At 42.3% G+C, this 144,179-nt stretch overlaps 2 protein-coding genes and 2 long non-coding RNA genes across 6 annotated transcripts; 2 read left to right on the top strand and 2 right to left on the bottom strand.

Moving 5' to 3' along the window:
* Positions 1–34,084: 34,084 nt before the first annotated feature.
* On the top strand, positions 34,085–58,996 carry hpcal4 (hippocalcin like 4). The gene is made up of 5 exons (XM_013131203.4): positions 34,085–34,272; positions 55,243–55,419; positions 58,118–58,236; positions 58,470–58,566; positions 58,775–58,996. Exons 2-5 carry the CDS (start codon positions 55,258–55,260, stop codon positions 58,970–58,972), a joined length of 576 nt encoding a protein of 191 aa, XP_012986657.1. The 5' UTR covers positions 34,085–34,272; positions 55,243–55,257; the 3' UTR covers positions 58,973–58,996.
* A 4,280-nt stretch (positions 58,997–63,276) lies between these two features.
* Positions 63,277–68,569, bottom strand: LOC117594971. The gene is made up of 3 exons (XR_004576257.1): positions 68,471–68,569; positions 63,868–67,593; positions 63,277–63,807 (listed from the first exon to the last, which is right to left on the bottom strand). It is a non-coding gene; the product is annotated as an uncharacterized LOC117594971 (long non-coding RNA).
* Positions 68,078–90,089, top strand: nt5c1aa (5'-nucleotidase, cytosolic IAa). 2 transcript variants are annotated; one of them, XM_010864732.4, is made up of 7 exons: positions 68,078–68,901; positions 73,733–73,780; positions 80,561–80,728; positions 81,451–81,580; positions 85,530–85,652; positions 87,571–87,755; positions 88,008–90,089. In XM_010864732.4, exons 1-7 carry the CDS (start codon positions 68,740–68,742, stop codon positions 88,362–88,364), a joined length of 1,173 nt encoding a protein of 390 aa, XP_010863034.1. In that variant the 5' UTR covers positions 68,078–68,739; the 3' UTR covers positions 88,365–90,089. The 2 variants fall into 2 exon arrangements, with proteins under 2 accessions (XP_010863034.1, XP_010863035.1); XM_010864733.4 differs by lacking the exon at positions 73,733–73,780.
* An 11,290-nt stretch (positions 90,090–101,379) lies between these two features.
* LOC105005723 lies at positions 101,380–105,209 on the bottom strand. 2 transcript variants are annotated; one of them, XR_004576246.1, is made up of 8 exons: positions 104,146–105,209; positions 103,655–104,097; positions 103,287–103,351; positions 102,992–103,194; positions 102,441–102,733; positions 102,272–102,333; positions 101,905–102,053; positions 101,380–101,645 (listed from the first exon to the last, which is right to left on the bottom strand). It is a non-coding gene; the product is annotated as a mucin-5AC (long non-coding RNA). The 2 variants fall into 2 exon arrangements; XR_004576245.1 differs by having other exon boundaries at positions 103,655–105,209.
* Between the last annotated feature and the right edge of the window lie 38,970 nt (positions 105,210–144,179).

The following is a 144,179-nucleotide window of genomic DNA, read 5'->3' as shown; positions in this document are numbered from 1 at the left end:
TCTGGTCACCAGTGAGCTCCGAACTTCATTCACATGTAATGATAGTTAAAAGAGATTTTTTTCATTGAAAATGGCAGATTTTAATGTTACAACAGTTTCCAGGAAACTGAATTAAGAACACAAGAGGTCCAGATAAAGAATGGGGCGTCAGCTGTGATATGACACCTTGAGTTGGTTGATCTACTTCAGTTATTGAACTACAGTGAGTGAAACGGTTAAAAACACAGTGAAAGAATTACATAACCGACTACATAATAAAAATGTTCAATGCTATACAGAAATGCAAAATTATCAAATCAGCATAACTACAAATGAATCAATTATTTTTTCTTGTAAATTAAACACATGAACATATATTAAATACTTCCAGTGTATATACTGTGAACAGCGTTCTAATTCTGAAGTTATAAAGAGCTTTCATTTGTATTTGTAATTCATTTAAATGAATTCCCTGTCTATTTTAAAACACTTATTTTTATGTCACCCTTCTGCTATTGCAATCACACTCACACACACATACACACAAACACACATACACTCACACACACATACACACAAACACACAGACACACAAACACACATACACACCAACACACACACACACCCACACGGACGATCTGATGATCAACCACCGAGACCATGCTTTATGTTGCATGTAGACAGATCTGCAGTACATTCCCAAGACAGTGATCAGTGATAGAGGTAAAACGCCATTCTGAGTCCATTTGTTACAGACGATTAATTTGAACAATCAAGCATATTCTCTGAAAGCCTGCTTGGTCATTTCCAATGTTATCTGAAAAATTTCACTCAAAACGTACACCCTTAAAAAAGAGAATTCAAAGATTTTTTACCAGAACCAACTCACATGATTGAGCAAAAATCATTGGCCACAAATGATATCCCCAAAACCCTAATGCATTGTGGGTAAAATCATTATCATACTAATGGGAAAACTAAGAACCGGAGTATAACCAGCGTGGATCTGGATGGGCCTTGTATTACTGCCTACCTAAAGACCTCATGAAATGTGGTCAGATGAGTTCGTCAGTTCTATATACAGTACAGCGTAAGATGAAAATATACATAGTGCCACTTTAAATACACACATGCGTGTGTGTGTATGTCTGTATAGGAGTCACAGAGACAAAAAAAGAGTGTCTGAGAAAGAAATACCACATGACATTTCCTTGACTTGGGCTTTTTTCAAGTGTGTTTGTGGGGCTTGTGTGTGTGTGGCGTGTGTGTGTGCGTGTGTGTATATGCGCACGAAGTGAAAGCTAGCAGCTTCTTGAGGTGAAAGCTTACGCTCCAAATTGTAAAAGCAAATGCCCCAAAATGAAAAAGCTGCTCACGTAACCACGGAAACAATGGCTGATCCATTGTATGAATGCTGCTTGGTAAAAGTACGGGATGAGTTGTGTAACACATACAGTGTTAAACAATACAGCCTTACTAATATTATACATGAAACGACTAGAAATACTGGAGGAACGAAAGAGAAGAAGATACAACAGGGAGGGAGAGAGGGAGAGACAGAGAGGGAAATAGAAAGTTAGAAGCTGAGGTAAATTTGTTGAGATATTCTTTAAGTCAATAATTATATTTACTGAAAATTGTGTATAAAATGTTTGTGTGTGTAACCCAGTAAACTCACAGAACGTAAAGGTCAATGCCTGATGACCCACTGGACTGATGTTGGGGAGGTCAAAGGTCAAAGTAGGTCAGAGAAAGATGAAGAGGGAGGTTATCCCAGACAGCTGGCCTGAGGTCAGTTGAGTTTTTAGTGTGTTGGTTTGTTATGATTAGGATTTAAATATGTTGACGTGATCCCAGACATGCAGTGTAACTCTCAGAACCTGAAAGCATGCATCCAAGAGGCCAAAGGTAAAGTCAGGTTAGGATCAATCATACCTATAACATGGATATTACAGCATTCAAAGATTCAAAGATTTTCTAATGCTAAATGTACACGAACAGATAATCAAAAGGTGTGGAGTCAACCAATCACACTAAAACAGTTTTGATCCATTGTGGATTAAAACTCGTATCCCTGACGTTGCCATTATGGAAAACCATCTGAATCATTACCGACACCACCACCAAACGTCAATGAAGACCCCTCCAGAGTAACCAATATGTGTGTGTGTGTGTGTGTGTGTGTGCGCGTGTGTGTGTGGAAGGCTGTACGATGCGTTGGCATTGGCTGGTGAGCTGGCACTATTTACTTCTCACAACAAAGGAAGAGCTATATATGGCTTGGATGACTTGCAGTTCTGACGCCCGTGGGTCTCCAGAAATAACACTTTCTTTGACGTCGTGAATTGTGGTTTAAAAAGACAAACCCTGAATGTCCAAGTATGGACAAGTACAATCTCTCTCGCTCTCTCTCTGTGTCCCTCTTTCTTTCTTTGTTTCTCTCTCGTCTTTGTGTTTACGTCTCTTTTTGTATTTCTCTTCATATCTCTTTCTCACCTCCTGCTCCGCTCTGTGACCGTTTCTGTCCGCCGCTTAATTCAGAAGCGTCGACAAAAGTGAAGTCAATCAAATACGCAAACATGTGTAATGTGTCTTGATTGGCTGTGATGTTTCTGTTCTTTATGTTGAATGTCGGCTCCAAGGAACACTAGCTGTCACCATGGGATCCAACCAGGACTGTATTATCTTTCTGTCACCTTCCACATGCCTTGCATTGAGCTTTTCTCAGCTGGTTTCACCCCTATCTCTCTTCATGTCTCGTCCGTTCCTCTCTTTATGCCTCACCTATCCCCTCTCTTCTGCTCTCCATCTCCTTCTCTGTATTCACATTCCTCCCTCCTCTATTCTGTGGCTATTTCCGTCAATTGCTTAATTCAGAATCATTGACAGAAATGGAGTGATTCACCCCCCCCAGTGTTCTACCCCCCCCCCCACACACACACAGACACACACACACACGCACACACCCGTCGAGGAAACACAGTTAGTACGGTCCGTTCTGGCTCTCGCTCCCTCACTCCTTATAAGGACATAAGGCATTGAGACAGGCATGGTGATGAGGGACGAACCAGCTCCAACAGGCAGGTAGGGGAGAGTGACAAAGGACAAAGACGAGAGGGGGGAGAGAGAGATTAAATACGTGAGAGAAAGAGGGTACTTGTGTAGGGTAATGAAAAGACAGAGGGAGGGAGGAAAAATGGAATTTAGATGGTACTGAAAGGACAGCGCCCAGCCAACAGAACCAGTGCATCGCCAGAGACCGGTACTGAGACAGAAAGATAGAGGAGAGAAGAAGCGAGAGGAGGAATGACAGAGAGGGAGGGGCTGAAAATGCTTTTATACCACACCATTTATAGCTTGTCCCTGATTGGTAGAGAAGGAACTGGAGAGAGAGGAAGTGGGGGAGAGAGAGGTCTTTATTCACTACCTCCAACACATCTGCAGTGTCAACGCTATATATGCAGACAGAGATACACACACACACACACACACACGAATAAACCTTCAAGGGCGTATTCACACCATAGGTTTTACAGTAACTGAAACCTCCGCTTTGCCTGTGCCCACGCTTGCATTCAGTAATTTATTAGGTTGTTGGAATCCCTGTGAGCCGCAGCTGAAGCATCCGTTTCTTTTCCTCAGGGCCCAAACCTGAGTCGAAACATATCGAAATACTTAAAAAGAAATGCACATAACAAACAAAAAAACCTGGTATCAAACAGTGTCTCTTGCCAGGCCCTGTCATGCTTCCAGGCATTGTTTTATCTCTTGTTAATTAAATGTTTTGTTTTATTTTTAATTAGATTTTGTTGCCAGCCTGAGTTACCTGGGCACCAGAGTTCCATAGCTCTAATTGGTAATGGTGAGCATCCAAACCTTTGCTCTGGAGTTGGTCATAATCCTCTCGAAAATTGTCCAACTCGTTGAGGTTTTGCTGTTAACCTACAAAACATTACACAGACTTGTTCCTACTTATCTCTCTGATCTGGTCCTGCCATTCACCTCCTTAGTTTACTTAGAATTTCTAAACAAACAGCTGGAGGCGGGCTTATCTCCCACAGAGCTCCATTATCGTGTAATGATCTGCCAATCAATGTAAGAGATGCAGACTTAGTCTCAACCTTTAAGCATTTACTCATCTCTTCACTAAGACCCAGGAGGGTGAAGGCACACGTGGCAATGCACTGGATTTACCCACCGTCCCTGCTCTCATGTCTGGCGGGCTCCCCCTCAACTGGGATATCCTCTCTCCAATGCCATTTCCAGGCGGGAGGGAGACTGTGGGCTGGGCTCGGCCCTGTCTCGGGGTGGTTTGTGGTCAATGTCCCGATGATGGTCTTGTGCTTGGCAAAGTGGGTGGAGTCATTTCCTGCCTTGTTGGGGTTGTCATTGGATGGGGCATCAGTGGACCCACTCCCCCGTGCCCCCCATTTCAGTACCTTTTTTTTAAATGTGAAAATAGTTTGTGCTAAGGGACTGGGATCAGTGTGAGGCATCATTTTAGAGACCACCTGCTCGTCCAGTTGATCTGGATTCTGTATAAAGACTCTGGACCTAACCCACCTGTATTTAATGGCCCACTGGTCGTCTGAACATCCAAAACATTTGTGGGGCCCAAAAAGATAAGGTCAACCAGGTGCTTCAAGTCCTGAATCCTGAAGTGAACGGTCCACTGTGTTCAGGGCAGCTCTTCACTGTGGTATATTGGCCATATACCACACCCCCTTGTCCCACACCCCCTCGTGCCACACCCACAGTTTTGGATGCTTTCAGTTAGCATGTGACCCATAGGCAGCATAATCCCGAAGAACACTTTTGATTTTCAGACATTTCTGCGTCACCACAGATGTTTGGACCGACTAGTAGTGTATTCAAGTATTATGTATCATTTGGGTGAAAGGTATTCATGGTATTATGGATCTAAATACTTGGATGACTCTCAATTATTTCTAAACTCAAGTATAAGACTGAAGCAAGTGTTGTTCTGGCCAAAACACAGAGAGAGAATCTGGACTGAAATTTGAATGCATGGGCAAAAACAAAACAGCAGGGTGAAGACATTGAATCCGCTTTTGACTCTAAGCTTTTATTTTTACCACACATTAGTAATGTGACCAAAACAGCCTTTTTGCCATCTGAGGAACATTGCCATGGAGCGGTTGTTCCTATCTCAGTTGGTACAGAGAGATTAATGCATGCTTTTATTACCAGCAGGCAGGATTGCTGTCATGCCCTCCTCCCTGGTCTTCCCCTGAAAGTCATTTGTCAACTGGAAAACACACAAACTGCCGCAGCGTGCAAACTGACCAAGACCAGACACAGAAAACAAATTACACTGGTTTCAGTCTTTGAAATGGCTGCCTGTGAGTTTTAGAATATATAGTATTCTGCCCCCCGACTCCTGAAGAGCTTTCCAGGGAACATGATGGGGGCCAAAAATGCCTTAAACTACACCTGTTTAGCTTGGCTTTTCACAAGGGCCCTTTAAATTGTTTAGTCGTTCAGTTCTTGAATCTTTAATCTCATAATTTTATAACATTTTGAGACCAACTTCATCTAATTTACTTTTTGTTGTCTTTTTTTCCCCTGTGAAGCTCATTGTGTCCCATGTTTGAAATGTTATAAATAGGCTGAATACATTTGGGGAACCCCCCCCCCCCGTTCCCTCCTTTTGCCTTTCTTCACTCCTTTTTCCTCTCTCTCTCCTCCACCCCATTGTGTGTGTGTGTGTCATAAGTACGTGTGGTCATGTGTTAGTTTAACTTGTTTCTAGTGTGATGCCATCATCACCTGGTTAAAACAGACACATAACCATTTCTATACGGTCCCTGTGGCCTTGACTTCACCAGTGAATGAGATACTTTCGATCTGACGCAGCTCCGTCTGCACTTCTTTTCCCGCTCCTCTGTTTAATGGTGATTAAGGGATGAGGAGGGTAGAATTGAGGGAGGAGTGGATGGAGGGATGAGAAGAAACCCTTTGGGAGATGAAGATGGGTAACGATGTGATGGAGACGCAAATCCTTTTAGTCACAGGTCTCTGAGAGGAATAGAGGAGGCCTTGGGATGTCCCTACCAGCTCCATATTGTCATCCTGAGATGGAGAGATCGAAAGAGAGGAGAGAGAGAACATGAAGAGGGAAGGGAAACAGAGAGGGAGAGAGAGAAGGGAAAGGAATTAAATAAATTACTCTGAAAACGGTAAAAGGTTAGAGACGGGAAACGTGGGGTGTGTGTTTGTGTGCCTTTATCTTTGTGTTTGTGTTTTTATGCATGTATGTGTGTGTGTGCGTGTGTGTGTGTGTGTTTGTGTATGTGAGTTGTGACAACAGTTATCAGTAAAAAACATCTGCTCTCTTAATCCCAGTAGGGCCTCTTCAGTGACTCTAGTAATCTGCTTTGGTCCCTAGGGGTCACAACAGCGCAGAATCAAACATGCCAGGAGTCCTAAAAGGATAAAGAGAGAGGAGAAACATTTTGGAATTTTGATTTAAAGTGAATTCGAAGACAAACTGCCCGATCTCTCTCTCCTTCTCCCTCTCTCCTTGTCTCTCTCCCCCCTCCATCCCTCGTTCTTCTAGTCCTTCTTCCCCACAGATCATCTCTCTAGTCAACACACCCCATTTCCTGTTTTCCCCCATGTATCCTATTTTCAGAACTTCGTAAGTTAATTCTTTCTCAGTCCTATATTCCAGAGTAAGTCGATTCAACTCCAATCCTGGAGGGCGGACACAGTTCAGGTTTTAGGTTCTACCTGTCAGAACGCCAAATCAGAAGGACAGGATGAACTGCTTGAGGAATCGCTGAATTTCCTGTCACTCACAAACATGAGATGGGAGCATTGGTAACCAAGGTTTTGTAAATATAATTATTTAAATTATTCACGATTTTCATAAGATGTATGTAGGCTGTGGAGTTGCTACACCATTCCCGTTACTAGGTATTGTTTTTCTAGACATACAAGTATATGTATATTTAATTTGGATGAAAACTAGATTGTAGATCGCAGATTTCTGACAGTCTGTGTGTTTGCTTTAGTTCAGAAATAATCCATACTGTCTAATGTAACATGCAGACCTACAGTACATACAAACTATTCAAACAGATAGAAATAGAAGGTGAAAATAAGAAATGAGAAAGATACAAGAAGCTGAGAAACTATATATACATTTTACTGGAGGGATAGTGAAGTACTGTATAATGTTTTTTTATCAAAATTCCTGAAGTATGTCACTTTATTAGACCTTAGAATGTCACAAATTGTATGTCGGGACAATGTCAAGTCTATGTCAGGACCATGTCCGCTTTATAGCAGGGACTTGATTGGTCTATGTCAGGACAATGTCCGCTTTATGTCAGGGACTTGACTGCTCAATGTCAGGACAATGTTAGCTTTATATTAGGGAGATGATGGGTCTATATCAGGACAATGTCAGCTTTATGTCAGGGCCTTGACTGCTCTATGTCAGGACAATGTTAGCTTTATATTAGGGAAATGACGGGTAACTCTCAAAATGAATCAAGAAGCTGTCATCATCTTCGAGAAGTTTTGTAAAACAACTGACAATTTTGACTGGAACATTTCTACAAACGTGTAAATTACGAATTAATAACCCACAGGAGAATCGTAGATAGCTGTACAAATGGAAAATTAAAATGGAATTTGCTGAACCGTGCACATATTGTTGGAAATCAAAGAAGAAAAACTTATTTTGTCATTTTAAAATATTAATTAGATTCTCAAACATTGCATGTGTGTGAGTGTGTGTGTGTGTGTGTGTGAATAGAGGCAGTGACAGAAACAGAGCTATTCCAGATGGGAATGCAACTATGCAGATGAAGGTCAGGGGTCACTGAACACACTGGAAAAGTACTGATTCTTGTGGTCTGAACTGCAGGTGCCTCCGGTGCCCGTGTTCTGCTGCAGAAGGGGTTTGAGTCCGACCCGCTGCTCTTTCAGCAAAAACCCTGTCCTCTATCTTTCACCACTTTCCTGTCTGAGAAACCACAAAATGCCTGAAGATTTGTGTATGTATTACATAATACATAATACAATACATACAATGGATGTAAAAAGTATACACACCCCTGTTAAAATGCCAGGTTTTTGTTTTATGTCAGAAATTTTTTGACTTTTGATGTGACATATAATGTGATCAATTCAATTGAAAAAAAAAAAATTAATCTTTGAGGGGGAAGAATAAAAAACAAAAAAAGTATATAACCTGGTTGCACAAGTGTGCACGCCCTCTTATAACTGGGGATGTGGCTGTGTTCAGAATTAGCCAATCACATTCAACTCTACACAGGGGTGTATATACACTCACCTAAAGGATTATTAGGAACACCTGTTCAATTTCTCATTAATGCAATTATCTAATCAACCAATCACATGGCAGTTGCTTCAATGCATTTAGGGGTGTGGTCCTGGTCAAGACAATCTCCTGAACTCCAAACTGAATGTCAGAATGGGAAAGAAAGGTGATTTAAGCAATTTTGAGCATGGTATGGTTGTTGGTGCCAGACGGGCCAGTCTGAGTATTTCACAATCTGCTCAGTTACTGGGATTTTCACACACAACCATTTCTAGGGTTTACAAAGAATGGTGTGAAAAGGGAATAACATCCATGGGCCGACTGATTCAAGCTGATAGAGGAGCAACTTTGACTGAAATAACCACTTGTTACAACCGAGGTATGCAGCAAAGCATTTGTGAAGCCACAACACGCACAACCTTGAGGCGGATGGGCTACAACAGCAGAAGACCCCACCGGGTACCACTCATCTTCACTACAAATAGGAAAAAGAGGCTACAATTTGCACGAGCACACCAAAATTGGACAGTTGAAGACTGGAAGAATGTTGCCTGGTCTGATGAGTCTCGATTTCTGTTGAGACATTCAGATGGTAGAGTCAGAATTTGGCGTAAACAGAATGAGAACATGGATCCATCATGCCTTGTTACCACTGTGCAGGCTGGTGGTGGTGGTGTAATGGTGTGGGGGATGTTTTCTTGGCACATTTTAGGCCCCTTAGTGCCAATTGGGCATCGTTAAAATGCCACGAGCTACCTGAGCATTGTTTCTGACCATGTCCATCCCTTTATGACCACCATGTACCCATCCTCTGATGGCTACTTCCAGCAGGATAATGCACCATGTCACAAAGCTCGAATCATTTCAAATTGGTTTCTTGAACATGACAATGAGTTCACTGTACTGAAATGGCCCATACAATGAAATGGCCCCCACAGTCACCAGATCTCAACCCAATAGAGCATCTTTGGGATGTGGTGGAACGGGAGCTTCGTGCCCTGGATGTGCATCCCACAAATCTCCATCAACTGCAAGATACTATCCTATCAATATGGGCCAACATTTTTAAAGAATGCTTTCAGCACCTTGTTGAATAAATGCCACGTAGAATTAAGGCAGTTCTGAAGGTGAAAGGGGGTCAAACACAGTATTAGTATGGTGTTCCTAATAATCCTTTAGGTGAGTGTATATAATAATAATAATACGTTTTATTTGTATTGCACTTTACACGTGAAGGACACATCTCAAAGTGCTACAGGTGCACAGATAAAAACACTAAAACATAAGAACAGTCATAAACAGCATAAAAACTAAATTATATTAAGAAAATGCAATAGAAAATAAGTAGGTCTTTAGTTTTTATATATCCACTGTATATATAATATATCTATATATTATATATACATAATACATAATACAATACACACACATAATTGAAATACATTTTAAACAATCACACACTGTTGTTGTGTCATTTGACTTTATACTGTAGTGGATACTTGTGTAATGTTGCTACTGTATTAAAAACAATAGGTTATTTCTTTAGAAGGTGATCCTGCAGGGTTAATCTCAATCATTCGGATTGGCTGGTTAATTTCATCAGATGTGTTCACGAGGGCGGGTCAATTCCCTGAACATTCCATTCAGTGAAGCCAACCAAACAAAATTCCAATTCCCTTTACACATATGGTCCTGATTTAAGTGCAAGGAATTTAAATTGGAATTTCAGCGTACTTCCTGAACTGACTGGAGTTGATCTCTCTGGCTTGCCAGGTGGTGAAGCGGTGTAAGGCACTCTTGTGTAGAACCAAGCTAACACCTACAGTCTATGTCTGAACTTTTACATTGCCACTAGCCGACAAGAGGCTGGAAAACCCCATGGGCAATGTAAATTGTCCAGCATCGTCATGGGAGTGGGGAGGCTTGGTCGGCAGGGAAGTCCGTGTCTCATCGCACTCCAGCAACTCACCCCAGGCAGCTCAGGTGCCCACAACGTGAGCTAATGTGATCAGGTGAACGAATATGACACTGACTCACATTACTTCCTGGTTGAAAGAAGAGTGTGGAAGAAATTCAAATGGTTTGGTGCCAGTGCCTATCAGGAAACCTTGCCTTATCTTTAACCCGCCTTGAAATAAGACTTAATCTCAAGCCGGCAGAACGTTGGCACACACATTCTCACACACACACTCTCACACACACACACACACACACACACACACAAAAACTCCTGCCGGCACTCACTCAGTGAGGGATGCACAGACAAACGACACGCTAACAGACGCTCAGTTTAACAGACGCACACTCTAACGGACGCTCAGTTTAACAGACGCACACGCTAACGGACGCTCAGTTTAACAGACGCACACGCTAAAGGACGGTCAGTTTAACAGACGCACACGCTAACGGACGCTCAGTTTAACAGACGCACACGCTAACGGATGCTCAGTTTAACAGACGCACACGCTAACGGACGCTCAGTTTAACAGACGCACGCGCTAACGGACGCTCAGTTTAACAGACGCACACGCTAACGAACACATGCACAAACAGGGCAAGTGCTGACAATGTGAAAGAATAAAAGGAGATATTGGGAGGTGACAGTAAGTGGCGAAAGATGTCGGTTTACCGCCACAGGACTGCATTGTAGAGAGGGAAAAAGGGATAAAGAAATTTGGAGTTGGGGTGGGGGGGGGGGGTACTAGCTTTTCACTAGCGTGTCCTGTGTATGAGAACACATTGACTACAGCGTGTACATAGGATCATTTCAATTTGAAGTTAGGTGTTGTCCAAAAGTGAGTTTAAAAAAAAAAATCTTGTTAAATTGTTACGTTATGTCGCAGAGGATTCCCTAAGTAATAATGTAATGTAATGTAACGTAATGGGTGAATTCACACAAAGGTAGTATCTCAATTGGCCATTCCTAATGCCCTCTTCTCTCTCGTCAAATCCTCCCGGGCTGAGGGCGCTCTGTATTACTCGTCCAATGGGTTTTGAGAAGGGGTCATGGAAAGGGGGGCCAGAGATGAACACAATTTCCCTTTCCATTCCTACACACTAAATGCTCCCATAAAACCACACTCCCAACACAAGTCTGGTTTGACTATAGCCATGGCAACTGCATTTCTTTATGAGCTAAAAGGTTGAAAATGAGGTCAAATCAGGTTGTTGTTAGAAGCCGGCTCTGTCATTGGTTGGGAGCAATGCACATTATCATGCTCTGTTCAACTGCCAACCATGTCACCCTATGGCATCACAGGGTCTGGAGAACAAAGGGTTACACTGGAACCTCCAGACACAATGAACTCGAACAGAGACATGGCAGGAGAGAGATTGTGGGATTCTGAGCGTGTGTGTCTGTCCTGTCTTATCTGTGTGTTTGTGTAAATACCATGCCAGTCTTTCCATTTGGAAATAAACTAAATGCACAGATCCCGTGGGAATGATCAAGACACTCTATCATTAGCAAGTTTCACTGTAGTGGTGAAATGGTTTGGTCTATGTTATAGATTTATTTTATTACTTCTTGGTTTCGCCCATGAATATCAACCAGTCAATGCCTCCTCACACACACACACACACACACACACACACAGACACACTGTAATCCATGATCTGGTTTTAACTGATAATGTAAAGAGTCCACAATGAGCCCTTGTTCCTTCAGAGAACTTTTCACCAGTCGGCATAGAGTAGAATAAAGACAGAATAGAATGCAGACAGAGAAAAATACAGACAGAATATAATGTAGACAGAGTAGAATACAGACAGAGTAGAATACAGACAGAATACAATATAGACAGAGTAGAATACTTCTACAGTAGAATACAGACGGAATAGAATACAGAATAGAATACAGATGAAGTGGAATACAGACAATACAATACAGACAGAGTAGAATTCTTCTACAGTAGAATACAGACACAGTAGAATACAGAGTCGAATACTTATAGAGTAGAATACAGAAACAGTGGTATAAACACAGAGTAGAAACAGAAAACAAGGCCCAGCTGGCTACCAGAGGACAAACCTTCCTCGCCTGGGGTCCCTGAACACAGGGCCAATCCACGGTTCCTCCTATTGGTTGCCTCAAACACACACGCTACCTGAGCTAGAAGTGTCTGACACCACTGTCCTATTCCCTCCCCTCGTATTTGCCATGCCCAATTATCTACCCTGACCCCAATTCACACACATATACACACAAACGCGCACACACACACACACACACACGTGCTATCTTCCAGACGCATCACCCTTAAAAGGGTACCATTCACCCGGCCTCATTTCTTATGAGGTTCAGTTTAATATGCTGGACCCAGCAGGTACATGGATGTGTACTGTACAATGTGTTGCTTACCGGAGATGAGCCTTGTTTATCTCTATCACCATCTAGTGTCCATATCTGGAAACTACAGATTTGTTGTGGGGGTTTACAGCGCAATAAATAAGACTTCCAAAAAAGACTTAGACAAGAGAATACCAGCCTTTAGGTGATGAGTATTTGGGTTGCCCAAGACACGGGACAAAGCCAAAAAACTGTGGCGGTACTATAATAAAAACATGATTCTGCTGTGGACATCACTGCATGGGCTCAGGAACACTACCGAAAACCATTGTCTGTGAACACACATACATCGCTGCATCCACAAATTAAAGTTAAAACTCTACCATGCAAAGAAGAAACCATATATAAACACGATCCAGAAACACTGTTACCTGCTCTGGGCCTGAGCTCATTTTAGATGGACTGAGGTGTAGTGGACAACTGTCCTGTGTTCATGGATGCCACATCCTCCGGGCTAAAGAGGAGAGGAACCATTCGACTCGTTATCAGTGTGCAGTTTAAAAGCCAGCATCCTTTATGGTGTGGGTGTGTATTACTGCACATGGCATGCGTGACTTGCACATCTGAGAATAATTTGCACATCATTGCATTCTGTTTTTATTTGCATTTTACGCCTTGTCCCAAGGTTTTAGGAAACAGTGTTGTATGTATGTTAGTCCCCTCTCATCCTGATCCTTGACGGGGTCCCGCAAAGTCCAGCAATGTGAGCAAATCTATTTAGGATTAAAACTTGAGACACCATGGTAACTCTGATTCTATTGTGCAAAAGACAGTGGGTGGCTTTGACGTTATGTGTTTCCATTCCCCTCTGGTCTTTTGTTCTACATTTATTATTTTCAGAACGACTATGGTATCTGTGTCTATGTAGCAGGTTGTTGATGTAACTGAAGCCTTTCTCCTACAGGGGGCAGTATATACTTAAATAAATATATTTAGGTTTTATGTCTATGTGGGGTTTTATACGCACATAAAAACCAAAACCCATTATTTCATCTTTCTCAACTTTCATGATCATACTTGTTAGGCACCTTGAAATGAACTAAATGTAAGAAATGTTCTACATTCATGTAGTTTGGTTGACTGATCAAAAATAAGCTATTGACCATCAAGCTTACCAGATACAAACCATAAGTTGTCTGACTGTGGCATCAGTGACAAGTCACTCTGACGCTCGGTTTTAATTTGATCAAACTTCTTTTACAACATGGATCTTACAAGGACAGCATGATCTCATCCACAGGAAGTGGATTTACCATCACCACTGCACATGTCATGAGAAATCACATTTAAATCACATATGCCATTTAAATCACATATGCCTAAAATAAATGTGATTCATGTCTAACACCGTACCTTGTCAGAAGCCACAAAAGCATTTTATTCCAATATTTGCAAACTTTTAAAATTTAAACAGACACATTAACATAATAATAAGTAGAATAAAAATAAATAATGTGCGTGTGTGTGTGTGTAGAGTGTGTCTTTGTGTGCCACTGGACATAACCACCTTGTAAACTAACAGCAAGTGAGTTGAGACATACAGTCTCATCAACATAACAGATTGATATATCTTCATGTGTATGTATGATGCTGATTTCTGAATGACAATGTGTCCTCAGTACCTAATACGCCAGATGTTGAGTGGGCTGGTGTAAGGTAAGGATTTGGTCTGGTGGTGGGCCGCTCATTAAACCAGGACATGGAGCAGGTCTTTGATGACAACGTAGAGGCTGTCCCCTTTTATTGCAGCCTCGGGTTGAAGAACTGTCCCCTTGTATTACAGCCTCGGGATGATGTACTGACCCCTTGTATTACAGCCTTGGGTTGAAGTACTTTCCCCTCGTATTACAGCCTCGAGTTGAAGAACTGTCCCCTTGTATTACAGCCTCGGGTTGAAGTACTGTCCCCTTGTATTGCAGCCTCGGGATGATGTACTGTCCCCTTTTATTGCAGCCTCGGGTTGAAGAACTGTCCCCTTGTATTACAGCCTCGGGATGATGTACTGTCCCCTTGTATTACAGCCTCGGGTTGAAGTACTGTCCCCTTGTATTACAGCCTCGGGTTGAAGAACTGTCCCCTCGTATTACAGCCTCGGGTTGAAGTACTGTCCCCTTGTATTACAGCCTTGAGTTGAAGAACTGTCCCCTTGTATTACAGCCTCGGGTTGAAGTACTGTCCCCTTGTATTACAGCCTCGGGTTGAAGTACTGTCCCCTTGTATTACAGCCTTGAGTTGAAGTACTGTCCCCTTGTATTACAGCCTCGGGTTGAAGTACTGTCCCCTTGTATCGCAGCCTTGTGTGGAAATAATTTCCCCTATCATTGCTGGTCTGAAGGGCTGATAGTTGGGAGCCTATGGTCAGTCCATACAGGCTGACTGTACAGGATTTTCAGACTGCACAGCCTACACATGAGCAAGCTACGAGGCCAGGAAGGCTGTTTAAATGGTCATGGACAACCTTGCTACACAGAGAAGGGGTTATGTTTGTGTAGTTTTTTTGTTGAGGGTAAAAACACCCTCCTATTGTAATTTTTGAATCCTATTTGAATGCAGAATTAGATTTTTGGATTCAAATGAAGCATTTAAAGTGTGTGTGTGTATGTATTTGGGGCTACTCATTGGCATTGTACCTTGTGCTCAGTGAAGCGAGAGAAAGAGAACGGTGCCATGTTGCTATGGAAACATACACACACAAGAGCAGAACCTTGTGTGTGTTTCTGTGTATTTTGTGTAATTTATGTTTGTGCGCGTTTATGTGATAGAGTAGTTGGATATAGAAGTAAAAGCTTTAAAGTGAGGCTTTGCATGTAAAGAGGCTTCTGTTGACATTGATCACACATACCCTCTGTCGAGTGTCCAGCTGCATCCAGTGTTTTATAAAGCTGAACGTTAAGCTGTATGAATTAAATACGCTTTATTCACGATAATCCCTGACTAACAGGGGTATAGGGCCTGTTAACAGGTCCATTTGTGGACGCTCATCCTCTGTCCCACAGTCCAGCCAGGAAATACACTGACATAATCTCCCCTGGACAAAAGCATTTAGACTGAAAATTAACCCCAAAAAAATGCAACCTTGCAGTGTTAGACAACAGCGTTGATGCCTGGAGGAGAAAAATCTACGTGGGCAGGTGTATTCTGGGTAATTATGTACACACCGCTTGTGTGCCACGGACTGACCAATTCGAAGGTAACCATTACCGGTATCTTGGGAACATAAGCTAAGTTTGATGTGACTGAGATAGGAAAGACTAGCTAGCAAGTTATTATAAATACTTAGGAATGTATGGTTTATAGACATTTTCAGAGATGCGAAGGGCCTGCTGTCGTAGTTTCAAGAGGAAACTGGTTCACATGGGTGGGATGCAAGGACATTGAAAAGCTTTGATTGGGCTGAACGGGAGCTGCTCTGCTGGGAGTTGGATGCCAAGAGACCAAAGCTGGATAAATAAAGAGCTTTCAGTACATATGCAGGGTTTATGTATAACCAGGAAACCAACGAATAGTAAATTGCAGTCATCCAGATTTGAGATGACAAGTACCTGGATTAATACTTGCACTGCTTCTTGTGAGAGTTTAGGTTTAACTCTACGCATTTTTAGATTGCAAACCTGCAAGAGTAATTCACCCCTTTGGTGTTGATTTGGAATGACAAAGTACTTTCTATGATGAGGTCACGGTTATTTGCACTCTGGAAGAGAAACTCAGGAGACGTATTGGAGTGGCCTTGCCTTTCCTGAAAGAAGAGCAGCTCCTTTTTTGTTGAGGTTGAAATTGTGGTGATTAGCCAACATCCAAGCATGTGGAAATATGTTCAATCAGGGTATCAGAAGCAGGGAAGCAGATGTGTCATATGTATAGCAATGACAAGAGATACCAGAGTTACTTTGTCATCATTGGTAATCATGAATCTGGTAGGGTGGCTTTGACATGCAGTGTTCCCCAGGGATCAGTGTTCCCCAGGGTGCTTTTAGTTTATAAATCACTGAATGGTTTAGGTCCCAAATACATTTCTGATATGTTTGAAGAATATAAACTGAGCAGGGCTCTTAGATCCATGAAGTTAGGTCAGCTAGTAGAGCCCAGAGCCCAAACTAAACATGGAGAAGCTGCATTTAGCTGTTATGCTTTACACAACTGGAATAAACTACCAGAAGATCTTAGACGTGCCCCAAACGTATACATTTTTAAATCCACTTTAAAAACACTTCTCTTCTCACGTGCCTATAACTTAAACTTAACCGCATTGTTTAGCCTTATAGCTTCCTATGTTTTAATCCCATTTTTATTATATTAAAATTTTCTTATTCTATGTTTTCTTATTACAATGTTGTTTTGATGTTTTAATGTTTTGAGTGTTTATTTTTATGCTATTGTATTTTTTATTTTCCTTTGTAAAGCACATTGATTATTATGATGTATTTTATATTGCTCTCGTTCTCTGATTTATTTCATTATTCTATTTGTATTTTGTTATCTTTTACCAATTGTTTTGTCTGTAATGCAAGTTCTGGTGCTATAAGAGGAATAACTTCTGTGTAAATGTAACAATCTGTGGATGACGGATAATGTAAGTTCTTGTGCTGCCCTTTAGACGTCAATGTAGGGTATTACCTCACAAAAGGACTGGCGAGGTTATCCAAGCACTGGAGCACCAGGATTGAGATACCGGGGTGGTTCAGTAAACAGTTCTGGTAACTGTAGTTCATTGCAGAAAAACATTTGAGACCACTGCACCTTTTACTTCCCTTTCCAAAAAAGTCGAAAAGGAAGGTTTTGAGTGAGGAGCAGCAGGGTTAAAATTAAGAGACCACTGCAAATTGTACTCTTCTGTTCCTCAACCTTTTTGGAAAGGAAAGAAAAAGATGCTGGAAAAAAAAAAGAAGCTGTATGTCCAAGAGAGTAAGACATCGATGCAAAGATTATCTCACAAAGGGACTGACGGGTTCATCCTAGCGCTGGAATGCGATGAATGGGATACCGGGGTGTGGAAGTTCATGTACAGTCCCCGTGGAGACAGCCAAGTTAGAGAATTTTAACAATATGATGTTAGTTCTATTGCAGCCCTAGAACTAAATGATAGACATAGGTAAGACACATACGTGAGCAAGGCTTGGAGCCATCCTCTCTTTCCTTCCTTCAATAAATCTGCAGAACAAATGTTTAAAAAAAAAGGGTCAGTACAGGGCAGGCAGACAGACTAGCAAGCAATCTCATGGGCCTGCCAACCACTTACTAACAACTAATTGTTGCCCACTGGTTTGAAAAGAAAACAAAATCTTGCTTCGTTTAAGTTCTTTCCCTCGGGGTCTCAGAACAGCCCTCAGTCAGGAGTCAACCCAGGGCTCTGTTGCTCTGCGATAGCGCTATACATTTTCAATGAGGCACAGCGGGGTGTGCAGCTGTTAGCCAGGCTCAAGCCAGGCGCAGAAAGTACAAACGTTTTCTATTTCTGAAACGGAGCTGTCTTTGTTGACCAAACCTAGTTGAAAATGTAGCCTGAGGGGTGACACGGCCTCATGTAGTCCACAACTCTCTCTCTCACCACTCCCCTCCCTCTTCCTCTCTGTCTCTTTTTTTTCCCCTCCCTCTCTCTCCCTCTCTCTCCCTCTCTCTCCCCCTCTCTCCTCCATTTTTTCCTGAGTGGTGTGTGGGTGGCCATCCAGGGGTGCATGGCTGGAGAGGCTGCAGGGTCTGGGCCATGTTGCCCACACACGGCACTCTTTGCTGGGCTGAGAGCGGGTTCATGGCTTCACTGTCAGCCTGGATGAGTGGAGAGGTTGAGTAGAGGCTGGCTGGGTTACCACTTCAGGTTCTCTGTGTGTGTGTATCTGTGTGTGTGTCTGTGAGTGTGTGGTGGCACTTCATGTGTGTGCTTGAATGTGTGTATTCGCTAATCCACTTTGCCACTCCCACCCAAGGCCAATTTCCATTAGAGGTTGACACTGGACTGAATTTTCATTCCTTCCCTGTCTTGTCCTGTAAATGTATTTTCCCGTACTGTCACATGACAGGTACAGTCCGACCCCGCAAATGTTGTTTACAGCCGAACTCTGCTGTCCCCTCCCGGGGAAAGTCACTCCAGTCCTGTCTCCAGTCCTTTCTCCAGTCCTGTCTCGTGCTCATGTGTTAAAGGGGCACTGTGTGGATTCCTTCCTCTAACCTCTGTGAGACTTTAAACAAGAACACTGCTCCTCCTCTTCCCTGACTGAATGAGGCTGGAATAGTATTAGCCAGTCCAGGGTGGTTTAGTGTGGGGGGATATTACTGCCAGTGTCTACAGCCAGTATGAGGAGACTACTAGTCAATGCAAACTGAAAGACCGACTGGCGAGAAAGTTTAAATGGGGAACATCAGGAACTCTGACCCTATCCCTAACAATTTTGTTGATTTTAAAAAAAATTTAAACGTCAATATGAACTTGGACTATTCTCGTACCACCTAATCCTGTGAACTGTTGGCTCTGTGCCTCCCTGTGCCGACACTCCCGACAAATATCAGTCCAATTTGGGAAATAATCCTGTGGCACCCATGTCAGCTGTTAATTTCTATCCAACCCTGAGAGTGAGAGAAAAGGTTAACATTAATAACATACATTTACTTCCTCTTCTCCGTATTCTTCTTCTGCATTGGTCAATATAGGTTAATGGAACATGGTGGATGACTGCACTCACCCAGGGATTGATATTAAGCCCGTCATTTATCCCGAGGCTAGTACTTTTTAGACCGGACTAGCCAAGCACTCATATTAATGAGTGACCTTTGCCCTGTAACCTCAAATACCCAAAGTACCATGGCATTAATGCATTTCTTCAACACCAAACACATACTAAAACATCTGGCCTCACCACCCCACGTTTTATCTAGATGGTCCTCTGACACACATTTTGTGTGCTTCCCAGATGGATAACTTGTTTACACCAGGGCCTGTTGTGGACCACAGGAAATAGGGTGGCATTTGAAAATAACATTTTGTGATGTCATAAACCATTGCTATTGCTTACATAATTGTGACCTGATTGACTATTGTGATCTCATAAAACACTGGGACCTTATAAACTGTTGCGATCTCCTAAGTATGTGTGACCTCATGAAACCTGTTTACCTCTAAAACCACGATGACCTTATAAATCACAGAGACCAGTAAAACCATTGTGACCTCATAAACATGGGTGATCTCATTAACCACTGTGATATCTAAAACCCAAATCACCGGAGTCAGAATGTCTAGAGTTGGGCGTGGGGTTGTGATGTCATCAACCACAGACGCCTGTCACAAGACTTTGATCTGGGGTCCTGTTGTCAAGACGCTCAGAAACAGATATAGAAAAGCCACAAACTACATATATAGAAACCCCTCCCCACCCACACACACACACACACAGGAAAGCGCTAATAAAATGAGACACATCGCCACACCCAAACGCACAAATCGAACTGAGTGATACACTACCAGAGTCTGTACGTGGCTTAAACTGATCGATTTCCAGCCAGGAGATGGGAGGTTAATCCCATTTAAAGCCCCCACACACTTCAGCTCATACCAGTTACAGAAACACCGTCACACAATTGATATAATGCCCATTCATAAACAGCTTCACCCTCGACGGACTGTGCTTTTCCCCATGACACACCGTGTATGCACAGTCCATTCATCAATGACATGGTCCTTCAGCAGTTCCTCTATTCACCTCAGTACCCACATCTCATCCTGGTGCGAGAAATGTCAGCAGCGAATGGTTCTAATGTGTGACACGGTCCGCATTGTATAGTTATGGATCATGAACGGGTGGGGGTGACGTCACCCTCTGGGGCAGCAGAGTAGCCTATTGGTCAAGAGCTTCGGTGGCCAGCAGGCGTCGGTTCTAACCTCAGGCCCGACAAGGAGATAAAACCTCGGGTTGTTCTGTCCCTGAACATGACTGGTAACCCTGATTGCTCCCCGGCCGCTGTGAGTAAGAACGTGTCCTTGGCATAATTACCTGGTAAAACACCACGTGGAAGTTGTTCGGCAGGCAGTGGCGTGCATGAGGACGAGAATCAAATTCTTTTTCGGACCGTGTCCTTGTGATTCAATGTGACTGTACCTGTCATGTATTTCGGAGGAGACGTTTTTTTGACACTCGTCAGATTCGGCAGGAAGAACTATCTCCCACTACAATGGTAACGCTACTACCTCATGTGGGTGGATTTGTGTCTGGTCCACAGGTCTCCAGGCCCGCTGTTTGCACTAATTCACTTTGTTTTGCCACCTTTGGTGCACTAGGGCAGCTCCCGTGGACACCTGTCCAACCTCTTTTTTGTGAATTTCAGAAAGCTTCTGAAAGCCTATCTAGTCTAACACTGTCATGTTTGCTGACGACATGACAGTCAGATGAACTGACATAAACCCGGGCCGTTATAGCCCCACTCTTTGGCCGGAATAAGTCTTCTTGTGATGTACATGAGAACTAAATGTTGCTCTGACGTTTTTATTCTTGACCAAAAATAGTCTGGTCAAGGAAATTGGTGAGAGGAAATTCTCCCTAAATGTTCCTTGTTTTATTTTCATGGTCTCCACCAGGAAAAAACACACACATAAAAAGACACACATACTGTACAGACATGTGTACACACACACACACACACACACACACACACATACCGCTACCGTGGATACTGAGGACCTGACCCAGTTACCATGGTGACTGCATGGGCAAAGATGGGGGTCGGCAACAGTTACCCGACAGGACACACCTCCCCTGGACAGAGGGATGGAGAGATGGAGGGAAAGAGATGAGGACAAGGAGAATGAGACATGGAGGAAGATGAAGAGAAGGATGCAGTAGAAAGAGAGGTGGAGATGGAAAGATGGAGTAGAGGGAGAGAGAGATGGGGTAGATGGAGAGAAAGGAGGTGATGGAGAGAGAGATGGGGCAGAGGGAGAGAGAGGAGGCGATAGAGAGAGAGATGGGGTAGAGGGAGAGAGAGGAGGCGATGGAGAGAGAGATGGGGTAGATGGAGAGAAAGGAGGTGATGGAGAGAGAGATGGGGTAGAGGGAGAGAGAGGAGGCGATGGAGAGAGAGATGGGGTAAAGGGAGAGAGAGGAGGCGATGGAGAGAGAGATGGGGTAGATGGAGAGAAAGGAGGTGATGGAGAGAGAGATGGGGTAGAGGGAGAGAGAGGAGGCGATGGAGAGAGAGATAGGGTAGAGGAGAGAGAGGAGGCGATGGAGAGAGAGATGGGGTAGATGAAGAGAAAGGAGGTGATGGAGAGAGACATGAGGTGAAAGAAGAGGGAGATGGTTATGGAGAAGGAAAGATTGGGTGGTGGAAGACCGTTACATGGAGAGATATGGAGAAGCCTTTTGTGTGTCTGTGTTAAATTAAATAGAAACATATACTGTATTTTTTTGGGAAAAAAAGCATTTTGGGCCCCAGTTGATGAATCATAAAAAAACAGACACCTCATTAGAACAGACCTAACCTTTTTCACCCAAGCCCAGTGCATAGCGTACCTCTGAAAGCCCCAAATCTCTGCAGACTCCGCAGAGCGGGAGGGGGAGAGAGAGAGGGAGAGAAAGATGGATTTCTCATTATCGCACCTAATTATAGAAGTGTCAGAGAAAGAAAAATTAATACAAATGCATAGTGGAAAATGGTACAAAATAATATCCATGCGTTTGGATATCCCAGTGAGCAATAATCAATAAGTGGACGCTGCATCACACCACTCAGGCACTGCCTGGGAATGGCCATCCCCCAAAATTCAGTGCTCAAACCAGAAGGACACAGAGAAGCCCACAATCACTTTGAAGGAGCTAAAAAGTTCAGTGGCTGGGGCTGATGTAACGGTGCACCAGTCAACCATATAAATGGTTAGGATCAAAACACTTGGTAAAGCCCCCTTCTGACGCTATGGTCCTGGAACGGTCTACCTGAAAATCTGAAAGGATTACATGGAAGCCCTTGACATTCTTAAAATGGATCTTGAGACAATTATAATTATGATTATAATTTATTTCATATATTTTTATTCTTGTTTCATTTACATTTTTATTTAAATGTATCTATTTCTATTCCAATATTCTACAATTAAACATTTTTATTCTACATCTTTTGAAATTCTCTGTAAGAATTATGCTACATAAATAAAGTTTGTTTGATTGATAAAAAGCTCTGCATAAAACTTGCTGTCTTGAAGGGTGGCAAAAATATGAAAGAATAAGATTTGCCCGGCTGCGATGTGCGAAAACATTCTCTGCTCAGATGAGACGAAGACAGTCCTTTTATGTATTAGTGTGAGCATTGTGCTGTGAGGACGCTTCTCAGCAACACAGACTGAGCATCCTGTTGAAACTGAAGTTAGAAAGAGGACCTCCTACAGGAAAGTCGCAAGTGAATGAGTTCTGTAAAATCATGCTTCAACTGTCCTGAGCTGTCTGAGCTTTGTGCGGAACGTTTGGGATCATTGCAGTTACTTCCTCAGCACAACAAAGAGGTTTAGCAGCGGGAGCATGGATGCCTTCTAATGATGCTACTGCCTAAAGTAATGGCTGGAGATGGACTACAGGAAACCCTCCAGTCCAGGTGGCTACTGCATGAAGCTGTTTGAGAGAATGCCAAGACTGCGCAAAGCTGTCATCAAGGCGAAGGGTGGCAACTTTCAAAGAATCCAAAATGTAAATGTACTTCAGTTTGTTTGCCACGTTTTTGGTTGCCACATGATTGCATGTGTGCATAGTTTCACTATTATTATAAAATGTGTGTAAACCGGTAAAAATAAAGAAATGCCTTCAAATGATTAGGTGCATCCAAACTTTGGACTGGCATCTTTTAGGTGATAGCTGAAAAAGTGCGATCGCTATAGCAAAATTTGCATTGCAAGAGAATACCTTTTAGAAAACACATCGGTGGCGTTTATTGCATACAAAGTGTTGACATTTTCTTCCCATCAAGAATGTTGTTATTTTTGCAATAAATACAACTTTTCAATTGAGCTGATTAATCCTGTTGACATGTCAGTTTTTTGTTCTCCACAGATGTTATCAATCCATATTTATTTCTGGACCTTAGGAGAAGGGTCTATTTCCAGCGCTTTTAATAACACAACGCAACAAATCGCTAAAGTTTTTGCTGTGCAGCTTTTGCTGTGGCAGTTGCATGGTTTCAATCCATGCATGAAGCTACTGTGGATAATGGCACTGTGGACGAACCCAAATATCAATCAAATTACAACTGTAATTCAGTCTAGATAAGTGTATCTTCTAAATGACTAAGATTTAAACATTTTACGTCATTTCCTCAGACAGAGGACTGTATATATATTTTTGCCAAATAGAAATTGCTGTAAAATGAGTCATTGCATGCATTGGCAACAATGGGAGTGAATGTGTGAATGAGAAGTGGAACGGGCTTTCATTCATCCACTGAGATAACAGGTGTGTGTCTGTGTGTTTCAGTGCGTGTGTCTGTGTGTGTAGTTTTCAGAAAGCAGCTGGGGGGGAGAGAGGGAAGAGAGAAAGAGGAAGAGAGTGAAGGCGAGAGAGATTTTCACTTCAAAGGTAGACAGGCCAGATTAAAGCACAGTTGGACTCAAAGACACTCAGGTGCTCCTAGTCACAGGTGTCCTGTGTGTGTGTGTGTGTTTTTGTGTATACGTGCGTGTGTTTTTGTCTATACGTGTGTGTGTGTTTTTGTCTATACGTGTGTGTGTGTTTTTGTCTATACGTGTGTGTGTGTTTTTGTCTATATGTGTGTGTGTCTGTCTGAGAGAACAACCTCCATTTTCATGCCTCTTCTCTATTCTTTGTTTCAAATGATCTTCTCCTCTCCTTTCTCTTCCTCATTACCAGATGTAATTAGGGATGTGTCAGACTACCTAACTCCCTTGTTCTCTCTCTTTATCGCTCTCGTCCTCTCGTTCTGCCGTGTGGTGGCATCATTGTTTGGTTTGAAGTGATCGACGTGGCAGGCCAGTCTCCTCCCCTCCTCATTTCCACCTCCTTCCTTCCTTCCTCCTCTCCCTCACCTCCTCCTCCAATCTCCATTTCCTCCCTTTGCTCACTCTACTCCATCACTGTGCCATTTTCCCTCCCTTGCTCCTCTCCACTCCAGCCCGCCCTCTCCTACCCCCTCCTCTTTGCCTGGCCCTCTCTCTCCCTCCTCACGGCTCCCCCTCGCCTCCCTATGTCCCTCCCCTCCCAGGCTCAATGTGATTAGGAGACATGGTGCCCCTGGGTGGCACCTCATCTGTCTGTCTGGAGCATCAGTCTCCCAAGCAGAGTGGTTGGGGACGGGGCGGTGTGTGTGTCTGTGTCTCTGTGTGTGTGTGTGTCTGTGTCTGTGTGTGTGTGTGTGTGTGTTACACTAATCCTAGGTCTGTGCTTAAGGGCAACTTCCACTCGTAGTTTGACTAATCACCTCTTGAATCAGCAGAGAAAATATCAAACGATGACCCAGGAGAGGGCGGTCAGCCAGCGACATTTACCTTAATACCACCCGTGTCATTACGCCGGCACTGAGTTAAAAGGCGGTCGAGGTAGTCTCTACCAGAAGTCCGTCCTCCTTAGACTTACCTGGATGTTATGTAGCTGACGCTCGGTGCATCATCGATTGCATATGTTTTAGTGCATCTAATTGAGGTGGCCTCATGGTAAATTTATATGTCCCAATACAGATTCCTTCCTAATCATTTATCAAATATGGCAAAGTGGTGGAATTGTATTCTTGACGTGAACAAAATTACATTTGCTTTTGCTTCGAGTTTTCTTTTATAAATAAATATTTTAATGCATTTCATGTTTTATTGAACAGGAACGAGGTTAATGACAGTGCAGAGAACTTTGGTTGAAGGAGCTGTGGGTTGGACCCAAATCCGCGCTGCAGAAGTGTCTAGGCGCCGGCGGCATACAACCAGACCTCCCAAGGCCACACATTTTTGTTAAATTGTATGCTGTAGCAAAATGCCCGAAATGTCTGCTGGTTCCAAACAGGCTGTAACAAACAGAATGAGATTTGCCAGCGAGGTGAAAAGGCTCTGATGCCCAAATCCCTAACCCAAACCTGGTGGAATGTCATTTAGAGTATGGGGCCGATGGGGGATTGGGGGGGGGGTCAGAGCACTGAACTCTCTTGGCACGTCAGTTTTGGCCGAGTGAGTTGCGAGTTCATTTCCTGAAGGAGCACACATTTACCACGTATGTAGATCAGCAGAGTCTGGGGTGCATTTTGGTTCGTCTGTGATTGGTCAACAACAACTGTTTGACGGTGGCTTAATTAATATTAAATTCCTGTCATGGAGGTACTTACCCAGATCTCAGACACCAGGTGAATGTAATTGACTAGCAGGTAGAAAACAAAAAACAGAGTTGTTTTGAGTCGTGAGGACTTTCATTGAATATTATTGTGCTTGTTGGCGTCTGCGGGATGGATAACTGCTTGTTGAGGAGAACAGAACAGGGAGAAGGAAACTGTTCACATGGTTGGATTTCTTTGCCTTGGTTGGGCTGCATTGCCCATCTGCCCTTTGCAAGCCGGGTTAACTCTTTTTTTGGTATGGTGGGTTACTGGGGTGACAGGGTTCAGCGAGGATCTTGCCTGCCCCGGTCTTCCGAGACCTAGAGTCACAAAGGACCTTGACAGAGAGCATGTGGAGGCTGAATGTGCTTTCTTGGGACCATATAATGTGTTGCAATTTACCTCAGCAGCGGGCAGGCAAAAACTCAATAGAACTAACAGCTGAGCCTTCAGTGTTATTATTTTTTTGGGTGGGTGGGCGTTCGCTGAAGTATAGAACAGAAAAATAGAGGAGAAGAGAATGGAACAGGAAGAATAGAGACGAAGAGAATAGAACAGGAAGAATAGAAAAAAATTGAATAGAACAGGAATAATAGAGGAGAAAACAAAACCACTCTAGCCTATTAAGATGCAACGGATGTCTTTCCTTCTCATCAGACTAAGCGGTTCAGCGCGACCGTCTACAGAGAAGTCAAGAACAACATTCACCCTAATCTATTTTCACAACCACCGAGGGCGAAGGAAGGAGCGTTAAGGAGATGTTAAAAGAAAAAGATGAAAAAGAAGGGATCGTGTAAGAGGAGGAAGAAATCACTCGTTGCCGCATCTGAAAGGTCACCGCTGTTATGACGCGGTGTCAGCGATTTCCAGACAGACGGTTGAACCGCAGTGTCTGCCTGTGGGTGTGAATGCCGGCGCACCGCCATTGGGATCGATGACAATACAATTGGCCCCACTACCGCAACTCTTCACGCGGGAAACAGGTGCTTTTTAATGATCGTAACGCGTCGTTTAGCCAGGAGAGGAGGGAAGTGGAGGTTGTGGAGCGGACTTGGAAAGGGGGGCGGAGGAGGGGGGGCTTCAATCAACTGTTTCCTGAATGAGGAAATACATTCAACAGTCTGTCCTTTTCTGGCCAGTGACATAAATCATGAAATCATCACAGCATTTTGTGAGCGGGACAGATTCAACTGGTTTCCTACAACAGCCTACCTAAGGTAGGAGCCATGACATCCAGGCAACTAAAACCCTACCTGGTTAAATTAAGGTTGAAATTACTTAAATAAGAAAGATCCTAGAAAATTGTCAAATTCCACTTTCAGGCTGGGGAAGTACTCTTCTGTTTTATTTTTACCATATTATTTTGAAAAACATTTTCCAAGTCCACCACTCTTGAGAAGAAATAGACAGACGGACCATGCCAAAAGACAGGGGAAAGACTGGTTCAAATAATGGTGGCTCCCTGCCACAAGGGTCATTGCCATGTTACAAACAAAGGCCAGCACTGCATCCTGGGATATGTGGACAATGAAGACGGCCGTAGCCCAAACTTAATTTAGCAATTCCATGTACAGCAGTGACAATTGGAATTCAAGACCATGTCGAACTCTGCCTTCTACCTCTGTGGAACATATCTCCTCTGCTAGCTTGGCAGAGAGAGGCCGCACACAGCAGATGCTTTTCAGCTCGTCCATAAAATTCAGAAAAATGGGAAGATACCATTTGACAGATGTAGACACCATCTGAACTTCTTTTGCTGAGGGGGGAATCTGGTTAGTCCTCTGTGCAATAAAATGTAATCAGTTGTGTCGGATTAACAAGGGATTTCCCCGCCAGCTCGACAAATTGGCTGACAGCCCAGGAGCTTTCTCGTTCGTTTCAGCGTCCAAAAGGCCCCCAGAACCTACCGTCAATACTATATATCATCTGATTGGGCTAGACGGGCATCAGCCTCACTGTCTTCTGACTGAGACAGCTGCTTTCATTGGACCATTTCCTTTCTGTCCTACTTGTAACCACAGATTTAGACAATGTTGATAATAAAGGGGTGACAGGGGCTTTCAACCACTGGAACACGATCAGTTCTAACTAGCAGTGGAGTCATTTTGCCTGGCCTTTAAGGGCAGCAGAAATAGATTAGTAATCCCGAGGACTGTATGGAAATATTAAATATTAGAAAAAAAGTGACAGATTGATGATGTTATGCAATCCATGGTCAGAATGGACTGAACAGTTGCTAATGCTACTTGTCATTCAGAATCCTTCAGAATCACATTATTTACATTGATATATAGTAATTCCTTTAATTGTTTTGCTGTTCATCAAATTGCATTTTGGAGTTGTAAATACCTTTGAACTTCACAACTCAGATTACACGTTTTTATGCTTGAATGCTACAGTATCTTGCTGAAAAAAGATGCAGTGTGGCTATTTTCATTAACAGGATGGGCATGAAAAATAAAATAATATTTTTTGGTGTGTTTCAAATCAGAACATAGTTCAGTTACCTACAGGCTTTAGGCTAGGAACCAATGTCTTCAAATCCCTATGAACGCCCGTGGTAACTGGGCACAGTTGGTGACAGTAACTGCACCGATTGGACGGACAAGGGCAACAGAAGCATGACCCAAGCCAAAATGAACCAGGAAAATCTTGTCAGGATCGGTGGAAGCGATGTTGAAGGACATGGTCTAGAACTCCGGATTCCTGGAATTCCTTCTATCTGCTAACAGAAGACAATAAAATCAGCAGCACAGTTTTTGGGATGAACCACTTCTGGAAGAATTGCAGCCACAACTCCCATCAGGGTTAGTACCTATATTTGACTGTAAAATGAATGCTGAAGCTGGAGATAATACGTTCCTGGTGTTTACTTGAAAAGCGTTAGCTTTGTGCGATGCGACGAAAAGGGGGAAAACCTGAGAATGAGTGATTCTATCACCTGGAATGCCTGAACCCTCCTTTGGCCTTGAAAGGCGAAAAAGAGTGTGTTCAGGTGCGGATGTGATAAGAGCATCCACACCTCACTCCCCCTCTCTTTCTTATTCTCTCTCGTATTCTCTCTCTCCCTTTGTCTCCCTGTCACACACAGCTGGGTGGCTGTGGGTTAGGCAGGAGGTATTATTAGACAGGTGATTTGCATGACAGTGTTGGGATTGACACAGAGCCACCTTCTCCAGAAGCAAAAGGCCAGAATCATGTCTGTCTGCCTGGTGTGATATATTCCCCTCTCCCTGTCTGAATGGTGTGCTATATCCCCCTCTCCCTGTCTGAATGGTGTGCTATATCCCCCTCTCCCTGTCTGAATGGTGTGCTATATCCCCCTCTCCCTGTCTGAATGGTGTGCTATATCCCCCTCTCCCTGTCTGAATGGTGTGCTATATCCCCCTCTCCCTGTCTGAATGGTGTGCTATATCCCCCTCTCCCTGTCTGAATGGTGTGCTATATCCCCCTCTCCCTGTCTGAATGGTGTGCTATATCCCCCTCTCCCTGTCTGAATGGTGTGCTATATCCCCCTCTCCCTGTCTGAATGGTGTGCTATATCCCCCTCTCCCTGTCTAAATGGTGTGCTATATCCCCCTCTCCCTATCTGAATGGTGTGCTATATCCCCCTCTCCCTATCTGAATGGTGTGCTATATCCCCCTCTCCCTGTCTGAATGGTTGCGGATACAATGGAACCTTAGCTGATAAAAGGCTTCCTAATCCACGCTGTCTGTTTAAAAAGACAAAGCAGGAGTGGGTGAAAAGTTGAAGGCCTAATATTTATTAAACTGAAAATGTTGGGGGGGGGGGGGGGGGGGTAACAGCATGTAGCAGGAGACAGAGGAGATGGAAGGAAGTGGATGAGAGGAAGAAAGATGTGAGGAGGAGGAGAGATGTGAAAGGGATGGGTTGTCGTGTTCTGGGTGGTTACATCTCCCATGACAACCTCTCATCGCCGCCGGAGACAGAATGTGAATATGCATGAAGGTGGCTCCCTAACCATTACTTCCTGTTTCTACCGAGTGAGAGATGATTTAACAGAGTGAATGGCAATACGTCGTACTACCATATCACAACAGCAATTAATTAAGTGAAAACGCTACCTCATGTAGCGCACTAATTCATGGCGATGTGTTAGTACATAACTCTACTGTCCGCCCCTGGCGTTGTCTGATGTTCGTGGGATCACAGGCAAACACGTACACTCACACATCCCGCGCATCACATTCGAGATGGATGGGGGTGTTGAAGTGTGGGCGATGGTGTTTTGGGGCACAGACCATCCCCACCGCTTGTGTTCCTCCGTGACATCTACTACCCAGAGGAACTTCAAATCGTAACCCCTCCGACTGCAGCCCTGTCCCTGAGGATGGGGCCGTGTATTCCCCTGCGATAACTGTACAGCGGGGCTCAAACGCCCCTATTCCAGGAACATCTAGGAGAGTAATTTGTACCATTCCCATTTCCCCAATGTTGATGGTTCAAGTGCTTTCAAATGTTGAATAAGCACAAAATCCCTGTGGTAAACCGTTTCTTTTAAAAGATTAACTTTCGCCTGTTCTTTTAATGCACAGCATGTTGAAAATAACATTGTTGTTTTCTTCTTTTTTTTCCTCTTCTTTTTTTCTCTCACTCGCTCTATTTGTGTAGGCTGTAAGTGATTTGTAAGTGATCATGAACTTGTAATTCACCACAGAGATTTACATGCACAGTCAGTGTCTGGACGCGAGGTAACTGGCGGGGGTGTTGGGGGGGGGGTAGGGGGGCATGTGAATCCCTGTGTGGTCCATTGTCTAAACTGTGATTTTGCTGACACTGGCACCACCACGGTCATGTCCTCCCTGTTGGCGACGATGGAGTGATGGCGGGGGGGGGGGGGGGGGGGGCAGAAGGGCAGCTTAGCAGATACCGAGCAACGTCTGGTCCACAGGCTTTGCGAGAATTAACCCCTCTCAAAAGTCAAAAACACACCAACCATGGGTAGCGAGATCACACAGTCATCTGGAACAGTGGGTGACACAATCTGTTGGGGACACAATCTGTTGGGGACAAAGTTTCCGTGGCTGATCGTATTTATGGCGGCGTCGTGGTATTTATAGTGTACAGTGTATTCATACTGTACGAGTGTTGTGCCAGTCCTATGTCTGTACAGTACACTCTGGCAGTATTTTATCTTTTACATTTTAGTCATTTAGCCGAAGCACTTATCAAGAGCGATTTACAGTTAACAAGCACATTTTAACCTAGATGGAACAACGGCCATCCAACTCAGTGATAGAAAATATGCACTTTATATCCTACTCAATTATTTATTTATTTTTATTAAATTTTTTATTTAACCTAGATAGGCTCATTGAGATTAAAAAACTCTTTTCCAAAGTGTCCTGGCCAAGAATAGGCAGCAGTAAGTCGTTACATAAAATGTTTCAGAATACAATATACAACAAATACAAGTATAGGTATAATCAATACATCCATAAGGCAATTACACCATTATTCTGAATTAGTTACCGAGAAGCTCCCCTCGCTGCTCCATAGACAAACACCAAGATCTTGTTGTGGATTTGAGCTCCAACTGGAAACCAGGAGGGTGAGCGGAGGAGCAGTCTGACCTTGGGAAGGTGGAACACCAGGCGGGCCGAGGCATTCTGGGTAAGTTGCAGGGGTTTGGTGTCACACGTCCTGCTTACAGTGATTTGCAGTAATTCAGGCGTAAGATGACTGGATTAGTACCTGTGTCGCTTCCTGTGTCAGGTCAGGACAGACTCCAGGGATGGGCAACAGTTACCATGAGACACCGCTCTTCTCCATGTCAGCTGGTAGAAACGGACAGCCAGGTAGAACGCAATCCTGAGACAGAGCCTGTTATGCCCAGGAAAAGGGTTGAGGAAGGGTCAAAGGGTTAAAAGTAGGATCTGATGGCTCACAGAGTCAAAAGCAGCGGACAGATCTAGGAGATTGACCACAGAGGAAAGAAACTTTGGGCATCAACCTACACCTGAAGCCCTCAAAAGAAAGATTGTTGATGCCCATTGGACTGTGACAGACCATCTACACTGGAGAAGATCATTCCAGATCATTCCCCCACCAAACTCAGCACAAGAGGTGATTGAAAGACGCTCATAGACGTTTCTATGAACTCCAGGGTGACATCAGGGCCATTCATTAATGTCAAAGAGTATGACTGTCAGACAGAGACTGCACACACTTAGCCAACAAGGGAGGTCAGGGAAGTCAAAACAGCATAAGTAAACCATGAACTCCATGCTGTACCAGAGCATTCTTCGGGAGGCCATCTGTCAAAGTTCAAGCTTTGGCTCAGAAATGGAGGGCTGAGTCAAAGCCCAGATCTCAGTACTACTGACTGTAAAGAAGAGTGAAAAAAGTATCCCAGTCAGTTTAAGAGGTGGGAATGGCAAAATTAATTAATTGCAGCCAAATGGGGCAACACCTGCTACTGAAGCTAGGGGTGTAATTATTTTTATTTGTGTTTTGGGAGGTAGTCATTAAATGTGGTGGCCTTGTGGTGGCTGGCTGAGCCTGTGAGCTCAACAACAAAAATAATAATAAAAAAAAACAACAACAAAAATAATGTCCTCCTCAGTTCAATTTGTCCTGGTTTGGGATTTTGTTAGGAGTTACAAAAAATGACGGTTTAATGAAAACATTTTAATTAGATAATAATAATTATAACGATAATTGGGGTGTCTGTAAGATGAGTATGAAATTGAATTTCACTTTTGGTTATTTAATAACTGCATGAAGGTAAATCTGTAATGTGCTGATCCCTGAAGTCTCCTGCTGCTTCTTAAAACACATTTAAACATATTTGTATAGTCAATATTTCCATCGGTAGATGCTCGACAGTTATTCATATTATCAACACACTATCAACAAAACAATGAAATGTTTGCTTAGATTAAGGTTAGGGTTAAGTTTAGAATAAATGTCAGGTTAAGAGTAAGTTCAAAGGATTTCATTTAATTTAAAGTTAGGGATAGGATGATGTTTAAGGTTAAGATTAGTGTTAGTAGATAGTTGACTGAAATATTATTGATAGTCTGTAGATAGTCTGTAGATAGTCTGTAGAGCGTCTACATATGACTATCCAAATAAAGTGTCCGCTATTATAAAGTGTGTACTTACTCATGATGTACAGGGAGCTAACTTTGCAGTTTGGCAAATGTTTTTGGGAAAATGTTCTAAATATTTTTGTCAACCTACAAAATGTGCTTATAGTTACTGTCAAATGAACAATTAAAACTTACCTTAATAACTGGCCCCAAACTTGAACATAACGCTAATGTTTCACCTCAACCTTAATACCCAACCTTATTAACCATCATCCCTAACCATTCATGTGAAGAAGCTTGCCCTGTTACATTTCTACACTTCACATGGAGACGTTTGCTTGTGGATCAGCTATACACATTTGGAGTAACCGCCCCTGGAGAAAGACTCACAAGACTCCGGGTTCCCGCTGGTGTTGCGGAAATACAGTGTGATGGTGACGGACGGCGCCCTTGGGCCGAAGGTCATTTCTGCGCCAGGGTCCTGAGTGACCTTCGCTGAAAGCACTTTAGCACAACACCACTATTCAATGGCCCTCTGATTCCCATGTCCACGCACACACACACTCACACAAACACACACGCCTCTGCATGCAAATGTGCTTCCCACCTGCAGTTACAAAATACCAACATTAACCTTTTCCTCCATCTGCTGGTATGCTCTCTTTCCATCTCTCTCTCCCTTGCTATCTCTCCATCTCTCTTATATCTTTCTCTCTGCTCTCCATCCTCCTCTCTACCTCTCTCCCTCCCTCTGCTTTCCTCAATCTTTAACTGTCCATCCTCATCTCTTTATCTCACTCTCCCTCTCTCCCTTTATCTCTCTCCTTATCTCTAACTTTGACTATATCCCTCCCCCTATCTCGCCATCCATCTCTCCATCTATCCTAGTCTGTAACTCTTAACTATCCATCTCGCAGTCTTTCTGTTTTTCTCTCTTTCCCTGCCTCTCTCTCTGCAGCCAAAGCTTTGGCACAGTCGCAGCTCCACTTTGATTGACAGACAATATTGTCCAGTTAAGTAGGATGTAGAATGTGCGACTCGCCCTCACTACGAATTATACCAATCGACGCGGGCATGAGGCGGGCCTTAGTCAAATGTGTTGGCAAGGACGACGCAAACGGTTAATGCGTTGTTGGAGAACAGAGAGAGTGAGGGAGAGATTCAACGCGCACCACTTGCTGTTTTGGAGTAGACTTCACTTGTTCTAGAGCTTTTCAGAAAATAATTGGAGGAGCGCAGTGAAAGGATTGACTTCTCTGTTAGGATCCGAATATTCGAGTGTTCTCCGTATTTCAAGGTAAGTATAGATAAACTGCCAGACAACAAATAATACTTTCTTGCGCAATTGTTAATATGTGGTGGCACAGTAGTCAAATAGTCCGTTTAATAGGTGGAGTACTATACCCAAATGAAAAGACACACACACACACACACACACACACACGCACACACGCACACATACACTCAAACACAATAACATGCAGTAACAACAACAGCATCTAAACGCATGGGCAGCATGAGCACTGAAGCTTTTTTAAGCAGATAATATAATACAGTTTATTTATCTCCCTCTATTTCTTCAAGTCCTGTTCTCTTCATCTGTTTTCCCATCTTTCTCGCTCCCTCTTTCTTTCTCCCTCTTTCATTCTTTCTATACAACGTTTGTTTTAGATGTGCTTGAGGACAGGTGCGTCTTGATGGTTTGCCATGGTGACAGTATGTTAGCGCGCGTCGGTTGCGCACAGGCGTCTACACTGGCAAGACGGCCGAAATACACGTACATTCGCGCGCCCAGTGAATTCGACCGGAATCTAACTAAGAACACGTGAGAAACACGAGAAATCCTGAAAATCTAATTTGAATTGAACCAAGTATAGTACCTTGGAGTTAGGAAGCATTGCTAAATAATGTCCTTGAAGTATTAATTGAACCTCTTAAAGAGCAGCGTCTATTGCGCATTACCAGAGTCATTGGTGTCCTGGACTGAAGTTATGCACTGTGACGGTAACAATTTGGCACACATTCTGCGGGGCAATATGAATATGTCCAGACACATTTCACGAATTGATGCGATAACCAAACAATTTAATACACTACAGTCCATAAGTGTTTGGACAGTGACACGAGTTTGTTTGTTTTGTCTGTGTACTCCAGCACTTCGATTTGAAAAGATAATTACAGAATTTAATTAAATGGTAATTTCATCCATATCGGACTAACCATTTTGAAATAGCACCACGTCTTCTACATAGTCTCCTGATTTAAGGTTACTGATAGTATTTGGATACTTTGTTTTTCAGGTGTGTTTTTTCGCCTTATTTGTGTGTGCACAGGCCGAGCTGTCAATGACTAGTCCTGATTATAGGCGTTGCATTTGCAGATGGAGTTGGTTTGTCAAAGCAATTCATGCTTGCCACCCTGACGCTAATAAATCTGAATAAATCAATTTTTAAAGCCAAAATATTGCAGCATTACAAAATCAACTGTGATGAAGAAGAAAGAAAGCTCAGTGGGGGCAAATCCCCTGGCAGACCTCTGCAGTGAATGACCGAAGCACCTTCACCATAATGAAGAAAAAAATGAACAACAAAAAAGCTTCTAGAGTTCTGTGCAAAGGTACTGTCGACAAGTGAGACAAATATTAGCATGTAACAGAGTGATGGCAAGTGGCCAGTGTTGGAGAAATTGAAGCACTAGAACCGCTTAATTGGTGAAATAAGGTGGAGAGGATGTTGTGTTTTTGGCCAGGCATGGCTGCCACTGGAACTTGCTCACTTGTCTTCATTGATGATGTCACTGCTGACGGCACCAGCTGGATGAGTTCTGAAGAATCATCCACCCAGAAAAAACAGAATGCCTTTAATCCTGTCGAACGGCCGTTGCGGGGACTATGAATGATAAGGGCTGTAATTCTTACCCGGTTCACGATATATAGATGTAAATACCTTCAGCTTAAAAGCTAGCAGTCTGCACTTGCTCCTCTCTGTCATAGTTTCATTTAAAATCCAACGTGCTGGAGTACAGAGCCAGCAAAACAGGAAAACCTGTGTAACTGTCCAAGTACTTATGGACTACACTTTATATGGATTCATAATGACTGACAACATTATATATTGTTTTTATTATAAATACCACAACAATTTAGGATTGTTGTTGCCCTCAAATTTATCATAAACATGCACCTATTTTGAAACTTCTGATTTGAGTATGGGCTAATTACAGTGAGCAATATGAGCGATTGTCATTGTCGAAGTATGGAAGAGCCAGAGCTAAGGGCAGATACAGGTTGACAGTTGTCCGTGTTGTTAAAGTGTACTGACTGAACAAAACACCATGTGTATCATTCATGACACAGGTGTTATTTGCAACAGTGAACAGATGCTAGTGTTGTTTTTAGTTACACTCTCTCTCCCCCTCTCTCCCTTATTCTTTCTCTCTCTGTCTCTCTCTCTCACTCTGTGTGTTTGTGTGCGTGTGGGTGTACATGCACATGTTTGTTTGTTCAAACCCTCATCAACACTTTACCTCTGGTGGGTCACTGAATCCCATGTTATTTGGGGGCCGCTGAATTATTTGCAGAAAAGGTGCCGTCAAACATTTTGGTGTTGCATATGTGATGTGATGCAATAAGAGAGAAATGCACTGGTTCTGTGGTTGAGCCTCTAGAAAGTATATTATATGTGGCTTTTATGCAGGGGAATATTAAGGAATGAGTTCGTGATAAGGAGAAAACGGTCTGTAGCCACTTATCCTGAGGTCACCTTTGACGCTAAATCATATCGTTTTGACAATATTGCAATAATTGCAATAATTTTTATTCCAGTATTTGACTTATCAATTTTCTCCTCAAATAGGTATCAAATTGGCTTTCAGCTCCTTTATCTCCATGACCATCTGCTGCAGAGAAATGGAGAGGAATGTGTTTGGAACACTGAATTACAGTGAAATCACTACTGAATAATTAGGATTGTTACAACTGCAAAACTCCAAATACACATTGTATCAGTGCCTAAGAAGAAGAGTCATGATTATATTGTGTAATAAGTTCCCTGGAAAGTCTAAGAATATACTAACAATAATGCAAGGAAAGATGTTTTCATCAGCTGCTTAGTGGTTTAATCTTGCCAATTATGTTGTAATTTTCTCTAGACATCTCAATGTCCGTAGAAAAATGCATCTTGCAGGAGACTGAAGTCACAAAATCATGGTAATCTCTATTCATAACTGACTTCACAAATTACAAGCAAAAATACAATTTAGGAGAACCCTTTCAATATCATTTAAATTTCCTATAACACAACATCACCAAATTCATACCAACATCCTTTAATGTGCAAGTGGACTCAGTTAATAACCCGTTTGGTACAAGAAAACACCTTTATCAGGTCCAAACTACAGTCCAAACAATTGGCCTGTGAGTATCAATGATGTCATGATTTGGCTTAGCAACACTCTTGTGTCGTCCAACTTGCCTGGAATGAAGTGTGATGATTGCAACCCTCTTTCTATTCGCCAAGTGATCTTATCGCCTATCTAACCTCAGAGGTCAGACAACAGCCATAAACCCACGACACACAGTGCAATCCAAAGTAACGTACTTTTAGTCCGGTGTCTTTCGACGTGCCTCTCAATTAAACCCGCAGCATCACTGAGCCTCTCTTTCAAAATGGCAGCAACGGATCTTGCTGTATCACACCGAGAAGCCAGCCTGAAATAATGTACATTCACGCACGCTCGATGGACTCAGGATAGTGTACATTTATGAATCGTGCTCTGAGGCGATTGGAAATGCCCCATGTCACGCCGTAAACGTGCTCCACGTTTTCGTGTGGCGCGGCTTAAAGCCAGCCGGCGGTCTTCAGGACCTGCCGAGTGGTCAGGGCGGACCCCTAGTTTATAATATATTCTTCAAATATCGTTTCGGGAAATGTGTCCCGCTTGCCCTGACGGCGGACCTCCTAGGAGGCACCCTGGGCCAAAGAGCTGTTACAGCTGTGCAAACACAATACTGTGTGCACACATTCGGGGACACACACACACACACACACAGTGACAGACCCACTTGCACGCCTGCGCACATTCGCAAAACACTGTGACTGTGTTCCTGACGTAAATCTGCCCACGTGACAGCGGTCGATAGCGCCAAGAGACACAGAGACAGTGCCGATCCAATGCCATCCCATCATCCCATAGGTCTACTCTAGACCCGGTGTGACATCACCAGCCCACTGAACTCGCCCGCTAGTTCCAGTCTATTGACGTGGGGCTAATGTCGTTTCTCGGTTGGTTCAATAGTGCTGGTAGCAGCTAGTAGGAACCCGGTCAGTGACATTGGCTGAGCGGGAATAGGTTCTGTGTAGCCAATCGCGGCCCTGGTGATTTGGAGATGGCACTTAGCCGCGTGCGGCTGTCATCCTCTGTTGGGTGGCGGCTGATGAGTTTGACTGGAGACAAGGCGGTGTTCTCAGGTGGCAGCTTTGATTTACCACAGGTGTCGGTTGCAGAGACGGATGGGTTTCAACAGCTGCGCTCTATTAGCCAGCTTAAAAAGGAAATATGCAAAATGTAGCATCCGTTTTTTTGGACTTGAACAATGTAATAATAATAAACAATACTAATAATAATGCATAATAAAAAATATACATAGTAATAAAACCATGTTACAGCTTCAGGACATGTCGAGTGTTGTAACGCTTCAGTACTTACATTTCTCATCCCATGTCTGTTTTTTCAAATCTGGGGCGGGACGCCCCTTTAAGCTTTTTAAGAGTATTTCAGTAAATAACAGCTGTGGTTCAGTGAGAGCAGTAGCCTGGTCTGGGCTCTGTTAGAGCTGCCTTGCCAGATCCTGGATCCTGCTCTATGCACGCATGGGAAATATTGTTTGCCTATAGGAATGTTCCGGAACACATTTCATGCATTCACTGACAGCGTCGCGGGTCAAAAGCTTTTGTCTTTTTGGCTGCTCCACACCTAATAAGCCTATTTTGGGAGATGGAGTTGTTTTAGCCACTCTTATTTAATACGTTTGGGTTTCAGAAGATTTAGAAAAACGGTAAAGGTTCCGTCACTGGGGTGCCAGTTTACTGGGCTGAGCGAAGCAGCCCTTCATCAGGGCTAGAGACCAAACGTGATGGACAAGGGTTTGATGGGGGACGTAGGGTTCGATAATAGACTAAAAACAAGGAAGGTTCATTTCTCCTTGTTGCTTGGGAGGCAAGGAAAATTGTATTGTAATGCATAGGAGGTCCAACTGAAAGCCAGTGGAGTGTGTTGAGGAGAGGGACGACATTGCCAAACTTGACAAGCAGGACGCGGTGGGATAGCAGTTGGTCCGGTTTGGATTTTTTGCGGGGTGGACTCACTGTAAGGGATGAGTTGTTAAGAGAAGTGAGGAACGTAAGAAGGTCTTCACAGGTGGTCTGGAGAAGTTGGGAGAGGATGGGGTTAAATGGGCGAGTTGTCTGGCAACTCAAGATGAGCTCAGTGTGTCTTTTCAGAGTGACAGACATACAGGGAAGATGGAGATGGAGGTTTGAGGAGAGAAGTTGGGAAAGGTTTTTTGGGATTTGGGTTCCTATCAGAGACCTGGAGGGCGGTCGCAGTGAGGTGAGACCCACTTCTATAGGGCTTCCATTGCCAGTACCAAACCAAGGTCGGTGTTACATCAGTGCAAGTCAATGTCTTTGAGGGCAGCAACTGGCCAATCAAGCAACTGGCCAATCAAGGGACCCAATAAAGCAGAGGTTTGAAGCTTTGCCGTACTGTGGGACTAGCGTATGATTTGAGGATTATTTTTTTGTCCTGCATCAAAACAGAAATGTTTTGTTCCTGGGAATTCAAAACACTCGTTTAGCAGGTCCCATAGTGACGTTTGTGGAAAATGAAAAACTCATGTGTTTAGCAGTCACAGCATGTCACGTAGCACGGAGCTGACTTTTATGAAAGGTTCTCTAATCCACAAGCACGAAACAGGGACGTCACAAATACTGCAAACAGCAAACAATGACTGACTAGGACAGTGGGACAGTAGGAACCTAAATAAGGACATAACGAGAGGCAAACGAGATATAGGAGAAGGCTTAACTAGTGAAACCAGTCAAAGAACATAGAAACAGAACAAACAGAACCAAAATACTTTGAACATAGAAGGGTAACATCTTGCGTGGCACCGGCCGTGACCTGTTGTTACACATCAATTCCAAAACCCTTCTGGAGGACAGTTCTATATTTGGCTTGTCAGTTGCATCCTGCTCGTATTGGAGCATTTAACTGTAAAAAAAAATAAGAAAATAATAACGGCATAAACATAATGTACGGGCTTGGACCCTGTAAGCCCATGCATTAATCCAGGATGGAAGGAGTGGGTTTGTTATGTGGCCAATGTGTATGTTGTTCTCTTTCTCTTATTCTCACTCTCTTTAAACCTTCAGTCTTTTAACCAGTTTTCTCACTCTCGCTCTCTACCCATCTCACTGTATTTCTCAGTGTTTCTCACTCTCTCTCTACCCATCTCATTGTATTTCTCAGTGTTTCTCACTCTCTCTCTACCCATCTCATTGTATTTCTCAGTGTTTCTCACTCTCTCTGTCTACCCATCTCACTGTATTTCTCAGTGTTTCTCACTCTCTCTCTACCCATCTCACTGTATTTCTCAGTGTTTCTCACTCCATGTATTTTCCTCCTCACTGTATTTCTCAGTGTTTCTCACTCTCTCTCTAACCATCTCACTGTATATATCAGTGTTTCTCGCTCTCTCTCTACCCATCTCATTGTATTTCTCAGTGTTTCTCACTCTCTCTGTCTACCCATCTCACTGTATTTCTCATTGTTTCTCACTCTCTCTCTACCCATCTCACTGTATTTCTCAGTGTTTCTCACTCTCTCTACCCATCTCACTGTATTTCTCAGTGTTTCTCACTCTCTCTACCCATCTCACTGTATTTCTCAGTGTTTCTCACTCCATGTATTTTCCTCCTCACTGTATTTCTCAGTGTTTCTCACTCTCTCTCTCTACCCATCTCACTGTGATTCTCAGTGTTTCTCACTCTCTCTCTCTACCCATCACACTGTATTTCTCAGTGTTTCTCACTCCATGTCTTTTCCTCCTCACTGTATTTCTCAGTGTTTCTCACTCTCTCTGTCTACCCATCTCACTGTATTTCTCAGTGTTTCTCACTCTCTCTCTACCCATCTCACTGTATTTCTCAGTGTTTCTCACTCTCTCTCTACCCATCTCACTGTATTTCTCAGTGTTTCTCACTCTCTCTCTCTACCCATCTCACTGTATTTCTCAGTGTTTCTCACTCTCTCTCCCTACCCCCTCACTGTATTTCTCAGTGTTTCTCACTCCATGTCTTTTCCTCCTCATCTCTCCCTCTCTTTATTGCCCCCTTGTCCCTCCCTTTCCCCATCTCTCTCTTTCTCTCTTCATCTCTCACTCTCCACATCTCTCTCTTTCTCTCTTCATCTCTCACTCTCCACATCTCTCTCTTTTCATCTCTGTCTTTATCTCTCTTCATATTTTTCACTAATTTCTCTATCGCCTCTCTCACTTCACCACTCTTATTATTTCTCTCCGCTCTTTTTCCATCTCTCTTTTGTCTCTTAATCTCTTTCTCTCCTCATCTCTCACACCTCATATCGCTGTCTTCATCTCTCTCTTCTCATGACACTTTCACATCTCTTCTTATCTGTCATATCTGTCTCTTGATCTAGCTCTCTGTGTTTGTGAGGCAGCAGCAGGAGATTGACTGTCCAAGCCCCGTGTTCCTCCTCAGTGTTACATTGATCCATGTCCCCTTGTTTAATAATGGCCCTCATTGGTGTTACATTTATCTCTGTCCCCTTGTAGAAGGAGGTTCCTCCTTGGTGATACATTCATATATGTCCCACTTTTGAAAGATGTTTTTCCCCAGGGTCACATCTGTCATTGTCCCTGTGTAGAAGGATGGATGTGTGTGAGTCTGTGTGGGTCTAAATCCATGCCCCTGAGCCATTCCTCTCAGATCCTTTTCTAAGATATTCTAAGACAGTTTTGGAGTTGTTCAGTATTTTTGTTTTGCACTCGCCGTGCGTTGTTTACAAAATGCGTTATCTGCTTGTAGGGCTGCGTTCACGCGGGCTGTCTGTAGTAGATGAGTTACCCTGTCAATAATGTAGCCTAAGGTCAAATCAACTGTATTTTGTCTTTTTTTGCCACCTAGCTGATTTCTAAAGGCCCCCTAGACACCGTCCAGGTACTTATCCTGGGGTGTTTGTGTGTGTTCTGTTTTGTATGTGCTGTATGTGCATGTTCTGTTTGCGTGTGCTGTATGTGTGTGTTCTGTTTGAGTGTGTTGTATTTGTGTGTTCTGTTTGTGTGTGCATGTGGCTCATTGATTCAGCCCTGTCACACGCTTTATTTCACAAAGAGACGGATGTCACACACTACACACCCTGCACGCTACACACATGATACGGGCCACACACACACGACACTGTGCTCTGATTGGCCGCCTGAGAGTCTGGTGTGAAGGATGATGGGTCCGGGGGCTCGTGTCTGCATGTCGGTCCGACCAGTTGCACGTGGTGACGTTTGCTTTAACATGGAGGCGTGTGCACGTGTGTGTGTGTGGATGTGTGTATGTTCAGTGTTGCGTTATACAACCCAGTTTACAAAAATAATTTTGGAGTGGACTGTTTATTGCATATTGTTTTTTGCGTATATCCATATATATGTGTGTGAGTTGTCATGGGAGTTCTAAGTGTGTGTGTGTGTGTGTTGTCATGGGAGTTCTAAGTGTGTGTGTGTTGTCATGGGAGTTCTAAGTGTGTGTGTGTTGTCATGGGAGTTCTAAGTGTGTGTGTGTTGTCATGGGAGTTCTAAGTGTGTGTGCGTGTTTTCATGGGAGTTTTAAGTGTGTGTGTGTTGTCATAAGAGTTCTAAGTTTGTGTGTGTGTGTCATCATGGGAGTTCTAAGTGTGTGTGCGGGTTGTCATGGGAGTTGTAAGTGTGTGTGTGTGTTGTCATGGGAGTTCTGTGTGTGTGCGTGTTGTCATGGGAGTTCTGTGTGCGTGTTGTCATGGAAGTTCTAAGTGTGTTTGCGTGTTGTCATGGAAGTTCTTAAGTGTGTGTGTGTGTTGTCATGGGAGTTCTAAGTGTGAGTGTGTGTGTTGTCATGGAAGTTCTAAGTGTGTGTGTGTGTTGTCATGGGAATTCTAAGTGTGAGTGTGTGTGTGTTGTCATGGGAGTTCTATGTGTGTTGTCATGGGAGTTCTAAGTGTGGTTGCGTGTTGTCATGGGAGTTCTAAGTGTGAGTATGTGTGTGTGTGTTGTGCTTAGCAGAGCTGTTTAGTGTTGTGGTGGGTGATGTCACCTGTGTGGCCACTTGACAAAAGAGACAACCCATACAACCATACAGCCACACTGTATACATGGATGTGTCACACACACACACGCACACACACATAGACAAACACACACACACACTGACCCACGCTGGTATTAGCGTTTGCACACATGGCATGTACATATGGTGCCTTGGGAAAGTATTGAGACTTTCTGTGCACTACGAGAGAGATGGTGGTCTTAGCAGGTTCTCCCATCTCTGCAGAGAAACCCAGAAGCTCTCTCAGAGGGGCCATTGGGTTCTTGGGCACCTCCCTGACCAAGACTGTTCTTATCGCGTCCCTTAGGTCACTGTCTCCATGTATTGACATCATTTTGTTTCGGTGGGCTAAGGAGAGTTCTTCTAAGTTCATGGCCTGGTTATTGCTTTGACATGCATCGTGAAGTGTGGGACCTTGACAGGTGTGTACCTTTCTAGATCAAGGAATTTGACACAGCTCGACTCCAATCCAGTACTAGAGATCCAGTTCTAGAGATCCAGTTCTAGAGATCCTCAAGGAGGATGAACGGACAGAGGATAGCAAAGGATCTGAATACTAAGGTCATGAGATATTTCAGTTGTTTTGTAATAAATTGGCACACATTTCAAAAATGTTATTTTTGTTCTATCATTATGGGGCGATTATCAGGCTACTTTGGTGACTTTGATCATAAGCCATCTCCAGACCATCTTTGAAATCATCTCTCCAGACCATCTTTAAAGAACATCTCTCCAGACCATCTTTACAGAACATCTCTCCAGACCATCTTTACAGAACATCTCTCCAGACCATCTTTACAGAACATCTCTCCAGACCATAAATTAGCTTAACTACGAGCTGAGCCTCTTCCTGAACGCCATTCCTGAACTCCACCATCTTCTCTCCTGTCTGTTCCAACTGTAAATCTTAGGTTTCTGTAGATTCTGGCTATAATGTCCTGTCTCCCTTTCAGCCTACACTGCAAGACAATTATGTATAGAAACACGCCCTAGAAAGGAGTTTCCTGTCTGTGTGGGTGTATATGTGTGTGTGTGTGCTCGAGTTTGCAAATGTGTGCTTGTGCAGTGCTTGACATTGGTACCCGCCCACCCGCCAAATGCGGGTAGAATTTGGCTGTGGCGTAACACAGTCACTCTTACTAGCCACTTTGGCGGGTGGCATTCTATATATCTATACACAGGGCTTTTCCTGCATTCAAAGCTCATAGGCAACAGCCTTCTCAAAACCTCGCACCGCCTCTGTGTGTTGGCATGGTAAAACATGATTTGGCGCTCATATATAAAATACCAACGAAACACTGCAGCTAAAATGACAGTAGGAAGAAACTTTTTCCATATTGTGTGTTGCCAGCTGGAATGTGTTTCCTAAACAATTGGGCTATTTATAATGGACTTGGGCGAGTCTATTTGTTTTCTGGAGAATTCTGTTTATGGTCAATGAAATCTGGCAACCTTTTAATGCCGGAAAAACGAGTGTATCCTAATTTTCTTTCACACCCAAACATGTCAAAATATTCCATTAAAATGTAACAAACTCAAACTATCTAATCCGCAACAAAAAAAAAGTACTTTTCAGGTGACTTCTAGTATCTTAAAATTACAGATTTGTTTTTAAAGAGAGATCACGAGACAAACGAAGACGACAGGTGAAAAGACCATCAGAATAGGGTATGTATATATGTGCAATATAAAAGTACAAAGTTACTAACAACATAAATATTTGAACGTGAAGACGCTGGATCAGCGACAGCAGCAGAGCCTAGTACAGCTGAAGGACATCGAGACAGATTAACGATGTGGCAAAATGGGGGGGAAATAACTTGACAAAGCTGTTTCGTTTTTTATGCAGGTCTTTATTAACAAGAACATAGCATAACAAAAATACACAACAATAATATTGACTGCGATTAATTATAAAGCTGATGGGTGATTTCATATTTATTTTCAAATGACATGTTAATAGTTCTAGGTTATGTTAAGAATAAATATATATTGCTTGCATATTTTGGTTGATATTTAGGAAGGACATTGTAGCGTGCATTAGCTGCACAAGTGGACATGGACAACAGGGCAGATTTAACACTATAATAGTTTTTTTCAAGTGTGTAGCCACATTATACAAAGTATTTCACAGAGGGGTGTCCGGTATAGTGGGGTACCACCTTTGCCTAATAGTGACTGAACCAGTGAACAAAACAGGCTAAGATGTAGCACACCATAGTCACATTTTATTAAAAAAAAAAACATAATTCCCCAACAACAAAAAGGTGGCTAGTGAAAATGTTGAGTGGCTAGTAACTTTGGAAAACCACTAGCCACAGTGGCTGGTGAGCAAAAAGGTTAATGTCAAGCGCTGTGCTTGTGTGTTTGTGTTCAGTGTGTTTTTAAATCTGTGTGCGCTTCTGTTTGGGTGTGTGTGTTTGGGGGTGTGTGTGTGTGTGTGTTTGCGTGTATGTGTGTTGGAAATCCAAAAATGCTGAAATGTTCTGACACCTGTGTCCTGCAGTGGTTCTGTCTCATCTGGGTTTTGATGGACACAGAGAGGCAGAGGAGGGTTGGGGAGAGACAGAGAGAGACAGAGAGAGACAGGGAGAGACAGAGAGAGACAGAGAGAGACAGGGAGAGACAGAGAGAGACAGAGAGAGACAGGGAGAGACAGAGAGAGACAGAGAGAGACAGGGAGAGACAGAGAGAGACAGAGAGAGAGACAGGGAGAGACAGAGAGAGACAGAGAGAGACAGCGGGAGAGAAGCACAGAATCCTGTCAATACAAAATTATCTCATTTTTGACACTAAGTTCCCTTTCTATTTAAACATGTATTTTCTGTCTGCCTGTTTTCTTTTACTTATTTGCTCTGTCTGTATCCTCTAACACCCTCTCTATCCTGCCCTACTTCTCTCCAGTAAAATATCATTTTTAATGAGCCCATCATGTTTTTACTAATACATCTAAGCCATGTGCCCATCAGAGCTGAGTTGGGCAACCAAAAACACGAAAACCGCCTGTCTCCCGAAAGGGCCCATATAACTTTGTGTCGCTTCTGCTCTGGCCATAAGTGGTTCCCTAGAGAGGGAACAGTGTGCCATTTGGGACATGAGATGAGTCATAATACAAGCAATGTGAAACAATTGTGTGGACAGATACAACCTGGATATGAATTAATAATGTTGGGAGATATGAGAGCTAAAGGTTAGCCACAGGAAGAGACACTGAGTCATGCGTCAGCCACGCACGGACGCACACACGCGCACACATTTGTACACAGGTAGATATTCAGTAACATGGAAACATGTATTACCTCTTGAGTCTGTGTTCACCTACGCACACACACACACACACACACCCACAATGACAGACACACTCCCTCCCCACTGTCCATTCCCTGTTCATGTCCCTCGGCTCTACATGCCGTCTGATCTTAAATTAGAGTGTTTGAACCACCGCTGAGGTGAGTGCCGTTTCTATAGCGATACCCCCCCCCCCTCTGAGGAAGCGGAAACACTTTCTCTCTCTCTCTCTCTCTCTCTCTCTCTCTCTCTCTCTCGAGCGGGGGGAGGAGGGGGCGAGAGGGACATGGTCAGAGAGTGCGAGAGTCAGAGCAAGATAGACAGAGAGCAAAATAGCGTGAGAGGGACGGCAAGAAAAAGAAAGTGTGAGAGACAGACAGAGAAAGACAGACAGACAGAGAGAGAGACAGACAGAGAGAGAGAGAGAGACAGACAGAGAGAGAATGACAGACAGAGCGAGACAGAGAGACCTGTACCAACAAGAAAGGGAAAGGTAGATGTGAAAGAAAGAGTTGTTTTGTTAAAGGTGAATTCCCCTGCAGCTAAAACAGATTGAATTCTCTGAACAGCGGATTCATCTGGGCAGGTTTAATTTTTTTGGGTCTTTTGCAAGCCACAATTAGGATCAGTTCAATCTGGAACCACATTGTGTCAGCCTTGAGAATTAAATGTATTTTCCAGTTGTGGCGATGACATTAGGTGATATTGTGTGTTTTGTCATGTGTAATTGTAACAAACGGTCTGGTAGCTGCACTTGAATATTGGACTCTTTTATCAGCTCAGTTTTTCTAAGTGTAGTGATGTCGACTTTTTATTTAATATTTTTATTATTGTTGTTCATATTATTGTTGTTGGGAAAACCCAACTGAGACCAAGTTCTCGTTTTAAGTATTGACCTTTATTACAACAATAAAATAATATGAACATATAGAAAATAGAGATTTGAAACACATTTGGAAAAAACATTAAGAATTGCAAACACAATTCACTGTAGAATGTTCCTTCAACAACGGTTTAAACTGCGTTATAGGCACAGTGACCTTCAACCTAAGGTCTCCCTGCCGTTGAAGGCCACTGTGACAAGATTCTGTGTTTCTAAAAAAATTCCTTTGGTCATTTGAGAGCTGGGGAATGACAGAAGCTTTGCTGAAAGTGCATGTTTGCTGGATATGGCGGCACTGGTTACTGGACCTTCCTAGGACACATGTTGAAGGCATGTTTAGGGTTTGTTTTGTCCCTCTCTCTGTTGAAAAGACTGGGATAGTTTATTTTATAGTAGTTTGCTTCTTTTTTGCCCACAGTTATTTTCTCAGTTTTTAGGGGCTTTCAACCCTACTTGAAAGCCCCTCACACATTTGTGTGCAGGTCATATTAGATTGTAAAGGAGTCTAACATTTCAAGGTCATCAGGCCAGGCTGATCGTTATGGCTGAAACAGAGCAGTGTCTACCAGGCTGGTCATTACGGCTGAAACAGAGCAGTATCCTCCAGGCTGGTCGTTACGGCCCAAACTGGACAGTATCCACCAGGCTGGTCGTTACGGCTGAAACAGAGCAGTATCCACCAGGCTGGTCGTTACGGCTGAAACAGAGCAGTATCCACCAGGCTGGTCGTTATGGCTGAAACAGAGCGGTGTCCACCAGGATGGTCGTTACGGCTGAAACTGAGCAGTATCCACCAGGCTGGTCGTTACGGCTGAAACAGAGCAGTGTCCACCAGGCTGGTCGTTACGGCTGAAACTGAGCAGTATCCACCAGGCTGGTCGTTACGGCTGAAACTGAGCAGTATCCACCAGGCTGGTCGTTACGGCCCAAACTGAGCAGTATCCACCAGGCTGGTCGTTACGGCCCAAACTGAGCAGTATCTACCAGGTTGGTCGTTACGGCTGAAACAGAGCAGTATCCACCAGGCTGGTCGTTACGGCTGAAACAGAGCAGTATCCACCAGGCTGGTCGTTACGGCTGAAACTGAGCAGTATCCACCAGGTTGGTCGTTACGGCTGAAACAGAGCAGTATCCACCAGGCTGGTCGTTACGGCTGAAACAGAGCAGTATCCATCCAGCTGCACTGTGAGTTGGTGTATGTGCCTGAGACTGATAAGGACACTAGTGTGAATTCGTATTCCACACTATCTCCAATAGTGATACAATGGGCTGGTTCATAAGGAGCTTTTTTCCCCAAAGCCTGGTCCTGCCTGCCCCCAGCTTGTTTGGTGAACAGGAAAACACAATATCATCAGCGTTGCACCTGGCTCCTCTGACAACAGACTGTTTTCGAATATGTGAGTAGGATAGCAAGGTTTGTGAATATGTGAGTAGGATAACGATGTTTCACAGAGAATATTTTGAGAAAATACCATATTCCTCCCGTTGTTTCTCTCTTTCTCTTCCTATACCGCCCTTGTGAGGACTTAATGTTCACTAGCTCCTACTGTATGGATGACTGACTGGATGTCATTCTCTCCCTGATTCCAATTTTCTACTTCTCTGCTTTTGTTAGCCTGCCTGTCTGCATCTCTCTCTCTCACCCTTTTAACCTGCCAGTGTGCATGGCCTTCTCTCTATCTATTTATGTACATTTCTGCCTTTCTCTCTCTCTCTTTCTCTCTCTCTGTCTTTCTCTCTCTTTCATCCTGCCTGTATGCATCACTCTCAATCTCTCTCATATGTCTATTTATCTTTCTGTCACTTTTTTAACCCGCCTGTCTGCTCGTAATTGTCTCTCTTTTTCTATTAACCTGCCTGCTCCTCTTTTTAACTGTAACAGGTGTTTCTAACTGTAACATGTTGTTCTAATTGTAGCAGGTCTTTCTAACTGTAACATGTTGTTCTAATTCTAGCAGGTATTTCTAACTGTAACAGGTTGTTCTAACTGTAGCATGTTGTTCTAATTGTAGCAGGTCTTTCTAACTGTAACATGTTGTTCTACCTATAGCAGCTCTTTCTAACTGTAGCAGGTCGTTCTAATTGTAGCAGGTCTTTCTAACTGTAACATGTTGTTCTACCTGTAGCAGGTCTTTCTAACTGTTGCGGGTTGTTCTAATTGTAGCAGGTCTTTCTAACTGTAACATGGTGTTCTAATTGTAGCAGGTCTTTCTAACTGTAACAGGTTGTTCTAATTTTAGCAGGTCTTTCTAACTGTAACATGTTGTTCTACCTGAAGCAGGTCTTTCTAACTGTAGCAGGTTGTTCTAATTGTAGCCGGTCTTTCTAACTGTAGCAGGTTGTTCTACCTATAGCAGATCTTTCTTACTGTAGCAGGACTTTCTAAGTGTAGCAGGTTGTTCTACCTGTAGCAGGTTGTTCTACCTGTGGCAGGTTGTTCTACCTGTAGCAGGTCTTTCTAACTGTAGCAGATTGTTCTACCTGTAGCAGGTCTTTCTAACTGTAGCAGATTGTTCTAATTGTAGCCGGTCTTTCTAACTGTAGCAGGTTGTTCTACATATAGCAGATCTTTCTAACTGTAGCAGGTTGTTCTAATTGTAGCAGGACTTTCTAAGTGTAGCAGGTTGTTCTACCTGTAGCAGGTCTTTCTAACTGTAGCAGGTTGTTCTAATTGTAGCAGGTCTTTCTAATTGTAGCAGGTTGTCCTACATGTATCAGTTGTTCTAATTGTAGCAGGTCTTTCTACCTGTAGCAGGTTGTTCTAATTGTAGCAGGTCTTTCTAACTATAAAAGGTTGTTCTAACTGCAGCAGGTTGTTCTAATTGTAGCAGGTCTTTCTAACTGTAACAGGTTGTTCTAATTGTAGGAGGTTATTCTAATTGTAGCAGGACTTTCTAAGTGTAGCAGGTTGTTCTGATTGTAGCAGGTTGTTCTAATTGTAGCCGGTCTTTCTAACTGTAGCAGTTGTTCTAATTGTAGCAGGTCTTTCTACCTGTAGCAGGTTGTTCTAATTGTAGCAGGTTTTTTCTAAATTTAACATGTTGTTCTACCTGTAGCAGGTCTTTCTAACTGTAGCAGGTTGTTCTAATTGTAGCAGATCTTTCTAACTGTAGCAGGTTGTTCTACCTATAGCAGCTCTTTCTAACTGTAGCAGGTTGTTCTAATTGTAGCAGGACCTTCTAACTGTAGCATGTTGTTCTACCTGTAGCAGGTCTTTCTAACTGTAGCAGGTTGTTCCAATTGTAGCCGGTCTTTCTAACTGTAGCAGGTTGTTCTAATTGTAGCAGGTCTTTCTAACTGTAGCAGGTCTTTCTACCTGTAGCAGGTCTTTCTACCTGTAGCAGGTCTTTCTACCTGTAGCAGGTTGTTCTAATTGTTGCAGGTCTTTCTAACTGTAGCAGGTTGTTCTAATTGTTGCAGTTCTTTCTAACTGTAGCAGGTTGTTCTACCTGTAGCAGGTTTTTATAATTGTAGCAGGACTTTCTAACTTTTGCAGATTGTTATAATTGTAGCAGATCTTTCTAATTGTAACAGATTGTTCTAATTGTAGCAGGTCTTTCTAACTGTAGCAGGTTTTTCCCTCAACAGACAACACACAATTTTCTGTTCCTTTGTTTCTGTCTCAGGATGCCTCTGTTTTTCTCCTCTTAGTCATTCTTGGTTTCCTTTTATTTAGGTGCTGGGGGTTATCCATTTAGAGATGGTAAATTGAGTCTTTCCCTCTTCAAGCTTCTTCATTTATTCACTCTTTCTTCACTGTCTACCAAGCCACTCAATCTCCTTTAGCCAATGTCCTCTCCTTTCCGTCATTGCATTTTGACACTGATAACTGACAGTGATATATTTTTTTTCTCTGTGTGTGCATTTCAATGGGACCTGTGTTTTGGCTGAATGGTGAGAATACACATAACACATAAATAAAACAAAAACATGTGATGATGATAAAGATCCAAAACATTATAATATGCATTTTGAAAGGGGGTCAACTTAAATTTATAACCTTATTTAACCTTACACAGAACCAATGCATTGATATTTCATGTATAGTATCTAACCTGTTCTGATTTAAAATGAAAAATAATCAGTAACCAATCCTGAAATAAAGATGCCCAATCAGAATGAACCTGCCGTCATTCCAAAGGGGGAGGGGGCGTGATGGGGGTCAAAGCATATCCGGGATTCCCTAAGGGCCAATAGATAGATAATTCCATAGATCAATAAACAATTAACATACAGACGTTTAGATATCTAGCTGGGCAGATGCACAACCACAGAGGGAGTATACATCCATACAATATATGCATCGTATTCATTATCAGAGAACCCGGAAAAAGAGAAAACACTGATGGAATACTGATTTTGTATTGTTAAAGGTACTGCAATGAAGAGGGAGATGGATACATTTTTTGATTATTATTGTCCTCCCTACGAGTCTTCTGTGTTTTCAAGACACCTACAGAAGTGACATGTAGGACTGGAACGTATGAACTCAGACAGCAGAGTTAACTGAAGCATGAGTCAAATCAACTGAGCAGTTTTTACTGTGTCGAGACATTCAGGTTAAGACATTCAAGTACCGGCACTGAAGTAGAGGCATCGAGGTACAGACATTGAGGTACATACGTTGAGGTGGAGACATTGAAGTAGAGACAATGGGTAGAGGCATCGAGGTACAGACATTGAGGTACATACGTTGAGGTGGAGACATTGAAGTAGAGACATTGGGTAGAGGCATCGAGGTACAGACATTGAGGTACATACGTTGAGGTGGAGACATTAAAGTAGAGACATTGGGTAGAGGCATCGAGGTACGGACATTGAGGTACATACGTTGAGGTGGAGACATTGAAGAAGAGACATTGGGTAGAGGCATCGAGGTACATACATTGAGGTACATACGTTGAGGTGGAGACATTGAAGTAGAGACATTGAGGTAAAGGCATTAGGGTTGAGATATTGAGGCAGAGACATTGAGGCAGAGGTGGGTTGACAGTAAAACACCAAAGTGACCTTCTCCCTTAGGTGATAAAGATGGCATTACAGCTGTTGCCGCGACAACAGAAGCCCCTAACGAGTTCCAGTAGGCCTGCATCCTCCCCGTGCTCCAGAGACCCTTCTGTGTGTCTCGGTACCCTTGTGTTGGTGTGGGTGGGTGCGTGGGTGTGCACACACGTTCTGGCAGATGAAAAGGTACTCAGCGTCCATGTGTGTTGCTGGGGAATTGGGTCTGCCTGCAGCGCTGGACTCACCCCAGTGTGCATTAGAAGGTTTCAATTCACATATAGCTTATTATATGCAACAACAAAAGAATTATGAAGGATTGTAAAATGCTGTTTTGTTTTTTTCGTGACACCTTTTCTGATTTGGTGAAATGGAAATCAGTATACATGTTCTTCCTGTTCTCCCTTAGAAGGTTATGGGGTTAATCTATTAATTCTATATATCCCAATCTAAAATAATGTTTCCTCTCTCTGTCTCTGTCTCTCTGACAGTCTCTCTCTGTCTCTGTCTCTCTCCGTCAGTCTCACTCTGACTGTCTGTCTGTCTGTTTCTCTCTGTCTGTCTGTCTGTTTCTCTCTGTCTGTCTCTGACTGTCTCTCTCTGTCTGTCTCTTTTTTCTCTCTCTAAGTCTCTCATTCGCCTTTTATTCCTTTCCTTCCCTTATGATCAAGGCTTCATCTCCCGGCTTTGTCCTATGGACCTCTGTTGACCCCGGTCTCTTGCTTTTCCAAGACCAAGATCGTCATAGTTGCCATCTTGACCTCTGAACTGTTATTCTTCCCCTCTGCTGTTTAACCAGGGCTTTTAGGCTGCTCCCTCACAGTCTAGCGCTCTTTGTCACCGCTTTAGTATGAGTCATGTGTTGTGTGAAAGCGTCATAAAGATGTTTTAACGGTGCGGTCAGACAGGAAGGACGTGTACACGGCCTTTCAGGAACTACAGCAAGCAGTGAAATTGGGTTTACCCATGAAGCCCAGTTTACCCATTAAGCCCAGTTTACCCATTAAGCCCAGTTTTTACCAGTTAAGTTATATCTTCTGATTTCATCAGATAACGCCGGTGTAGTTCGTCAAAACATTGGTGCAAAAATTATAATGAAAAATAAGATGGCATGCATGTGTACGCTGCAAAAAACTATATTTGAGGACAAATTTGCTTGAAATAAGTGAAATTGTCAGTGGAACAATACAATTGACTTGATATTCAAGGCATATTTTCTAAAACCAAGCAGTGTTATCAACAGCCCCATTTCCCAAAAAGTTGGGATGCTGTGTTAAATGGAAATAAAAACAGAATGCAAAGATGTGCAAATCATTTAAACCCTATATTCAATAGAACCTAGCACAAAGACAACATATCAAATGTTGAAACTGAAAATGTGTATAATTCCTTGAAAGATGTATGCCCACTTTGAATTTGATGCTAGCAACACATTTAAAAAAAGCTTTCGACAGGGGCAACAAAAGACTGGAATTGTTGTGTAATACAAAAAACGAACATGGTGGAATATCACACTTCTAATTACGTTAATTAGCAAAAGGTCAGTAACATGATTAGGTATAAAAGAGCATCCCAGAGAGGATGAGTCTTTCAGAAGTAATGATCGGGAGGGGTTCACCACTCTGTGAAAGACTTCACAGGCAAATAGTGCAACATGTACCTTATTTTAAGGATGGTTAGATTTTTAACCAGAAAACAAGAGAAATACATTAAAATATTGGTTGGCTTTGTATTTGTAGGGCTGGACATTCTGGATGTGGTTCAGCTAGTCATTCATAGTATAAAAGCATAAATGTCATTTAGCAGAATCCTTTATCCAAAGCAGCTGAGAATAATGAGTGCCTACATTCCATACAGTGGGCACAGAATAAAAGACACTTTTTGATGTGCCAACAAATACAAGTTTCACGCATTACAGTTTTTTCCCATTTATCTATGGACCACACTCCACACTTCCAAGGATACATTTTAATTACTCTGAAATTAAATTACGTTCCAAGAATAATTAAATAAGTCCACAGTTGTAATTAAGTGAGTCTCCACAATCCTAAATCAACTCAGTTGTAACTTATCGTCGTCGAAAATCACACGCCAAGTTAATTGGCCTCCGTCTTCGTTAACGTAGTGTTTCACACGGCTCGCGGCGTGAATTCAGCACTTTCCGTATCAAGTCAAAGTTACGGATGTGCACCGATCAGGGGATTGGTGTAAGAGATGTGGAGGGCCAGTTGAGCTGATTCATTTGAAGTGTAGAACGACTTTAACACCTCTCCAAATGAGATGACCAAGCAAGTAGGAGGCTGTGAGGAGGTGGCCACGAGGCCATTGGACACATGACCGGAGCTACTGGCCTCTAAGGCCAAGCCTGATCAAGTTGTGCATGAGACAACAATAGTCCCCGATACCCCTCCACATATCTAGTGTCCATGGCGGCTCGGCAGGGAAAAAAAAGCCATGGCTCAAGAAAGCCCACTCCTGTTCAGTAATGCCTATGGACTTCCAGCTGATTGGATAATCTATTTGTAGATTGACTCTGTGCGCGTGCCGCAGGCTGATTGGTCGAGTGATTGTTGGAGTCATTGCTTATTTAGAAATGTCCAGCATTATAATTGTTTTGGCTTCTTGTTGGGAAAACACAGTGGCGCTGGTATCTCCTCTCGAAAGAGGAGACTGTGATCAAGCTGAAGCCACGGGCTTTAGTAGTGCTTTTGTCTTTCTGTTCCAGAAAAGAGACTTTGTCATGGGGAAGGGAAACAGTAAACTGGCACCAGAAGTTCTGGATGACCTCACCAAGAGTACAGAGTTCAACGAGGCCGAGCTGAAGCAGTGGTACAAGGGCTTCCTCAAAGACTGTCCCTCGGGCATCCTCAACCTGGAGGAGTTCCAACAGCTCTATGTCAAGGTGAGGGGGGGTTGATGGGGAGTGGTAATTATCTAGGAAGAGAGATCTGGCATACGGTTTTAGTGTGGGTGCTTCGTCAAAGATGCACTCTGGCTACGGGTAAAAAAAAAAAATGCCACTGAGCTAAAACTGTTGCCCAAATATTGTGTACAATGTAATATACAAACCCAATTCCAAAAAAGTTGGGACACTGTACAATTGTGAATAAAAACAGAATGCAATATAGATGACATATCAAATGTTTGAACTGAGAAAATGTATAATTTTAAGGGAAAAATAAGTTGATTTTAAATTTCATGACATCAACACATCTCAACAGTTGGGACAAGGCCATGTTTACCACTGTGTGGCATCCCCTCTTCTTTTTATAACAGACTGCAAACGTCTGGGGACTGAGGAGACAAGTTGCTCAAGTTTATGAATAGGAATGTTGTCCCATTCTTGTCTAATACAGTTGCTCAACTGTCTTAGGTCTTCTTTGTCGCACCTTCCTCTTTATGATGCGCCAAATGTTTTCTATGGGTGAAAGATCTGGACTGCAGGCTGGCTATTTCAGTACCCGGATCCTTCTTCTATGCAGCCATGACATTGTAATTGATGCAGTATGTGGTCTGGCATTGTCATGTTGGAAAATGCAAGGTCTTCCCTGAAAGAGACGACGTCTGGATGGGAGCATATGTTGTTCTAGAACTTGGATATAACTGTCAGCATTGATGGTGCCTTTCCAGATGTGTAGGCTGCCCATGCCACACGCACTCATGCAACCCCATACCATCAGAGATGCACGCTTCTGAATTGAGCGCTGATAACAACTTGGGTTGTCCTTGTCCTCTTTAGTCCGGATGACATGGCATCCCAGTTTTCCAAAATGAACTTCAAATTTTGATTCGTCTGACCACAGAACACTTTTCCACTTTGCCACAGTCCATTTTAAATGACCCTTAGCCCAGAGAAAATGCCTGCGCTTCTGGATCCTGTCTTTTTTGACCTATAGAGTTTTAGCCGGGAACGGCGAATGGCACGGTGGATTGTGTTCACCGACAATGTTTTCTGGAAGTATTTCTGAGCCCATGTTGTGATTTCCATTACAGTATCATTCCTGTATGTGATGCAGTGCCGTCTGAGGGCCCAAAGATCACAGGCATCCAGTATGGTTTTCCGGCCTTGACCCTTACGCACAGAGATTGTTCCAGATTCTCTGAATCTTTGGATGATATTATGCACTGTAGATGATGATAACTTTAAACTCTTTGCATTTTTTCTCTGAGAAACTCCTTTCTGATATTGCTCCACTATTTTTCGCTGCAGCATTGGGGGAATTGGTGATCCTCTGCCCATCTTGACTTCTGAGAGACACTGCCACTCTGAGAGGCTCTTTTTATACCCAATCATGTTGCCAATTGACATAATAAGTTGCAAATTGGTCCTCCAGCTGTTCCTTATCTATACATTTAACTTTTCCGGGCCTCTTATTGCTACCTGTCCCAACCTTTTTGGAATGTGTAGCTCTCATGAAATCCAAAATGAGCCAATATTTGGCATGACATTATAAAATGTCTCACTTTCAACATTCGATATGTTATCTATATTCTATTGTGAATTAAATATAAGTTTATGAGATTTGTTAATTATTCCATTCCTTTTTTACTCACAATTTGTAGTGTCCCAACTTTTTTGGAATCGGGTTTGTACACTGATGGCTGACAAATTAAAGAAACTAATCTAGAGAAAGTATCTCAGTGTTGGGTCACCACGAGCCACCAGAACAGCTTTCAGTGTGCCTTGACATAGATCATTTTAGTCTCTGGAACTCAGCTGGGTTGTGACCTGGTGATTACGAAGGCCATGACATACTCATCAAACAAGGATCTCAAGTGCCCTGTTGATTGGGGCATTGTGTGAGCAACATATACAAAAACAAAACGTACAAATATTTTCCAAAATAAAACCGGGGTCACCTAATAATCATTGATTTAGTGTCTGTTTTAAAATACAATATTAAAGATAATTAATTTTCTGTGTACCATTTGTAATCCTTGTAAGTAATATGAGAGAACTGCTCAGGTGTCTAAATTATTTTAAGAGTAGCTGTGTGTTGTGTGTTTCACATGGAGTCTCTAGTATTATTGATGTTCAAATGGACAATATCCATCAGAGTTGCCCCTTTAAATTAATATGATATTTTTATTAACCTAACGTTTGCTGCATTCATTAGGAAACATTTTAAAGATATTTGAATCCACCTCAAATCAACATCATGAGTCAATCTCAAATGTCTCCAGTGTTACAACCATCATATGAAGAACTAGCATAATGTCACACAACAGAACTTATACGTGTGAGAAGTGTTTTTATTATTGCCAATGAACACCATTTCTTAATATTATCATAATCTAAACAATTAAAATACAATCTGGAGAGCCTGAATCGTCATCTAAATTATAGGTAACTTAATTGTATAGTAATACAAATATTTAAAAAACATGAAACTGTCATTTCTGTTGATTTATAATGTTAAGGGTTTAACTATTATCTCACCGTAAGTTTTAATTGTTATCGTTGAAAGTTTGCTCATCAAAAACCTTTTTTTCCCAGCGTTCAAAACCCTTCATCCTTGTCCTGAGAAAGCATACAGATAAATCTGCCCACTTCCTCTACAGCATCCTTACTTATGTGTCCCATCTCATTCCTCCCACAGTTCTTTCCGTACGGTGATGCGTCTAAGTTCGCGCAGCACGCATTCCGGACATTCGATAAGAACGGAGACGGGACAATTGACTTTCGGGAGTTCATCTGCGCTCTCTCCGTCACCTCAAGGTGTGGTTGATGTCAGAGGGGATGTAATGTGTACTGCACATATACTGTACATACTGCATATATACACACACGCACTGCATATATACACACACGCACTGCATATATACACACACACGCACTGCATATATACACACACGCACTGCATATATACACACACGCACTGCATATATACACACACACGCACGCACACACACAGATACACGGTTTGACAGTTTTCCATCCATCGCCTGTAGGGGGAGCTTTGAGCAGAAACTGAACTGGGCCTTCAACATGTATGACCTGGATGGAGACGGCAAGATCACACGTATGGAGATGCTGGAGATCATAGAGGTGTGTGTGTGTTTGTTTGTTCCGCCAGCGCGTGTGTCTGTTTTACGTGTGTGTGTTTTTCCTTGTGCACGTCTCTGTGTGTGTGTGTGTGTGTGTGTGTGTTTTTCCTTGTGCACGTCTCTGTGTGTGTGTGTGTGTGTGCCATTCAACAACCGTGTCAGTGAAAATAGCACGCTGTCTTCACTGACAAGTCCTCTCTGTTTCCTAGGCGATCTATAAAATGGTTGGCACTGTGATAATGATGCGTATGAACGAGGACGGGCTGACTCCGCAGCAACGAGTGGATAAGATCTTCTCCCGGATGGACAAGGACCACAACGACGAAATTACACTAGAGGAGTTCAAAGAGGCGGCCAAGAGCGATCCTTCCATCGTCCTGCTGCTGCAGTGTGATATGCAGAAGTGAGGCGGGGCAGTGTGGGGGGTGGGGGTGTTGCGGGGGGGGGGGGGGGTGAGATATGGGGACGGGAGGGAGATGGCTAGTATGACGACTCATCATACAACAGTATTCATTTGTAACATAAAGAAGTGGGATGAGGGTGGGATGCGGGAGAGAAGGACGGATGAGAGGGGGGAGGAATTGGGTGAGGCGAGGGAGGGAGGGAGAGAGAGAGGACAGGAGAAGAGCAATACAGAAAGAAAATAGAGGGAAATTTATTTGCTTGACAGTTGAAGGTTTGCACATTAGACAGCAGAGGAGAGATGAGGAGAGATGAGGGGAGATGAGGAGAGATGAGGGGAGATGACAGGAGATGAGGAGAGATGAGGGGAGATGAGGAGAGATGAGGAGAGATGAGGAGAGATGAGGAGAGATGAGGGGAGATGAGGAGAGATGAGGGGAGATGAGGGGAGATGAGGAGAGATGACAGGAGATGAGGAGAGATGACAGGAGATGAGGAGAGATGAGGAGAGATGAGGGGATATTAGGGGATATTAGGGGATATGAGGAGAGATGAGGAGAGATGAGGAGAGATGAGGGGATATTAGGGGATATTAGGGGATATTAGGGGATATGAGGAGAGATGATGAGACATGAGGAGAGATGAGGAGAGATGAGGGGAGATGAGGAGAGATGAGGGGAGTTGAGGGGAGTTGAGGGGAGATGAGGAGAGATGAGGAGAGATGACGGGAGATGCGGAGAGATGAGGGGAGATGAGGAGAGATGAGGAGAGCAGAGAAAAACATTGGAGGGTTGAAATGAGTGTGATCAATAGTTAGAGGACAAAACGCACTGGTCGAAAATCAGAGTGAAAGAGAGAGAAGGAAAGAGAGTTCCAGGGAGGAAACAGATGAATGCACTACAGAAAGGGAGAAGTACAGAAACAGTTAACATTTGGGAAGAACAAGCGAAAGAAAGAGGGATAGAGAGTGAGAGAGAGAGAGAGTGAGAGAGAGAGAGAGAGAGAGAGAAAAGGGGTGATTTACAATTTAATTATGATCCCTGTGAGGTACTTAGATAAAGCAGCAGATACTCTTTCTCGGGTCCACACAAAACATACAGTAGGGCAGTGTTTCTCAACCCTGCTCCTGGACGCCCCCCTGCCCTGCATGTCTTAGATCTCTACCTGCTCCGTCACACCAGGGAGAGATCTAAAACATGCAGGGCAGGGGGGCGTCCAGGAGCAGGGTTGAGAGACACTGCAGTATGGCATTACATACAGCAAGGATGGTTCAAAGACATACATTCACCTCCAAAATGATACCCTTGAAAAAGATGAGTTAAAAATACTCTATAGAAATGCCATTAGTTGGTTTGGCATCAAAATGAGATTGGCTTGGTTGTCTCTGCCAGCAGGGGCTCCAGGGTGGCCTAGCGGTCAAGTGCGTTGGACCCGTAAACACAAGGACACTGGTTTCAATCCCATTTCAACTAAGAGGGGGCAAAAAGTGGGGGATTTCAGTTGATTCCATGAATCCTTAATGACACATATTGGGAAATTACAGCACAGATCCTTTCAATGTTAAATATAAGATAAAGAATACAGATCTCTACAGAACCGTCCGTTAGTAGAAGACTCTACCGAGAGAGGAGAGAGAAAAGTGTGTGTTTTGTGTGTTGAGGGGGGGGGGGGGGCAGGCGGGCAGGGCACAGAGATATACATTTATTCACCAGCTGCCAGGGACATACAAAAGAATCACATGTTGACAGGGTCTGACAGCATAATGTCTTGTCTCACAGACAACATCTAACCTGTGTGTGTGTGTGTGTGTGTGTGTTTGTATTCGTGGTTAGATCAAGTTAAACCGCAAACAAAGAGTTGCCCCGTGTTTACTAAAACATACTGTTGCCACTAAATGATGACTGAAAAATATAAATAATGACATAATAATTAATAATAGACACTACTTTTATTTTGGGAAGAAATTTAAAGTGGTTATCTAGAGTCGCTACACACATTCTGAGCGTATATTTATACATATATATATATATATATATATATATATATATATATATATATATACACATCCACCGGTTCTTTAAAAATATAACTTTTGTAGCCAATCACAATCCAAAATATCCACCTTTACAGTCAAACAAATACTGCATATTCTCCACACATTGTTGAACTATTATTTGAATATCATAGTTGGACCTTCCATCGATAGCTGGATGTATTTCCGAGGGGTGACCCACATCAGGCACCGTTCTGTGGCTCTCTACAGGAACAGAGACAGTGTATGGGCCTGTTACTGTTTCAACGACTCGTTCCCGCATTATCCTGGTCTTTCAGACATCATAACATTGCAATGGATGGCAGTTATGGTCTTTACCTTTCAAAGAAGCCTGCCCGCATATTATTTTCTTCCGAAGCCACAGAGGGAAGAAACAAACATTTTAACCATCAACATCTATTAAATGTTACTATTGATGGTATAAGTAACTATTATATTTGTCAGCCTAATGGCTGTAGGTCTGTAAGTATTTGAATGTCAGTGGAAATAAACAAACATTTAGAGTCTGACTGCCAATTCATGTTGTTGTTTATAGTGAAAATTGTAAATGAATGTGAAGCTATGATTCTTGAAATGCCACGGGGAAGTGAAACATTAAGCCGTCAGTTAACTTTGGTCAGTGTTGTTATTAATGTAAGAGGTTTGCGTGTAGCTACAATTGTCACCCAGCAAAGTGTACTAAATGGCTGTGAAGCTAAAATGTCTTGCTTTTAACATCCCTCAGTTTATGAACAGTGATATCAGTAGGGATGCCTGATAATGGAGCAGGCATGGCGCCATAGTTTCATGTAGCTCAATGACAATTATAGGCTGTTTGAAGGAAACAGATGATTAAAATGGCCAGTCGGTGTGCTGAAGCGAAATTTCCATCATGTTCAAAACATTTAATAAATCCTTTCTCTCCGCTTTCCTTCTCCTCATCATCGTCCTCCTTCTCTTTATCCAACTCTTAAAATGTCAGCCAGGAAAAGGGATGTGACGAGGGGTTGAGCAGTGCGAGAGTAGGATTTCTGAACTCTTCAGATAAAACATTAATAGAAAAAAGAGCAAGAGGTGTGTGTTTGTGTTTGTGCTTGCTTGGGAGAGCATGTGCTGTGTTTCTAGGTCAGTAACTAGACTTCAGGATATTGACTAAAACAGAGGTCAAGAAGAGATTGGAAATGTCCTTTTACCACTTAGCCAATAGGGGTTCTCTCTCCCATCTCCTTAGCCAATAAGGGTTCTCTCTCCATTATCCTAAGCCAATAAGGTTTCTCTCTCCTCACACCCTCAAAGAGAGGAACAACGTCCTCTTTTGTTAAATGTAATAATATTAATATTAAGTGTACATGACAATAACCTTATGTATGAATCTACACGTATATAAACATGTATATTCAAACGCAACACTAACGTTGAGCTTCTTTCATATAACGACACAGTTGCGTGTGGAGAAACGAGAGAGTGTGTGTTTCTGTCCGTCCGTGTGTGAGAACGTGTCCGGGGCCTTATGTGTATGCGCTTTCAGCTTCTGTGAGAGCATTCACCTGCATTGTGTGTGTGTGTAACCAGAGATGGGTCGGTGGCAGAGCAGTTGAACTTTGTACATTCACTGTGTAGACCCCCCCCCCCCCCCCCCGCCACCATCACTACCACCAATGCACTGATGAGTATTAGCCACGCATTCCCAGTCCCAAATGGCATCCTGGATAGTGCACTAATTCTGCCCCAGTAGAGGGAAGGTCACAAACGGGCACAATCAGCCAACCGGCTGCAAAATGAGATGACATTGAACCACATCGCATTCGAAACTTAGATTTTACGTTAAGTCGGCATTGGCTGACCACCCAACCTGGACCGAATCCGGATTGGTCGAGCCTGTCGAGGCCCCGGATCAGAGGTAGTGCGCTGTGTAGGGGAGGCCACCACTAGTTGTCCTGCTCTGCCTGTCTGGTCCGGCCTGGTCTGGTCTAGTCTAGTCTAGTCTGGTCTGGTCCGGCCTGGTCTGGTCTGGTCCGGCCTGACCTCTCTGGTCTGGTGTAGTCTAGTCTGGTCTGGTCTGGCCTGACCTCTCTTGTCTGGTCTAGTCTAGTCTGGTCTGGCCTGGTCTGGCCCGACTAATCCGGTCTGGTCTGGCCTGACCTCTCTGGTCTGGCCTGGTCTAGTCTGGTCTGGCCTGGTCTGGCCCAGTCCAGTGTGGTCTGGCCTGGTCTAGTTTGGTCTGGCCTGGTCTAGTTTGGTCTGGCCTGGTCTGGTCTGGCCTGACCTCTCTGGTCTGGTCTGGTCCGGCCTGGTCTGGCCTGGCCTGACCTCTCTGGTCTGAGAAGTGTTCTGCTTTGTTTGATTTAGTTAGCCATTGAAACTCTAGTTAGACACCAGATTTAGAATTGTCTCCACTAAGTGTTAATAAAGGGTTAGTTTAGAACTGTGTCAAAAAAGCCCATGGCCAGAGTCAGATGAACTCGTTGACACCACGTTTATGGATCTGTGCGCAGCTTGCACGACGTTGCTAGCGTTTGTGCAATGACCGGACATCTACACACTTGACAGGACATCTACACACTTGACCGAACGTCTACACACTTGACCGATTGTCTACACACTTGACCGGATGTCTGCACACTTGACCGGATGTCTGCAACCTTGACCGGACGTCTGCAACCTTGACCGGACGTCTGCAACCTTGACCGGAGGTCTACACACTTGACTGGACATCTACACACTTGACCAAACGTCTACACACTTGACCGGATGTCTGCACATTTGACCGGACATCTACACACTTGACCTGACATCTACACACTTGACCTGACATCTACACACTTGACCGGACATCGACACACTTGGTCGGACATCTACACACTTGACCGGACATCGACACACTTGGTCGGACATCTACACACTTGCCCGGACATCTACACACTTGCCCGGACATCTACACACTTGACCGGACATCTACACACTTGACCGGACATCTACACACATGCTGTCCATTATCTGTGCTGGCGCTAGTTAGCATTTTCCTGCGGAAAATACCGTGTTAAATGCATAAACATTGTATCCACTAGTTCATCTGACTAAATAAAAGGCGTATATCTCCAAAATCCATTAATAATCCTTTAACATTAGTATTTAGGGAGGTGAACTTGATCCTGGATGTCTACCTAGAACAAACTTCATAGAGATGCAGTTGACTTACTAACAACAGCAAGCTCTGTACTGTGAATACTTGAATCACAGCGCCTCACTTTGGCCAGTCAATAAACTGCATGATATATTCTAATAACCTCTCAGATACACAAGGGTTTCATCCCAACTGCCACCCTATTCCCTATCTACTGCAAACACTTTGACAATGGGTCACAGGGCTCTAGTAGACAGCAGGGCATCGCTAAGGGAATAGGGTCCCATTTGGGATTGAGACGGGGAATGAAGATGTCACAATGAAGTCCATGAACTGAGAGTTCCACATTGGTTACTGTTGCTTCCTGTTTGTAGCTGTTTGTTGAATATTACTAAGTGAGGTCAAATTTTGTATTGCTTTCTTCCTTTGTGGTTGTTTCCTGGTTGCCAACATTAGTCCAAAATGATGAATCAGTTATTGACTACAGAAATTATCTGGAAGTTTAATGTGCCAAAGACAAAAAATTATTATAATTATGATTTTTTTAAATCTGGCTCAGTCACACTTGTTAAAATATAAAACACCACATTCGTATTTGGACAGACAATTACAAAGAACCCATACAGAAATTCAGAAATTATATATAGATAATACATTCATATATATATATATTATATTCTGTGACAGGGGAAGCACTTTTGCTCAGTTGTGCAATATAATACAAGTCTGCTCTTGAAATTCGACTGCTCTTGAAAATTTCTGTGCTGTTAATTAATGTGAATGTATGTGTGTCTCGTTTATGAATTTTGTTCTGGTTTATTTTCAAGACTGTACTGCTCTTAGAACAAAGAACAATGTAATTATTTTTGTTACTTAGAATAAAACACTTGGATGTTAACAAGGTTTTGGCGTATTTGTTGTCCTTATAAATCAGTGCTTGACTTGGGCCGGAAAGGCGATTTGGCAATTCCTGTACTCATTTTAGCCCAAGTCAAGCGCTGCTTATAGTTGTGCAAAAGGGATTAGGTAGAGACTAACACACACACACACACACAAACACACATAAACTCTAATTCTGACCGTAACCCTCAATGTGATAGAACTTTAATCCTAACTCCAATTTATTACAGTTGAGTATCAGCAAAAAGTTATTTCTTTTCCTGACTTGCCACGGGTTATGAGCCCTTAAGGTGTAGTAAAGCACACACAGACACACACGCCAACCTGACCCAGAGAGCATGATTCACGGTTGGGGGTGACGATGTCACGGTAATGCAGTGATGTCACTGGTCCTGCTGTTGTCATGGTAACTAGGAATGGCTGAAACACAAGCAGAGTTATGATGGACACACACACACACACACACACACACACATCCGTAGTCTAATGACTGAGGAAATGAATTTTGTCCCTCAAATCGGAGGGCCATCATTAGGTTTGCTGGCCAGTAATAGAGAAATAATTGAAAGGAATGAACTGACACACAAGAGAAGGTAAGAAAGGGTTACGTCTTGTTCTCCTTCTCCTTTTCCTCCATGTATGACATTGTACCAGGTTGTATTCATGCTGCCTCCGTGTAATAGTAAACACAGAGGAATTCATACAGGGCTTAACCACTCATTAAGAAAGCAGGGCTAATTGTTGTGAGCCCTTTCACTCTGTTTCACATTAGACAAAATTTGCTTTGTCGGCTTTCCATCCCAAAACGTCTTTTATATTCATGCAGTTGTTGGTCTCTGCAGTTAGAGAGGAGATGAATAGAAAGAGAGAGACAGAAAGAGGGAGATGTCTTGAGAGAAAGATAGAGAGCGAACTGGATGGAGAGAATGAGGGCAGGAGAGGAAGATAGATGGGGAGAAAAAAATAGGGAGATTAATTGAGAAAGAGAGAGAGTTAGATTGGGTGAAAAAACTGAGAGATTTATTGAAAAAGAGAGCGAGAGAGAGATGAAGAGATAGTGAGCCAAAAGAGATCCATAATATATTCAGTAGTTAGCTGAATATCCTGGCTTAAAGGCTATTGCCTCTCGTATAATTAGCTTTCTATTCATCCTCAGTTACGACCTCTCTCACAAAACCACACATGCCCCGTTTATATCTTGTGCTGGCATGTGTCCTTTGTCCAGATCAAGAAGATAGATGGACATGTAGCTAAACAAGTAGATACCCTAGATTGATAAAGAAAAATATTTAGATATTGATGGATATAAGCAAAAAAAAACTAAATTTGTAAGGCAAGGCAAAATGATCAAAAGAGGTTCTCCAATAAGGTGTATATACTTATTATCTGGAGCAAGTGGCAGCAGTGCGTTCACACATTTTCATACTCTTTAGTCGTGGAAATCAAACCCTCAACACGTTGCCAACATCACATACTCAACCAACTGAGCTACACAGGCTCGTATTCGATGGCATTGTGGTGTTATCAGTTCGGAAACCCACACCACAGACCACAGACCACTGCTGAGGATGCCTTAAAACCAGGGGCAACGGTGTTCCACGTGATCATAACCAGAACAGAGCCAGCAAACAAGACAACATTCCTTCAACATACTGTCCTGAACGTCAAATAATGACGTCCACTCTGTGACCCAGGTGAAGTGCTCAAGTGACATCCTAGTCCCTACCTGAGGTAAATCCATCCTGGAGCAGAACCAAACATTTCTGCAGTGGCAGAGGTCACTGCGTGTTGAGAGTTCCTCTTGTGGCCACCAGAGGGAGATATAAGATGTAAGATCAGCATCCCCTACATAGATGGTAACAGACCTCTGGTAGCCTAAAGGCTATTTTACTATGGAAATCGGTGTTGAAGGCATCAGCTTTTTTAATGTGGTCAGTTGAGTGGGTCCATCAATTCCATCTTTCCTGAGGACACCGTCAACTGGGTCGGACCTGATTGGCAGATCCTTTATGACAACCTGGTTGACAATGTTAGAATAGAATATGCCTCAGCAAATGGGTATGTCCATGCCCTCCCAGACTCCACAAAGGGAAATGTTTAGGTAGGCATCCAGGCATGGAGAGATGGAATGACATGTTGAGATGGAATGAAATGTAGCGACGTGGAGAGATGGAATGACAGGTAGTAACATGGAGACATGGAATGAAATGTAGCGACATGGAGAGATGGAATGACATGTTGAGATGGAATGAAATGTAGCGACGTGGAGAGATGGAATGACAGGTAGTAACATGGAGACATGGAATGAAATGTAGCGACATGGAGAGATGGAATGACAGGTTGTAACATGGAAAGATGGAATGAAATGTAGCGACATGGAGAGATGGAATAAAATGTAGCGACATGGAGAGATGGAATGACATGGAGTAACAGAGGGCACAGGACTCACCCCTTGGCGACCCCAGTGTTAAGTGTCAGGGAGGATGAGGTTAAGTTGCAGGCCTCACAGCTTGTGTCCAGGCCCAGTGCTCTGAGCTTGCTGCTGAGTCTCGGGGGCGATAGGTACCTATCTGTGAATTACAGTGTATTCAATTTAGTTCTTTTAAAATTGCAATTAGGTCCTTGAAAGGGCTTGAATTAGAATTTTGGGCCAATTATTCATGTGTTTTGATTCAGCACTGTGATCTTATTGCGATTCAATGCCCAAAACAATTTTATAAACCCCAATTAAAATAAACCAGCTCATAACACTTTGGACAATCGTTTAAACACAAGATGGAGGCCAAGCTACGAAGGACTTCAGTGGCAGGGCCCTTTCAGTTTAACATTGCGATATTATCAAAACAGTATAGAGATACAGGTTGGTAGCAGTTTGACACACACCAGAACATGCTGTGCCTCAGGGAGGTAGCAGGGAACGCCGGGTTATATCATGTGTCAGAAACTCCCATGATCCATTGCGAGAATGCACAGACTGTGGGTTGGTGGGGGGGAGGGGGGGGGCTTCTGAATAAGGGAGCAAGCTTGCGATTGGCAGAGGGGCGGGGAGTGCTGATATGCAGGGGGCGAGAGAGGCAGAGGCAAAAGAGGGATTAGAGCTGCGGGACGGAGAGTGATTGAATGGGACAGATCTGGAGTGGGGACTGAGGCAGACCGAGCAACAGACCGAGCAACAGCAGAGAGAGAGCTGTGAAGAAACACACCAATAAAAATACATTTTTTACACTTCACAGGATCTTCAAAGGACAACCTATGTGTCTGTTCTCCCATGAGTGACTGCGTGTGTGTGTGTGCGTATGTGTGTGTGTAATACTGTTGCCTGTATACCAGAGACCATCGGAAAAAAGTGAATGTGAGTGTGTGAGGAAAGGTTTCGAGTGTGTGTGTGTGTGTGTGTGTGCGCGTGTGCGTTCACGCGTGTGTGTGTGTGTCTGTAAGAAACTGTACCTGAATTGTGCCTTGCAGTGCAATGCAGCACAACCTCTGAAGAGAGGAGACGCTGAAGAACAGCCACTGCCTGGATACACTCTTGTGCTACTGCTCTCGTGTGACACCGACTCCTCAGGACCAGGGAAGAACTGAACCCCAACACTGGAAAGTACCGACGAGGACCGGATCTTTCGACTGGTCGGCACCATAAGCCCCCATTTGAAGAGGTGGCTTAGACTGTATTACATAAGTGGACTGTACCATTTGGATAGCGAGGGGGTTTGTTTATGTTTAGGATGAGTCTGGAGCCTGTGCAGGTGATGCTGGGGAAGTCTATCCCCATGGAAACAAATGTCATCGCCTCTGCAAATGGAGACAGTAAAGGACCCTGGGAGGGAAAAGATGAGTTTGACCAAGAAAACCTGGGTCTTACCACAAAACCCCAACTGGTGAGTTATGTCTGTCTGTTTTTCTGTCGGGACCTGTCTATCTGTCTATCTGTCTGTCAAGACCTGTCTTTCTTTCTGTCAGGGCCTGCCTGTCTGTCTGTCAGGACCTGTCTGTCTGTCTGTCAGGATCTGTCTGTCTGTCAGGACCTGTCTGTCTGTCAGGACCTGTCTGTCTGTCTGTCAGGACCTGTCTGTCAGGATGCACCTGTGCAGTGCAGTGTACTGTATGTAGTTTTCCCCTTTCAGATGTTCAAGTTGTTTTCCTATTTTGGCCCCTGAATGATCTCGTATCTTGTAACCAAAACCTAGATATTATAAAAAGGGAACCTGAGCTGAAAAGATGGAACAATGTGTTGCTATTTTAATATATTTAATGGACAATGTTTTGTAACTCCCAATGCCCCTGCTCATGTAGACTTACCATGACTGAAGGAATCATGGATTCTGATCTGCATCATATGATAGAGGGGGAGTTAGCTGTCAGATAATCTGAGATAATAGAGCTGGAGTAGAATGTCAGATCACCAGAGATGATAGAGCTGGAGTAGAATGTCAGATTATCAGAGATGATAGATGTGGAGTAGAATGTCAGATTATCTGTCTGAGAGCTGAACTTGAAGCACACCAATGAAATGGAGCCAGTCAATGATTCAAAACCCACGAGCAACTCAACATCTGAATGGTTAAATAGTAACAGGTAAGGTTTTGGTGCCTTCTCAGAAAATTACAAAATAGTTTGGTTAGAGCAGTTCTGTATGGAAGGCTGCAATATTTTATGGACATATGTGGTAAATTATAATATATCATGGTTGGATGGGTGGGAGCGAATTGGTGGCAAAATGGAAGACCACTGAGGAAAGAGGAAACGAGGCGAAGAGGTTTGATTTGGGTGGTTTCAATAGGAAAAGGAGGAGAAAGAGGAATGGAAGTAAAAACAACACAACAAGAAGAATTCCAAATGATAATTTACCAGGGGAATTAAATTCTCATACACAGGCACATATGGACAGTGTTTAGCTTCAATTGGTTAATAAAATCAAGGTAGAAAGTCTAACCCTAGCCCAGTTACTTGTTCATTCAGGTTCCCTATATTGTTAGGTTTTGGTTGGAGATTATATATCTGTATATTTATATACATATGCTGTACATTGAACACAATCGCCAATCAAAACCTAGAGATATATTAAGGGAACTGGAGCGAGGCTAAACGTTTTTGTTTGATAATAAGTTTGAGGTGTGTTCAGCAGTCGACACACAGTATGTTGTGCGTTCCTCTGAATATAACAGGCTTCAACTTTTCTATATAAATACAGAAGCTACATAGATGAAGAGAACAGGTCTCCTGATTCATTTTACCGGGCACCATTTTAAAGAAGTGCTCCTTACTAAACCAGTTGCAAGAACATCCTCGCTACACCCACATGTGTTTTGGCTCTGACTTAAGCCCATTTGTTTCTAGGACCAATCAGATGGAATTCATTGTTTTCTGGGACCATCAGATGGTTAGATGTTTTTTGCAATCTACAGGTTGTCTTGGAGTTGCTACGGGTTGTCCTGGAGCTACAGGCTTTTTCGCGGAGAAGAAACAAACGTCTGTGGGCTTGTCAAAACATTTGGCCACAGATTTTGTGTAGCCAGTCAAGCAAAGAAAACATTGTATTTCCACTGATGTTTTTTTCATTATCGTTTACAATGATACAGAACTATAATCATCACTATATGAGCTGGTGTTGGCTCTTGTGGAAAGCTTTTCCTTGGTTGAATGCTTCATGACGTCTGTCTCTCCCTCTCAGTCTTTCCCCCTCTCAGTCTTTCTCCCTCTCAGTCTGTCAGTCTTTCTCCCTTGTTCTTTATGAAAATGTGTCACTGATTCCTCTTCCTTTCTCACATTCCGTATTCAGTTCTCTCTATCAATCTTTCCTTTTCTCTCTCTCTCTGTCCATTTCTCTGTCTGTATCTCTCATTTGTCTGAGGTAAGACATCTATGGCTGTGTCTATGTTTGTGTCTACTGCATCTTAGAGCATACATCTTAGCAGTGGGAGGTGGAAGAGCCCAATTATATTGTGTATGCTTTGTCAGGGATGTGTGGACTACATGAACGTGTGTGTGTGTGTGTGTGTGTGTGTGTGTGTGAGTGAGAGACTGATGAGGCATTATGTGAGGGGAAAATATCGAGGAGGCATAGAGAACAGAGCATGTAGTTAAAGGGAATGGGAGAATGTGTGTACGTGTTTATTGCTTGTGTGTGTGTGTGTGTGTGTGTGAGACTCGTGAACATGATCCTAGATGTACGCATCACAAATGCAAAAGCAGATGATAGCTGTTGCTATAGCTTACTCAGTGAGGAACACTCAAAGAGCAATGTTTTCTTTAACTATGTTAATGCAGTGTTGAAATCAAAGCACTGTTAAAATAACATTGGATTGTAATAAACGTAATCTTTTTTACTACATTTTAGAAATTTTACAGTAAACAGTATGTAGAGTCACAGATCCATTAAAATCCCTGTTCAATTGTTCTATTAAAATGGGAGTATATTTGTTTGATTATGTTAGTGTCATGTGATTGGTTAGATTATGTAAAGATCGGTCATGTCGGTACACTGGGACAGTAGTCCTATGTTAGCATACCCAAAACACTAATTACAATATTTATTATACAACATTTACCATAATGATTTATTTCAATGTTCACTGTGGGCTGTTCTTTAGTTCCATGAAGAGTTTGAAATTAAAATGATTCTCACAGTATTCTCACAGTATTCTCACAGTATTCTCACAGGCCCTCTTCACACGTTTCACGCTCCCACAAACAAAGTACGTGGCAAAGGCATATCATTTGTATGATTTTTTTTTTATCTTATTAAAGGCTATCAGTTTAATCCACTACCAATTTCGGCATTCGTCCAAAGATCCCAGCCCACGGTCTCTGTAGTGTCCTAAATAGCACAGTTTATAGCATAGCACCACAAACAAAAAGAAGTGGTCTTTGTCTGACCTGCACTGAGTGTGATGCTTGGATCAGGGGGAGATTTCTATATGCGTCTGCCTGCCTGCCTGTCTGTCTGTCTGTACTATGCGTCTATCTCTCTGTCTGTCTATGCATACAATGTGTCTTTCTTCTCTCTTCTTTCTACTCCTCTCCTCCCTTCCTCAATCCCCTCCTCCCCTCCCTCTCCGAGTCCCCCCCCCCGGGTGGATTGAGGAGGGTGTTTGGGTCAGGATGTAAATCATTAGACAGCTACAGTGAGTGGGGGGGGCAGTTTACATCACGCCATCCAATAATTTAATACCCGTAAGCAGGTGGTATTTCGGGATATGGTGAGTAAGACATTTATTTTTAGAGGGCAGGTGTCTAATGGTCGTGCTATCATCACGTATAAAATGCTAAAGGCATTATGTAAAGATCGTGTTCAACACAAAGACATCTTATTAATCAGTGATTCAATCCAGTCACTGATTTGGAACCCTTGACATTTAAAAGGTCATTTCCAAATTTAGAGAGAAATACAGAGAAATTGCCTTAATAAGATATATTCTCTTCTGCATGCGATTGGATCCTGACTTTAGCGTGTGAATTAGTGAATTTATCTTCCAGTAATCATATCTGATGAACCAGATTCATAGGAGACATTTTACAGTCAGTTTACTGTTTCGAATATCACGTATCATTTGGTATCCTGGCCAGAAGATTTAAAAAGTATCGAAGCACATATTTGGTGGGAACCTCTCCAGGACTATACTTCATGGTCTGAGGGATTACAACAAATTGGATAAAAAAATGTATGCAGAGTTTGTAGAACAATTAATGCTGTCTTTGGCCAGGTATCAATGAGTGCTGCTTTGTAAAGGTTAATATTAATTGGACAAAATAATAAACAACCATACGAAAAAGGGACAATTGTAATGAAACATAGCTATCCCACGAGCAAAACTGTGATTGTGAATATCCGGGTCTGTTGCTGTTTTTGGCAGGGTGAAATATCCCTTGATAAAGAAGAAAACAAATGTTGTTGTGTCAAATTCTTGACTGCAATATTAATGGGATTACATGGACAAATAATCCACTAGCCACACCGAAAATCTAAAGTTATCTTAACTCTAAAGAACAAATAATCAAAGTTCTTTAAACTGAGTTACTCTGGGAGAGATTTAGTATCCTGAAGCCCTTTGCCGTTCCAGAGCAGGGAACTGTGCTTGCTTGGCAAAATGCGGTGAATTTCAATTCCCACTATTGCAACTCCTCTGCTGGGCCGCTCTATGTAGAGTGTTGCAAGCGTTGGGATTTTCCAACAAGTGAGTTCCTTTGTCGTCCAGAGTGTCAAACGCAGACGATGATGAACGTCCAAGACAATTGCTGATGTTGAGAGTAATTCTGCTGCTGTGATGCAGCATGAAGTGGGAAGACTACGTGTGTTTTAGGGTAGTACACATGGACCTTAGTGAGGCTTATTATGTTATGTTAACTTACAATATCTGTCTTAAGACTTATTATGTTAGGTGAATGTTTCTATAAGATTTAACCCAGTAGGTCATTTGACAGCCGGACATCATCACATTCTATTATATGTGTTTTTTTTTCTGGTAGAGACTTGAGCTATGAACAGTGTGGATATCTATTCACAGTTGAATTTTATAAATTATGACACAATGTTGTTTCAAACATTCATACAGTATGGATGTATGAAATATAAGACCTTCACTGTTATTTTCAAAGTACTTCCAGATTGCTTCACTGTACTCTGAGAGACTAACAACTCCCGTGTGGATGTCAGCATTTGAAGTGCTTTGATAAATGGTTGAATCGTTGAAACTGTTTCATTCTGTGAAGGTGTCGATTCAGAGAAGAGCCCGCAAAGTGGAGGGAGGCATTTTCTTTGTAAGTATGACCCGGACAACATGGTGGGTGTCAAGGGTTATGCACTTGTGATGGCCGATCGCCACCTCTAACCTTTGAACGTCTGACTTTAATTAACCCCTCTGAGCTGCCTCATGCTTGTTTGAAGTGTGTTCACTTGCTAGGCACATCTACTAACAAACAAACAAATTAAAACTTTTTCTGTAATTTCAAAATCTAGCATCTCCAGGACCCAGTTAAATACATATCCAGATTTTGAAAATTAAACTCTATGCAATGTAGTCTGCATATATAAATATAAATAACAGAGAGTATAAATGATTAACTTGACAGAGGACGACCATTTATCAATTATATTTTTTGTCCTTTATCCCTGTCCAACATATATTTAAAAAAACTGGGCCCAGATGACAAACTCAAAAACAATGCATCTGGTTTGGTGGTCAAGAACATTTACATATTTATGAATTAATGGAGGTCTTCAAAAAAAGACTACATAGGCATTACGTCACGTGTCAATGTACTCTGAGATTGTCACAGCCAGTTATGACAGATGCTCCAAAGATAGCGAGACAGACATCGCCCACAGGTACTCTTCAACTGTGAGTGACGGAATCTACAACAAAAGTCCAGAAAACCACATTGTATGATTTTTAAGTAATTAATTAGCATTTTATTGCATGACATAAGTATTTGATACATCAGAAAAGCAGAACTTAATATTTGTTACAGAAACCTTTGTATGCAATTACAGAGGTCATACGTTTCCTGTAGTTCTTGACCAGGTTTGCACACACTGCAGCAGGGATTTTGGCCCACTCCTCCATACAGACCTTCTCCAGATCCTTCAGGTTTTGGGGCTGTGGCTGGACAATACAGACTTTCAGCTCCCTCCAAAGATTTTCTATTGGGTTCAGGTCTGAAGGCCACTCCAGGACCTTGAGATGCTTCTTACTCTCAGGAGGGCACTCCTTAGTTGCCCTGGCTGTGTGTTTCGGGTCATTGTCATGCTGGAAGACCCAGCCACGCCCCATCTTAAATGCTCTTACTGCGGGAAGGAGGTTGTTGGCCAAGATCTCGCGATTCATGCATCCTCCCCTCAATACGGTTCAGTTGTCTTGTCCCCTTTGCAGAAAAGCATCCCCAAAGAATGATGCTTCACGGTTGGGATGGTGTTCTTGGGGTTGTACTCATCCTTCTTCTTCCTCCAAATAAAGCGAGTGGAGTTTAGACCAAATAGCTCTATTTTTGTCTCATCAGACCACATGACCTTCTCCCATTCTTCCTCTGGATCATCCAGATGGTCATTGGCAAACTTCAGACGGGCCTGGACATGCGCTGGCTTGAGCAGGGGGACCTTGCGTGCGCTGCAGGATTTTAATCCATGTTTGTTTCTAATGGTTGTCTTTGAGAATATGGTCCCAGCTCTCTTCAGGTCATTGACCAGGTCCTGCCATCTAGTTCTGGGCTGATCCCTCACCTTCCTCATGATCATTGATGACCCACGAGGTGAGATCTTGCATGGAGCCCCAGACCGAGGGAGACTGACCGCCATCTTGAACTTCTTCCATTTTCTAATAATTACACCAACAGTTGCTGCCTTCTCACCAAGCTGCTTGCCTATTGTCCTGTAGCCCATCCCAGCCTTGTGCAGGTCTACAATTTTATTCCTGATGTCCTTACACAGCTCTCTGGTCTTGGCCATTGTGGAGAAGTTGGAGTCTGTTTGATTGAGTGTGTGGACAGGTGTCTTTTATACAGGTAACGAGTTCAAACTGGTTCAGTTAATACAGGTAATGAGTGAAGAATAGGAGAGCTTCTTAAAGAAAAACTAATAGGTCTGTGAGAGCCGGAATTCTTACTGGTTGGTAGGGGATTTAAATACTTATGTCATGCAATAAAATGAAAATTAATTATTTAAAAATCATACAATGTGATTTTCTGGATTTTTGTTTTAGATTCCGTCTCTCACAGTTGAAGTGTACCTATGATAAAAAATTACAGACCTCTACATGCTTTGTAAGTAGGAAAACCTGCAAAATCGGCAGTGTATCAAATACTTGTTCTCCCCACTGTATACTTATTTTTGAAGGTTTTTGTTGTTGCTCTTATAAACATTGAGGACATTCTGAACAATGACTGTAGAACCATGGTATATTCTACCTGGGTTAATTTCATTATTACATGGGATTTTGGATAGATCTATGTATGTACAGTGGATATTAAGTCTACACAACCCTGTTGAAATGCCAGATTCTTGTGATGTACATCATGTCACAACTTTTTCCACCTTTAATGTGACCTATAACGTGAACAATTCAATTGAAAAACAAACTGAAATCTTTACAACAACAAAAAATAACTCATAACAACCTGGTTGCATCAGTGTGCACACCCTTAAACTAATACTTTGTTGAAGCACCTTTTGATTTTATCACAGCACTCAGTCTTTTTGGGTAGGAGTCTATTAGCATAGCACTTCTTGACGTGGCAATATTTGTCCACTCTACTTTGCAAAAGCACTCCAAATCTGTCAGATTGCGAGGACATCTGGATCTGGGCTCTGGCTGGGCCACTCCAAAACGTTAATGTTCTTCTGGTGAAGCCATTCTTTTGTGGATTTGGATGTGTGCTTTGGGTCATTGCTGAAAGGTTGTGCTGAAAGGTGAACTTCATCTTCAGCTTTGTAACGGACACCCTTAAGGTTTTGTGCCAATATTGCCTGGTGTTTGGAACTGTTCATAATTCCCTCCACCCTGACTAAGGCCCCGGTTCAAGCTGAAGAAAAACAGCCCCAAAGCATGATGCTGCCACCACCATGCTTCACTGTGGGTATGGTGTTCCTTGGGTGATGTGCAGTGTTGTTTTTGTGCCAAAGATACCTTTTGGAATTCTCTGCTTTTCATAAATTTTGGAGGTACGTCCAGTTCTTGGTGATTTCTCTGTTGTGCCATATTTTCTCCACTTGATGATCACTGTCTTCACTGTGTTCCATGATATATATATTCTTTTATGTTGTTGCTGTTGCGTACAGCAAAATATCCGTTGTCAGCCCACATCTTCCTAGTAATTTTAGTAGGGCAATTCTATGCACATCAGCAAGGACTGCTGTGGCATTTTGATAGTAATATCTGCAAATATTTGTGTTATTCCTTTTTCTTCAAATAACTGTTAATGGCATTAGTAGGAGCAGTTCAGGAAGTGAATTTATTTTGCCCCACGCTACCTTTGGATGTGAAAAGATATTATGGTACGGGTCAAAATACTAATTAGTGAAAAAAAAAACTATAAACGTTGGACCGTGAACCCAGCCTTTGTTGATCAATTTAAACATGTGTGCTGCGTTGTCTTTCTTCAGTTTATTCCTCAGTCGGTAACCAAAATAAAGGAAAAGGCCAAACTGACAGCCTGAAAATGTATCACCTCTGAGTGCCAATGTTTTTTTGGCCCGCAGGACTTGTAGATGAGCTTTAGCGCTGTCCAGAAACCTGTGAGAGAATGTCCGTCTACTACGTACACACATGATTTGCGAGTGTGTTGGTGGGTTTCCACAACAAACTCAATCCCTCTCTGCTCTATGCTTGCACCAAACTACTGTGGGTGAAAAGTCTGAGGGAGGCAATGTGTGTGTGTGTGTGTGTGTAAGGAAGTAGAGGTAGAAGAGAGGGCTTGCAGTTAAACAGCTGGACAATGTCAGCGCGATAAGGACAGCCCCTGGGACGTTTTGTGTTGGTTGCTCACGCACGCTCACAAAGTCAGCCACCCACACCGATATCTAGCCGTGGCACGACCCTGTCTCCCACCAAGCTTCTCTCTGGCGCTCTAAATTAGGCCCTGACCCCGCCAGCACCCGCCAGCATGTCAGCTGAGTTCAACCTCGATATGGGTGACTAATGCAGGGTGCCCCGTGTGGAATGCCACCCTCTCTCTGTCTTCCTGGTCTTTCCATCTCCCTGACTCTGCCTTGACAGACTTCTGTCTCTTTCCCATTCAAATGGTACACGTGTGTACTTCCGATTTCATCATTTTTTAGACGTTGATTACACTGAGCACCCTTTTTTTTTTGTTATTCTCCAAAAGCAACTGAAATTCGTGCATATTATTATGTTTTGAATTTATTCCTGGGAATTGAACAAAATGTCCTGTAATTGCATGAATGCATGCTCTTAACTGAGCAAGTGAAATTAACAGAGGGGTAACTACACACACACACACACACACACAGACACACACTCCTCACTTCACCTCCCTTCTCATCACTTAAAACAAAGGTATTGGCAAAAAGACAAAAAAACATACATGTACAGTTCTGGAAAAAATTAAGAGACCACTGCACCTTTTTCTTTCATTACCAAAAAAGTTGAAAAGGACGTTTTGAGTGAGAAGTGTTCAATTTTTCTTTTAGACTATTTTGGAAAAGAAAGGAAAAGGTGCAGTGGTCTCTTAATTGCTGTATATATACATACATATGTACATACTGATGGGACTGTACTGTGTGTAAGTATTCAGACCCATTCACTCAATCCACATTTTGTTGTGTTACAGACTTAATTTCCAATTTATGAAATAATTTTTCTAGCAATCTACACACAATACCCAATAAAGACTAAATGAAAACAAGTTTCTAGAACAATTGCTGAATCATTGAAAGTTCCCAGGAGCAGAGTGGGCTCAATCATTGTGACACAAAATAAGTTAAAACCCACCAAGACTCTTACCTGGCCAAACTAAGCAATCAGAGTTTCAGAGTTCAACTGCAGAGAGAACATGCCTGAAGGACAACCAAATCTGTAGCGATCCATTAATCGGGTCTTTATGGTAGATTTGCTTGATGAACACAACTCCTGAGAAAAAAGGTATATAACATGCCACCTGAAGGAAAAATTTGCCTCTGGTCCACATTTTAACTTTTACATCTGAATGCAAAACGGAGAAAAAGCACGGTACCGCTAATCACCTGGCAGATACATCCCTATTGTGAAGCATAGTGTGGGAGCATCATGCTATGGGGATGCTTCTCAGCGGCAAGGACCAGTAATGATGAACAGAGAAAAAAACCTTGAATAAGTCCTTGAATAAAACCTGATCCACAGGGCACAGGACCTCAGACTGGGATGAAGATGTATCTTTGAGCATGACAACAACCCTAAGCACAGAGCCAAGAAAACACAGGAGTGGCTTTGGGAGCAGCCAAAGCCTGGATCTTCCCATTGAAGATCTGTGGGAAGACCTGCAAACTGAAATTCACAGACACTCCCTATTCAATCTAACAGAACTTTAGAGGATCTCCAAGGAAGAATGGGGTAAATGCTCAAATACATGTTAACAAAGCTGTGATTATACAATAAATTGAGGGAGTACATGAGACATTTTAGTTACATTTTTCAATAGAATCACACAGATTTCTAAAAACTTGTTTTCACTTCATTATTATGGGGTGCAGTGTGTAGACTGACGGCACAATTATAAATGAAGTCTGCAACACAACAAAATGTGAACATATTGATGGGGTCTGAATCCTTTCCAAAAGAGTTGTACCTACACCCACCTTACCCCAGTGAGTCACAAGAAGGGCTGTTACACACGTGTCTCTCACTGAAGAATAGGGGTCCCGTCACCTTGTCGTCACGTCTCTCCAGTTACATCTCTCTATAGACTTCACACATTACTGCCCCTGCAGTTCTGCACGTCATCGAGTGTGGATGATTCAAATCAGCCGCCCGGCACTACGGAAAGGACCAAAACATCCCCCCCGTGTGGAGCATGTGGACCAGGTCTGGGAAGTTCAAGTGGTAGGGGAGGGGCTCTGTTGCTACCTCACACTCCAAACATGGCGAAAGAGATTCCGGAACAGCAAAGGAGATTCTGGAACAATTTGACAGAAGAAAACCACGACAGAGCTTATTCGTGGTGAACTGACCTCTTCACTGGTATATAAATAGGACCATGGTGTTTTCAGTCATTCACTTTTGGCTGCTACCAACACTCTCGGTTTTCAACAAAGCCAAATGTTTAGGCAGTCTGACCAACCTATACAGCGGACACCATGCTGCTGCCATTGACCACTGTTTATCCATCAAGGCAGAGCATTTAGACTCTCCTTTTTAATTGAAGCTGATCAGTTTGATGTTTAGTTAGACGTTCATTTAGATAGTAACGAGGTTATAACAGCAGTAAGACACAGAAATGTATCTGTGGCATATGGACACTATATCCCAGATAAGTGTTATAGCTTTGCACTCTATTTCACGTGTGCATGTTTCGTACCTGCTTGCATGAAAGTCTGCATGTCCCTGACGGTGTGTGTGTGTGTGTGTGTGTGTGCGCGCGTGTGCATGTGTGTATGTCTACCTATTCTAGGTTGTGGAACTGGTATCATATTCTGTTTACTTGGCTCCATCTTGAACACACATCAAGTACTAAAACGGCTGTTCGAGGACACACCGATGTCTTGAGTTAATTTCACAGGTCTGTTGTGACTCTGTGGTCTTAGAAATATAATCCATATGTTTTATTATGTGAATATTAGGTAATTATATTGCCTTTCTATGGTGCAGATCACCACTTCTATTTTATTCATTCATGTCCGCTTTTTCTTTCGCTTTCTCAGTCCTTTTTTCACAATCTTTCATTTGCCCCCCCCCCCCCATATTTCCCAACTTTCTCATTCTCACATTTGGAATGTTCTGCACCTATGTCTTCCCCATTTTAATGTCAAAGACCCCCCCCCCCCCCCGGTCTCTCTCACACCGTCCTTCTCTCTCTTGTCCTCCATCGCTCGCCGCCTCCGCCACTCTCCAGCCCAAGCCAGAGAATGCAGTGACTGTTGCGGTGTCCTCCCGGGTCTTGTTCCGAACTGAGACGGAGCAGATGGTGTATGTGCAGAAAGGTGTGGAGGAGTACCTACGGTACCAGGTGGAGCACGAAAATGAGCCCTTTGCCCCCGGACCAGCCTTCTCTTTCGTCAAGGTAACGAGTCGTGCTTCGTAAATGGCGTCACTAACTAGCCCTGGCCTAAGGCCATGCACACACACACACACACATCTTCAACCGGTTGCAGAGCAACACATTCAAAAGATCTACTACAGATGACTATGAACTGACAGTAGCACACAGACGTTTTGTCTTTTGCATTGGCTCATTCACCCGCCTGTGAAACATTGGGCCCTAAGCCTGAAAATAGAGTGGCACACAAAGCCTGGCGCCCAATTGACTCAGAGGCTTTTATCTCATGGAGATGAAGTGCTTTTTCTAATGACCTCTATGCTGGATGTTTTTAGGTGTGTGTGGGATATGGCCGTACTGCTTCTCTGTCCTTCCCCATCGCTGTCTGATTAACCAACAAGGCACGACTGGGCCCGTGATATCAGGGCAACGGGTTGTTCTCAGACACAACACACTGCGAGCAGGAGCGTCGCCGTTTTATAGTGGCAATACATCACTAGCCCAACCAGATATCTTAAGGCTCTTATAAAACGGGTTACCAGCGTAATTGGAGCAGTAAAAAAAACGATGTGATGTCATACCCTTGGTATATGGTCTCATAAAACATGTCTTCCAACCAATCGACATTCAAAGCTCGAACCGCACGGATTAAAAGTGTCGATTCTGTCTGTGCACTATTGTAACAGACCACATGTTGTACATGTCGCAGACCACAGTAACCACAATGCTTTGCACTCTCCCGTCAGGCATTGGAGGAGGTGAATGCTCGTCTGCGAGAGCTTTATCCGGAGAGTGAGGAACTGTTTGACATTGTCCTGGTGACGTACAACCACGCCGCTGTAGGGGTCAGGCTCATTAATACCATCAACCATCACAGTAAGTCACACACATACACACACACACACATGCACGCACGCAGGGAAGTACACACAGGGGGACTAACTCTTTAATCTCTGTGTAAACACAGAACAGAAACCAAGAGGCTTTTTCACAGATAACGGATCAGATCCCCAGGGTCCCGACCAGACCCTCTTGGGGCAGCGTGCCAAAACCAAGCCTTGGTTGTGGCAAGAAACAGACAGGTTCATGTGTTTTTCTTTTCTTGATTTTCCAGACAAAGACGCTTCCGTCGGGTCACAGTGAAAAACCCGCTAGAAAACCTCCCCCCTTCAGAGATCCCAAAATACCTCCGTGTGTGAGTGTCAAATGGCGCCCTGTTCCCTTCGTTAGTGCCCTACGTGGCCTGGTCTGAACTAGTGCGCTATGCGGTAGAAGGGGTGCAGGGTTCAGCTGGGGAGGCACAGCAGATGTTAGATCTCTCTGTGCGAACGCAGCCCAAACCGCACTCTGTAGACCTCCGACCCTTTCTCTAGAGAACACGGCAAACAAAGACAACATGGTAGGGCTGATGTCCAGGGCCCAATCCCAGAGTCAAGCCCTCAATGCGGCAAACCCTCCATGAAGGTTTCAGTGGGAAAGGACTATGGCAAAGCGTACACCACGCTAATGAGAGGGCAAGCAGGAGCTATTGATCAGATAGCACAGGCCCATCTAGATGGATAGGGTGTGGGGAATAGCGGTCGATTTGGGAATGGGCCAAGGCGACTGTTTTATTAGCTGGTCCTGTAATTATATAAGCCCAAATGGTGCCCTATCCACTTTTGAAGGGGTTGGGATTAGCACCAAACAAATTAAAAAGTTTTGTCACGGGAAACCCTCGTAAGTCTTTGGGAACAAATCTATATGTGTAATCTCTTACTCGTTACGAACAGGTGAGCGTGTTCATCCTTATGCAGACGTGACTGTATAAACGCTGTGTGGTGAATACATGCCATATTCACCATATTGCCTGGGGTCCTTACGGCAAATCCATGGCAAAAGTCCTCAGAATGACTGGTGTTTTCTGTAACGGGGAAAGGAATTTAGCATACATTACGATGTTTGCATTCCCCTCTTTGATGCAGATTAGAAAACACCATTAAATGTTAATGAGCCCCATCTCAGAGAACCGTCAGGCCCTCATGAGAACGACAGTTCAGTTGCAGAAGCCCTTCAAAGTGATTGATCGCGCACAAAGCCTCTTGCTGAAGGCACACTATGAAGGCTGTTTGTTCAGGGGAGATACTGCTGTGATGGAAGTCTCCAATATAAGCATGGAAAAGCACGTTTTTACTTTGATGTCGATGTTGAGGAAGTTGTTCCGGGACAATCAATCGTATACATATCCAAATGAAGTCCGGCACTGCTGTGATGTTAATGTACTGTGTCACTGGGTCCCTCACATCCGCCATCTGAATGAACAACGGATGAAGCCATCAACGGACACTCCTAAGAAAACATCCATGACTGTTAACACAGAAACATCAGTGAACGTTGATGTAGAAAAACGGCAATGTATGAAATCATGTAAACATCAATGAATGTTAATACGAAAACATCAATGGCCGTTAGCACGCGGACATCAAGTAGACATCAGTGGACATCAATGGAAGCTATGAATACATCAATGGACGGATAATGTGAAGACATCAATGAATGGGCCATTCCCAAGGCTTTCTTCTAGTCTTTATTTTCTGATGTTTGTGCAGTATGTCCCTAATGATGGATGCATTCTCTGGCAGGATGCGCCGCTTTGTTGAACTTTGTTTTGGCGGATGCAGTGACGCAGACCGGGGACAACCGTGAACGTTGTCCCGGGCCCAGTCCTGGGCGGGCACATTTGGTTGGCTTAAATATAATTATTAGTTAGTCAGTCAATGTTAGTATTCAGTACTATCGAGAAAGTTCCACCGTTATTAAACAGAAGAATTGCACTGATGAAGAATTCAAGTTTTTTCTTTTTTGCAGTTTTTTTATACAGCTTTATGATTCAACCTTTTTCTGTTAAAATGGTTTGTTTTACCAACAGCCAACCAGTGAAACCCTAACACCTACAGCCAATCAGAGTCATACCCCAACACCAGGGCCAAAGCAACACCAATCACTTTTTTGTGCATATGAAATGTAACTTTTTTCCTCATATGGGTTATTAGTGTGTACACTACTAACTCAGCTTTTAAAGTATTATTTGTGATTATGCATAATAATTGGACAATAGCTTTTGCTCTTTTAAAAAACTAAATTCTCTCCATGTCTCCGTTTTTCACAATAATTCCTGCTTTCACTATCCAGCCCTAGCTTCATCATGCTCTGTCACTCTCTCCATCCATATCTCCAGCCTTATCTCAATCACTCTCTCCATCATTGTCACTTCATCCATCTCTCCATTGCTCTGTCATTCTCTCCATCCATATCTCTGTCTCCTTGTCATTCTCTCCATCCATCTCCATTGCTGTCATTGCTGTCTGTCATTGTAGTATCCTTTGCTTCATCCCTTTTCACTTCACAGTCATTCATCTTTGTCCCATTACTCTGTCCCTCTCTACATTAATCTTTCACTCCCTATTGCTTCTTGTTGCCATCACTCCACCATCACTCCACCATCACTCCACCATCACTCCACCATCACTCCACCATTTAGTATGTACTTTACCACACTCTCTGTCTCTTTCTTACACACACACACACACACACACACACACACAGACAAATACTCTCTGATCTCCTTTTCACATGAAAAATCTAACTCTTTCACAATCTCTCTCAGTCTCCCTTCTCTCAGTCTCCCTTCTCTCAGTCTCCCTTCTCTCGGTCTCCTTTCTCTGTCTCCTCTCTCTCAGTCTCCTCTCTTTCTGTCTCCTCTCTCTCTCTTTTTCTGTCCTTCGTTCGTGTTCCTTCCTTCTCCTGTTGTCTCGGTACATCGTGGCCGTACATCACAGGACTAAAGATGTATTCAGCACTTTGCAGCAGACCTGGATCTGATTACACTCCACAGTTGCCCCCCTGTGTCCCCACTCTGCCTGCCCCCAGTCCTTTCTTGTCTTGATTCTGTACCTGACTTCTTAAAGTGACAGTCCACAGTTCCAGAATATTCCAGTAAACAGGGGACGTGGGAAATGATCTCGGCTCTCAGGAGAAGACACAAAAAAACCCCACACACTGGGTTTATCAGTGGACCAGTCGTGTAACAGGTGGTGTGACTGCTCGTGAACATATTAAAACTTGAAACATGCTTTTTTAAACATTAATTCTAAGGAAAACCAAGACAAGAAAAGGGAGGATCTATAGTTCAAAATAAAACATTCAGGTTTCAAATAATAAAATAAGTATGAAAAGGCATTGGGAATGATACGCGTTACAATCTTCTGGTAGGCTTGATGGATATTATTATAATTTTTCACACCTTTTGGCCTAATTTCTTTCGAAGGGCACCTTCTCAACACTCGGCAGAACAATCAAGGCTTTTTAGTGCCATGAAACTCATACGTAAAATGAAACTAAGCACCACACTCCCCCCCCCCACCCCCCCCCCCAAAATAAAAAGATACAGAAGTCTGCCTGGGTCACAAATGGAATTAAATTCCCCCCTTTAAACCAGGGATATAGATTAGAGGAAATTGGATCTCATTTGGGACAGCACCCCCCCCCCCCCGAGAAATGGCAGCGGTTAATCCATCTTCTATAAATGTCCTTAGCATTTGGCTTGGCAGGGTCGCTGATTGTTGTGTTAAAGGGCTTTGTGAATATTAAAGGGGAGTTAAGTATAGTCGCCTGACCGAGCGATTGTATTGCGTTTGTTTATTTGTAGACTTCTTTGGATCCCTGTTTGTTCCTTACAAAGCAGCAGCATACTCGTTCTGGTACATTCATAGACCAGAATTACGACACAACTATGAAACACGATACAATTGTTAAATATGATACTCTCTGCCTATCTCTTTCCCAGATCTGTTCATTGAGAGGTTTTGTATGACAGGAGGTAGCTCACCTATTGGATACCTGAAGGCCTGGCACACCAACCTGTACTTATCTGCAGATGCTGAGAAGGTCAGGGAGGCACTTGCCGAAGGTGAGTCAAGACATTTCCATGTCACGGACTGCATGAGTTCTGTTCTCAGCTGCATATTAGTGCCCTCGCATTAGCATGAAGCTAAAGTACCGAGGAACACAGAAGTTCTGACTTCAGTGAGACAAGTTGGCTAATTTAAGGAAATAACAACAAATCACTGAGAAACATTCAACTATATATGAATGTACTGAATCATACTCACATTAAAAAGTTTAATTCATAGGGAAGTATAATTTCTTACGGTGAGCTTTGTTTGCATAGTGTTTGAACGAATGGACCACAGTAATTGATGCCTGCTGAAACGAAACGACCACATTTACATAAATTACACTCCACGTGCATGTGCAGCCGTTCAACCTTCTAACTAATGCCAAAGGGTTTCTGTTAAAGCACAATACTAGAAAGGGAATGGTTTGGTCATGAATGGCACCCCCTATTATCTTCTTTGTGCGCTGCTTTCAGCCTGGGGCCCACAGAAAGAGTAGTGGGTTATTTTGAAGTGATCCCTACCCTTTCTATTTCTTCAGCCCGTTGTCTATCCTTTTGCTTCAGCCCGTTGTCTATCCTTTTGCTTCAGCCCGTTGTCTATCCTTTTGCTTCAGCCCGTTGTCTATCCTTTTGCTTCAGCCCGTTGTCTATCCTTTTGCTTCAGCCCGTTGTCTATCCTTTTGCTTCAGCCCGTTGTCTATCCTTTTGCTTCAGCCCGTTGTCTATCCTTTTGCTTCAGCCCGTTGAGGACTAAATGGCACTCTGACATTTCCCATATAGATAATATCAAAGTCTTTTATTGAACTGCTAAATAACTGAAGTCTCAAATCAGTGGCGTGGAAACGGCAGGACTAGCTGTGGTGTCAAGGTTGATCCAAGGACCTAATTCATGTGCCCTGAAAACATAATGTTATGTACCATAAAAACATAATGTCATGGGTGACAAATGTGAAGGTCTAGATATGATCTGAGGTGGTGGAGTTTCACTTATGTCCCTGACAAAATGTTATATTACAGAAACCCATTAGATTTGACTTTATAAGTAAGTTAGCCTAAACTGTTTACATATCATAAGCAAAGCTTTTCAGAAGCATTTGCCATTTAAACAAGAAATACCAATCATGCCTAACTCATCATAGTGGTATATAAGCTATAAGTAACTGAAATCCGTAGACTGAATTTCTCAAACAGCCACCACTAACTGCACTTCTTCATGGGTCCAAATAAGTTGTTCCAGAACTTAGGATGTGTGATCCATGTGGAATGTTCTGGAACTTGTAGGATGTGTGATCCATGTGGAATGTTCTGGAACTTGTAGGATGTGTGATCCATGTGGAACGATTCAGAACTCGTAGGATGTATGATCCATGTGGAATGTTTCTGAACTCGTAGGATGTATGATCCATGTGGAATGTTTCAGAACTCGTAGGATGTATGATCCATGTGGAATGATTCAGAACTCGTAGGATGTATGATCCATTATGGAATGTTCCAGAACTTGTAGGATGTATGATCCATGTGGAATGTTTCAGAACTCGTAGGATGTATGATCCATGTGGAATGTTTCAGAACTCATAGGATGTATGATCCTTGTGGAATGTTCCAGAACTTGTAGGATGTATGTTCCAAATAGGGTGAAAAAACCCTATTTTAAAACCCTATCATGAATGTGCATGAAATAAACATGTGATGTGTAGTAAGCAAAGCAGAGCTGTGTTTTGGGTCCACTATGGTCTGCATTAACTGCACAGGCCCGAAACCCAAAGTGACTCAGATAGGACACAGCCCCATTCAAGTGACCAGCTAGAACCTAAGACCCAAACCCACTCTGTCCCACTCTGTATGTTATAGAGGCAAAACATTGTTTTTATTTGGGCCATAAGCGATGATTCCCGTAATAACAATTCAAGGCCTCTTTTCTTTCTCTCAGGAATTGCTGCAGCCACCATGTTCATGTCGGAGAAGTTGACGGAGGTGTCGCAGACACAGCTGAGAGTGGCGTTTGACGGCGATGCTGTCCTCTTCTCTGACGAATCAGAGCGCATTTTTAAGACCCAGGGCCTGGACGGGTTCTTTCAGCATGAGCGGGACAATGAGGACGTTCTACTGGACCGCGTACGTGGTCAAGTTTGGGAGATTAGATGCATGTTCCACGGTGTTCTGAGTTCGTATGAATGCCTGCAGAATCTCTCTTCTGCCTCCAATCAGAAGAGAGGTTAGGGTTAGCCTAACCCCAACCAGCGGAGACTTTGGTTTCCATAGCAAGCATTGCCACCACATTAAATTTTTGGCACACCAATAATGAGGTAGAAGTATCCGAACTGGACCTTAGACAAAAAAAACATTAAACGTCCCTTCTTCCCCCAGGGACCTCTGAAGGATTTCCTGGCGTCGCTCGGCAAACTCCAGAAGAAGTTCTACGCCAAAGGCCACCGCCTGGACTGCCCCATCCGCACCTACCTGGTGACGGCCCGCAGCGCGGCCAGCTCCGGCATCCGAGCCCTGAAGACGCTGAGAGCCTGGGGCCTGGAGACTGACGAGGCCCTGTTTTTGGCTGGCGCACCCAAGGGCCCGATGCTGGACAAAATCAGGCCCCACATCTACTTCGATGACCAAATGTTCCACGTGGAAGGGGCGGCGGAGATGGGCACAGTCGCGGCTCACGTGCCGTACGGCATCGCCCAGAAGTACCCGCACAAGAAGAGCTCCAAGGCAGGAAAGTAGGTGTTGGGGGGCGGGAGGAGTGGATAATGGGAGAATCCAAGAATGAGGAAAGAGACTAAGACAAATGGAGGACATTAAGATGGATAGAAGACGTCTATAGAGAGTGGAGACACCAGAGCTGAAATACGAGGCGCAGTAATCAGGATTGGGGGTAGAGAGGAAACTGAGCGAACGCGAAAATGATGAGCTGTTAGGAACATTTCGCCTTCTCCGCCAGGGTCATTGGAAAGAAAAACGGAAATATTATTTGCAAAAGAGCTAAGTTTTGAACCAAAGTTGCTCAGTAACAACAACTATACAGACCTTTGTAGCTTAGTTCTCAGAGCATGCCACTTGTAAAACCGGAGTAGTTGATTCAATGCCCAGGACCATCAAAACGTAAAATATACACAGGCATGAATGTATGTCATTCTAGATTAAAGTTGCTGCTACATGGCATCTACTATATAACCAGTGAACCATCACTTGTCCCAGAAACGTCAGGAGGTTGTACCATGTTCCTCTGAATGACCTTAGAATGTCCACATGTTAGAAAGAGACATAATGAGGTCTCACCTAATAAAAGAGACATACTGAGGTCTCACCTAATAGAGACATACTGAGGTCTCACCTAATAAATGACTATTTGGTTGTTTTGAGGAATATGATTGGATCAGATGATTTGAAGATTGAAGATTTGTGTCTGTATGGAGTTGTTTTACCTCATCAGCTTAGATTGGAGCAGCCATTCTGTAAATGTTTTTTTTATTTATTTGTATCATTAGACCTTCAGTTGGACTTCCTTGTATTGAGATAACCTGTATACTATCAGTTTTACCTCACCTTCATTTGAACTGAGTATCTTATACAGTGTATTCTTTTATCCGTGTGGAACCGAACATGTGAGGCTATATCTCAATGACTTCTGTGATTTCTGTCTCCAAGATGAAGAATGTACTAAAATAATAATAGTATCATGGATTCAGAACCCATGGAAAAGACGGGTGACTGACAGTTAACGCTGTTTCGCACCAATAGCATTAATACAAGCCATTACAGTATATAAAAGCACAGAGAATGCAGTCAAAGAACAATCATTGGCAGGCAGAAAATACATATCATTTATAGCACAGTCTGAAAACAATAGATTTGATGTATTGTTGCAATATATATATAGTTTTTTATGCTGTGTTACTTTATCTCATGAGAAAAATAAAATGTTTAACAATAAGGATTATTTCAATTAAATAGGTACAGTTCCGGAAAAGCAAGAAAAAACCTAACTAAAAATAGTATTTTTTCTACACCAATCAATGTTAAAAATCAAAGCCATAAATAACAACCACAATGTTGCTACATCTCCGAATATCAGTTGGTGCCTTAGTTTAAGAATCCTGCTATGTGGCATAGTAGTTCAGTCTAAATCGTGTTGCAGTATTTACCCAGTTGTCTCATGATATCTGCCCTCACAGATGTGTTTTCACATGTTAGACCATGAATTGTGGGCGCCAGGTTACTATGGTAAAAATTGTATTGCTGGGTTTGAAGAAATCCTGGGGTAGATGTATGTTAATGCATGGGGAACAGTATCCACTGAGGTTGATTTTCTGTAGCACAACAGAACTTTTCTAGAAATCCAAATCCAGAAGCAATGTGGACATGCAAATGTAATGCTTGTGTAATTTTGACATTTCTGTTGATTTACTTATTTAATATTATCAAATTAAAGATATCTGCTGTCATTTATTTGAATGCATAGATGGTTTTTGCTGTATGGCCTGTGAAAAATAAATAAAAATGCAAACTAAAACCAAGAATTAATGACTGGGAAGGAAATATGAGGGACCTATGTAATGTAATATTTGCAAATAGAGATCAAGACAAGCAACTGTAGCAGAAAAAAATAAATAGATAAATGTAATGTATGTTGTTTTTGTTTAAACATGATATACTGCACATCCCCGACGGTAACAGGGGCTCTACTTTAATTAAATTATTTTTAGAACTAAATCTTACAGGAGCAACGCAGGCACTGGCACAAAAGGACTTCAATGTGATTGTTCAAACATCCGTTATTCATGATTTTCTTCTGAATTGCCTTCAAATCAACCCAACTCTAATGTTACTCTGTTTTATTTCAACAGGTAACTTGCTTGACAATGCAATGTGTGATCTGTTTCCCTGTAACTCCTACAGTAGTTGCATGTGATGAAAAATGTGCCTTCTTCAAAACGTCCCACAACGCACTTTGGCAGGTGTCATCAGGAGGACCTATTGAGCCAAAGACCGGTAGCTGCTTCGAGCCGGCTAATGTCAGCTGCTAACCTTTGCTGCCCAGCTCTGAAGTAAAACCTGTAGTAAAAACTGTTGTAAAAACTGTAGGGCCACTTAACCAAGCCACACACCTTTATTAGGTATAGCTTAAATTCTACCTAAACTCGAATAGAATTATTTTGGAAAGTGGACTAGCATAGTCACATTTTCCATACAGGTGTATGGAACTATATATGTAACAGGTGTATAATACTGTACACATAATATACAGATGTATAGTACTATATATATAGCACTATAAATTCAATACAGCTGTATCTTATATATATTGTATTCTACAGATATATAGTACTCTATATTACATCCTGTTCATTGGCTGGAGGTTTCTTGACATCAGAGTTTATTATTATAATTCAAAACAGATCAAGAAATAACCATAATCCCAGCAAATACAGTTTGGGTTTTGAAAACTTTGCTATTAACCAGTGATACACAACTGTAGTTATTTCTATCTAATTCAATAGCACAGACAGACGTTTAGTGATATAACATTTATTAAGTCTTGAGTTTAAACTCTGGATTAAAGGTCACTCAAAAGATTTTCACAATATATAACTTCTCTGTTGTGTCTCCTGGAACCTGCCATCTCTACTTCTCTGAACCTTTTCCTTTATTGTAATATAATTTGAAGAAATATAAAATGTTCAAACAGATTTTATTAAATATGAAATGTTCATAACATTGTTGTTTTTTCCATTTAAATTGCTATTTCAATTGTCCTGTAGGTATAAAACCTAAGTATTTTAAATACAAATTATGTTTTCAATTCTAAATGACTCTGAATTTAAACCATTTAAAAAAAAAAATTTAAAAAAATGTGATACCATATAGAACCAAAATATTTCTCTAAAGTAATCAAAGTGATGAAGGGTCTTTCCTGTATTTGAGATGTTTATCACCCTGGTGCAGATGGGCAAAAAGGACGGAAAAAAGGAAATTGTTGTTAAATACATTCGCTTTGTCCTGGATTTTGCAAATCAAAGAAATTAACCATTTAACTGTGTAATAAATAATATTCAGCAATTAAACCAATTCTTAGTCAAGACATACATATTTTTTCTGTAAAGCATGTGTGTCACAATAATTGGCACCCCTAGGGTAATTGTTATTAATTAAATCTAACTGGGGAATCTTCCACTTCATGTTTTTAATGTGGTCATTAATATTCCTTGCAGTTCATTCCTACGCCACTAGGTGGCAGCATTGGTATGTATATTTCAACAACGTTCCATAGAGCGCAACGTTCACATTGGTAGAAGTGAAAATTCAAGAGAGAAAAGAAAAACAAAAATTTTAAAAATGTGTTTATCTTAAAACCATTAATCAATAACCTAGCATTTCATTTAGCATAATTAACACTGCATGGAGCTTCAACAACTGAGCATAATTTAACCCAACATATTTCTACCAGTATCAATAACCTCAGCATAATTTAATCCACCATCAATAACCCTGGATCATTTAAACCAGCATCAATTGAACAGCGCACAACATCAATAAGACAGAAATTTTAAAAATACGAAAACAAAACTAAACAACTTGATACAATCTCTGCACAAGCTTACCTTGGTGGGTGCTAATTAAATACGATAATACCAAACATGTATTATTATAATCATATTAGGAAAAGCTAAAACATGTTGATCTGGCAGAGAATCCCCAGAGGTTGTGGCTTAGCCCCAGAGTAGGATATAAAACAGTTTTAAAACTGCTAAAGGCCTGGTGTTATTCTACTCACTTCCCAATTACCACTTACAATAATTCTCCTTGCACTCTTTTTCGATTTGTTATGTCTTAGCCTTTTTTAAAAACGTCCTCCGTTCTCACAGCGCACATGTCCTGTCGCCTGTTGCCACATTACATTCTCTCATATTTAACGTATAAGACCAAGGTGATAATAACCAATTAACATTTTCTGAAATGTTTGCTAATCTGCCAAGGGTGCTAATGAATCTGGAGGGGCACTGTACATCCTATTATTCCAACGCACGGTGAGATGATCAGCAACAGAGTTTCAGCGTGAACCCTTACCATACGGTTTATGAGAGTGAATATATATTCTGAGTATGTTGAGGAGACACTGGGAGATCCTCATGTGTTGTATCGGGTTTCAAAGCGATAATGCCAAAGTAATAATATATTGTAATATATACAGCTCCGGAAAAAATGAAGAGTCCACTGCACCTTTTTCTTTCCTTTCCAAAAAAGTTGAAAAGGAAAGTTTTAAGTGAGGAACAGAAGTTTTCAATTTGCAGTGGTCTCTTAATTTTAACCCTTCTGTTCCTCCCTCAAAATCTTATTTTTCGACTTTTTTGGACCGGAAAGTAAAAGGAGCAGTGGTCTCTATTTTATTATTATTGTGGACCAACTACTCCCAAATTGCCCCCTAGTCCCTAGTGTTTAGGGTTTTGGTTAAGGTCAGGGTTCGTGTTAAAGGGACTCCCCATAGCTCGACACCTTTCATTTATTTCTGTTTTCCTTAATAATCTTCATTTACGGGTGTCAAAAGCATAATTACGCTCAACAATAGTTTCTTTGTAGAGTGTTTGAGAAGTTGGCAAACCCACAAAGGCTAGAATAAATCGCTCACAACCTGGTCATGATGGCGGCCCATTTCTACCAGTGAAATGCAGCAACGTATAGTGTCGCGTGAGGACTCTCACACTTTTATGGCGCTTATGATATGTTCATACCATAATAATGTAATAATATACACACATATACACTCACCTAAAGGATTATTAACAACAACCATGCCACGCTCAAAATTGCTTAAATCACCTTTCTTTCCCATTCTGACATTCAGTTTGGAGTTCAGGAGATTGTCTTGACCAGGACCACACCCCTAAATGCATTGAAGCAACTGCAATGTGATTGGTTGATTAGATAATTGCATTAATGAAAAATTTAACAGGTGTTCCTAATAATCCTTTAGGTGAGTGTATATATGAAATATATAAATATACAGGCAAATAAGGCAGGATAGAAACATGTCATTCTAAAATGTTATCGAAACATGGATATGTAAGGGACAGAAAGCGAGACAGAAAATGATGCATTTATTAATATCATTGTGTTATTATCAACAGAGACTGTATCCCAAATGACACTTCTTTCTGTCAATAGCACACTATAAATGTGCATTTAAGAAGACAAAGGAGGGCTGTGGCAGACCCAATAACCAACAGGCAATCAGGATAAATAAAAAAATAACAGGATTCAATATAACATAATATAACTGGCCTCTGTTACCTTATTGGAAGACCTGAGAGAGGGCAAGGTAGAGAGAGAGAGAGACAGAGAGAAAGAGAGATAGAGAGAGAGAGACAGAGAGAAAGGGAAAATGTAATATTATAATACATATATATTACATTTTATATACAGTGAATATTTACATCCTTGGTAAAGAGAAGCAAAAAAGGCTATAGCAAAATTGTCAGTTTTGTTTAGCAGGATCGTCTAACACACCAAACCCTAGAGAAATCTATCTTTTTCGAGTTAAAATTGCATCAGAGCCCAGTTATATCATATTATGTTCTATAGCATCCTGTTATTTTCCATGTGCCCCGACAGTCTGTTGGTTATTGGTGCTGGCTGATGGTGTCTCTCCTTTCTCTTTCGAACTGCACATTCATACTATCTCTGCTCTTAAACATTTCTCCATCTGGGTGGACAGATTCATGGTGTAATATGTTTGCTGGCCTTCTGTGGTACAAACCATAATTACAATATCAACAAACGGCCAATAAATGTTAAATTTGTATATTTTGGTGTTAGTAGTTAGAATGTATTTGTAATGTAAATGTGTAATTGTTATTTTTTTTTATTTTTTTATTTATCCTTTATTTTACCAGGGGATGTCCCATAATTATTGATTGGAATAACTTCATGTTCTAAACTTTGACAACTGTTTATTGAGAGTGTTATAGTTGCCATTATTTGAGTTCAGTATATTGAATGGCAATGATTCCCTTCTCTACCTCTCTCTTTCTTTAATATTTGTGTCTTTCTATTTCTCTCACTCCATATCTCCCATTCTCTCTCTCTTCTTTACCACATCTTTTTCTCTCTCTCTCTCTCTCTCTCTCTCCCCATATCTCTGTGTGTATGTGATGTTACTTAATTCACTTAGTTAGACCAAGACCTTTATTCCCAGAAGGATAGTAAAACAAGAACATTTAGACAATTTCTTTTTAGCAGGACTGCATCAGGTGTTTCATAGTTGTCAAGACGCCACATGTGCTCTTAGAAGGGGGATAATCCTGAAAAAGTACACGGAATAGTATCAGAAAAATCATTTCCAGGCAATTACCTGCCCCGCACTCAAAAATCTATGACATTTGAAATGTTTGAATGTTTTATTTGACATCCGATGGCAAACTGAATTGGAAGAGAAAATATTGGAGGAATTAATTGGTCTATTCCTTTGTAAAGTGATAAGTTATGCAGAGTAAGATCCCAGGGCAATGTTGAACACACTCTTTAATTACTTGACTAAATGAGTAGAATTAGGAATTCATTAACTTGATTGATCTGTGTGTAATGGCAACGATTAGTCTAAACCAGTCCATTATACATTAAGTATCCTTACAATAAGATGTTCACATTTTCTAAATCCTTTTTAATGGGGCCTGCGTGTACACCTTGGGCCTATTGTTCCTAAAACGCAAGCAAAAGTTGATGTTTTCAGTTGTGTTTTCAGTGTTAACATAATCTGGTCCAGCAACATTTAGGGGAGTGACACTGTGACATACATGGTATATACCTAATACATTAAAAAATAAATATTTATATATATATATATATATATATATATATAGTATAAAAATAAATAATCAGACAAATGAATACGAATTGAACAGTTCATACAAATATGTACAACTGTGCGCGTGAACAGGGTAAAACAAACATGGAAAAAATTCAACAGAACAAACAAAAGACGGGGTAACGTTTGTTACGTTTGCGTGCATCTATGTGCATGTGTGTTATTGATGTGATGCAAATGTTTTTTCCGAGAACTGATGGAAAGATACAAAACTGGAGAGGATAGCTGGTCTATTCTAGGCATGTACCATGTTGACATAAGTTTCACCCCTTTGAAAGATAACAAATATATTGTTGCTCATGACAAAAAGAATCTAGAGTATGTCACACCTAAACAAGACAATCTTGCATCAATCTTGGAGGAGAAAAACAAGACCTACCTCATAATACTGTCTGGTTTCTATGGTTCCTCACAACCAAAAGTAAACAATTTCAGTTTACTTACGTGCTGAACCTGAAAATGCATTTCCATGTGTTACTATGTATAGCCTTGTGAGACGCCGTGTCCGCTTATCATTTTAATGGTGTTTTTTTTTTTTAACAGTGAGATACAGAATAACAAAAAATAAAACATAATAACACATCAAAAAGTTTATAAATTGATTTGCATTTTAATGAGTGAAATAAGTATTTGATCCCCTATCAATCAGAAAAATGTCTGGCTTCCAGGTGTCTTTTATACAGGTAACGAGCTGAGATAAGAAGCACACTCTTTAAGGAAGCGGTCCTAATCTCAGCTTGTTACCTGCATAAAAGACATCGGCCCACAGAAGCAATCAATCAATCACATTCCAAACTCTCCACCATGGCCAAGACCAAAGAGCAGTCCAAGGATGTCAGGAATAAGATTGTAGACCTACACAAAGCTGGAATGGGATACAAGACCATCGCCAAGCAGCTTGGTGAGAAGGTGACAACAGTTGGTGTGATTATTCGCAAATGGAAGAAACACAAAAGAACTGTCAATTTCCCTCGGTCTTGGGCTCCATGCAGGATCACACCTTTGTGGCGTTACAATGATCATGAGAACAGTGAGGAATCAGCCCAGAACTACATGGGAGGATCTTGTCAATGATTAGTAGTAGTTAGAATGTATTGTACCATTGAGTAATTATTGATTGGAATAACTTTTCATGTAATGACGAGTTGTATTTCTCACAGATACTAGTGTTTATCACTTTCAGTTTTGTTTTTAGTTGTTTGATTGCTTATGCTTGGAAGTGTTCACACCTCAACAACTATTTATTGAGAGTGTTATAGGTGCCATGATTTGAGTTCAGTTTATTGAATGGCAATGATTTCTACATGGCAACATGGTGACAAAACAGGCAAATAGTGCCTATGTGTGTGAATAAATTGTCCTGGTTCTGGAATTCAGCTAAATAAATAAGTGTAAATTGTTCATAGAACCAGTTTCAAAGTTTTAGAGGTTGTGAATAACTGAAATGCAGGCAGCATTGTAGCAGGCAGCCAATCCTCAGCTCTCTGTTTCTTCTCGTGTGAGCCTGTTCTCATCAGAGAGGTCTTGGAATCCTAGGATCATGGCCTTATATTCTGGGGAATGACACTCTCTAAAAGTTTAACATTTCTCAGATGTCAGGTAATGCAGCTCCTCTGGGGCTCCTCTGGGGCTCAGTGATTGCACTACCTTCCCTCTGTATGGAGTCAGCTCTCCCTGTCTCTTCCCATATCAATGGCAAGAGGTCTCTTTCTCTATTGCACTTGTGATCGTGCTATCGTTCCTTTCTCCGTTTCTGTCTCTCATCTCACTCCATCTTTACCTCTCTCTTTCTTTAATATTTGTTTCTTTCTATTTCTCTCACTCCATATCTCCATTCTCTCTCTCTCTCTCTCTCTCTCCCCATATCTCTGTGTGTATGTGATGTTACTTAATTCACTTAGTTAGACCAAGACCTTTATTCCCAGAAGGATAGTAAAACAAGAACATTTGGACAAAATATTTTTAGCAGGACTGCATCAGGTGTTTCATAGTTGTCAAGACGCCACATGTGCTCTTAGAAGGGGGATAATCCTGAAAAAGTACACGGAATAATATCAAAAAAATCATTTCCAGGCAATAACCTGCCCCGCACTCAAAAAGCTATGACATTTGAAGTGTCTGAATGTTTTATTTGACATCCGATGGCAAACTGAATTGGAAGAGAAAATATTGGAGGAATGAATTGGTCTATTCCTTTGTAAAGTGATAAGTTATGCAGAGTAAGATCCCAGGGCAATGTTGAACACACTTTTATTACTTGACTAAACGAGTAGAATTAAGAATTCATTAAATAGACTGATCTGTGTTTAAAGGCAACGATTAGTCTAAACCAGTCCATTATACATTAAGTATCCTTACAATAAGATGTTCATATTATCTAAATCCTTTTTAATGGGGCCTGCGTGTACACCTTGGGCCTATTGTTCCTAAAACGCAAGCAAAAGTTGATGTTTTCAGTTGTGTTTTCAGTGTTAACATATTCTGGTCCAGCAACATTTAGGGGAGTGACACTGTGGCATACATGGTAACATACCTAAGGAGGGAGGGAGCTGAAGGTTCAAGTTTGCCAAACGTCAGCGTCGACTTGGAGAAGATCTTCAAAGAGGAGTGGAACAAAATACCTCCTGAGATGTGTGCAAACCTGGTGGCCAACTACAAGAAACGTCTGACCTCTGTGATTGCCAACAAGGGTTTTGCCACCAAGTACTAAGTCATGTTTTGCTGAGGGGTCAAATACTTATTTCACAATTATTTCATTTTTTTTTTGTCAGTGGGCAAACGTAGAAAATCAGCAGGGGATAAAAAAAATGTTTTCCCACTGTACATAAAACAAAACTGTTCCTGATTGGGTGAATCAGGGCCTGGTGTGGGAACCGTTCCTGATTGGGTGAATTAGGGCCTGGTATGGGAACTGTTCCTGATTGGGTGAATCAAGACATCTATCCAAAAGCCTGCTGCATTAAAAAGGACCCTTTTACACTACAAGGACCCCCTTTAAACGACATTAAGTACATACATACAAGAGGCCCCTAATCGAATACTGTAATGTCCACCCTGCAACATAGCTTTTACTCCTTAATGTCTGCTACCCCCCGTATTAACCTGTGCTCCTGTAGTCTCACCCAGGTCATCCCTAAAGCCTACACTTGTTTTGGTTACCATTTATGTCTGGTCTCCACCCCCAATGACTGTAACGAACTGCAAAACAGTACTTCCTTTGCGTCTAAAATTCAAAAATATATGATCTGATCAATACCCCAGCTGAATCAATCAATCTGTATGGGTCTCATGTTCATTCTCTATTCCCTTGTATGTAGTCTCATGATCATTCTCTATTCCCTTGTATGTAGTCTCATGTTCATTCTCAATTCCCTTGTATGTAGTCTCATGTTCATTCTCTATTCCCTTGTATGTTGTCTCATGTTCATTCTCTATTCCCTTGTATGTAGTCTCATGATCATTCTCTATTCCCTTGTATGTAGTCTCATGTTCATTCTCTATTCCCTTGTATGTTGTCTCATGTTCATTCTCTATTCCCTTGTATGTAGTCTAACGATCATTCTCTATTCCCTTGTATGTAGTCTCATGATCATTCTCTATTCCCTTGTATGTAGTCTCATGTTCATTCTCAATTCCCTTGTATGTAGTCTCATGTTCATTCTCTATTCCCTTGTATGTAGTCTCATGTTCATTCTCTATTCCCTTGTATGTAGTCTCATGATCATTCTCTATTCCCTTGTATGTAGTCTCATCTTCATTCTCTCTTCTCTTGTGTGTACAGCGGATATAAAAAGTTTACACACCCTGTGAAAATGCCAGGTTTTTGTGATGTAAAAGAATGAGGCAAAGAAAGATAATGTCAGAACTTTTTCTACTTTTAATGTGATCTATAATGTTAACAATTCAATTGAAAAACAAACTGAAATCTTTGAGGGGGAAAAAATAAAAACCTTACAATAACCTGGTTGCATGCAGTGGGGAGAAAAAGTATTTGATACACTGACGATTTTGCAGGTTTTCCTACTTACAAAGCATGTAGAGGTCTGTCATTTTTATCATAGGTACACTTCAACTGTGAGAGACGGAATCTAAAACAAAAATCCAGCTCAAGCCAGCGCATGTCCAGGCCTGTCTGAAGTTTGCCAATGACCATCTGGATGATCCAGAGGAGGAATGGGAGAAGGTCATGTGGTCTGATGAGACAAAAATTTTGCTTTTTGGTCTAAACCCCACTCGCCGTGTTTGGAGGAAGAAGAAGGATGAGTACAACCCCAAGAACACCATCCTAACCGTGAAGCATGGAGGTGGAAACATCATTCTTTGGGGATGCTTTTCTGCAAAGGGGAAAGGACGACTGCATCGTATTGAGGGGAGGATGGATGGGGCCATGTATCGCAAGATCTTGGCCAACAACCTCAGTAAGAGCATTGAAGATGGGTCGTGGCTGGGTCTTCCAGCATGACAACGACCCGAAACACACAGCCAGGGCAACTAAGGAGTGGCTCTGTAAGAAGCATCTCAAGGTCCTGGAGTAGCCTAGCCAGTCTTCAGACCTGAACCCAATAGAACATCTTTGGAGGGAGCTGAAAGTCTGTATGGTCCAGCGACAGCCCCAAAACCTGAAGGATCTGGAGAAGGTCTGTATGTAGGAGTGGGCCAAAATCCCTGCTGCAGTGTGTGCAAACCTGATCAAGAACTACAGGAAACGTATGATCTCTGTAATTACAAACAAAGGTTTCTGCACCAAATATTAAGTTCTGCTTTTTCTGATGTATCAAATACTTATGTCCTGCAATAAAATGCAAATTAATTACTTAAAAATCATACAATGTTGTTTTCTGGACTTTTGTTTTAGGTTCCATCACTCACAGTTGAAGAGTGCCTATGATAAAAATGACAGACTTCTACATGCTTTGTAAGTGGGAAAACCTGCAAAATCTGCAGTGTATCAAATACTTGTTCTCCCCACTGTAAGTTTGCACACCCTTAAACTAATACTTGGTTGAAGCACCTTTTGATTTTATTACAGCACTCAGTCTTTTTGGGTAGGATTCAATTAGCATGGCACATATTTACGTGGCAATGTCCATTCTCTATTCCCTTGTATGTGGTGTTCATTTGTTTTTGGTGTTTTACAATATTCATGTTTTTACTGTGCATTGTGTTGTCAACTTGCAGTTTATTTCTGTCGGCCAGGTTGTCACTGAAATGAGAATTGGTTGAATCGTAAAAAGAAAATCAAATACAAAAGCGTTTTAATATCTTCTTCCATTTATTAATAAGATTTCTTGTTTACATTAAAGTCACAGGAGCTCACAGGATTCAGTAATGACTTAAAGTGCGTATAAGTGCATGCAACAAAGTATATGGTATCAGAGGATGTAAAACATGTTGAATGGAACATGTCACAATTTTTTCTGATATTAGTCCTGAACTAATATTGATAGCTAACGTGATGTAATGACAGAATGAAATACTGTTGTAATAACATTAGCAAAATAGGGAGATGGGAAAATGAATTATATTAAAGAAATACACATTAATCAACGACACTCCCATGGCATCTCATTTCTTCTGGTTTTTCTTGCAATATTCTCTAGCATGCAACAGCTCCCCTAGCATTTTCTTTCTAATAAAAACAATAAAAACATTATTTTATTTAAATACATAGGCAATTCACAACACAACTTACTGAATAATATTTAGTTCCTTGAAGCTAATTCAAGAATTTAACAACAGCAAACAAATTGACCTTCTCCATTGTACAACACACATTTTCTCAATCATTTACATTTTTAAAAGTTTAAACCAAACATGTGGGACTTGTGACTTGATACGATCTGAGCTGTGGAACTTGGGAATCACTTGCGACTTTTCAAAAAAAAATAATCAGACATAATATTTTTCAGGTCTTAACCTGAGACTTGCTTAGGACTTTCAAAAATGTGACTTGGTCACACGTCTGCATCTTTGTAACTGAATGCAACAATTTTCAGATGGTACCATTAAGACAGGTAAATACCATTAAGATTTCAAGAGTGTAAATTCCAAGAGACATTATCTTGACAGCAGAAATGACAAAACCACCAGATAGGAAGCAGTTAGGAGACTGGTCTTGCTGCTTACTCCACTTGAGGTTATAGCTGCATAGAGTGACAGAGAGAAAAATACATCATTAGTAATGCTTTATATCTCAGCTTGCAAAAAAGATCAGTCTGCCCTTAGATCACTCTGCTGTGATAATATGACTAACAACATATGAATTGACTGTCAAGCCTGGAAAATGTGCTTACCTGTGCCATTGAAAATGAATGTGTAACCAGTGCCCTTGAAAATGAATGTGTAACCAGTGCCCTTGAAAATGAATGTGTAACCTGTGCCATTGAAAATGAAAGGTGTTACCTGTGCCATTGACTGTAATTGAGGTGGGGTCAATAGGGAATGCTGTAATGTTGTGCGCAGCGTTAATCAGAACAGTGCCAATGCTGCTGGCATTTGGTACGAAGGAGGAGCTGAAAGCTAAATTAATGGTGCTAATGATTGATCCAGGTCTGGGAAAAAATGAGAAATTGTTATTTTTTAACTGCCGGTGGAAATCATGCACTGCAGAGTAAACTGTTCCATTTCGTCTGATTTTCAAAATAATTCCTGTGAATGATCTATGTGTTTTTGTGATACATTTCTAGCAAGTCTATCTCTGTTTTCATGAAATATGCAAATGGTTGTCTAAATTAAATCAACACAAACAATCAATTGCAAAACAAATCACCTAAACTTTGTAGCCGTCAAACTGTTGAAAGTTGGGAACGCTGATCGGTAGAAAGGTTCTATCTAAAGAAAAAACATCAAAACTGTAAGGCAATGTTAGACAAACATTTCACATGAATTACTGTATTTTACAGCTGTAGTCAGGAAACATGTTTAGTTCAGAGGCTTACTGTGGTTTTAATCAGTAGCGCTCGTGTTTGAAAGGCCGGTGAGGTTGAGTTTGAAAGGTCATTGGTAAATGTCTCAGTAGTCTTAAACTCCAGAGACAATACGATGAGTGCAATGGCGGTCTGCATGGTCGCGGTTGTTGGACTAGTTGCGACGGCAGCTTTGCTTGTGGTGATGACAGGAGAATCCGTTTGAATTGTGGTGATGACAGGAGAAGCCGTTTGACTTGTGGTGATGACAGGAGAAGCCGTTGTATTTGTTGTGACATTCGTGGTGACATTCGGGGTCATTACCTCTGTAATTGCCAGAAATGTACAGTTTATTTCATAGTTCAAAGGTCTAAGTGGCCTGTCTACATAGTTGCCGGTGTAACGCTAATCTCATCAAATATTTCAACATTTCACTATTCACGAAAATGTTATTATCTTTACAGCCCTTCTGTCACATGCTGTCTCTGCCAATTTATGTAACTGTACGAGATGTAAAGTTGCTGGCTGGAGTATTCTGACACATGTCCACAGATCCCTTTCGTGAATCCATCTGCGTTACTTACGCATAACGGAGATAGAGTTTACGATCACAGACAGGTTTTGGGTTATGTTGGGATTGGTCACAGCCGTTTTCAGGGTTTCTGCAACTGAATTGACCCCAGGCACGTTTGCACTGTTGTTAGCGGCTGCAATGGCGGTCTGGTTAAACACCAATTCCACCTGAGCTTGTGTGTCTTGGTCCACACTGCGGGTAATGGAAACGGGTCTGCAAAAGCCCAAGAGTTCAGATGTCAGAAGAAACTTATAAAGCCAATTAAAACAATGTTTTCTGGAGAATAGAAAAACACAGCATATTACATGAATCCAATGACAATCGTCTTGATGAAAAAAATCCCATATTGCGCGCTGTATATGGCATTAAACTGTTTAGAGAAAAGAAAGAACATCATTAAAAAACTTTTATAATATGAATAATGTCCTAAGCACGAAAAACATAGCACCCCTGTATCAGAGTATACTGCCTAGATACATAGCTTTCTCAGGTTTAATAAGTTGTTTGCACATTACTAAGTATACAGTCTTAGTCCATCCCCTGATATAAAGTGTTTATTTTTTGTAAAAATTCGGCACGATTATTTGCCCCTTTGCATGGTACTTTCTGCACCCTCGCCCTGCCAAGAGAGCAGCACAAAGATAAACATTCACCATGTAATCACAAAACTTACCACTGTAGTCACGGTCACTGCAAGCGCTTGGAATGCTTGGCTTCCTGGATCATTCAAAGCTGGTATAAAGACATACTGTACGGTAACTTGTAAGGCAAATACTACTGGAGGAATAGGAGCTGCAGTTGTTGTTGTTGTTGCTCTTGTTGTTGTTATTGTTGTTTTTGTTGTTGTGGAAGGAATTTTAGTTGTTTGGGTTGTTGTGGCCAGGGTGGGAGTTGTGTTCGTAGTCAAAGCTTGAGGTTTGGTGACATTTGCTGTGGTTGATATCATAGATGTTGCTGAAGCTGGGGTCTTGGGAGTAGATACTGTTGCAATCCTAGTAGTAGAAGCAGTGTTGTTTGTTGTAGAAAATGCAGCTGTGCTAGTTGCAGTCTTAGTAGTAGTGTTTGTAATAGGAGTTGCAGCTGTGGTCTTTGCAGTAGAAGCTAGAGTTTGAGCGGTTGTAGCAGCAGTTATGTTCGTAGTAGGAAATGCAGTTGTGATCTTAGTTGGAGCAGCAGTTATGTTCGTAGTAGGAAATGCAGTTGTGATCTTAGTTGGAGCAGCAGTTATGTTCGTAGAAGGAAATGCAGTTGTGATCTTAGTTGGAGCAGCAGTTATGTTCGCAGTAGGAAATGCAGTTGTGATCTTAGTTGGAGCAGCAGTTATGTTCGTAGAAGGAAATGCAGTTGTGATCTTAGTTGGAGCAGCAGTTATGTTCGTAGCAGGAAGTGCGGTTGTGTTCTTAGTCGGAGCAGCAGTTATGTTTGTAGTAGGAAATGCAGTTGTGCTTGTTGTATTAGGAACTACACTACTGGCAGTCATAGTAAAACCTGCAGTGTTTGTGTTCATAGTGACAGCTTTGGTTATAACGGTCGTTGTAGGAGATGAAGCGGTCGTCATTGTAGGAAGTGCAGATGTGACTGTTAATGTATGACCTTGAGTTGTATTTGTCACTGGAGGCACTGCAGTTGTAGAAATGGTAGTCTCCAACTTAGTAGTGGGAGCTGCAGTTATTATTGTTGTAGGAATTTCAGAAAGAGTTGTGTTTCCGTTAGTAGTAGGACGTTCAGTTGGGATACTAGTGCTAAGAGCTACAGTATTTGTTGATGAAACTGCAGTTATGGTCACAATAGAAGACATTGGCTGTGTAGTAAACTCTGCCTGTGTTGTAGACTCAGTCAGTGTTGTAGACTCTGTGGTGGGAGCTTCAGTAATGGTCAGAGTAGTAAACTCAGCCAGTGTGGTGGGAGCTTCCGTAATGGTCTGAGTAGTAGACTCAGTCAGTGTTGAAGGAGCCGGGGTTATGGTTACAGTAGAAGACTCAGCCAGTGTTGTCGACTCTGCCTGTGTTGTAGACTCAGCCAGTGTTGTAGACTCTTTGGTGGGAGCTTGAGTAGTGGTCAGAGTAGTATACTCTGTTGGTGTGATGGGAGCTGCAGTTAATGCTATTGTAGTAGTATCTTCTGGTGTTATAGGTACTGCAGTTATTGTCAGAGTAGTAGACTCTGCCAGTGTGGTGGGAGCTTCAGTAATGATCTGAGTAGTAGACTCTGCCAGTGTGGTGGGAACTTCAGTAGTGGTCTGAGTAGTAGACTCTGCCAGTGTGGTGGGAGCTTCAGTAATGATCTGAGTAGTAGACTCTGCCAGTGTGGTGGGAGCTTCAGTAATGATCTGAGTAGTAGACTCTGCCAGTGTGGTGGGAGCTTCAGTAATGGTCTGAGTAAGAGACTCTGCCAGTGTGGTGGGAACTTCAGTAATGATCTGAGTAGTAGACTCTGCCAGTGTGGTGGGAGCTTCAGTGACGGTCAGAGTAGTAGACTCTGATGGTGTTATAGGTGCTGCAGTTATGGTCAGAGTAGTAGACTCTGCCAGTGTGGTGGGAGCTTCAGTAATGATCTGAGTAGTAGACTCTACCAGTGTGGTGGGAGCTTCAGTAGTGGTCTGAGTAGTAGACTCTGCCAGTGTGGTGGGGGCTTCAGTAATGATCTTAGTAGTAGACTCTGCCAGTGTGGTGGGAGCTTCAGTGACGGTCAGAGTAGTAGACTCTGTTGGTGTTATAGGTGCTGCAGTTATGGTCAGAGTAGTAGACTCTGCCAGTGTGGTGGGAGCTTCAGTAATGATCTGAGTAGTAGACACTGCCAGTGTGGTGGGAGCTTCAGTAGTGGTCTGAGTAGTAGACTCTGCCAGTGTGGTGGAGGCTTCAGTAATGGTCTTAGTAGAAGACTCTGCCAGTGTGGTGGGAGCTTCAGTGACGGTCAGAGTAGTAGACTCTGTTGGTGTTATAGGTGCTGCAGTTATGGTCAGAGTAGTAGACTCTGCCAGTGTGGTGGGAGCTTCAGTAATGATCTGAGTAGTAGACACTGCCAGTGTGGTGGGAGCTTCAGTAGTGGTCTGAGTAGTAGACTCTGCCAGTGTGGTGGGAGCTTCAGTAATGATCTGAGTAGTAGACTCTTCCAGTGTGGTGGGAGCTTCAGTAATGGCCTTAGTAGTAGACTCTGCCAGTGTGGTGGGAGCTTCAGTAAAAGTCTGAGTAGTAGACTCTGCCAGTGTGGTGGGAGCTTCAGTAATGGTCTTAGTAGTAGACTCTGCCAGTGTGGTGGGAGCTTCAGTAATGATCTGAGTAGTAGACTCTGCCAGTGTGGTGGGAACTTCAGTAGTGGTCTGAGTAGTAGACTCTGCCAGTGTGGTGGGAGCATCAGTAATGATCTGAGTAGTAGACTCTGCCAGTGTGGTGGGAGCTTCAGTAGTGGTCTGAGTAGTAGACTCTGCCAGTGTGGTGGGGGCTTCAGTAATGGTATTAGTAGTAGACTCTGCCAGTGTGGTGGGAGCTTCAGTAATGATCTGAGTAGTAGACTCTGCCAGTGTGGTGGGAACTTCAGTAGTGGTCTGAGTAGTAGACTCTGCCAGTGTGGTGGGAGCTTCAGTAATGATCTGAGTAGTAGACTCTGCCAGTGAGGTGGGAGCTTCAGTAGTGGTCTGAGTAGTAGACTCTGCCAGTGTGGTGGGAGCTTCAGTAATGATCTGAGTAGTAGACTCTTCCAGTGTGGTGGGAGCTTCAGTAATGGCCTTAGTAGTAGACTCTGCCAGTGTGGTGGGAGCTTCAGTAATAGTCTGAGTAGTAGACTCTGCCAGTGTGGTGGGAGCTTCAGTAATGGTCTTAGTAGTAGACTCTGCCAGTGTGGTGGGAGCTTCAGTAATGATCTGAGTAGTAGACTCTGCCAGTGTGGTGGGAACTTCAGTAGTGGTCTGAGTAGTAGACTCTGCCAGTGTGGTGGTAGCTTCAGTAATGATCTGAGTAGTAGACTCTGCCAGTGTGGTGGGAGCTTCAGTAGTGGTCTGAGTAGTAGACTTTGCCAGTGTGGTGGGAGCTTCAGTAATGATCTGAGTAGTAGAGACTGCCAGTGTGGTGGGAGCTTCAGTAGTGGTCTGAGTAGTAGACTCTGCCATTGTGGTGGGGGCTTCAGTAATGGTCTTAGTAGAAGACTCTACCAGTGTGGTGGGAACTTCAGTAACTGTCAGAGTAGTAGACTCTGTTGGTGTTATAGGTGCTGCAGTTATGGTCAGAGTAGTAGACTCTGCCAGTGTGGTGGGAGCTTCAGTAATGATCTGAGTAGTAGACACTGCCAGTGTGGTGGGAGCTTCAGTAATGATCTGAGTAGTAGACTCTGCCAGTGTGGTGGGAGCTTCAGTAATGATCTGAGTAGTAGACACTGCCAGTGTGGTGGGAGCTTCAGTAGTGGTCTGAGTAGTAGACTCTGCCAGTGTGGTGGGAACTTCAGTAGTGGTCTGAGTAGTAGACTCTGCCAGTGTGGTGGGAGCTTCAGTAATGATCTGAGTAGTAGACTCTGCCAGTGAGGTGGGAGCTTCAGTAGTGGTCTGAGTAGTAGACTCTGCCAGTGTGGTGGGAGCTTCAGTAATGATCTGAGTAGTAGACTCTTCCAGTGTGGTGGGTGCTTCAGTAATGTCCTTAGTAGTAGACTCTGCCAGTGTGGTGGGAGCTTCAGTAGTGGTCAAAGTAGTAGACCCTGCCAGTGTGGTGGGGGCTTCAGTAATGGTATTAGTAGTAGACTCTGCCAGTGTGGTGGGAGCTTCAGTAATGATCTGAGTAGTAGACTCTGCCAGTGTGGTGGGAACTTCAGTAATGGTCTTAGTAGTAGACTCTGCCAGTGTGGTGGGAGCTTCAGTAATGATCTGAGTAGTAGACTCTGCCAGTGTGGTGGGAGCTTCAGTAGTGGTCTGAGTAGTAGACTCTGCCAGTGTGGTGGGAGCTTCAGTAGTGGTCAAAGTAGTAGACCCTGCCAGTGTGGTGGGGGCTTCAGTAATGGTATTAGTAGTAGACTCTGCCAGTGTGGTGGGAGCTTCAGTAATGATCTGAGTAGTAGACTCTGCCAGTGTGGTGGGAACTTCAGTAATGGTCTTAGTAGTAGACTCTGCCAGTGTGGTGGGAGCTTCAGTAATGATCTGAGTAGTAGACTCTGCCAGTGTGGTGGGAGCTTCAGTAGTGGTCTGAGTAGTAGACTCTGCCAGTGTGGTGGGAGCTTCAGTAGTGGTCAGAGTAGTAGACTCTGCCAGTGTGGTGGGAGCTTCAGCAATGATCTGAGTAGTAGACTCTGCCAGTGTGGTGGGAGCTTCAGTAGTGGTCTGAGTAGTAGACTCTGCCAGTGTGGTGGGAACTTCAGTAGTGGTCTGAGTAGTAGACTCTGCCAGTGTGGTGGGAGCTTCAGTAATGATCTGAGTAGTAGACTCTGCCAGTGTGGTGGGAACTTCAGTAGTGGTCTGAGTAGTAGACTCTGCCAGTGTGGTGGGAGCATCAGCAATGATCTGAGTAGTAGACTCTGCCAGTGTGGTGGGAGCTTCAGTAATGATCTGAGTAGTAGACTCTGCCAGTGTGGTGGGAACTTCAGTAGTGGTCTGAGTAGTAGACTCTGCCAGTGTGGTGGGAGCATCAGCAATGATCTGAGTAGTAGACTCTGCCAGTGTGGTGGGAGCTTCAGTAATGATCTGAGTAGTAGACTCTGCCAGTGTGGTGGGAACTTCAGTAGTGGTCTGAGTAGTAGACTCTGCCAGTGTGGTGGGGACTTCAGTTATGGTCAGAGTAGTAGACTCTGCCAGTGTGGTGGGAGCTTCAGTAATGATCTGAGTAGTAGACTCTGCCAGTGTGGTGGGAGCTTCAGTAATGATCTGAGTAGTAGACTCTTCCAGTGTGGTGGGAGCTTCAGTAATGGCCTTAGTAGTAGACTCTGCCAGTGTGGTGGGAGCTTCAGTAATAGTCTGAGTAGTAGACTCTGCCAGTGTGGTGGGAGCTTCAGTAATGGTCTTAGTAGTAGACTCTGCCAGTGTGGTGGGAGCTTCAGTAATGATCTGAGTAGTAGACTCTGCCAGTGTGGTGGGAGCTTCAGTAATGATCTGAGTAGTAGACACTGCCAGTGTGGTGGGAGCTTCAGTAGTGGTCTGAGTAGTAGACTCTGCCAGTGTGGTGGGAACTTCAGTAGTGGTCTGAGTAGTAGACTCTGCCAGTGTGGTGGGAGCTTCAGTAATGATCTGAGTAGTAGACTCTGCCAGTGAGGTGGGAGCTTCAGTAGTGGTCTGAGTAGTAGACTCTGCCAGTGTGGTGGGAGCTTCAGTAATGATCTGAGTAGTAGACTCTTCCAGTGTGGTGGGTGCTTCAGTAATGTCCTTAGTAGTAGACTCTGCCAGTGTGGTGGGAGCTTCAGTAATAGTCTGAGTAGTAGACTCTGCCAGTGTGGTGGGAGCTTCAGTAGTGGTCAAAGTAGTAGACCCTGCCAGTGTGGTGGGGGCTTCAGTAATGGTATTAGTAGTAGACTCTGCCAGTGTGGTGGGAGCTTCAGTAATGATCTGAGTAGTAGACTCTGCCAGTGTGGTGGGAACTTCAGTAATGGTCTTAGTAGTAGACTCTGCCAGTGTGGTGGGAGCTTCAGTAATGATCTGAGTAGTAGACTCTGCCAGTGTGGTGGGAGCTTCAGTAGTGGTCTGAGTAGTAGACTCTGCCAGTGTGGTGGGAGCTTCAGTAGTGGTCAGAGTAGTAGACTCTGCCAGTGTGGTGGGAGCTTCAGCAATGATCTGAGTAGTAGACTCTGCCAGTGTGGTGGGAGCTTCAGTAGTGGTCTGAGTAGTAGACTCTGCCAGTGTGGTGGGAACTTCAGTAGTGGTCTGAGTAGTAGACTCTGCCAGTGTGGTGGGAGCTTCAGTAATGATCTGAGTAGTAGACTCTGCCAGTGTGGTGGGAACTTCAGTAGTGGTCTGAGTAGTAGACTCTGCCAGTGTGGTGGGAGCATCAGCAATGATCTGAGTAGTAGACTCTGCCAGTGTGGTGGGAGCTTCAGTAATGATCTGAGTAGTAGACTCTGCCAATGTGGTGGGAACTTCAGTAGTGGTCTGAGTAGTAGACTCTGCCAGTGTGGTGGGAGCATCAGCAATGATCTGAGTAGTAGACTCTGCCAGTGTGGTGGGAGCTTCAGTAATGATCTGAGTAGTAGACTCTGCCAGTGTGGTGGGAACTTCAGTAGTGGTCTGAGTAGTAGACTCTGCCAGTGTGGTGGGGACTTCAGTTATGGTCAGAGTAGTAGACTCTGCCAGTGTGGTGGGAGCTTCAGTAATGATCTGAGTAGTAGACACTGCCAGTGTGGTGGGAGCTTCAGTAGTGGTCTGAGTAGTAGACTCTGCCAGTGTGGTGGGAGCTTCAGTAATGATCTGAGTAGTAGACTCTTCCAGTGTGGTGGGAGCTTCAGTAATGGCCTTAGTAGTAGACTCTGCCAGTGTGGTGGGAGCTTCAGTAATAGTCTGAGTAGTAGACTCTGCCAGTGTGGTGGGAGCTTCAGTAATGGTCTTAGTAGTAGACTCTGCCAATGTGGTGGGAGCTTCAGTAATGATCTGAGTAGTAGACTCTGCCAGTGAGGTGGGAGCTTCAGTAGTGGTCTGAGTAGTAGACTCTGCCAGTGTGGTGGGGGCTTCAGTAATGGTATTAGTAGTAGACTCTGCCAGTGTGGTGGGAGCTTCAGTAATGATCTGAGTAGTAGACTCTGCCAGTGTGGTGGGAGCTTCAGTAGTGGTCTGAGTAGTAGACTCTGCCAGTGTGGTGGGAGCTTCAGTAATGATCTGAGTAGTAGACTCTGCCAGTGTGGTGGGAGCTTCAGTAGTGGTCTGAGTAGTAGACTCTGCCAGTGTGGTGGGAGCTTCAGTAATGGTCTTAGTCGTAGACTCTGCCAGTGTGGTGGGAGCTTCAGTAATGATCTGAGTAGTAGACTCTGCCAGTGTGGTGGGAGCTTCAGTAGTGGTCTGAGTAGTAGACTCTGCCAGTGTGGTGGGAGCTTCAGTAATAGTCTGAGTAGTAGACTCTGCCAGTGTGGTGGGAGCTTCAGTAATGGCCTTAGTAGTAGACTCTGCCAGTGTGGTGGGAGCTTCAGTAATAGTCTGAGTAGTAGACTCTGCCAGTGTGGTGGGAGCTTCAGTAATGGTCTTTGTAGTAGACTCTGCCAGTGTGGTGGGAGCTTCAGTAATGATCTGAGTAGTAGACTCTGCCAGTGTGGTGGGAACTTCAGTAGTGGTCTGAGTAGTAGACTCTGCCAGTGTGGTGGGAGCTTCAGTAATGATCTGAGTAGTAGACTCTGCCAGTGTGGTGGGAGCTTCAGTAATGATCTGAGTAGTAGACTCTGCCAGTGTGGTGGGAGCTTCAGTAGTGGTCTTAGTAGTAGACTCTGCCAGTGTGGTGGGAGCTTCAGTAATGATCTGAGTAGTAGACTCTGCCAGTGTGGTGGGAGCTTCAGTAGTGGTCTGAGTAGTAGACTCTTCCAGTGTGGTGGGAGCTTCAGTAATGGTCTGAGTAATAGACTCTGCCAGTGTGGTGGGAGCTTCAGTAATGGTCTGAGTAGTAGACACTGCCAGTGTGGTGGGAGCTTCAGTAGTGGTCTGAGTAGTAGACTCTGCCAGTGTGGTGGGGGCTTCAGTAATGGTCTTAGTAGTAGACTCTGCCAGTGTGGTGGGAGCTTCAGTAATGATCTGAGTAGTAGACTCTGCCAGTGTGGTGGGAGCTTCAGTAATGATCTGAGTAGTAGACTCTGCCAGTGTGGTGGGAGCTTCAGTAGTGGTCTGAGTAGTAGACTCTGCCAGTGTGGTGGGGGCTTCAGTAATGGTCTTAGTAGAAGACTCTGCCAGTGTGGTGGGAGCTTCAGTGACGGTCAGAGTAGTAGACTCTGTTGGTGTTATAGGTGCTGCAGTTATGGTCAGAGTAGTAGACTCTGCCAGTGTGGTGGGAGCTTCAGTAATGATCTGAGTAGTAGACACTGCCAGTGTGGTGGGAGCTTCAGTAGTGGTCTGAGTAGTAGACTCTGCCAGTGTGGTGGGAGCTTCAGTAATGATCTGAGTAGTAGACTCTTCCAGTGTGGTGGGAGCTTCAGTAATGGCCTTAGTAGTAGACTCTGCCAGTGTGGTGGGAGCTTCAGTAATAGTCTGAGTAGTAGACTCTGCCAGTGTGGTGGGAGCTTCAGTAATGGTCATAGTAGTAGACTCTGCCAGTGTGGTGTGAGCTTCAGTAATGATCGGAGTAGTAGACTCTGCCAGTGTGGTGGGAACTTCAGTAGTGGTCTGAGTAGTAGACTCTGCCATTGTGGTGGGAGCATCAGTAATGATCTGAGTAGTAGACTCTGCCAGTGTGGTGGGAGCTTCAGTAGTGGTCTGAGTAGTAGACTCTGCCAGTGTGGTGGGGGCTTCAGTAATGGTCTTAGTAGAAGACTCTGCCAGTGTGGTGGGAGCTTCAGTGACGGTCAGAGTAGTAGACTCTGTTGGTGTTATAGGTGCTGCAGTTATGGTCAGAGTAGTAGACTCTGCCAGTGTGGTGGGAGCTTCAGTAATGATCTGAGTAGTAGACACTGCCAGTGTGGTGGGAGCTTCAGTAGTGGTCTGAGTAGTAGACTCTGCCAGTGTGGTGGGAGCTTCAGTAATTATCTGAGTAGTAGACTCTTCCAGTGTGGTGGGAGCTTCAGTAATGGCCTTAGTAGTAGACTCTGCCAGTGTGGTGGGAGCTTCAGTAATAGTCTGAGTAGTAGACTCTGCCAGTGTGGTGGGAGCTTCAGTAATGGTCATAGTAGTAGACTCTGCCAGTGTGGTGTGAGCTTCAGTAATGATCTGAGTAGTAGACTCTGCCAGTGTGGTGGGAACTTCAGTAGTGGTCTGAGTAGTAGACTCTGCCAGTGTGGTGGGAGCATCAGTAATGATCTGAGTAGTAGACTCTGCCAGTGTGGTGGGAGCTTCAGTAGTGGTCTGAGTAGTAGACTCTGCCAGTGTGGTGGGGGCTTCAGTAATGGTATTAGTAGTTGACTCTGCCAGTGTGGTGGGAGCTTCAGTAATGATCTGAGTAGTAGACTCTGCCAGTGTGGTGGGAACTTCAGTAGTGGTCTGAGTAGTAGACTCTGCCAGTGTGGTGGGAGCTTCAGTAATGATCTGAGTAGTAGACTCTGCCAGTGAGGTGGGAGCTTCAGTAGTGGTCTGAGTAGTAGACTCTGCCAGTGTGGTGGGAGCTTCAGTAATGATCTGAGTAGTAGACTCTTCCAGTGTGGTGGGAGCTTCAGTAATGGCCTTAGTAGTAGACTCTGCCAGTGTGGTGGGAGCTTCAGTTATAGTCTGAGTAGTAGACTCTGCCAGTGTGGTGGGAGCTTCAGTAATGGCCTTAGTAGTAGACTCTGCCAGTGTGGTGGGAGCTTCAGTAATAGTCTGAGTAGTAGACTCTGCCAGTGTGGTGGGAGCTTCAGTAATGGTCTTAGTAGTAGACTCTGCCAGTGTGGTGGGAGCTTCAGTAATGATCTGAGTAGTAGACTCTGCCAGTGTGGTGGGAACTTCAGTAGTGGTCTGAGTAGTAGACTCTGCCAGTGTGGTGGGAGCTTCAGTAGTGGTCTGAGTAGTAGACTCTGCCAGTGTGGTGGGAGCTTCAGTAATGATCTGAGTAGTAGACTCTGCCAGTGAGGTGGGAGCTTCAGTAGTGGTCTGAGTAGTAGACTCTGCCAGTGTGGTGGGAGCTTCAGTAATGATCTGAGTAGTAGACTCTTCCAGTGTGGTGGGAGCTTCAGTAATGGCCTTAGTAGTAGACTCTGCCAGTGTGGTGGGAGCTTCAGTAATAGTCTGAGTAGTAGACTCTGCCAGTGTGGTGGGAGCTTCAGTAATGGCCTTAGTAGTAGACTCTGCCAGTGTGGTGGGAGCTTCAGTAATAGTCTGAGTAGTAGACTCTGCCAGTGTGGTGGGAGCTTCAGTAATGGTCTTAGTAGTAGACTCTGCCAGTGTGGTGGGAGCTTCAGTAATGATCTGAGTAGTAGACTCTGCCAGTGTGGTGGGAACTTCAGTAGTGGTCTGAGTAGTAGACTCTGCCAGTGTGGTGGGAGCTTCAGTAATGATCTGAGTAGTAGACTCTGCCAGTGTGGTGGGAGCTTCAGTAGTGGTCTGAGTAGTAGACTCTGCCAGTGTGGTGGGGGCTTTAGTAATGGTATTAGTAGTAGACTCTGCCAGGGTGGTGGGAGCTTCAGTAATGATCTGAGTAGTAGACTCTGCTAGTGTGTTGGGAACTTCAGTAGTGGTCTGAGTAGTAGACTCTGCCAGTGTGGTGGTAGCTTCAGTAATGATCTTAGTAGTAGACTCTGCCAGTGTGGTGGGAGCTTCAGAAATGGTCTGAGTAGTAGACTCTGCCAGTGTGGTGGGGGCTTCAGTAATGGTCTTAGTAGTAGACTCTGCCAGTGTGGTGGAAACTTCAGTTGTTGCCAGTGTTGTAGAGTCTGTGGTGGGAGCTTCAGTAATGGTCAGTGTTGTAGACTCTGCCTGTATTGTAGACTCTGCAGTTATCGTCGGAGTAGGTGCTTCAGTCGCTATAATTGTCGTAGGGGAATTAGTAGATGTTGATGTAGATTATGTGAAGATGAAATATTGTTTCATACAATAACACTGTTCAATGTCATATTAAGTAAATATATCAAAATATTTGGCCATAGCTCCACACTGTCTGTGGGGGGGAGATCAGCAAAAACTATAAGTCAATTGTACTTACCCATAATAGTGATGGAGTTAGGGTCCAAAATAACACTGAAGATTGTCTTCAGGACATCTACTATGTCACTTCCATTAGTAATAGATGTGGTGGAGTTCTCAGTGAACACCAGTTGAACCTCAGCCTTTGTCATATTCACCAAACCGGTATGGAATCCAGTGTTGACAACAGGTCTGAAAAGGGCAGTGGTCAAAACAATGGATGAGTGAACAACTGCCAGTCATCATCCAAAAACCACTTTTAAGTTTCACTTTTGCACTGTATTTTTGAAATGTCATTCAATATTTTAATATTTAATAGATATTATTAAACATACACCACTACAAGTCATGACAGGAAATGTTATTGACTGCATTAAAGTAATAATAATTCTAATCACAGTAAATTATTGGGTGAAATAAATAAATTGATTTGCGTAGTAAAGGATATTACGTGAATGCAAGGACAATTGTCCGGTTGAAAAGAGTCTGATATCTGTCACCAAAGATCAAGTCACACTGTTAGAATAGAAAAAAGAAAAAATACATTGAAACAAAGCAGCAATAAAGTCACAATTAGAATTCTAAGGGATCAGCTCCCCGATATGCCATCTATGATTAGGGTATGTTTTCAGTCATTGAGATACATCTAATCACTCCAGAAACTACTTTCAACTACATTGAAACTGCAGGACGTTCATTTGACTATGTAATAAGACAAATATCAATTAAGAATGCTAAATGTTGTTCATTACATTGTCTCTTTTGGTTGTTTTGGACACAGGTTTTCTAATGGCCCAGTGGATTGCATTTGTCATGTTGGAATGTTTCAATACGGAACTGCTTTTCTCTCTTGTCCTGCCCTCATGCAATAAATATTGGTTCCCAAGGTGGGATTTGACCAATAGATTTCTAGATTTTCCGCTACGAGATGATTATGGCTCACTTTCATCTTGATTTCATGGATATCGGACCATCTATTATACTGTCTGAATTAAAATGTGTTTCGAACTGGAGCAATTTTGAACGGGAGCAAGCAAATCCCCTCGAGTCAGTTCTACATACTGATCATTTAAATAATCAAGTGAATCAACTATAAAAACATCGTCATACAATATCAGTGTTCACACACATACCATGGCAACTGGGCTGTCTCGTGACCTACCATTTTGACAACGCTGGTTGCAAGTGCTTGAAAATCCGCGCTCTGAGGATCACTCAAGGCTCCTACAAACTCTCGCTGTATGGTGAATGAAGTAACCACTGAAGGTGTAGATGTGTTTGCAGGAGCGTCAGCAATTGAAAAAGAAGAAGACATTTACAGACTGCACGTCATTTCACCCGTGTACTGTATTGGATGATGCAGTGGACATTCGTCAATGAGTTGAATCTCATTGTGTTTTTGGTTGTAGTCTATTAGGTGAATCGAACTCACCGGACGGCGCCAGACTTTCAGTTTTATTAATTTGTCCGGTAACCATGTTCGTAGTGACTATTTTAGAGCAAAAACAAAGGCAAGTACATTTGATTAAAACCAGATTTATAAAATCACAATAACACAATCTAATACTTTATAATTATTAGGTGCATTATTAAAAATATGTTCTTGTTTACACATTTTTCTTTAATGTTGTTTTCTGTTCTAATATAAAGCCAACCTTGATAATTTCGTAGACAAAGGAATTAGATCTTGACTAATAGGTAGCATTGTATTACCATTTTAACATTAGGCAATGAGGACTAACAGAAAACCTGCAGGATGCATAGGGTAAGAGTGTAATGCCCTTGGTTTAGTGTGTGATTAACTTGTTTAATATAAATATAAAGTAGTCTGCACAAAAACAAATATAATTTTTGTTCCCGAAAATAACAACTTACGCATTAGAAGGAGCACTGTTCCTGTAATTTGCCGAATACTCATCTTGAGAGTTCTCAGAAAACCTAAAGAAACAAACAGTTATTGTGTTTACAATGATAGATAGGCATAATGCCTGTTGGACCAGTTTACCAGTGGTACTGTATCAGTGTTTTGAAAAACAAATGTGGTCAAGTTCACAACACTGAAATGAACACATCCAACAACCTCTGTTGTAAAATATAGCCATTCACTCAGAAAAGCATTTGGGTATGTCCAAAATCAATGTCATTAAAGGTATGACAATACATTTCACATCTTTTTTTAGGGTAAAATGCATTAGCATGAAACCTATTTTTAACAGGCCACATCAGGCCTGCAAGTAGGTTTTCTGAATTCCAGTAACAGTGAATTTCAAGTAACAGGATGTTTCTACTTAATTAATCCTTTTACTAGAATTTAGCAACTCCACCCTCCAGGTCACATTGTGCTAGAGTTTTCTGTATTATGTGCCAGTCCTTGTTCACAGGAATATTAACTGGTAAGTGGTGGACATCTTTGAAGTACTAATCGGGTAAATATTAACTGGAGAGACCTATGTTCATAGATGCTGCATCTTTTGTGCCCACAGGTAATTTGTTGACAGCAGAGTAACGTTTCAAATGGTGGCAAATCCATAATGGCTGAATGTATCTGTCCCTGAGGCAAGGGCTTTATTCCGAATGTACAAGGTCAACTTCACTAGCAAGATTCATGTCAGTAGAATCGTTAAAAAACCTGGATGAGGCAATTTGGAGCTCTCAGGCCTATATATAAGCAAGGTACAGAAGGAACAATCATAAATAACAACAATACAATCATGTTTTTTTGAATTTTTTCAATATTTTAAAGACCAGTTGTTTGAATGAATACATTCATGAATAAATAAGAATGCCAATAAATTAATTTTCTACAAAGGAGAGACATAACGTGATCCAGAACAAGAGAGTCAAGTTTATAGCTTGATTGGAAACCATAGCAACAGATGCTCTAAACCAGCACTTCCCCGGAGGGAATTCAATCCGGACCCGCCTCCATTTCGTATTTCAACCATAGACTGTAAAAAAATATGGACGTAAACGCATGCATGTCAAAATCATTTGTCTAGTGTTTTATGTCTCTTTGGAGATGGTCCGAAATGAAAACGAAGGCGATATATTTAAAGTTTTCCTACGTGATTCAGTTGCCATGACATCCAGTAAGTGTATACTTTTGACGTATTTGGGCGCGAGGCGCGCGACGCGACACTTCACCGCGGTAAGCGTTTGAATGGGTGTGGAGGATGTCTTTGTCCAAGAAAAGAAAAGTTGATGGAGAAAATATAGTTTTTAAAGATGATTGGACAGAGAGGTATGCGTTCATTTTGCCCCAATCCAGCACGAAGCCATTCTGTTTGATTTGTAACGATACAGTTGGATTTGTGAAGAGTGGAAATGTCTAACGGCATTATGAAACAAAACACGGTCATTTTGAACGGCAATATCCACAAAATACAGAGGTACGGACAGCAAAAATACGACAGCAAAAGTCTTCATATGAATCAACAAATAAGTTGCTTGTGAGAGCTGTGACACAGCAAGAGAGAGCTACAGAAGCATCTTTCCGAGTGGCCTGGGTACTAGGCAAAAACAAGAAGCCATTCACTGATGCAGAGATAGTTAAGGAGTGTTTAGTGGAGATAACAGATGCTATGTTGGATGGAAAGGAGAGACAGGGGATGTCAGATAAATTAAAGAAAATTCCACTGTCCAATGACACTTCAACCCAGGAGGACAGAGGTACTTGCCCATGACTTAGTAAAGCAGTTAACTGATGATATCAAAGATGCACCCTGCCTTTCACTTGCAGTGGATGAGTCAACAGTAGCACAGACCAAGCCCAGCTGTGTGTGTTGGTCAGATATTTCAGCAAGGCAAAGGGGACATTCTGTGAAGACAAACTGGGCCTTACTCCACTCTGTCACACTAGAGGAGAGGACATCTACAAAGCTATCATGCAGATGCTTAATGAACGGGGAATTGATGTCAAACATATTGTGTCCATCACTACTGATGGTGCTCCAGCCATGATAGGGAAGGAGAAGGGAGCTGTTCAGCGTCTGAAAGAGCAGCACTCCGACCTGCTGACATACCATTGTATAATACACCAGTCCGTGCTGTGTGCTAGCCTTGGAAAAGAATATTCAGTCATGGAAACTATTATGAAGCTTGTGAACTACCTGAGAGCATCCTCTGCCATTCAGCACAGTCTTCTGCGGGCATTCCTGACTGAGGTGAGAATTTATTTGACTTTTTACTTCTACTGTGTTTTTGTGTGGGTCAATATGGGTTTATTAAGTGTTGATCACACACACACACACACACACACACACACACACACACAGAGAGAGAGAGAGCATTTACATATTTAACAAATGTAATCAATGTGCAACTAAGGCATAATTAATGCAGGAAATGCTGAAAATCTCCCCACTGACTGATGATAAGTCAATCCTTATTTCACAAATGTTTTTTTAATATATTTAATCATTTTTAATTGTGAATAAAATGTAATTATATGCATTTGGAACTATTAAAGGTTGTCATCAAAATCTACTTCCAACAGACTTTAACCATTTACATTTACAGCATTTACAAAGGTGTTTGTGTTCATTTTATGAATATTTATGCAACACAAAAAAGTAATGTATTCATTAATTTGTATTTTTCTTTTCTTTCTCTTATCAGGTAAATGCTGCTTATGACGACTTACTCCTCCATAACAATGTTAGGTGGCTGAGTAAGGGAAGAGTCTTGGAAAGGTTTTGGGCCATCAGGAAAGATTTGGAGATGTTTTTGTCAAAGCCAGCCATTACTTGGATTTTCTGAGGGATAATGACACCATGGAGGTTGTGGCCTTTTTAGTGGACATAACATCTCATCTAAATGAACTAAATCTGAAGCTCCAGGGCCAAGGCAACAGTGTGTGATCTGATGGCAGCAGTACGCTCCTTTGAAAGGCGGCTGGAGATTTTTAAGAGTGACATCACAGGGCCACATATCCACTTTCCAACTCTTCTCCAGCAGACTAATGGCAATCACCATCGTCACCATCTTTCCTTTTTGGAGAAGCTAGCTGAAAATTTCAGGATGCGCTTTGAAGGCTTCAATGTAGGCAGACAAGTACTGCTCTGCAATCCATCTCCATTCCTGGTCAAGAATGTTGAGGAGTTTTCAAAAGAAATTAAGAGCATCTTCCCGTGGGCAAGCATGGCATTTTTGCAAACTGAACTCATTGACTTGCAGGAAAATGTGGCTTTGCAGGAAGTGGACTGTGACACTATTACCTTTTGGACTAAAATGGTCACAGCTGAAAATTTCCCCAATCTACAGAAAGTAGCCATCTGTGTTCTTACCATGTTTGGGTCAACCTATTGGTGTGAGTCTGCATTCTCAGCAATGAATGCTGTGAAGAACTCACACCGCAGCAGCTTGACTAATGAACATTTAGGCCAGTGTCTCCGTCTAGCAAGCACACCTTTTGTGCCATGGTTTCGGCAGCTGATGGGAGACAGACAGTGCCATTTCTCACATTAGACTGCTCTGTGTTTTGCACCATGCATGGTACTTTTGTGGTGTTTTGTTAAGAAAAATCCAGACACTTTAATTGTTTTGCCAATTTTGCACTTGTTATCCATGTATTTTGAATACAAAAGGCACCTTATTTTTTTCATAAAATGTTAATTTGTTATACATGTTTATTAAAAACAAATTTTGTAATTACCAATAGTTCCGGACTTTTGTCATTGATGAAAATTCAGATTTGGACCTTTGAATGTAGACTTTGAGAACCCCTGCTCTAAACCAAACTTGCTACCTCCTAGGTTAAGTAGATCCTATCGTGTTCAAGTGAATAAAATCTGTAGCTTATCCTCCAATCAGGTTCTATTGTGTCACTACGGCCTGTCACTATGAAACAAAAAGCCAGTGACATCGGAGCCTGCATTCTATGCTGTGATTTACAAATTATTTTTATCAAGATAACTTTATGTAGCCGACTTGCTCAACCTGTAAATAAATGTATAGTATAACCCAACGATTTGCTTTGAATATACAAACTCTGTATATTGCTTTGTGTTCTTTTGCTAGTGACGTGACATCATTTAATCTTCAAATAGGCCTATACATGTATGGGTGAATATTAATAATGACGTTTTAATTCATAGAGTACTTTTATGAATTGCTAATTATATTAAATGTCAAGACTATAGTCTGAATTGCAGCAGCCTACATTATGTCACAATAACAATTTTACAGTAGGCTCATTTCATAGACAATATTGGATAGACTTTTTAATTCATTTATAAAGTGCTTTTCATGACAACTGTAACGAGGACGCGCATGGAGGACGCGCGCCACCCCTCCCGACGTGGTGTTCGGCGCGCGTCATCACCGGCCTTCTAGCCACGCCGCTCCTCCTCCCACGGCACTGTCCTGTCTTGTTATTGCACACACCTGGTGTCCATTCCCTAATTAGATTGCATATATAGTTCCTGTGTTTCTGTCTGTCTTCGTGTGTTATTGTTCTATGTGCGGTGTACGTTTGCATTGAGCTGTCTGCACGCTTGTTTTGCGCCTGTGCGCCTGAGAGTTACGCGTGCCCTTTTGTTAATATATCTATTGCTATTGAAACTACCTCCCTGCGTTGGCTCCTTATTTCACGCACCTACTACACCGGTTACAACAACCCATATTCTGCAGTTGTAACTCCCTGGTAGCTAAAAGGTCCTGGCAGAAGATAGAAAGTGAATACAGATAACTTTGAGGAAAATATCTGCATAATCGTTGTATTTGGTAACAATAATGTATTCCATAACTAATAGTTTGAAACAACTAAAATGTACTCTGTGATGTCTATCACTTTTTCATGAGAACATGCTTTAACTGTCACATTCCAGTTGTCAGATGAACCAGTTTGTATTTCACGTAAATTGATTATTGAAACGAGAACCAGCCATTAAGGAACCAACAACTGACACCACATCGTTTGGTTAAATGAAGCAGGATAAATTTAGTGAAACCTGAATTAGTTGAGATTTCTTTCTGAAATACCCCCTCAGGTTTACCGACAGAAATAAACCCTAAAATAATGACAATGGCTTTCGACGCGATTGCCAGGTGGTTATGATCTCAAGACAGAACAAAAACTATATGAAATCCAATAAAAGTAATATTTATATTCAAATTCCAGTATTTCCTCATTTAAAGGCTTGTAGATATTTGGAAATAGAATTTTAGTTAACCTGAATTGAGTGGAATTGAAATGGAATTGACTCAAGCCCTTTCAGGGATGAAAATGGCACCACATAAAGTGCAAAGAACTGTTTGTATGAGCGAGTAGTGAAGCAGGTGATGTTAAACAATGCAAAAGATAAACATTTATAACATTTGCAGTTAATTTAAGACTATATTGTCGCATAGTGCAAGAGAAAGCAAATAAAAAAAAAAATCTGCTTTTATTTTACAATTCCCTGTATGTAATGGATACACAATCTATTTTCTTAATTCTGCTTTAAATTTTTTGGAAAAGTAAAATTCGAACACAGCTAAAGAAACTTCCATTAACATTGACTCAGATATCTAAGGAGAGCCTTGCAGCAATGTACTCTTTTTTAATCAAATCAATCAATATACTTTTTGGCTTTGGCTATTGAAATGTTTTGGGAGTTCAATGCCTATATTTCACAGAAGAAACAGTTAAATACTATTACAATGTTATAAATTTTTAAAAGGTGTATCCTTACTTGTGGAATGAAAAGCCATGACGTTATGTCTCTGAAGGTGCTGCAACTGTTAAATTTAATTGACTAAATCCTCTGTAAAACCAAGTTCCATCTTTACATGTGGTACATCACCCTGAAGACCTGTAAACTTGACTGTCCCTTGAGTCCTTTTTATTGCAGGTGAATTCCACATAACGTAACAGTGGCAATGGGCCAAAACTGACAAGGAGTCATCAGACAGCTCCATAACACATGCATTCCTAGGATAGGGGGGAGTCAATTTGAAATACTTCCTCTTGTCAGCCAGAGACAAGATGTCATATCTTAGATTGAAAGAGTTTCACACACAGCAGTTAATCCTCTGGAAACAGGTAATACAAGTTGTTTTAATGAATTCGTGGATATTGAAACTTAGCGTCTTTGTTACAGTTTTTCTGAATTGTTAAGACACATTTCTTGAAACCTGCTCTCCTTTTCTCTAAACTGTGAACACAAAACCCAATTTTCAAGCTACATTCACAAAACCTCTAACTCCTCTTGCAAAACCAAACATTTGACCCAAAACCATTTTAACTTTAATCAAAATCACTCACTACCGTCAAAAACCACACAAAACCAGCTAATGTGCAAACACAACTTAGCAACCATTACACACTACATAAATAAATGCAAAACACTGTGGGATAGCGGGAAATTTTTTATTCTTGTAATCAGATTTAAACAAAAATAAATAAAATGAAGCTTTTAAAAAAACTGCAGCAGAAAAGAGAAACAAAAGTTATGTAAAGAAAAAAATAAATAAGACATGTTTACAGCATTTATTCTGCTTCAGGATCACGCCTCTCTGCTGGGTGAGGCCACAGGACTTCATCCACGTCACATGCTATGTTCTCCCTTGCAAGGCAACGGGGAAAGAATCCTTTAGCATGCCGAAACCAGCCCTGGCAAGATTCCACGCTGATGTCGCCACATGCTCCAGTCATTGCTTGAATTAGGTTCTCCTGTGTGTAAGGGTTATGGTCATACACTTTCCATCTCACTTGCCGAGAAAAACTCCTCGATAGGGTTTAAGAAGGGAGAGTATGGTGGAAGAAAGACATTAATAAAATGCTGCTCATTTTGAAACCAGTCGCGTATTCTCGGACCACGGTGAAAGCTCACATTGTCCCAAATGACAACATACATGGGACGCTCCGCCTGCTCGCGCTCCCTCTGCTCGAGCAGAGCACCCCGTAGACCATCCAGGAATGTTAGTAGCAGTTCGGTGTTGTATGACCCAACAGTAACATGACTGTTGAGAACCCCATAGCTGCTGATGGCAGCACAGATGGTTACATTTCCACCACGCTGGCCAGGCAGTTCAATAATGGCACGTTGACCTATCACGTTGCGACCTCTTCTCCTTTTGGCTAGATTGAATCCAGCTTCATCCATGAAAATTTATTCATGAGGCATAGCCATTGAGTCAAGCTCAAAGATTCTCTGTACACAGTGAAAACTACATTTAGTTCCATAAATGACACAGTAAGATGTATACATGTGCTGCTTCCCAAACTACACAGTACTTTCTAGTACTGAGTTTACTTACGTGCACATATTGACATCGTAGCTCTTTCACTCTCTCACTGTTTCGCTCAAATGGTACCCGATAAACTTGTTTCATCCTTATCTTGTTGCGTTGCAGGAGACAATCAATTGTTGACAGACTCACACTATTTATTCCCTCGAAATCTACGTTGTCTTCTACAATCCGCTGCTGTATTTCATGCAGTCGAATTGCATTGTTCTGACGGACCATATCCACAATAAGTGTCTCCTGGTGTTGTGAGAACATGTGTCCTTCCACCCTCATGAGGCCGTCTTTCAATTCTGTAAAAAGAACCCCATTTAGTTAGAAGTATACACATACACACACATTTTATTCAGTAAATGTTTTAAAAACACAGTGCCATGGAAAAGTTATGTCTCATTGTCCCCTTTCTGAGACAAGTATACTTTACCTGTTTTCTTCTCTGAAGGTCCGGATTCTAGAAGCCACTGAGAAGCTGCTTAGGTTTGGTTGCACACGTTGCCCTGCCTCCCTCATAGTCATGCCATGCACCAGAACATGATCTATGACAGTTGCTCGAATGTCATTTGAAATTATTGATCTGCTTGGTCTTTGTCCTCGCCCACCACCTCTGACACAGACTCCTCTTCCTCTTCCACCTCTTCCTCTGTTCTGCTCCATTGTTGGATCAACTCATGCCATTTGCATTTGACCAGGCTGAAATACTGTTTTCTAATTGTGTGCACTGATTGGACACATGTGTTTTCAATTTTGAGTGGTAGTGTGTAAAGGATGAGAACAGTGTGTTAGTTGTGTTTAACTTCTGTAGCCTGTGTGCACCATTCTGGGTACAAGTGTATGACACTGCAAAGTTGTGTTTTGTGTTTGAGAATGTGTTTAGAGTTTTGGTAAATGGGCGATTCAGATTCGCAAATTGTGTCCTAAACAGATGAAAAGTGTTTAAGATTTTGACAACAGTGTGATTGATTTGATAAAAGAGTTTTGGCAGTTGCCAGTTTAGTTTTTACAATGGGATTTAGTGTTTTAGCAATTCAGAAAAACTGTAAAACTTGAATATGCAAGGCAGGACCTTTTGCTGTGCAAAGACAACATTACTGCAACCAAAAGGGTGATCAAATTAAGAAGTAGCTCCAATAGTGTTTAAGTTAATTGATTTTGGTCCAGGGTTTGGCTGCAATCATATTCAAGTGAGATGTTTGAAATCCCCATTTGAAATTCAACACATGTGCTCTTCAAATGATCATGTAACAAAACACATGTAACTGGCAGTATCAACATGTGTCATCGCATTACTATACTGTTACAATAAGGATATTGTATTATCGCATTAGTATACAGTTACAATAAGTATATGTGTATTTTTGTAATTCCATTGTTTAGGTTATCTGCCAGTGCCCAGAAGAGTATGGTAAATGTAAAATGTGCATTCAACAACAAGTGTAATGTTTGGATTTGAGTTTGTCTCAGGTGAACGCTTTAATAATACTTTTAAAATAATGACATAATAACACATTTTCTCTATAAACTCAAGTGTCTGAATTGCTGCCTTGGTTTTATTAAACATTTTGTCAAATGTCTTGAGATGCAAATGTTTTGTTGTCTGTGTCAAAATGAAAATATGTAGATACTTACAATAATATGGCAACTGTCTAATGAAAACAACCATGAAATAACTATAACATTACTATTACGAATATTACTTGTACATTAACATTACATGTACAAGTAGTAACTACTGGTAACTAAACATTATAAAAACTGCTGCTACCACTAATAAATCACTAACACTACTAAGAATATGAAATATGAATAATACCTACAATACAAACATACTGTATTTACAATTCCCCTTGATGATGTTTCTATCAATTAAATAATACATTTAGATATGTATGCCCGGTTAATATCTTCTGTTCAGTATCTTATCTTTGTATTTTTCTACACCATTTCCTCAGGTGTACCGGGTAAAAAAATTTGAAGCTGAAAATTCAGTTCACTCAAGTCTCTGAGCCGGTAGCCAGTTCTAGATCCTTATCGCTTTTAATCTATAGAATATTTATGAACCAGTTATGTCTGTTTTGAAACCTGTTTCTAGACTGCCAATTGTGAACTGGCTGAATTAAAATATCATGCGGTCCTTTTGAGGATCCCACACGGTTTGTACACTTCCTAATTTTCCATGAATCCACTAATGCTTCAAGTCATGTGAGAGAAATGCTTAGCTTTCTCTCACATGACAGCGAGCCAGCCACAAAAATCCTACCACTGCTACCTGATTTCCCAACTGATATATAGAAGCAGATAATATTAATATTTCATACAATTCTCAGAAACTAATTGTATTTTAGCTCTTAATTTGGTCTTCCCCAGCAATAAGATTGTCAGAATGCAACACCTTATCCATAATAATATCTGTTGTGTAGTTTCTTTAGAAGTAGTTTAAAACTCTACATTGATAGATTTTAGATTTTGTGCCATGACAGGCCACCATCAATCTATCACTCAACACTGCCAAACTGCCTTGTTCTATTTCTGTACCAATGGAAACCAGATGACCATTAATATAGACACTCATATACAGTATCTCACAAAAGTGAGTACTCCCCTCAAATTTTTGTAAATATTTGATTATATATTTTCTTGTGACAACACTGAAGAAATGACAATTTGCTACAATGTAAAGTAGTGAGTGTACAGCTTATATAACAGTGTACATTTGCTGTCCCCTCAAAATAACTCAACACACAGCCATTATTGTCTAAACCACTGGCAACAAAAGTGAGTACATCCCTAAGTGAAAATGTTAGAAAGTAAATGAGGACAGGAACAAAAATAGTGAATGTGCATGAATTTGTGCTAAAAAATCCATTCCTGTCATCAAGCAAATTTCGTTCAATCATTTTGTTAACTTATTTGCATTTAGGTATGGAAATAATTGGACACGGACACAAGTTTTGTTATTTTGTCTGTTTACCAAAATACATTCAAGTCAAGTTAAAGCCCTTGTTTTGTTTGAAAGTGTCTGGTCCTACGTGGAACCTTTGACAATGGCATATCTATCATCTGTCCATGTGAACCTATTTGCAGCACTTGTGGAGGAATTCAAAGCGGCTGTGACTTTTGTATATTGGTATTTTGTTTCAGATAAATAATGACTCTGTGATGAAGAGAAGGGATTGCCTTACTTGATGCACGGGCTCCCACTCCACTGGATGGAATCATGATGCTCATCACGATTAAACGTTTCTTTCAGATCCTTATATATTTGTTTGTGATTGAATGTGGCTATTTGTCCCCTATTCACTATTATTTATGGCCTTGCTGTTATTTTGTCTGATTTTGTGTCTGAGTGGAAACCGGCAGCCGTGCATGTCTGCTTAGTGTCCTGACTGTTGTGGGGCTCTGCCGCTGAGTCTCCTGACCGTCGTGGGTATCTGCCTCTGATGTTTTGTTACATATGGCGCTTTTCCACTGCATGGTATCAGCTCGACTCGGCTCTGACTCGGCTCTGACTCGGCTCCACATGGAAGGCAGTGTCGTTAACCACTACACACTGTAAACCCTAATCTATCGCTTACTCAAATGTTTCTACATAGGGTATCTCAAAGTCAGAGAAATGTTCCCAATTACTCAAAATTGTTTATGTTATACTGACTTTTTACTCAAAGATTTCTGGAAATCCTGGGAACTTAACCAGAATTTTGCACAGCTACCCACAAGGCACTGGCTTGCAAAGGAATACAACATTCCTATTGACATCTAGCACTTGTTTGGACATGTTGGCCGATCATAAAAATGCATGGAATCAAAATGGGATCATAAAAAAAAGCTAGATGTTTGTAACTTGAATATCAACAAAATAGTTTTATAGCAAATTAACAACAGAAATATAATTGCGATAATTATTTCAACAATAAGTCTTCTTGTGGGCGCCTCTGATTGGCTGCCAAACATTTCCAAAATATCAGCTTGAAGCAGAGCAAGCTTGGAACATTTTCATTGATAAAAATCAACAGGGGCATTTTGTAATCAATTATGAAATTCACAGGCAGCCAACGTACTCTTCAAAATAGGGGTTATTTGTTCTCTCTACTTGGTTTGCTGCATTTTGAATGAATTGCAGTTTGCCAGTACTTTCTTGGGTAGAGTCTGGGGGCGATAAATGCATGCATCAGTCTGTCAGTGTTGGCAGAGAAATGGGCTGACATTTCACTTTTAAGGAACTATGTTCTTTTAAGGAACTATGAACTATGTTCCTTAAATGGTGAAAAGCTGTTCTTTCATCATTTGTCTGATATGGGCCTCAAAGTTCAAGTCACAGTCAAAAATCACAGAAGATTTTTGCTTGATGGGTTGAGTGTAGATCAAGAGAAATTAAATGAACGGTCAGTAGTGATAGTTGGCTACTCGTAATTTTCTCTCTCCACAAGGCCAGGTACTGAATATTGTTGTTTGAGGGAGCATTTCACAAGTTGACATGTAATGAATGCATGGCATGGTTATTTGCAGTGGAACGTTCTTCCTGTCTTCTTTGCCTAAACAACATATAAACTACGTATACCCAAATGTTTGTTCATTCCTATTGCGACAGTTTTCTTTGAAAGTGTTTAGTCATATGCTGGCAAGTGGCAAGAAAGCTTTTCTGCAACCAGCATCAAGCTGAAGCGTGAAAACACCATGAGGGAAAGGTGCTACGCGGAACCTTTGACAATGGCATATCTATCATCTGTCCATGTGAACCTATTTGCAGCACTTTCAAAAGGAATTCAAAGCAGCTGTGACTTTTGTATATTGGTATTTTGTTTCAGATAAATAATGACTTGGTAAAGAAAGGAAGGGGTTGCCTTACTTGATGCACGGGCTGCCACTCCACTGGATGGAATCTTGATGCTCATCACGATTAAACGTTTCTTTCAGATCCTTATGTATTTGTTTGTGATTGAATGTGTCCCCTATTCACTAGTATTTATGGCCTTGCTGTTATTTTATTTCCTTGTGTGTCCGAGTGGAAACCGGCAGCCGTGAATGTCTTTGTCGGGCGGATGCCGACTGCCTGCAGCTTAGTGTCCTGACTGTTGTGGGCCTCTGCCGCTGAGTCTCCTGACCGTCGTGGGTATCTGCCTCTGATGTTTTGTTACATATGGCGCTTTTCCACTGCATGGTACCAGTTCAACTCGGCTCTGACTCGGCTCCACATGGAAGGCGGTGTCGTTAATCACTACACCACTAAGCATGGTGTCAGTATATCCACTTGTGTCTATGCTGAACAAATCCTCTTTTGCCACTGGCCGTTTTAACAGCTAATTGGCCATTCTTGAATGATATTGATACAGTTAAACTGACAGTTAAACTCCACCACAAATAGCATCTATGAACTGTATGGCGTTTGCCACTGGCCATTTTAATAGCGTATTAGCCAGTAATAGGCTTTACCAGTATCCACTAACTTACTGGAATAGTCATAAGAATTGAGCAATTGCTAGCGAGTCTGCCAAAGCTATTGCATTTCATGGCATAAGAACATATTGTTTGATTTTATGCTACAACAACAAACCTTTTTCGTTCATTCGTGAATTACATTGATACAATAACTATCAATAAAGATGACGATAACTAAGTTTTTCATCAAGTGAAAAGATGAGAGAATCGTGGAACGTACCAGAATAGTCGCAATACTGAATAGCCGCAAAACAGTTTTATTGCAGCCCACAAATAAAATTAATAAACATCGTTGCTCTCAATAGATTCGACATTAGGTCTTCCACATGAGAGACACTGTCTTTAACCATCACGTCACAGAATTACATGTTTCAGCAGTCGCTAGACAGCATTGAGCATTGTGTTAAATTGACTAACGTTTCTTATTAAGTTCACCTCCACCACAAATAGCGTCTTTGAACTGTATGGCTTTTGCCACTGGCCGTTTTAACAGCTTATTAGCCAGTAATAGGCTTATTAGTATCTACTAATGTCCTATGAATAATTATAAGAATCGAGCAATTGCTAGCGAAACAAAAGATGAACTTTTCCATGCCAGAAACAGTCGCAATAAAACTGTATACAGTTTTAGTTAAGGCTCACTATAACGTGACTACTGTATGTTGTAGCCAGCAAATGTGTTTGTCTATCCTGACCCAAAACACATGCACGGATGCATACTTCGAAAATCCACCAGAAACAGTCACAATATCACCATAAACTGTTTTATTTCAGGCTTAATATAATGTAGACACTGAAGGTTTTAGCCATCGAAGTTTTCATATTTACGGAATAATTCATAATGCGTAATTAACTTTGGCTGTAAGGAGCTACGAACATGGGACCCGAAGTTTACAGGTCCGCTTCTCTAACCACTACGCTATTTAACAAGGCGGACTCTTCAGTCAGTCAGTCACTCAGCAAGAGACATTCGCTCTTGGCCGTCTCCGCTATCTGTTTCTGTGGTTTTAAGCAACCCTTTCGACTAATGAGGCAAATTGTTTCCTCACCCACTTGTCGTTCTGAATAAAAGCATATGCCCGTTGATTTTACTTTATCAATACATTCTGAGACATTCCTTGTCAGTAAGATTGCAACATTGTTGCTATTTATGTGACCCATGAATCTATCCAAAGAGACAGGGCTTTTTCTGTTTCTATTTGACTGAGCCTTTTCTATAGCGTTATGGGTCTGCATAGCATTCATGGTGGAATGTCTCAGTCAAGATATGTGGTAAACATTCAAGTGACACATGTGGAAAACAATGCCTGTCATACTTTAGTGAATTTGTATTTTGCAGTTGTCAGCTAGAAACAGTAACAATGTTATTTTAGTCCAGGTGTGCTCACTGGTTTCTGCAATGAGCAGATGATGTTGAAATACTGTAAAAACTAAATAATTAAATGCAGGCAACTGTGTCTTAAAATGTAGGCAATATAATATTCAGAGACACAGCATTAAACAGCTGTACTGTGTGATTAAACAGCTGTACTGTGAAAAATACAAACAAGGAATGTTTATTAGATATGCAATGGACCTAATGGGATTTATTCTGTGATGCCTAACCCCCTGTACTATGGTGGTGGAGTTATGTTCTGATCCCTGTGCCCTGGTCTTTTCTCTGTCTCCATTCTGTGAACCTATTTAACTGGCTGGTGCTTCCCCCTACTGGCCAGTCATGAAAATAAAAATGGAAATTCAAACAGTGTGTGTACAGTGGATGTAAAAAGTCTACACACCCCTGTGAAAATGCCAAGGTTTTTGTGATGTAAAAGAATGAGACAAAGAGAAATCATGTCAGAACATTTTCCACTTTATGTGACCTATAATGTGAACAATTCAGTTGAAAAACAAACTGAAATCTTCAAAGTGAAAAATATAAACCTTACAAGGCTTAATGGTGTCTAGCAAAATATTCTAACTTGGCGTGATGTTAACTATATAATTTCCAGACACTATATCGAGACGCTATAAGCAAGCGTGTAGCTCTGAGGCGTAGTGGTTAAAGACACAGCCACTCACATGGGGAGACCCAGGCTCGCAGGCCGGCTGAACTAGGCTTGCCTGGTCCCTTTTCTGTTTGTTTATTTTCATTTCATGGACGCTTGTACCGTAAGCCTTTGTCTCTGCACTTCCTGTTTTGTGATGCCATGGGCATTTGGGTCTCCACCTCAGTGGGCTACACCCGATGTGGGTACGTAACAATACCCATATTATATCTTTTTCAGAGGATGGTAGGCAGTATATACGGGTTTGTGTTTGCGTGTGCGCACGCGTGCAAGTTTGTGTGATTGACATAGAGAGAGGGTGCGGTAGATGTGAGAGTGTCTAGACCTTTGTGTGTGGAAAGTTATTTGAACAGTAACAATGATAACAATGTTTTCATAACTTCCTTGGTCTTGATGACAAGACTACCATGTTCTTTTCTGAATTAGTTTAGGGAGGAAGTAGACCTCCCGCATCGTGGAAAGGTTACGGCACGGCATGGTGACTTTTATCTTGTTTATGGTATTAATTAAATTAATGTTTAATTAATAGTACAAATTAATTAATGTTGCTGTTATTTAACCAGGCGAGTCGATATAGAAACTTCTGTTTTACTGCACCAACCTGGGGGTAACCTTACCGACAGAGGAGAGAAGCAGTTAGGGCTAATAGTCTTGCACAGGGACTAAACTGCATAGATTTCACCTTGACGGTTGGGGATTGGAACCTGGAAGCTTTAGGACAACAGTCAGATAAGCACTAGGCCACCTTGGCATCACAACATGTGGAAAAACAGTCCTAGGACGTAGCTGTGAATTAGTTCTTCATAAAAAAATCAAAAGACAGAAGGAAGAGACTACAACTTCTAAACTACAACTTGTCACACTTTATTAAACATTTTGAGGGAAAGGGAACATAACAGCTAGATGATCATGGTAATACCCAGACCAGGATAGGAGACCATCAAAATTACAAAACAAAATTAAATGCAGGTGGTTATTGACAAATTGGAATACTTTGGTTGAAAAACAGTGAAAATGTGATCTCCTAGAATTAAACAAGAGTAACTTTGGGCTTTTATAGAAACCAGATCTATAAAGTTTTTCGCAAGAGCAGAGAAATAACATGCACAAAGGGAAGATCAGGGGGTATAGAAAGAATGTGCCTATTTCTGGTAGATCATGATGAGTTTTAGACCAGAGACACTCCTTTCCTCTTTTGAGAAGAGACATAAGCACAGTGGGATTTTCTAAAAGATCTAGTTACAAGTTGAGCAGGTTTTCTGTATCATATTTCATCCAGCAAATTTTTTGTGGATTAGAAATGCCCTCATGTAAGACCTTAACAGCAGCTTTTATCGCTGGCTTTAAGTCACAGTTGTTGGTACCTGCATCTCTGACCTGTTCGTTTAATGTCTTTCTCTTTTGTTTTTACCACCTCTAGACTTTTTAAACTCTGAAATGTTTAGTCATTACTGGGTCCAATGAACTTCACCTGCCTAGAGGCGCTGTCATTTCGGAACTCCTCAGGATGCACCAGTGGTCCTTAACATGTTCACCACTTTGAGCCAAATGACTGACAAGCAGCGGTCTCCAAATCCCATTCCAACCCACATTCTGGGTTGATGGTGGAATACTGAATTGTGGTTTCTGTTTTCAATTGTGCCACGAGGTGGCAACAGCTGTTTTCTAAGTGTTCATTCGAATGTTTGTCCCCCCCCCCCCCCCCCCCCCCAATATTTTCTTTCTGTACCAAAAAGCACGTCTGCTGAAATGAGATGATGTCTTTTAAAAAAAGTGTGACAAAAACCAAGTGTTGCATCGGCAAAACAGAATACGCTAACCCCGTTTATGTAATTTTTTTCACAACCTTTTTTATAGTTTTATAGTCACTACTAAATCTTCATAATTACTAACCAACCATGTGCATGTAGTGAAGGTGACAGAGAGGTGATGAAAGATGGCAGTGATAAAAGAGGAGGTTGCCAACCTGCAAGAAAACAAATGATCAAACCACAGTTATGGTCCCTGTGCCCATTAATGCCCAAACCTGATGGTACCTGATTCTACTGGTTACAGGAAAGTGAGTCTGGTCACGGTGGTTTTCCATTTCCCGGTATTGATTGTACTGACACGATCAGTTCTGCTGCGTATAACTAAGTGTGACTTGCTTGAAGGTTATGGGCAGGTTCTGACAACCCCTTGTGTATCAGAGATTTCTTCTTCCGTGACCCCCGACAGTTCCCTGGAATACACTTTGATGGCCTGATGTCCCTGAATGTTGTGCTTCCTTGGATGACACTGTCATTAATTTTTCTACTTGGGCAGGCCTTTTTTCGTGTGTTTGATCAATCGGCTAATGCTTTGTTAACTTTAAAGCCAAATGAGTGTTTGGCAAACCCATGGTTACCAATCTGGGGAAAATGTTTGGGTGAGGGGCAAGTGCCTCCTATGGCAGCAAACATCTCCGCTATAACAGCTTTTCCTGTCCCTACAGCCAGTTGGGAGTTGTGCCGGTTTTTAGGTATGGCTGGTTATTACCGTCCGTCTTGTGTGCATTCAATGTGCAAACATTTTAAGTTCAGAAAGAAAACGGCATGTGTTACTATTTATTGGAGACATGCACAACAGTACATTCCTGGTCTTGGCGTTTCTGCTCCTCTGGGCTTACTCACTGCCCTCACATGATCATGTATACAATAATAATATCCACACCTTAATATCAATTCCGATAGGCAGTGAGCAAGACACGCAGTACCGACCCCCCCCCCCCCCCCCGAAAAGGAAAAACAGAAGCAAACAGGTGGAGGCAGGTTTGGTGAGTGGGTTCACACCCCCATTCTAGTAGACCAGCACACATCAGGTTCAGTGAGTAACATGGCAATTGAACGGGTCGTTATGGAATCTGATAGGAGCAATCCCGAGCATCAGCTGAGCCTTCGCTGACCAATACCTGCTTTTGGATTCCCTGTCTGAACTGGTATGCTCATTTAGCGGTCTGTACGTGCAGGCTCTGTCGGGCGGGTGTTGATCAACCAGTGTGCTACTTCTCGTGCACGTTTAACAACTGTTCAGGCCCGATATCCCACCGTGGAATCGGAGACCCTAGCTTTTGGATTCTCACTCTGCAAGTCTGTAACCATAGCAACAGGTTGAGGAGGCTGTCCCTTGGGTTGGGTAAAGGGGGAAGGATGGAAGAGGGCGGAGGGAAGGTTGTACTCCAGTGTAGGTAAGCCGTGGGGTCAATCTTCATATGATCTATTAAATTTGAAACTTCACTGCCGTTGCCATGGCTACAGCAGGTTCTCGAAAATCTCTGGCCGAGGGAGAGCTCTGAGGGAGACGTCGGCATTCCTAAATGGCAGGCTATTCCTGATTTCTTCTACTGCCTTTTCAAACCTTTTTTTCCTCCAAAAATGCATTATATCCAACTGTATACACATCCCTGCATCACTGAAACAACGCCCAATGGATTTGGGAGAGTTCAAGTTCGTGCCAAGCCAGCGTTCTTGTCATCTGTGCCAAGCCGTTCGTCTTTTTACCACTCGCTACTTCCGGCAAGTCAGTCAAGTGGGTGGATATATGTAAGGGTGTGATCATTACAGATCAGTGAGATGCGGAAATCCGTGCCATCAACGCCTCACTCAGCGGTGCAGACCAATTACCATTGACCGCAGGGTTTCCCAGCGACTTCACAGCCAGCGGAAAATGTCCCTCTGTGTTATTAAAGTGCACCGACAATTTAGAAAACAGCATGAATAATATTAACATAAAGCACTAGAAAAGGTACTGACAGACCTGCAGGGTTTGGGTTCCGATGAGGATGTAAAACTTTGACGTGCGGAGAGGGACGGGAGATGTCTGCGGTATCTGAAGAGCTTTCCGGTTCCCCTCACAAGTGCAGACAGAAACAGGCACGTGATTGCGTGTGAGACAGACAGGTGTGACGGAGTGATGCGTGGTTGGTTGGACGGATGACAAGTCGAGTGTTTCCCCTGGAAGGAGAGAGAGTGTGGCGGGCGCTTCGATCTTGATAGTTAGAGGGCCTGACATCACGTCTTTGACCCAGAGCCTTGTAAAACACCTGACTCCAATTAACAACTGATGATGGTCTTTAGTTCACAATGCAATTAGTTTAGTCAGATGTGTTAGCATTAAGGAGTTTCCTGCCTTTGGACTTCCTCATTTTACCCTTTTTGTCTGCTACTTTTCTTTGGGGAAGTTGACCGTCTCACTGTTCTAAAAGTATACATTCTGAATGGAATACTCCTTAACCGGGGGGTGTTCGGTGTAGCTCAATGTCCGACATTACGAGTGCACAAAAGTCAGCAGTTATGAAACTTCTCATTTCATTCTGCTTGGCCGGCCTTTTATACAGGAGCTGATGCCTCCAGGGAATTGAGGCGATTTAGCAAAGGTGGATCTTCAATAGTGGCATCTGCTGAAGTTGATTTAGATGAGCCAAAACCTATATACAAATTCAAATTTTAAGTTATATTGTATGGTCAATAACATTTTGAAAACACGTACAAGGCTCGTTGACCATTTTGGACTGTATGTTCTGAGAGACCAACGCCAGCGACTATTACTTGGTTGTGAAGTAACAGGATGGGACTCACTAAACTATAATGAATTTAAGAGGTGCAATATGAATTCAAATCATCATTTTGAAATGGTTGTCCTGAACATTGATACCGTATTAAATTGTTCCAGATAATGGTTCTTATTTAATTGGACAGATTTGTGTGTGTGTGTGTGTCATTTTTATTCCTAGTCACACCACATAATTTCTCCTTAGCAGAGCAAATGTGACTTTACATTTTATAAGGAGATTAATTGGTGGTCGTAAATGACTAGCAGAGAAAGATCTCTATTCTGTGCCTGGACAGGCTCTCTTTATGGGCACTTTCAGACAGAGCATGAAAAGTTCAAATTAATCCCTTTCAAATGAAACTGTGTTCGTTATCATCCTTGGCCGGTGTAAAGGAAACTATATGGATTCTGGTCATTAAAATGTAGATGATCGAATTCCAAAGATGGTATTGTAGACCATTGTGTTTCATAGCTTTTAGGAGGGGGTCACGGTTGGTTGAAAAGGCTCAAAGCTGTCCCGAGTGTCATTTATGAAACGGAAATGCTAATGAGGCGATAAAGATCAAATTGAAGGGTTTTCAGTTCGATCAATGTTTAACAGTCTTGTGAAACAACGCAGGGAAAGGCAATATAACATCTGCTGTGTTTTTTTCAGGAAGCTGTCCTACAACATTTTTTCCCCTATAATTTATAATTGCTCTTTCTTTCATTATCGCTACCCTGTTTTAGTTATTTGACATCTTTAGCATCCATTTATATGATTTATGGATGTAATGGAAAGCATGCCATGTCTTAGATATATACGCTTGTGCGTTCATCAGTTTGAATGCTCGTTCTAGCATGTATTCTTTTGGCTTTCACTGAAGCGATTGTTGATACCCTAACAGCAGTTTGTTTAAATTAGCATTGTCTGCTACTTCTGTGTCGCTTGTCTTATCCAATCCGGTTAGCTAGTCTTTTGAGATATGTTTTTGGTTGATACTTTGCCATTTCAAACACAGCCCTGTTTTTGCTAATTTGTCTTTTTGCATTTCTAGTAAAACGAGTTTCAGGCAGAATTTGTAAGAACTGTGAACAGAACTGTGAACAGTTTTCATGTGTGTGAGTTACACTGTTATATTTCTTGTTGTTAATGTGTCCTCCTGTAGGGAGTCATTCGGTTTTAATGCGTAACCCAGGTCTCGGTGTCTACCAGTCTATTGGAAATCGGAATTTGAGGCTCTACCGTTTCTCCAGCAAAACACTATCTAGTTATTCGACTACTACTCTTCACAAAGCACCACACTCCCTTCACACACACACACACTCACAGATACACGCACACACACACTCACAGACACACGCACGCACACACACACACAATTCAGCAGTGCTGCAGATCAATGCATAAATAATGAAACACCCCATTTTCCACTGCATGAGTCACTGAAAGCTGTACAGGAGACACAAGCAACACTCACAGAATCTGCACAATATAACACGCAATCAGCAAACAAACAAGGATATGCATATAACTGTCGAGGCTACCAACAGTAAAGGATGGCCATGAAGGAATGAAAAGCCTCTCCAGATTAGGAGATAGTGGAGAGAGCTAACAGAAGGACAGAGAGAAAAGAGAGAACATAGCAGAGAAAGTGAGGGAACTCAAGAGAGAGACTGAAGAGATTATTTTTAAATGGCATTCATCGGCACAGTTCAGGTATGTGCAGGTGAAGGACGACATGAGAAAGACAAAGAGAGAGGATTGAAAAAAGACAAAATACATGAGAGCTTGAGGGATAAAAACATGAAGAGGTTCAGTGCACTGGTTAACAACTGAAGCCACCAGACACGTTTAATCTCTGTCGGCGTGTGACTCATGTCCTGCTCGTCTGCGAAAGGCCAGATTTAACAACATGCTATCTTCTGATCGAACATCCACCTCCATAGCGACCCCCCCCCCCACCCCCCCCATCCCCCACATTAAGATACCTGGTTCAACATTGGCCGTATCTCTATTTCTCTCGTTGTGTTTTTCTGCCTGTCTGTCAATCACTTCTGTTCTTCTGGTTGCATCTTTGATTGATGTGCTGTCTCACACACCCACACACACACACACATCCACCACACACACACATACATACCTTTACCACACACACACACACACACACACACACACAAACACTGTAAGAATGGGTGAACAGAACACACACAGCCCGGGCTCCTGTGAAGTCAAAAAGATCTAAGCTATTTTTAGACTGTGTCTATTTGTTTACTCAGAAAAGGGACACAACGGTGATTTTGCCTGTTGTGAGAAATGTCTCTCCAGGTTAGGGTGATGTTTTCCCTCAAAACCTCCTCAAATCCACCACTAGATTAGTTTCCCTGGAGTTGACAGCTGACTGACCTTTTATCATTTGATGCTTTCAGTGGGGCTTCATCTTGTGGACTTTTTTTATGTCTGCTGCACTTTTAGAAAGAAACTCAGTCGATTAAGGAGGTTTTTGTCTTTACAAGACAAACAAGGCCTTTTGGAGTGCTAACGTCTTGCAGTGCAAACCAGAATATAACATTTTTGATAAAAATTGCTGAAACCAGTTCATTATCAGAATTCCGTGACAATGCATTTTTCTTCCACTGAAGTGACTTTATCCCACCTGCTCATCTTGTGTCCTTTTTTCCTGTATTTCATTCCCAAGAGTGTCAAGAGCAACCCCGGGTATTACCGAGCCTCTCCTCTGCTACTCCAGGCGCTTCACAATTTTTGTATTATTTTTGAACTAGCTCACCTGATTCCCTAATCAAGGTCTTGATGATTTGCTGACAAATTGAGACAGGTGTGCTAGCTCTGGAATATATCAAATGCAAGGATTGGCTGGTATCCCTGAGGAGACCAGATGGCCTAGTTTATACACACTCCAGCACAGTTAGGAAACAACCTGTGACATATCACATGCACTCATTCTCACATTCCGAAACATACACAGTGGCTGTGAAACCCAAGATGAAACCAAGGAAGACAAATCTGCTATGACAGATTTAAATAAACGGGAGCAGCCAATAGCCTTCAGCAGTCACATAATAAGTTGTATAGAGTCTACATGCATGAAATGAGTGTTCAATAATCTCAGAGTAAATAACCTAGTAACTTGAAGGTGCCAGAGTTTAGGATAGATCATATCCAGACGCTAACACCATGAAGACCAAGGAACTTTCAGAACAAGTCAATCACAATGGTCTGAAAGAACCACCAGACATGAAAATAAATATCTCAGAGTTTCAAAATTCCCCAGCGCATTGTAAAAGGTATTATTTAAAAAGCAAGCCATCCACCAAAAGGAAACTCTAAGGGCTGGAAATGTAATATTCTGTCATAAATGTCAAATGTTATGTTAGTCGGGAGCACTGCTAGTCCAATGAAACCATCCCCACGGTAAAACATTCTTTTGGGAGCATCATGCTAAGCGGATATTTTTCTAGTCTGGGAAAGGTAAAAGGCTTGAGGTCAAGAAGGATAGGAACAAACATTTTGAAAAACAGTTTTACTTTGATACATCTTGGATACTCAACTTTCATCAGGACTACGATGCAACACAAACAGCCAAAGCAATGCTTGAGCGGTTACAAATTAGGAACTCCGGGAGGGTTTTGCAGACAGATCAAGCCTGGTCTAAGATAAAATAAGAATATGGTCAATGGGGAACTCCTGAAAGGTCAGTGGAGACACTAGACAGGACTTTGTTGTATTAGTTTAACTAACTACCATGAGACAAGGGTGAGTATAACCAACATACGACCCAGGGGGATGCATAACCCGACAAGGCCTGTCGGTGACTCAACCTTCCTTGAGAAGGACAAAAGAACTTGGTATGATGCAGTACACCATCTTGGGAGCATAACACGACGCACCATATTAGATATGACATGGGGGAGCGTGAGTAAGCCAGTGACTCAGACCCCTTAATACAGTTAAAGGAGAGTATAACAGTAAAGGATAAGAGGAGCCGGCCAAGCAGAGAAAGCAGGTGCTTCAGTGGATTATTTGGAACTTGGGCCCAGAATACAGTTTTAGACATTTTACCAGCGTTCCAGGCTATAGTCAGAATACTTCAATTTGGTGGAACACCATTCCTGTTCACGCTTCCTGGAAGCTTGCTGTAGGGTTTGGGTATTTTCTTCATAAGGATTAACACGTTTTCTTGTGGCAATTAGTTTCTGATATTGCAGTTGTATCTAAGGAAGCATGCAGAGTTATGTTTCTATCCTCTTTTAATTGGTTAACTGATTTTCTTTCTGACATCCTTGCATTGGTGGAGGCAATCAGGAAGGTAATTTGCAAATCTTTGGGTTGACCCAAGAATTTATAGCACAGACACAGATTAAGGAGAGCTCCTTTGAACCTTTTGATTTTGTCCGGAACCGGCTCAATAAGATCGTAATTGTGAGAAAGTGTAGACCAGACTGGTACTGTGACGTAATCAAAACTTCTGACAAGCTTTTTTGCATGCTGAAACTTTTTCACAATCCATAACTGGCATTGTGAACCATGGTTTAAGCCTATCATATCCTGTTTCACTCCATATTAACTACAGACAATATATTAATGCATTGCAGACATGCATTAACTCCTGATTTCAGAACATACGTCAATGCAGAGATTCAAGATTCAATGTCTAAAAGCCCATGTTGCTTGCAAAGCAGGGACTGATCAGAATAAGTGCACACTTCGGAATAACGGACAGAACACTGGGACGTTGCAAAGCAGGGACTGATCAGAATAAGTGCACACTTCGGAATAACGGACAGAACACTGGGACGTTGCAAAGCAGGGACTGATCAGAATAAGTGCACACTTCGGAATAACGGACAGAACACTGGGACGTTGCAAAGCAGGGACTGATCAGAATAAGTGCACACTTCGGAATAACGGACAGAACACTGGGACGTTGCAAAGCAGGGACTGATCAGAATAAGTGCACACTTCGGAATAACGGACAGAACACTGGGACGTTGCAAAGCAGGGACTGATCAGAATAAGTGCACACTTCGGAATAACGAACAGAACGAATTGCAAATGATCAGAATGGTTTGAATCGTCTTTATTATATCTCATATATCCCTAGTGAATTAATTATACCAAGCACAAAAGCAGCATTCAACCATCTTTACAAATAATCATGGCACCTTTGAGACGTTCATCAATAATAAAAAAAAATGCATAGTAATTAACCACAAGAGACTGTAGATGTGCTATAATCACAGCCTGAAAAAAAGTACCCACATTTGCTTCAGCCAAGGAAAAACATTTTTAAGGACATCAGGTGCTTGAGTCAGGGTGCTTGAGTCAGGGTGCTTGAGTCAGGGTGCTTTGGCTAAACACACCTTAGCAGAGAAATAGAAGGAAACAGGCATCTAAGGCATTGGATGTAAAGCCACTGTATTTTTTCTTGTTCCTCATTCCTTATCCCAGGAACTTCGAACACATCCCAATCTGACATTACCTTTTGCCTTTCATTTATATATGTTGTCCTATTTTCAGAAAAGGACAACATCCGTGCTTTCAGCTACAAGAGTTAATGCTTCCAAATTATAATAAATTTAAAGTATTTTAAAGTATTATGTGAATCTGCTTACCATATCATATAAATATCAACTAATGTACCTTTGTACTAATACTAAAAGTAATCTTTTCTACAGAGTTCTGTTACTCTCTGTGTTTCACATTATCATATTGGAATTACCTTTGTGCTCTCTTGGCTTTTGTACATATACAACAACACTTACACACACACACACACCCAAGTTTGTTAATCAGTCATTCTCCATAACTCAATATACATCACTAATAGATCTGCTATAGTAGGCTATTCTGAGTAGCTCTAATGGTTTGCTACACAGATATAGATATCATTTATGTTTGCATAGACACTGCAGTGGTTGTTAGTCGTATGTCGATTGGAGGCAAAAACAATCAGCCACAGGATTTTAATGGTTTACCCACTGAGTTTTACTACTGCACCCATCAGGGTGGGTTAGAGTTGGCACCCAGGGCCTGTCTGCCAGGATTCTCGTCTACACCTCGTACTCCAGACGCCAGTCCTAACCGAGTCAAGGACTGTGTTGGTTCTCCAAGTAAGATAATTAGCTGTGGACTGTAATTTTCAGTCCAGCAGACAGAGCAGACCAGAAGAAGGACAAGATGACGGCAAAGAACAACAACAAGAAGAACAACACGAAGAAGGTGGTGAAGAAGAATTTGAAGAAGAAGGTGAAAAAGACAAATGTGGTGGCAGCAGCCAGTCAAATGTAAGGTGGCTGTCTCCCTGGGCACATGCATTCAACACTGTGTTGCGTATGGTCTCCCCAATGTTTTGGGGAAATGTTTTTTCCCTATCTGTTGTTGTTTCTATGGTAACTTACCCCCACACTATATATTTCCCTTCCTCTCCCCACATTTTCTCCATTCCCAATCCTTTTTAAGTGTGCAACCTAGATGCCATAGTTCACCTGACCAGTGGAGTTTTTGTCGCTAGTTTCATCTCCATCTCATTGCTGGTGTCATCGCCATCTCATCGCTGGTGTCATCGCCATCGTATCACTGGTGTCATCGCCATCTCATCGCTGGTGTCATCGCCATCTCATCGCTGGTGTCATCGCCATCTCATCGCTGGTGTCATCGCCATCTCATCGCTGGTGTCATCGCCATCGTATCGCTGGTGTCATCGCCATCGTATCACGTCTACTCCGACGTATGTCTGTCTATATAATCTCTTCCTCTACAGCAGAGATCACAAACCGGTTCCACGGAGGGCCATGTGTCTGCAGGTTTTTGGGTTTTCCTATAAATTGGTTCCCAGTTCAGACCTAAAAACAACCAGGTGAGGGTAGAAACTAACCAATCAGTGACCTAATTAGTCAGTTAAGTACAAGGTGAGAGTGAAAACCTGCAGACACTCGGCCCTCCGTGGAACCGGTTTGAGACCTCTGCTCTACTCTGCTCTCTCTCTATTATCTATGTCTCTACAATAACTGTCTATGATCCACATCTCTGTTACCTCTGTCATTGGTGTCGTGGTTTCTCTGAAACTCATCCAGGCTTACCTGCGGCTTCCAAACATTGATGTCTCAAAGCAGTTGATTAGCTGCAATGCTTTTGCAAACAACCCAGCCAGATTACCAGCAGACCTGCTCATTGTTATAATCACAACTGCAACACAGCTCGCACCCCACCCACCTCCTTCCTCCCTTTCCTCCACCTCCTCCTCCCATTATCACTCCTTCCCTGGGGCCTAGACGTAGGAGATGTATCCCAAACGCTACCCTAATCCGTACGCAGTGCACTCATTTGGTCCGTAGAGCTCACTACTATTAAAGGAGTAGTGGGTCATTTTGGACGCATGCGAGGAATTAGAAAGGAGAACACTAATCTGTCACATGTCATTATTTACGCATGCAAATGATCCACTCATTAATGCGATGGGAGAGAGAATCGGAACCAATCAGACAGATTTGACCTCTTCCACTTTCTGGCTAAAAATACGACCCAGAATCCTCAGGGATGCCCTCTTTTGTGTGCCTTGATAATGACTGTAGCCGAACACACACACACACACACACACTAGACACACAGACGCACAAATAACTTCCACGGAGATAGGTTGATGGTACCAATTTAGAGTAATTCATTAAGATGGCTCCCTGGTGGTGCCAGAAATGAATCTGGGCCTCCTCTGTCGGAGGATTGGTGGCCTCCAAAGCTCCTGAGAGAAAAACCTGTAAGGGGATATTATGTAAGATCTGGGTACCATTTCTGTTTTTTTGGATGAGGACTTTGAACGGAGGGTCATTTGTTTTTATTTGTTCTAGATGCTATGCTCATTTTGTTTGTTTCTGTGTGTGTTTGTGTCCATGCATGTGTTTATGAAGCTTGCAGGAAATGCAGGAAATTTAAAATGGAAGCAAAATTACTGTGGAACAAAATCTTTTTCCCAGAATAGAAAAAGACAGAATGGAGCAGAACCCAGCTGTCTGGAGAGAGGGAAAAGGAGGATCAAATTACAACTAACCAAGAACATCTGAAAAAAAGAAATTAAATGTAGATAGAAAGTAATGATATAAAGACAGGGAGAGAGGGGGAGACAGAGAGAGGGGGAGACAGAGAGAGGGGGAGACAGAGAGAGGGGGAAACTGATAGAGGGGGAGACAGAGAGAGGGGCAGACAGAGAGAGGGGGAGACAGAGAGAGGGGCAGACAGAGAG

This window comes from Esox lucius, chromosome 10 (genome assembly GCF_011004845.1).
Source record: "Esox lucius isolate fEsoLuc1 chromosome 10, fEsoLuc1.pri, whole genome shotgun sequence".
NCBI classification, from domain to species: domain Eukaryota; kingdom Metazoa; phylum Chordata; class Actinopteri; order Esociformes; family Esocidae; genus Esox; species Esox lucius.
The sequence above is the reverse complement of the archived record's forward strand: the minus strand, read 5'-3'. Positions and strand labels throughout refer to the sequence as shown.

What these genes read in the sequence shown, in the direction of transcription:
- hpcal4 (XM_013131203.4), top strand. Translation starts at nt 55,258, where the DNA reads ATGGGGAAGGGAAACAGTAAACTGGCACCAGAAGTTCTGGATGACCTC. An exon ending in GCTCTCTCCGTCACCTCAAG is followed by an intron (nt 58,237 to 58,469) that starts GTGTGGTTGATG and finishes CATCGCCTGTAG; the next exon opens with GGGGAGCTTTGAGCAGAAAC. An exon ending in AGATGCTGGAGATCATAGAG is followed by an intron (nt 58,567 to 58,774) that starts GTGTGTGTGTGT and finishes TCTGTTTCCTAG; the next exon opens with GCGATCTATAAAATGGTTGG.
- nt5c1aa (XM_010864732.4), top strand. Translation starts at nt 68,740, where the DNA reads ATGTTTAGGATGAGTCTGGAGCCTGTGCAGGTGATGCTGGGGAAGTCT. An exon ending in CAGCCTTCTCTTTCGTCAAG is followed by an intron (nt 80,729 to 81,450) that starts GTAACGAGTCGT and finishes CTCTCCCGTCAG; the next exon opens with GCATTGGAGGAGGTGAATGC. An exon ending in AGGACGTTCTACTGGACCGC is followed by an intron (nt 87,756 to 88,007) that starts GTACGTGGTCAA and finishes TTCTTCCCCCAG; the next exon opens with GGACCTCTGAAGGATTTCCT.